The following is a 142,140-nucleotide window of genomic DNA, read 5'->3' as shown; positions in this document are numbered from 1 at the left end:
ATCCCTGCTCCCAGGCCCTCCCCAGCAGCTGTCACCCTTTCAGAGCCAGAGCGCACAGATGAGTCACTTCCCAGCAGCTGCCTCAGTTTGAGCCTCAGCCCATTCTCTACTCATGTTTGTAACCATTTCATAACCAGAACACATGCATTAATTGTGCCTCCCCTGCAGGTGTGTGTGACCATCTCAGTGCCAGCATCATTCCAGGCTGAATTCCTAGCACAACACCTCCAAGCTCCCCTAACAAGGCATGCACCTGCACCGTGCAGACATCACACCCGCAGGAAGCCATATCCTGTATCCCATCCCCTGAGCTGACGCTGTTCTCTGAGAGCCCTAAGATGTGGCTCAGATTGTTCCTTCCAATGGGCTTTGCTCTGCACCTATCAGCACTGTCATTCACCTCCCACCGTGCTGCTCATTCACCTTGCTTGGGCTGGCCCTCTGAAGTTCCTCAGTCTTCCCCAGTCATGGGCACAGCAGGGCTAGGCAGCACCATCAGGAGCAGGGATGAGGGCTTCTCCACTGCACCTGTCTGAGCACTGCCCTGTGCCCAGGATAAAGGGGTTAGCCTAGGTAGAGCTGTCATTTCCTCCAAACGGATTTGTGCTGGATTTTGGGGTACCAGATCCTCTCTGATACCATTTTAACAATTCGTTTGGGGCACTAGGACTAGCATTGGCTTCCCAGTAATTGGTGACATTGGCTAATGACCTGTGATTTCAAAGGTGCCGCTGCCCAGTGTCAAACTCACTGCCGGGATTTACCACAATAGTCATCTCAGCAAGCAGAAGCTCCGACCTCAAGGGCACTGAATATGTTGGCAGCAGCTTAGCCAATGGAAACTGGAAGCCAGGGCAGAGGGGGTGGGCCAGCTGGTTAATGGGAGATCCAGCCTGCTGCTTCCCCAGGCCTGGCAATAGCCGAACTGTGTAGGGGACGGGACCAGTATCCCAGCGTTGCCATGACAGTGGAAGCCAGCATGTGACACCAGGAGGCACTGGCCATACCTGCGGGGTATGACCAATGGCTGCAGACACTCTCTTTGCCTGCTGGGCTGCTCCATGTCTGTGTCATTTCCCTGATTCCATCTGTCCATCATACCCCAGGGCAGGAGGCCTAGCAGAGTGATAACAGATGGCCAGTGGATGCCTATCAGATACCCTGTGGCCTGGGGGAGCTGGGAGCTCCTGGGGCTGGGTATTGAGCAAACTGATCCTGAGCCTGTTTGCTGTTGAGTGTGTTCACAGCCAGGCTCCCGCTCCCTTGGCAGCAGGCAGGGGCTCCCATGGGGATGCTCTCTGCACCCACTGCACCCTGATCTGCCAGCTGTGCTGAGGAACCACCTTGCTGCCCTATTTCCTGCGGCAGCTGAGACTGGAACCACCTCCTGTGCTATATGCCGGTCCTTATCTCCAGGGGCCAAGTGTTTCCCCACCCCTGACCAGCACATGGGGGTGTTCCTCCGCATGCAGATCTCCCCCTGTGCAAAGTGGGGCTTGGCTGTCTCATAGCACTGACCCACAACACACATGCAGGAGAGGAGCAGACTGGCTTGTGACATTACTGACATGAACTGGGACCGTATAGATCATTGTTGCAACCAAGGTCCTGTAGTGGCATCAAATCTTGTATAAAGGGGGTCAAATAAGGTGTCTAAGACAAGCTTATGGTTTGCTGATTATGATTATGCTAGCTGTATGTATGTATCATTTTTATATTTAAAGTTGTAAGTATTGGCTCTATACTGTTTGTATTTCAAACTTGTGCTGTGCTTCTGAATGACATCCCAGACAAGTTGGTGTCAGCTCTGCCTAGCCTGCTTGATGGCTCATTAAGGACCATCAGCTATACAATGGACCCATTGAGAGAAGGCAGACACACCTTGTGACTCAGCAAGGTATGCAAGGACCTGCCTGTGGACAGAATTCAGGGCTTGTCTACATCAGAAAGTTGCAGCGCTGGTGAGGGAGTTACAGCGCTGCAACTTTGAAGGTGTACACATCTGCAGGGCATCACCAGCGCTGCAACTCCCTGTTTGCAGCGCTGGCCGTACTCCCGTTTTGTCTCGGGTGTAGAGGATCCAGCGCTGGTGATCCAGCGCTGGTAATCCAATGTAGACACTTACCAGCGCTTTTCTTGACCTCCGTGGAAGGAGGAAGCCTCTGGTAATCAAGCTGGTCTCCTTCCCCGGCTTGCTCTTGCGTTCCCGGAACCCCGAGCAAGCAGGTCTCCTTCCCTGCGGTTTGCAGGGTGGTTCGGGGAACGCGAGAGCAAACCGCGGTGAAGCTGGTCTCCTTTCCCGGTTTGCTCTCTCGTTCCCGGAACCCCGAGCAAGCAGGTCTCCTTCCCTGCGGTTTGCAGGGTGGTTCGGGGAACGCGAGAGCAAACCGCGGCGAAGCTGGTCTCCTTTCCCGGTTTGCTCTCTCGTTCCCGGAACCCCGAGCAAGCAGGTCTCCTTCCCTGCGGTTTGCAGGGTGGTTCGGGGAACGTGAGAGCAAACCGCGGCGAAGCTGGTCTCCTTTCCCGGTTTGCTCTCGCGTTCCCGGAACCCCCCTTGAAGCCGCCCAACAGCGCTGCAGTATGGCCACATCTAACACCACTTGCAGCGCTGGTTGCTGTAAGTGTGGCCACTCTGCAGCGCTGGCCCTATACAGCTGTACTAATACAGCTGTAACAACCAGCGCTGCAAAATTTTAGATGTAGACATGGCCTCAGGTTTTTCTATGCCGTGTGTTGGATAGCAGTCCTTGGGACAAAGAAAGCAAAGACCACATGGCAAGAGACTATAAAAGGCTGATGCCTCATCTCCATCTGGTATTCAATCCTGCTTCTTACTGTTGGGACTTTGCTACAAATGGAAGCTCTACACAAAGGACTGATGGCCCATAAGTTGGGGGAGGGATAGCTTAGTGGTTTGAGCATTGGCTTACTAAACCCAGGGCTGTGAGTTCAATCCTTGAAGGGGCCATTTAGGGATCTGGGGCAAAAATCTGTCTGGGGATTGGTCCTGCTTTGAGCAGGGGGTTAGACTAGATGACCTCCTGAGGTCCCTTCCAGCCCTGACATTCTGTGATCCCAGCTGTGCATGTACTCTATCGCTGCTACAAGCCTGAACCAAGAACATTGCCATTATTGTATGTAATTGATTCCATTTAACCAATTCTAGCTCTCATCTAAACCTTTGTTCCTTTTATGAATAACTCTTTAGATTTTAGATTCTAAAGGATTGGTAACAGCATGATTTGTGGGTAAGATCTGATCTGTATATTGACCTGGGTTTGGGGCTTGGCCCTTTGGGATTGAGAGAAACTTTTTTCTTTTACTGGGGCATTGGTTTTCATAATCATTTGTCTCCCTAACGAGTGACACTGGTGGTGATACTGGAAAACTGGAGTGTCTAAGGGAATTGCTTGTGACGTTTGATTAGCCAGGGGGTAAAACCAAAGTTCTCTCTGTCTGGCTGGTTTGGTTTGCTTAGGCCATGGATACACTCACACTTTACAGCGCTGCAACTTTCGCGCTCAGGGGTGTGAAAAAACACACCCCTGAGCACTGCAAGATACAGCGCTGTAAAGCATCAGTGTAATCAGGGCCCAGCGCTGCACTCTACACCCGTAAGGGATGTGGTTTACATGCAGCGCTGGGAGAGCTCTCTCCCAGCGCTGCCGCTCCGACTACACTCACACTTCAAAGCGCTGCCGCGGCAGCGCTCCCGCAGCGCTGCCGGGGCAGCGCTCCCGCAGCGCTGCCGGGGCAGCGCTTTGAAATTCCAAATGTAGCCATACCCTTAGAGGTGGAAAAACCCCAGCCTTGGGCTGTAACTGCCCTGCTTTAAGCAATTTATCCTGAATTGGCACTCTCAGTTGAGTCCCGCCAGAACCAGCATCGTTACATGTAGATCTCCCCCTGTGCAAAGTGGGGCTTGGCTGCCCCCATAGCACTGACCTGCAACACACATGCAGGAGAGGAGCAGACTGGCTGGCCTGGGGACACAGCTCAGTCCCCTCTGGCCCCATGGGGAGGACCCACACCCAAGCTGTTAGATCTCTTGTGCAGCCCATTGAACTTTAAAGGCTGCTGTAGCTAGATGCGTGCCCATTAGATCACAGGGCCCTGGTGGCCCAGGTTGCCCATGGTGAACAGAGCACATCTGCCTACACGATACTGTTAGGTGGAGGCTCTCAGGGCTGGGAAAGGGTCCTGGGTCCCAGCTCCTGCACAAACACCAGCCCTCCAATGGAAATCGGGCCTTCCATGGCCAATTGCTTGCAGCTCTCTGGTCCCCATAATAGAATGAATGTTCTGGCAGGAATGCCAGGGTGTTATGCAGATAAAATTGCACAGGATCGGGGCAATTCAAAGACACCACATTTATTATGATAACAGTTTGATTTATGACCAATAACTATATCTTAATCCTTATACACACACATATCTAATACCTATACACACACACACACCCATCAGATGTTCTGCAGCTGCTTGATAGTTACCAGTCCTGAATGTAGCTTGAGTTTGTGGCTTGGGTTTGTAGCTTGTGGCAGCTAACTGGCTAGGAAAGCCAGGCACAAGGACTAGCTGGGTCTCTGTTGGGCATGCACCAATGCCCTTCCATGTTGGCAGCAGAATGTTACCCTCCAAAGTCTTCCATCTCACCCATCCTCTTTGTAGGCTTTAGTTTGAATCCAGAGTCTATAGGTCTTGCTGTGTTTTGCAGACATGACTTTTAGCCTAGGACCTGGCTTTGATCTTCCTTCTATTGTACCTTTTCTTTTTAGGGTGGACTCTTCTTACTTTGTTAGGGCTCTTGTCTGCATCTTCAGCTGGTGGGGTTTGAACTTCATTTCATCAGGACAGGCTGGCGCTGGAGGCTGATTCCATCATCCATACATACCTCAGTCACACATCTAAACTTAACTAATGAGATTACAGTAGGGTTTGCAAAAATGAAAGTTGGAGCCAGCTTTTACAAAATGGAGTAAGTGTTTTAAAATGGGTGGGTATTCACCCACGAAAGCTCATGCTCCAAAATGTCTGTTAGTCAATAAGGTTCCACAGGATTCTTTGCTTTTTTAAAATGGGGTTTGAATTACAGTATGGCAAACAGTGAACAGAAGTTACAATGTAGGCAAGTGTAATGAAAGGTGAACAGAAGTTACAATCCTGAAACAGTGCAAGTCTCAGTGATTTAAGCAGGAATTGGATTGATAGTGAAACTTACAAGAGCAACTGGCTAAACAGCTATGGCTCTTAACAAGCATCTTAATTGTCAATTAGCCAGTTATTGGGGTAACTGGTTTTATGAATGAATGTTATTTCATTCATAAAACTTTACTTATATAGCTACATTAATAAAGTGAACAATTAAAAACAATTTAATTCAGCAGTTCTACAAGGGGCTGGAGCCTTCCCCTTCCCCTGGCTAATCAGAGAGTACATGGAGTGGGGGAGAGCTCTGTACCACTCATTACAATGCCCTGCAGCTGGGCTGGCTCATGGGTGCCCCGTGGCAGGGGCAGGCTCAGGGGAGGTTCTGTGGAGGCAGCAGGCTCATTGTGGGGGAGCCTGCAGCAGGCTCAGGGTGTATGTGTGTCCTGCAACAGGCTGTAATGGGTATACAAACCTCACACTGCACCCAGAATGGTTAAAAGGCATTACTGGGCCCTGGTTGCTCTGTCCCTGGAACATCTTCTGGAAGCTGAAGAAAGATCTTAGTTACTGGAACAGGGGCCAGAGAGATACACACTGCAGCGATAAGGAGAAATTAGGCAAACAGTGGAAGTGAAAGAGCAGGTGGAAGGCAGACTTGGAGATAAGTGCTGGCCATGCTGCTGACAGAGATGTGCTGCTACTTGGACATGAGACCCGGGCAGCTGGAGAAATCACACGGCCACAGCAGTGCTGTCACGTTATAAGAGCTCTGGGGCTGGGATACAGCCAGGCTTAGTAACAGATGGGCTGAGATGTGTCAGGAGCAGAGCCAGGTGGTAGGGAAATTAATTGCGAAGGCTCCTATTGAATCTCATGGCAAGGAGCTACGGAGTGGCAGGACAAGCTCTCTCTGGATCTGTATACATCAAGGAGTTAACCTGCATTGAGCTCTTGGAACGGCAGTAACAGCCAATAGCTTGCATGGCCCAGAGGCCATGGTGCATTCCCACCCTTCCTGGGCTCCAGCTGCCCGTCCAACCTCCCTCCTCCCCCCCTTCGCTCTCTCTCATAGCGTCTCACCCAGCCGCATGCTGCCCTTAGCACACACCCATGTTACACTGGCTCTGCAGTGGGAGTGCAGGAAACTTGGCTGGGGAGGTTTCTGCCCCCTGGAGAAGTGCTAGAGGATTTGGGGGTGCATGTGCTTTGGGGGTACAGCCAAGGGAAGGATGGCCCTAAGAAGGCATTTTCATGCTTTGCAGGGTTTGTGCTCACTGAACCAGAACGGTTGGGGCGATTGTGATCATTGGGCCTGCCCGGTTAGCTGCATTGTGAGCTGAACTGTGAAAAGTGAGTGTGAGTTCATACACTGTGTAGCATGGCAGAGTGCTCACCGGCACGGCACCTCCTGTGGGTTGGTCTAGGAATTAGCTCTTCCAGCATTGGAGTGCCTCCTGCGGGCCAGTGTCTCCCTTGCTGCTGCCTGCTTCTCCCTTTTCTAGTACCACCCTTTAGTTCAGGTCCCACATCCCTCCTGGCCCATGGTACCCCTTATCAGAGGTACTGCCCTGCAGCTGTTCCCCCACACTAAGGGATCCTCCCTGGGGAACCCCAATTCCCCAAAGCCCATCTTTCCTCAGTGACAGACTGCCAGTCTTCATCTAGCCCTTTTTCTCAAGGGCAAACTGTAGTCTGAAATGGCCGCTCATCATTGGCAAGGGGGTTTGAACCTCCTGTCTTTTCCTGGCCTGGCTGCACCGCTGCAGCCTTCGTACCACCACAGGCCCTTTTAGCACAGCCTCAGCCTGGGGACTCATCTGGCCAAAGTTCCCCAGCACTGCGCTGTTTGAGGTACCCTTCTCTAACCAGCAGCCAGGTCCTTCCCACTCCACCACTGGAGTGAGACGCCCCTTGCCTAGCTCCCAGGCCTTTTATCAGAACCAGCTGGACCCTAATTGGGTGTGGCTGCACCTGCGGCTGCCTACCCAGTCAGCCTCCTTCGGCTGCTTTCAACCCCAGCCCTCTCCAAGGGCCGACTTTTACCCCTTTATGAGTCGGAGTTCGGTGACCGCCCTGCTACACACTGTCACAGTGACCTAAAACAGCAAAGGCTGATGGGAAAGGTCTGATAGGCCGACAGTCCAAAAAGGCCACCTGCTTTAACTCAAGAACTGTATTAAGATCACACCTGATAAACAAGAGATGGATGGGTCTGAAATCAATGAACAAGAATTGGTGTGTTGGAAACTAGGCCTAACTGGTAGACAAAATAATGAGGGGATGGACTGGTCCAACCATCACACCCTTTGGACATCTTTTTATTTTTTAAAGAGAGATTTTTGGGGGAAATATGGATGGAAGTGACAAGTGAATTCTGGCTAGTTAAAAGATGAAAGGAGAGGAATGAGCTTCACCTTCATGGGTGCCACCCCCACCATCTTCTGAAGCCACAGGATCCACAGTAACACAATTGGGCCTTCATCATCCAGATCCTGGGAGATGTCCAGTCCCCATCAGACTGGGCCAAAGAGCAGGACCCAGATGATGTCACCACCTGCTCTGTCTCTGGCTAAATCCCAAACATCATTTGGGATGTGAGACTGTCACCCCCACCCACACTCGATGTGTCCTTTTCCTTCCCCGCCTTATTTTCTTTCCTATCCTTCTCCATTTGCCTTGTGTCGAATAAGGGCCTGGCCTAGCAGGCCAACATTTGCAACTGCTTAAGCCTGGGGCTAGAAAGAGGCAATGCCGTAAACAGCCCGATGCTGGTACAAGTGTGGCAGGTCTCAGAGCGGCCGATCAGACCCTGTGTTGGGCTTGTGTTTCTCCAGCAACTGAGGTTGCGAGTAAAAGTCAACACCAGAGCCAGAAGCTGCATTTTCTATCTTTGCTGTTCTCTTCTTTCCCCTTTTGCGTGCATTTGTCTTTGTCTTTCTTTAAGGAGGCAGGAGCAGATTTTAACAGCAGCAGCAACAATGAAAGCCCTACCCCATCTCAACTAATTTCTTTTTCCCCAAATGGGACAGTTATTTCCATCTGTTAGGCCATCAAAAAGACTTTCAGATGAGGGCTTCTTTAAAATCCCTCCCCAGTGATGTTTTGCAGTGTGCTTGCCATTGGACTAAGCGGGCTGGGGTCTCTGTATAAGCTCCGAACCGTGTGTAATACTCTTTAATGCTAGACAGTCACAGGCTTGTGTAACATCTTTGCCTCTTTGGGTCCATATATTCCATCTAAATTAATACAACACAGGATGACAGTGAAAAGAAACTGAAGCAGTGTCTGACCCCAGGCAGTTCTGAGACAGCTAGCAAATCCCTCTCTCAGCCTGGGGAATCCCCAAGAGCTATAGCCGGCACTGAGCTCCATGCCCACAGGCAAGGCACACTGCAGGCAAATGCAACAATTCCTGCACTCCCTGTCTAGCCAGCTGGGCCCCTGGCACCTGAGCCTGGCTGCAAAGTCAGGCACCAACTTTGCTCTCTCGAGCCCAACATCCACCCCCTTGATTGCTTCCCCTGCCCCTGGGCAGGGGGCTTGTACATTGACAGCTAAGGCAGGTGGGATGCAATGTTCAAACCTCTCCAAGGTGCCGCTGAAGCTAATGAATGTACCTAGCTCTGCCTCACTCGCTGTCTCTAACACACAGCCCTGTGCAGAGCAGCTTGCAGCCATCCAGCAATGGGGAGCCCCCTGCTCTTTTCCCCTTGCTTGTCACTTTACTCCAAGACCTGGAAGTTTTGTAGTTTGCATGTGGCAAGATTTAAAAGGCATCCTAGTGAGGGAACAACAGCAGAGCGTGTGGCGTCCCTGAAATGCAGCCACTCTGCTGCGGGAACATCAGTCTTTGGGCTGGCGTGGCGACAAGCCCCATTAACCACAGCACAACTCCCACTGCTGCTCTCCTGCACCTGCCCCTGATCTCGCAGCTTGGGCAGCCATTCATTTCTCTCCCCTGAGGGAAGCAGACAGAGCCCAGAGGTCTCTATTAGAGTGACAGCCATGACTGATGCTTCTGCTAGGTCTGGAGAGAACATATCGGGCACATATGCCTGCACAGCCCGTTCCATCAGCCTAGAGGGGGAGAGCAGCAGGGATGGCCACTGCTCAGGCCTGTTCACCCCGGAACATGGCTCCTCCACTCACACCTGAGGGGTCGTCTCCCGCTCCTCCATGTCTTAAAGGTCCTAGAAATCCACCGCTGACTTGGACAGCAGCTCCATGGGCCCTCCACCTCTGTGGCCTCCTCCTTCTGCCTCAGAGCTGAGAGCCAGAGGGTACATCTATCCTGGGAGCTGGGGGGGGGTCATTCCCAGCTGAAGAAGACATACTCATTGCAGCTCTCATGGAGCTAGTGCACAAAAAATAGCATGTAGCTGTGGCAGCACAGGCGGTGGGAAGGGCTAGCGGCCAAGGTGCTACCGACCGTCTCAGACAGGTACAGACTCACTGCTCGCACCATTATGGGCACACTCTGTTTTTAACCTTCTAGCTCAATAAGAGCTAGCACGGATATGTCTGTTTGGGAGCTGGAAATTATACCTCCAGCTCGAAGAGTAAATGTTCCTGACAGACTGTGCTAGGACCTCCAGGGAAGCCAGCAATTGGAACTCAAGTTGGTTTCAAGTGAGACACTAAAGAAACAGAGAGTCTGGAACTCGGCACTGTTCTAAAAACCAATGTGAGTTGGAGCAGCCTGGCACCCTGCTAACAATTCCCTTTCCACTTGGACAGGGGCTGTTTGGTTCCCTTTTGGTGTCTCTTGTGGTTTGTACAGAAAGGGAGACTTAGGTCAATGCCCAACAATCATTCATTGTTTCAGAGAGTTTAAGGCCAGAAGGGACCATTAGATTTTCTAGTTTCACCTCCTGTACGTCACAGGCCAGAGAACCTCTCCTGGTCACCATTTACTGAGCCCAGTCACTTGGGTTTGACTAAAGCATCTCTGAGAAAGGCATCCAGGCTGGATCTGGAGACCTCAAAAGATGGAGAATCCATCATCGCCCTTGGGAGTTTGTTCCAACCCCATCCTCACTGGTATAAATCTGTGCCTTATCTCCAATTGGAATTTGTCTGGCCCCAGTTTCCAGTCACTGGTCTTTGTTTCTGCCTTTCTCCACTAAGTGAAATAGCCCTTTAGAACCCATTATTTTCTCCCTGTAATGGTACACTGTAATCAAGTCACCTCTCAGTCTCTTTGATAAGCTGAACAGATTGGGGGCTTTAAGTCTCTCACTGTATGACATTTTATCCAGCCCTTGAATAACTTTTGTGGCTCTTTTCTGCACCTTCTCCACTATTGTGTGTCATGCCTCAGTGTAGACCATGCCCTTGGGCGAGCAACCAGCCTGCCAGTACCTTCTCGGCAAGGTCCCTCTCACAGCCTTTGTTTAGCTACCCTGCCGGCTCCTTGCTCTGATGCCCATCAGAGTCAGCACTAATGAGATCGGACATCCCTTTACAGCTGCAACCAGCCGTCCCAGGAGAGAAGGTAGATGCCCCAGGCCTCAGATAGCAACAGCCAGGAGACATGGCCAGCAGGGGTGCTATGAGCCAAGGGACAGCCAGGGGCCTGTGTGCTCACGCTCATCAGAGGAGTGAGATAGTGGCAGGGCTCCGTGCCCTCTGCACCTGGTTTCACTGTTTGTGCAATTTATGTGTCTCCCTGGCCTAAGCTGGGGCCAGGCCCTATCCCCACACTTGCCCCTGTGCCAGTGCAGTGCTGGTGGCTCTGTGTGCTGGGCCCGTCTCATTTCTGGCACTGCTGGGCTGAGCTGAAAGGCAGTTTCCAGCACTCGTAGAAAGTAGCATGCTGCCTGCTTGTCAGCTTTGTGTTCTTGTACCCATGTAATTACCAGAAAGACATTCCCTGGCCCAAGGGAAGGGAGGAACTTGATGCTGATGCATCTACTTATTAAAGGCCTAACCTCCATTGCAGCAATGCTGAGGCTGCATAGTTCCAGCACAACAGTAGCTATCCAAAACCTGATCAGAATGGCCTTCAGCACGGGAACAGGGCTGTGAAACGCGACTCCAAATCAGGCTGCAAAGCGTGGTAGATTGTCAGCAGGGCAACAAGTTGGCTACCTTGAACCACAGTCTGTCCCTGGGCTCTTCTGCACAGGCATGCAATCCCAGGAGGCACAGTGGAGAAATGTGGAGCTCGGATTAGGATATCTCTGCTTCATACCTGTTTGGGCACTGAATACAGATTACGTTCCTGCAAACCTTCCCCTTCCAACAGTGCAGACTCAAATCCTCCTGAAATTCTTCCAGGGCTCATAAGCTAAATGTCCCTCTGGCAAAACTGACATTGCTGGTGTGATGGAGAAACAGGCCTTTCCCTGTTATTTGTGTCAGCCCTGCACAGATTCCTAGTCATATCAGGAGGCCTGAAAGGATTCAGTTTTTATCGGGCAATGCCAGTAAACACCGATTTCACCAAACACAGCCATCGATAATCATTGAAATTCACCAAACACATTTCTATCAATAATCATTGAAATTCATAGCTAGGCAAAGGAAGAATGCTGCTTGAGAACCTTTTGGAGTTTGATTTAAGAATATTTACAGTGTCTATTTGGACATGTGATGTCGGCAATTTGTGTTTTAAAGGTTAGAAAGCTTGGACTTTTCTAATTGTAACATCTACTGTCTTTACATAAATATTGTTTAACTCCCCATAATTCCCAATAACTATGAAAATGTAAATAGATAAAAACAGAAAACATGCTTAAAAATAACCATCGATATTACACATCACATTTATAAAAACATAAACATCATATTCAGTCACACCTACATAGCTGTCATCCCTGCTTTGCGGGCATGCAGACCAGCCATTTTCCAGCACAGCATCACTAGGCAGGGGGAAATGAAGTTCTCTACAATTCTACACACCTCATCAAGTGCTAATGAAATGATGGATCAGACCCTGCAGTCGCTCTGAAGCTCAGGGTCATGGCCACAGCAGCTGATTCTGTAGTGCTGAGAGGAGAATGTGGTGGAAAGTGTTGTTCCAAGGGGATGGGATGAGGAGCTGTGTATCTGGCTCAGAACAGGCCAATGTCTTTGGTGATTTGTCATGTCTACAGTCCAGCGATTAGCATCGTTTTGCTTAAACGGGTGATGAGTTCTGTTGACAGGAAGGGAGGAAAACCGTAAAAAATGTCCACAAGAATTTGCCTGAATTTTTAAATAAATGTGCTTCAAGTATGACTGCCTCTTATTTGGGTTCCCTTTCCTGAGAACAGTGGAATCGGCCTGGCCCAAACACCTGTGGAAAGCACATTTCCAAGCTGCGGAATGCAAGTATTCTTGGAATGGGTGGTGAAACACTTGCTTATATTCATGTGGAAGTGCTTGCTTGCTTGCTCACCCAGGCCATGTCTACGTGATAGCCACGGCACTGCAGCTGTGCCATGTCTACACCAGGGGTTAGTTCGACAAAACTACAGTGCTCACAGCCCTGAGCGATGTAACTAGGTCAATCTAAATTTTACACATAGATCTGGCCCAAGTCAAGGGAGAAGGACACACTGTATAGCATATCACAGAGAATCAATTACCAGTAATCTATATAGCTCAAAAAGTTTGAATTTAGAACTCACCACAATTATCCGACAGTTAAAAGAATGAGGGCTTGTCTACATCACAAAGTTGCAGCGCTGGTGAGGAGGTTACAGCGCTGCAACTTAGGAGGTGTACACATCTGCAGGGCATCACCAGCGCTGCAACTCTCTGTTTGCAGCGCTGGCCGTACTCCCGTTTTGTCTCGGGTGTAGAGGATCCAGCACTGGTGATCCAGCGCTGGTAATCAAGTGTAGACACTTACCAGCGCTTTTCTTGACCTCCGTGGAATAAGCAGGTATCCCAGCATACCTGAGGAAGCGTCTGGTAATCAAGCAGGTCTCCTTCCCTGGTTTGCAGGAGGGTTCGGGGAACGCGAGAGCAAACCGCGGCGAAGCTGGTCTACTTCCCCGGTTTGCTCTCGCGTTCCCCGAACCTCCGTGCAAGCAGGTCTCCTTCCCTGCGGTTTGCAGGGGGGTTCGGGGAACGCGAGAGCAAACCGCGGCGAAGCTGGTCTACTTCCCCGGTTTGCTCTCGCGTTCCCCGAACCTCCGTGCAAGCAGGTCTCCTTCCCTGTGGTTTGCAGGGAGGTTCAGGGAACGCGAGAGCAAACCGCGGCGAAGCTGGTCTACTTCCCCGGTTTGCTCTCGCGTTCCCCGAACCTCCGTGCAAGCAGGTCTCCTTCCCTGCGGTTTGCAGGGGGGTTCGGGGAACGCGAGAGCAAACCGCGGCGAAGCTGATCTCCTTCCCCGGTTTGCTCTCACGTTCCCCGAACCCCTCTTGAAGCCGCCCAACAGTGCTGCAGTGTGGCCACATCTAACACCACTTGCAGCGCTGGTTGCTGTAAGTGTGGCCACTCTGCAGCGCTGGCCCTATACAGCTGTACTAATACAGCTGTAACAACCAGCGCTGCAAAATTGTAGATGTAGACATACCCTCAGTAACTAACTAACCAGTAGAGTGTTGTGATCAGTTTGTGGAGATTGTGTGTGCAGAGAAACAGACCAAATTCAAGCAATAATAAGTCGCTGACTGTGCACCATTCCCCTAGCTCTCATCAACACTGAATTTAAGGGGGCTGTTGTCGTGAGTTGGGCTAGCCAGGATCTGGCAATTGGATTGTGATGAAACACTTTGCTTTTATATAGCTTCCTTCAGACAAAGGGTCACCAACTGTTTGTCAAGCAGAGTCAAATTCCAAGGCCAGAAGGGACCATGATGGTCATCCAGCCTTACCTTCTGCATCACATGGGCCTGAGAATCTCACCCAGTAAGTCCTGCACGGAACCCATAACTCCTGATTGAATGAGAGCATGCTCTTTTCTCCTCCAACATTTAGCCAAAGACAGAGACTCCCCCACACTCCTAGGTAAATCATTCCAGTGGTTAATTACTCTCATTGTTAAACATGTGCACCTAATTTCCAAGCTCCATTTGTCTCACTTTAGCTTCCGGCCTTTGGATCTTGTTATGCCTTAATCTGTTAAGTTAAAAGAGCCGACTACTGTCAGGATTCCTATCCTTGTGTAGTTACTTACAGAGGGAGATCAAGTCACCTCCTAACCCTCTCTTAGGTAAGTGAAATAGATTGCGCTTCTTTGGTCTTTCCCTGGCAGGCTGTTTTTCCAGCCCACCACTCAGTCTTGTGGCTGTTTGCTGCAGTCTTTCCAATTTTCCCAGCCTCCTTTTTGTGGCGTGGGCACACCAGAACGGGATACAGTATTGCAGCAATGGTCTCCCCAGTGCTGCATATGAAGGTAACATCACCTCCCCTGCTCACACAGCCAGGTTGGGCTGGACCTGTCTAGGTCCTGCTGATGGATTTCACCTCTTTCTGCTCAGGAATTATCCAGGACACCTTAGGACTTTCTCAGCTTGACTCATTATTCAAAGTTATTTTACCCATAAGTTTGTGGAGAATTCTTGCTTTGCTGATTTCATCTGACCCATGCCTGTTCCATGAGCAGCAGACTCCTCCCAGACCAGAGAAGTGGGGGCTTCATAGGGGATTAGATCGTATTGGAGAAGCAATGCTGTATGTCACAATCTCAAGAGAGGGCTGTGGGTCAGGGCTGAGCAGTTAGATCAAGAGGTCATGGCTGAGCTGCAGCCCTGGGGAAGGGGCTAAGGGCTCTCCAATTCTCACTCCACATGCTCCATGCAGCTTTCCATTACCACAGCTTTCTAGGTGCTCACCATCCTGCACCTCACACACACACCTGACACTGCTGTCCCAGTGCTCTTCATCCGCTGCTCCCCATGCTCCTAACCCTGCCCCACACTCCCCTAGACACCTCACCCCACAGATATCCTCTGCTGCTCCCAAGAGCACTCCCTGTTCTGACCAGCTCTGCTCCCCCAAAACCCTCTCAGCACCATAGCCCAACAGTGCAGCCTCACCCGTTCCTCACACCTCGTACCCACCCGACCTGCTACTTACGTGCTCAGGATAAACCACTGCCTGTACACATTCTGAGCTGGCCCACTGCATGCCATAATATACCCCCAACCCCATCCCACATGCTCACCCATGGACCTTCCCCACGCTCCCTGAAACCACTCCTCACAGCACTGGCCCCCATGTGACACTGGGCTCACCCTAATCCTTGCCCTACATGAGTGACTTTAGGGCTCTGTCTAGTGCTCACTATAAAAGCTCCCCTGTGGCAGAGGAACCCGCACTCTGCTCACCACAGCTCCAGTGAGTGCCTGGGAGCAGGGGTGCTGGAATAGGAAAGGCCATGGCCCTCCCACTTTTTACCAGCCATAAGAGTAAGCAACGGGGGAAGGGAGCAGAGAGGAGAGAGCAGGGGCAAGGTTTTGGGGGAAGAGGTGGAGCAAAGGTGGGGCCTTGGGGCAAGGGGCGGCATGGGGGGCAGAGCCTTAGTTCAGGTGCCAGTGGCCCCCCACACACACACTTTTAGGAAGCTTCTGCCACCCCTGCCTGGGAGTAAATCTGAGGGTGACAGTTGTGCTTAATTGACCGGGCAGGGCTGGGCTGGAGAGAGCTGCGAGGCTCAGTAAGCCACTTGGCCAGAAAGTAGAAAAAGTGCAGTGGGGGAGAGGCAGAATCTCAGAGCTAGTCCCAGGAGACTGCTCCTCCCCCCTCTCCGTGGTCTAAGGGGACAGGAGTTACGTGCTATCATAGAAAAAGTGCTGCACACCACTGCAAAGGCAGCAGGGAACGGTAAGTAAACCACAGTGAGAGTCTCTGGGTGGTCTGTGCGTGCACAGAAGATGAAGGAGTGGAGGCAGGATGGGACTGCCTCCAATGGCATGTGGCCCATCTGCAACTGATGGTAGCAAATATCCCCATGGCCAGTGATGGGACACTCAATGGGGAAGGCTCAGAGTTATTACACAGAATTCTTTCCTAGGTGTCTGGCTGCTGGGTCTTGCCCACATGCTCAGGGTCTAACTGATCGGCATATCTGGAGTCGGGAAGGAATTTCCCCCTTGGTCAGACTGGTAGGGACTGTTGGGTTTTTTGCCTTTCTCTGCAGTGTGGGACACGGGTCACTTGCGGGTTTTCACTAGTGTAAATGGTGGAGTCTCTGTGACTTGAAGTCTTTAAACCATGATGTCACCAGGCCGACTAGGTCCAGAGACTCCTGCTGGAGGCCTCACGGCCCTGCCACACTCCGCCTCAGCAGGGAGCAGCCAACAGGGGCCCACCTGGCTAGTATGAGAAGACTGCAGAGCCGGTGAGGTCAGTTCCTTGCTGGACCTGGAGGAGAGTGGCTAGTGTGCTTGGCTGGCTGAGGGAGCTACAGGACCTTGGACAGAGCAGTGCTGGTAGAGGCCCAGGGGAATGGGAAGGAGTTCCGGGCTGGCTGTTGGGATTGCACCCTAAGGCAGCAGTCAGCAGCCTTTCAAAGAAGAAGATCCATGTTTTTATTTTTGTCTTTGATCAAAATATTTTGAGAGCCGCATCACATGCAAGGCTACTTGTACACTTACACAAAGATAGCAAGTATACAGCAAGTGACAAACAAATTCTGATTTAAATAAAATAGATGATGGAATAAACTGGCCTCTGGGAGGGAGTTCGGAACAGGAGGGGGCTCTGGGCTGGTGCAGAGGATAGCAGTGCAGGAGAGGATAAGGGGCGTGGGCTCTGGGAGGGAGATTGGTGCAGAAGGGGGCTCTGAGCTTGGGCAGGGAATTGGGGTGCAGGAGAGGGTGGGGGTCTGGGAGGGAGTTTTGGTGCAGGAAGGGGTTCTGACCTGGGGCAAGGGATTGGGGTGCAGGATGGGATGCAGGGTTTAGGCTCTGGGTGGGAGGTGCTTACCATAGCTGGCTCCTGGCCGGCAGTCCAGCAGGGCTCAGGCAGGCTTCCTGCCTGCTGTGGCCCTATGCTGCTCCCAGAAGTGGCTGGCTGCTAGCATGTCTCAGCCTGCCTCTTGGGGAGAAGGGGGGCAGTGGGTCTCCATACACTGCCTGTGCCCACAAGCACTGCCCCCGCAGCTCCCATTGGCCAGGAACCAGCCAATGAGAACTGTGAGGATGGTGCTGGAGGCAGCGGTGATGTGCAGAGCTTCCTCCCTGCTGCCAGGGGTGCACAGAGACATGCCAGCAGCCGGCCACTTCTGGGAGCAGTGTGGGCCACGGCGTGCAGGCAAAGCCTGCAAAGAGCCACAAGGGGGCAGCCAATGAGCCACATGCAGCTCCGGAGCTGCACGTTGCTGACCCCTGCCCTAAGGGAAGGGTGAAGAATGGGCTAAAGCCATGGGGAAGTGGCCCAGGGAATCAGAGCAGCAGTGCGGCTTAGATAAAGGGACATGGCATGGCTGCTATCTACAGAGCCCTAATGTACCCCCTGCTCCCCCTGCCATGCTCAGTTTAGCACCATAGCTCAACAGCTCACCCTAATCTGCTGTCCAGGAGCTCGCTGTGAATGGCCTCCATGTTGCTCATCCTAGACCAGGGGTCTAGCAGCCAACCTATGGCACGTGTGCTGAAGGCAGCATGCGAGCTGATTTTCAGTGGTACTCACAGTGCCCGGGTCCTGGCCACTGGTCCGGGGGGCTCTGCATTTTAATTTAATTTTAATTGAAGCTTCTTAAAACATTTTTAAAACCTTATTTACTTTACATACAACAATAGTTTAGTTATATATTATAGACTTATAGAAAGAGACCTTCTAAAAACATTAAAATATATCACTGGCACGTGAAACCTTAAATTAGAGTGAATAAATGAAGATTCGGCAAACCACTGCTGAAAGATTGCCAACCCCTGTCCTAGAGTATTCCCCACATTTTCAACCCACACCAGCAAGGACAGCAGTGAAAGGAAATGCAGCTCCAGGTTTCTGCCTTTGTCAGAGCTTTTATCCTGGATCCCCAGAGCACTCCATAGCAATTAGCTGGGAAGTCTCGGCACATTACATCAATGCCTGGATAAGCTCTGATTCCTTCCAGCCTGACGCGAGCCAGTGAATTTTGGTGGCAATGATTATGGAGCTCAAAATACTGTAAAGCTCACAATGTCCTAACTGCTCTGCTGTACGGAACAGAGTGAGGGCTTTGTAACTGTCAGAACACAGGAGTAACCTTCAGAACACAGGAGTGAAGAGACCCTTCCAAATCCCACAGTTCTCTTCAGAAGAGAGAGATTAGTTGCAGGCATATTTGTTTGCAGGTGCCTTGGGAGAGAAATTAATGGGAAGCAGAGAGCTGAACATCTCCAATCAATGCCCGCAGTTTAGGGGATCAATGTGTCACCTCTCCATGGATCTAGTGTGATTAATGAAACTCTCTGTTTATTACCAATTAATCCAAATTATAACCATCATCTTGAACCTCAAGTAATGGCATTAAGTTTCCTTCATTGGTTTGCAAAGAGCAGTTATCCCTGCATGCATGAGCCAGGTTTAGCAACAATTATAGCAAATCCTGCAGGCTTTGTTCTCAGAGGAAATCTGGCTAATGGGACTCTGTCAGCCACATTCCCACCATGTGGTTGTCCTCCTGCCTGGCCACAGGTGTACACAGCTCAAACTCCTTCCCCTGCTTCCACCATTGCTGGGCTAGGTTTGTGTCTGCAAAATCCAGGGCTCTGGCCAACAGGGCTTTTACACTGAGTTCCCTGGTTCATGTCTGCTGTCGCACTGCTGAGAACTCACGGCTGAGACGCTGCCACCATATTTCGTTAACAAAGAGTGAAGCCGAATGCAAGTTGTCATGTGGGCTGGTAACAGAGCTTCCATCCCAGAGAAAGATTCACGAAGGTGTGTTCTCGGCCTGGTCTACACTGGAAAGGAGGGGGTGTCAATCTAAGATATGCAACATCAGCTACGGGAATAGCGTAGCTGAAGTCGACGTATCTTATTTCGACTTACCTCCTATCCTCACGGCGCGGGATCAACGGCCACTACTCCCCCATCGACTCTGCTACTGCCGCTTGCCCTGGTGGAGTTCTGGAGTCGACGGGAGCACGTTTGGGGATCGATATATCGCGTCTAGATGAGACGCGATATATCGATCCCCGATAGATTGATCACTATGTGGACGTACCCTTTAAGATTTCTTTAACACGCTGCCGGCTCTAGCTATGAGCAGCTCAGATAAGGAATGCTACACAGGGATCCACCTAGTGGCGAATGGCATTATACAGTTTAGTGTTCCATTACATCTTCCCCTTTAAGTTTTACATTCCTACCATAGGCGGCGGGTATAATAGGCCAGGGGAGGCTAAGCCTCCCTTGCCTGGGACATGGTGGCTCTGCTTGCACTCCACCTCTTTGTGTCTCTGCTCCGCCCCTTCCCCAAGGAGCCGCCGCTGCCTGGCTGCGTCCCTCCTCTCCTCCACTTCACCTTACCCCCTGCCTTTGGAGGTCCCCGCTGCTCACTGCATCCCTCCTCTCCTCCATTCCGCCCTCCCCCACAAGGCCCTGCTGCTCACTGCATCTCTACTCTCCTCCATGAGGCCCTGCTGCTTGCCGCATCCCACCTGCTGCCCATGATTCCTACAATTTACAAAATTTTTCAAAATGTACACTTATGCTATCTTTGAAGTTCAGTATGTATCAGTCTATCAAGTGTCTCTGAATCATACTGGTTTTCTAATTACACAACCAGACCATGTAACAACTTTGTCATCTGGCCGACCATTAGGTGCAATGACGGGCTGTGGTCATTTTGGAATCTTTGAGTCTTCTTCTGCATCCGTCATCTGTAGAGTTTGCTCTGATGGTTCTTTCTGAGGAATAAACTGTAGATGTGGACAGTTTCTGTTGAATTCTCCACTCTTGGTCTGAATCACATACGATCTGGGTGATGAATTATTTTTCTTTGTGACAACAGCTGGTGTTCTCCCTCCTTTTCTCAGCCCAATTTGACACAAACACAGTCACCAGTTTCTAGACCCGGCAGCTCTCTAACTGAGTGATGTCTGTTGTAAAAGTGTTCATAAGTTCTTTTTGTTTATTTGGCTACACTCTTCATGTCTGGCCATTTTGGAGAAAGGTTCTTGTCCCAAATCAGAACAGTAGTTCTAAATTGTCTTCCCATCAGGAATTGTGCTGGACTATACTCAGTAGCTGTTATCAGTGCTGCTCTGTAGCTCAGAAGAGCAAGGAATGGATCTTCCTGTCGTAGGATTTTCTTGGTTGTCTGTACACCTCTCTCAGCCTCTCCATTTGCTTGTGGGTAATGTGGGCTGCTAGTAATATGATCAAAATCATATTTCATTTGGAATGACTTAAATTCTACTGCAGGGAATTGTGGTCCATTGTCTTTCACTGGTGGTTCAGGAATACTGAAGTGAGCAGAAGTGCATTTCAGTTTCTCTATAACACTGTGGTGTGATGTGATTTTTATACACCTGGAAAAATAGACTAATATGTTCAGGTAATGATGTCCTCTGAATTCACTTACTTCTGCAGCTGGTCTCTTCCAACATCTGTCTGGTAAAGGTGTTATTGTTAAAGGTTCTTTGTATTATGATGATTTGTTACATCTGCAATGTTCACCTGCAGATTCTTTATATGCTTGCTGATGCCCGACCACCACACTGACAGCTTGGCCTGTTTACAGCAGTCAGTTAGTCCTTGATGTCCGTCATGGATAAAGTGTAGGATTTCTCATTTCTTTTGAAATTTATGAGGCACGTACCTTTAATCATGAGTCTATTTGACTTGCTTAATTGTCCATGTACTGCAATTGTCACTTCCTTAGTGCCCTTTAGATACTTGGGCCAGATGGCTCTAATGTAACTTAGAACTTCTTGAAGTTGTGTGTCAAGGTTGTTTGTTGTAGCTGGTATAGTGTCTTGTGACACTGGTCTGGATGCATCTACAGCATCCGTATGTCTTCACGCCATCTTCGAGCTTATGAGTAGTTGAGTACAATGCTGGGCTCTGTCACAATGTCTGCTATTGCCATAGTTTCCCCAGGAACATCATTAGCAATTGGGTTAAATCACATTAACCTCTTGATAGACACGAGCGTCTTAGGACTTGAATCAAGCAGTGCTTTCCATTGATGAAGATAATAAGCAGTTTATGGCCTGTTGTCAGTGTAAAGGAATCCAATTCACACAGATATCTGTAAAATGGAATGTATGCCCATCCGCTTGCTAGGCGCGCCTTTTCAATCTGTGCATGTTGTGTTTCTGTTTCTGAGAGTGTGCGGGAGCAAAATGCAACTAACTTCCACTCAGATCCATGTTGTTGCAACAATACACCACCTAGGCCATAGCTGCTTGCGTCCGCACCAACAATTGTGGGTTAGTTCACATCATTGTACTTGAGAACTGGAGCTGTTGAAATCATTTCTTTTACCTTTATTGTCTGTCCTAAAAGCTCCATTTGGTATAGGTGGAAAACATACTTTTCCTTGTTTAGCTTCAGTACAAACTGACTGATTAAGCTTAGAACTTTGAGGGGTTTGTTCTGTCCCCTGGAACAGCCTAGATATAAGAACGGTCACACTGGGTCAGACCAGTGATCCATCTAGCCCAGAATCCTGTCTTCTGACAGCGGCCAGTGCCTGACGCTTCAGAGGGAATTAACAAAACAGGGCCATTTTGAGAAATCCATCTATGTTGTCCAGCCCCAACTTCTGGTAGTGAGAAGTTTTAGGGGCACCTGGAGCAGGGTTGTAGCCCTGATCACCTTGCCTATTAGCCATTGCTGGACCTATCTTCCATGAACTGCTCTAATTCTTTGTTGAACCCAATGTCAGGGATCCACAGGATCTGTGCTATGCCCCAGTTTTTAAATAGTCTCTGAGAGGAACCCCTTTAGTGTGCCAAGGAGTATTACACTTCCTTCAGGGTAGGCCACACCACTTGCTGCCTCCTAGACTTTGCTATAGGGCTCCAGCATCCCTGCTTCATGCCATGAGCTCTGTTTAGCAAGTCCAGCTGAGACAGACTCCTGGTAGAGTCTTGTACACTCTTCAGGGACTAATCAGGGCACAGGCACCAACTTTTTCAGCACTGGTGGGTGCTCACCTTCCCCCTCCCCTGGCCCCGCCCCGACTCCACCACTGTCCCAAAGTCCCCGCCCCAACTCCACCCCTCCATGCTCCTATTGGATCCCTCCCCAAATTTCTGCCCCGGCCCCGCCTTCTCCCCCAAGCATGCCACGTTTCCCCTCCTCCCCACTCCCTCCCAGGCTTGCTGTGCAAATCAGCTGATTCGTGGCATCAAGTGCTGGGGGGGGAAGGGGAAGAAGCAGAACGCAGCAGCGCACTCAGGGGAAGAGGTGGAGGTGGAGCGGAGGCGGAGGTGAGGCGAGGAGCTGCGCCCACCAATTTTTCCCCAGAGGTCATGCACCTTTCCAGACCGTCCCGTGTTGATGTCTATGAAACGCTCACAGTGATCCACAAGCACCTGCAACACCACGGAGAAGTACCCAGTGACGAGCTTCCAAAATCCTAATAACTGGTTCCCTACTGGGTCCTTGGCAACACTTCGGTGGTGGGGAGATCTTCACTCGCTCCGTGTTTTCGGCAGGGATGAATGGGGTGTTCCTGAAGGCCACATCCTGTGAAGCACAGGGGACAATACACAGAAGCAGGATTATTAAATTCAAGCACAACACTGAAACATTTCACTTATATGCACCTTTTGCAACATACCAATCACGTTCTCACTGACCCTTGCCAGGTACACATCTCTGCAAGCAGCCAAAACATGGTGAGTGTTGGCCAGGGAGTGGGGGAAAGGGGGCTGCACCTGGACAGAAGAACATACAGTCTTTGCAGGAGCTGCGGTGCAGCTTTACAAGGAAATAATTCTAAAATTATCCCACACTTTTCCACAGGCAGGGATCATTCTAGCAGACAACTCACCACTAAGGGTAAACAGGGAAACCAGGGTACATCTACTGCATGTTTGCAGCTTTCATCTTGCTCTATATGCAGCTCACCTATATGCCGCTTTGGTTCCAGCACAAGTGATTGCTGAATGACACAGGACAGTGTCCTACAATGGGAGAAAGAACAAAGCTGCATTGCCACGCAACCTGCGGCAGAGGATTACCGAGTACCTCAGGAAACGTTCCTGGAGAGCTCTCTGGAGGATTTCCATGAGATCTCGGTGTGCATCAACACCTCTTCTGCCGCACTGCTTAGCTACACAGGGAAATGTCCAGTTCACACAAACACAGCTAGCATCTCACATTTCTATGCCCTGAACCCACCTCCGCACTGCACAAGCCACAGCCACTTACCAGGCGTCTCATCTCCTGCTTTTTGCTTGCCGGAGAGCAACTACTGAGACTAGCAAGGCACCTGTGGAGTGGAGAACAGTTCGTGGCTGCCTGCCCCACCAGGTGACCCTGCTGGAAGTTCCACATCCTCATCTAGCTCCACCTCTTCATCAATAACTTTGTCCTCCAGGTTAGGTCCTCTTTCCGATGCCTCCGTTCCCTCCGAAGTATCCACAGGGCTCTTGGCGGTGGAGGTGGGGTCACCAACAAGGATACCATCCAGCTCCTTATAGAAATGGCAGATCTTAGGTGCAGCACCGGAGCGACGGTTTGCTTCCCTCAACTCTGCTCCTTTATCTTCACTCTGCACTGCAGCATGTCCCGATCATAGCTCTTTTCGCACAAGCCTCGAAAAATGTGTCCATGGATATCCTAATTCCTATGGGTCAAACGCAGCTGGGACTGTTATACCAATTATATTAGACCAGTAAAAACCAGCAGGATCTTATTAAAGGGGACAAGGCAAAGATGCCACATTTATTATGATAACAATTTATGACTAATAACTAATATCTTAATTCTTATACACACACATTATACCTAATACCTATACACACACACACACACACACACACACACACACACACACATTCACCTTATACCTAATAACTATACACACACACATACACACATTCACACACACACACCCACATTCATCAGGTGTTCTGCAGCTGCTGCATAGTTACCAGTCCTGAAGATAGCTTAAGTTCATGGCTTGATTTTGCAGCTTGGTTCGTAGCTTGTGGCAGCTAACTGGCCAGGAAAGCTGGGCACAAGGCTGAGCTGGATCTCTGTTGGGCAGGCACCGATGTTCTTCCATGTTGGCAGCAGAATGTTACCCAGAGTCTCTCATCTCACCCTTCTTTTTTATAGGCTTTTAGTTTGGATTCAAAGTCTATAGGTCTTGCTGTGTCACGCTGCCTCTGGGTTTAGATTGATCACCCATCAATTGCAGGCGTGACTTTCAGCCTTGGACCTGGCTTTGATCTTCCTTCTGTTGTTCTGTTGTCCTTTTCTTTTTAGGGTGGATGTGTTGGGTCTAAACTTTTGGTGAACTTTGGGAAGCCAAAACACACCCAGACTGGCCGTCTCTGCATAATCCTTTCTGAACACTTTATCGAACAAAGCACTGACCTGCAAACTACTCATGACACCCCCTTTCTCAAGTAGCCATTAGCCTTTATCTCTATGCATTTACTTGTTAAACTTGCTTTTCCTGTAAAATCTTGATTGATTATGCATGACCATTATCTTTTGTTAATCACTTTGTTTACTTCTGTGTATAAATATTGATGCTCACCCCTAATAAAGGCGCCACACTTATTCTAAAGCTTTTGGGATAGTGTGAGCCCGTTGATCAACGCATTGGTGTCTGGTCTCTGACAGAATTGTGTGCCCATACCAACTCCGCACGAATTCGGGTGCTGGAGAGGTGAGTGAGGACTTGCTTTATTACCTAACAGATGCTTCTTACTTTGTTTAGGGCTGTTGTCTAGGTCTTCAGCCATTGGTATTTGAACTTTATCTCATCAGGACAGGCTGGGGCTGGAGGTTGATTCCGTCATTCATACATACCTCATTCACACATCTAAACTAAACTAATAAGATTACAGCAGGGTTTGCAAAAATGAAGGTTGGAGGAAGCTTTTACAAAATGGAGTGAGTGTTTTAAAATGGGGTTTGAATTACAATATGGAACAGAAGTTACAGTATAGGCAAGTGTAGTGAATGGTGAACTGAAGTTACATTAATAAAGTGAACAATTGAAAACAATTTCATTTATCAGTTCTACAGGACTGCACAGACTCCTCTCCCCAATCACTGACCAGATCCAAGAGCTCCAGAGTGGTCCAGGCAGGAGAGCATTTGGTGCCATGATCACCTGGGAAGATGCAATGAGACCTCCCCATGCCGAGCCAGCAAGCAGGAAATGGAATTTAAAATTCCCGGGGCTTGCCAGAGGGAGGGCAGATGTTGTTTACCTGGCTGCAGGGCAGCGGAGTTCAAACTGCTGACCAGAGCAGTCAGGATGAATATTGTGGGACACTTTCTGGAGGCCAAATAAAGCGATTGAAGCAGACATGGTGACTACATTGGCTCTTTGTCAATAATAAAGGAAAAGAAAAAGAAAAAAGTCTCTCAAAGGGGTGGAAGTATTTTGTCACCGAAATGGCGTTTCCTGACAAAAGTTGCATCGCAGTGTGTATGCACTCACTGTTTTGTTACTAAAAGGCAGTTTTTGGCAAAAAAAACTTGGTAATATGGACAAAACCTTAGTCTTCCCTGAGAGAAAATGTAATCCTTTTTCCCACACTGGGTAGCAATGCAAAGTAATGGGGAGAAACTGAGGCACACATAGGATTCATAAAAATATTACAAAAAATTCCCACGTTGTCACGCCCAGTTATACTTTTGGCCTTGGCTACAAAGCCAGAATATCAGGTGTATTTAGGATATAGAGGTGAACTAGCATATTAACTAATGTCTTAACACAGGCCTACATGGCCAAACAATAAAGCTAATTTAGCTCCCAGAAATTGATGTAGGAGGTGAGACGTAAACAGGCTCTCACGTTTGTGAGCCAGCCTATCACTCCCATTTCAAAGTCTTTGATTAAGGGAAGTCAAAAGGACTCGTCCCTGATTTGAAAGCCCTGCAAAAGGAAAACAAAAATATTGTAAAACCAGTTTGGTGGTTAAAACTCTTGGTGTAGATGTTCCTTTTGAAAAAACCAGGGAACCGATTAAACTCTCCAGATTGATTTTGTAGGACTGCTGTCTCTTACACAAAAGGTACGTGAGACTGGATCTCTTTTTCAAAGTGGGTAAAAGCTTTTCTCTTAAAGGTTAACCCAGCTTCTGCCACTGCTAAGGCTCTGATGTTTTCTCTCTGAGGTTTCTCATCAAAAATGACATCAAAGAAAAAAAAACCACCCCACTTTATTGGTTAGAATATCATTTAACAAAAGTTCCACTTCCCTTATCACCAACAGTTTTCAGAGACTTGAAAGAACAAATCCAATTATCAAATTGAAAGCTGATAAATGTCCATGGCAATTTGGGGTGTTGGCATTCCTGTCATTTTAATGGCTTTTAGAGTAGCTCCTGCTGCTTCACTTGGCCAATCACCTTTTTGAGGTGACAACCAAAAGAAAAATGGAATTATGGCAAACCAGTTACTTCCAAATTAGGAAAATGGATACATACTTGCATCCTCGCACAAGCAGGCGTACAAAGTGCATTGGTAGATAGCTGTTTAAAATTGTGAAAATCTGAGCGAGGTGAACTCCTACTTTGATAAAAACCAGTGAGGAGTTGGAGATCTGGTCATGCTTTTATCACATTAGTGCCAAAGCATGGCTATAGATTCATAGACTCTAGGACTGGGAGGGACCTCGAGAGGTCATCGAGTCCAGTCCCCTGCCCTCATGGCAGGACCAAATACTGTCTAGACCATCCCTGATAGACATTTATCTAACCTACTCTTAAATATCTCCAGAGATGGAGATTCCACAACCTCCCTAGACAATTTATTCCAGTGTTTAACTACCCTGACAGTTAGGATCTTTTTCCTAATGTCCAACCTAAATCTCCCTTGTTGCAGTTTAAGCCCATTGCTTCTTGTTCTATCATTAGAGGTTAAGGCGAACAAGTTTTCTCCCTCCTCCTGATGACACCCTTTTAGATACCAAAAAACTGCTATCATGTCCCCTCTCAATCTTCTCTTTTCCAAACTAAATAAACCCAGTTCTTTCAGCCTTCCTTCATAGGTCATGTTCTCAAGACCTTTAATCATTCTTGTTGCTCTTCTCTGGACCCTCTCCAATTTCTCCACCTCTTTCTTGAAATGCGGTGCCCAGAACTGGACACAATACTCCAGTTGAGGCCTAACCAGCGCAGAGTAGAGCGGAAGAATGACTTCTCATGTCTTGTTTACAACACACCTGTTAATGCATCCCAGAATCACGTTTGCTTTTTTTGCAACAGTATCACACTGTTGACTCATATTTAGCTTGTGGTCCACTATGACCCCTAGATCTCTTTCTGCCATACTCCTTCCTAGACAGTCTCTTCCCATTCTGTGTGTGTGAAACTGATTGTTCCTTCCTAAGTGGAGCACTTTGCATTTGTCTTTATTGAACTTCATCCGGTTTACCTCAGACCATTTCTCCAATCTGTCCAGATCATTTTGAATTTTGACCCTGTCCTCCAAAGCAGTTGCAATCCCTCCCAGTTTGGTATCATCTGAAAACTTAATAAGCGTACTTTCTATGCCAACATCTTGTATTTGTACTTGTATGAGGTGAATTGAAAAAATACTATTTATTTTGTTTATCATTTTTACAGTGCAAATATTTGTAATAAAAATAATATAAAGTGTGCACTATACACTTTGTATTCTGTGTTGTAATTGAAATCAATATGTTTGAAAATGTAGAAAAACATCCAAAATATTTAATAAATTTCAATTGGTATTCATTCTATTGTTTAACAGTGCAATTAATTGCGATTAATTTTTTAATCATCATTAATTTTTTGAGTTAATATCATGAGTTAACTATGATTAATCAACAGCACTAAAACCAACCCAAAGTAATTTTTACACACACACATGCACACACGCACACGCACACACACACATCAGTTATATCCCTATGCGTCTATTTTTCCATCACAAAACAACCAGCCCTTAATATAGTCATGTGTGATAGGTTTTTTTATAGCTAATCAGCCCATCAAGGATAACTTATAGCCAAGGATAAAAGAGATCAGGTATATTTAGGAGATAGAGGTGAAATATAAGTATTAATTCGTGTTGTAACACAGGGCCTAGAGGTCTTAGTCCTGTAAGATATTTAGTTTAGCCAAATTAGGCTATAGGATTTAGGCTAAATTAGCTATATTATAGATATAAATTAAGTTAATATCTGCTAAGCATGTCTGTTTGTGACAGGTTGATAGTCTGAAAACAGCTGCTGAGTTTTCAAATGCCTACTAGAGATCAGTAGATACCAGAAGATGACCTTTGCAGATGGGGTGAAAAGTTGGAGACTTCCTTAAGGTAACTGCCTATTACTATGATGATTAGGGGAGGTAAATGTTACTGAGTATAAGGGGAATTAATGAGTTAGCCTATGAAAAACAGAGAACCCCAAAAGCAGTGGGGTGTGGAAATTCAAATAAGGAAAAGGCATAGCATAACACATTATCAAATCTGTATCCCAGCCTGCCTGCCTTGGGATGATGCCAGGATGACAACCAGTGATGGTGAGAATGATGACTAAGACTTCCAGTTTTTCTGCAAGGCGCGGTGTGAGCAATGCAAATACTGTGCATTCTGTATTAGTCTCACTCTCCTTTGCCAGCTTGCAGTGTGTAGTTGACTAATGAAAGTAATGATTATAGAAAGAGCACTGTGTAGTCTCTGTCGCGCATCCTGGTGTCCCCCTTCTATTGACTGTCTTCCCTGAGTGCTCCTTGATCACCTTCATTGTCCAAGAGCCCCACTGGCTCTTTGGCAGGCTTCCTGCTTCTGATGTACTTCATTTTTTTTTATTTTTTATTTTATATTATTATCATTTATTTTTTGCTGTTAGTTTGTGCCTGATAGAGTCTAATAGCTCTTCACATTCTTTCTTGGCCAGCTTTATTATACCTTGACACTTGACTCGCCAGAGTTTATGCTCCTTTCTATTTTCCTCAGTAGGATTGCACTTTCAATTTTTAAAGGATGCCTTTTTGCCTCTAGTCTCCTCTTTTACTCTGCTCTTTGGCCATGGTGGCATTTTTTTGGTCCTCTTACTGATTTTTTTTCTTCCCCATTTGGGTTATACATTTAGTTTGAGCCTCTATTATGGTGTTTTTACATAGTCTCCAGGCCACCTGCTGGCATTCCACCTTTGTGAGTGTTCCTTTAAATTTCCATTTAACTAAACTTCCTCATTTTTGTTTCAGAGTAGTAGCCATGTTAGTCTGTATCCGCAAAAAGAACAGGAGTACTTGTGGCACCTTAGAGACTAACACATTTATTTCAGCATGAGCTTTTGTGAGCTATGACTCACTTCTTCGGATGCATAGAATGGAACACACAGACAGGAGATATTTATACATACAGAGAACATGAAAAGGTGGAAGTATGCATTCCAACAGGAAGAGTCTAATCAACTGAGATGAGCTATCGTCAGCAGGAGAAAAAAAACTTTTGAAGTGATAATTGAGATGACCCATAGAAGGTGTGAGGAGAACTTAACATAGGGAAATAGATTCAATTAGTGTAATGACCCAACCATTCACATTCTCTGTTTAAACCTAAGTTAATTGTATCTAATTTGCATATTAATTCGAGTTCAGCAGTCTCTCTTTGGAGTCTGTTTTTGAAGATTTTTTGCTGCAAAATTGCTACCTTCAAGTCTGTCACTGAGTGGTTAGAGAGGCTGAAGTGTTCTCCCACTGGTTTTTGAATGTTATGATTCCTGATGTCAGATTTGTGTCCATTTGTTCTTTTGCGAAGAGACTGTCTGGTTTGGCCAATGCACATGGCAGAGGGGCATTGCTGGCACATGATGGCATATATCACGTTAGTAGATGTGCAGGTGAACGAGCCCCTGATGGCGTGGCTGATGTGATTAGGTCCTATGATGGTGTCACTTGAATAGATATGTGGACAGAGCTGGCATCGGGCTTTGTTGCAAGGATAGGTTCCTGGGTTAGTGTTTATGTTGTATGGTGTGCAGCTGCTGGTGAGTATTTGCTTCAGGTTGGGAGGCTGTCTATAAGCGAGGACTGGCCTGTCTCCCAAGATCTGTGAGAGTGAGGGATCATCTTTAAGGATAGGTTGTAGATCTTTGATGATGCGCTGGAGAGGTTTTAGTTGGGGGCTGTAGGTGATGGCTAGTGGCGTTCTGTTTTGTAGTTTTAAGAATGCTTGATAGAGATCTCGTAGGTGTTTATCACTGTCTGAGGGATTGGAGCAAATGCGGTTGTATCTTAGAGCTTGGCTGTAGACAATGGATCGTGTAGTGTGTCCTGGATGGAAGCTGGAGGCTTGTAGGTAAGTATAGCGGTCAGTGGGTTTCCGGTATAGGGTGGTGTTTATGTGACCATCGCTTATTAGCACAGCAGTGTCTACGAAATGGATCTCTTGTGTGGATTGGTCTAGGCTGAGGTTGATGGTGGGATGGAAATTGTTAAAATCACTGTGGAATTCCTCGAGGGCTTCCTTTCCATGAGTCCAGATGATGTGATGTCATCAATGTAGCACAAGTAGAGTAGGGGCATTAGGGACCAAGAGCTAAGGAAGCGTTGTTCTAAGTCAGCCATAAAGATGTTGGCATACTGTAGGGCCATGCGGGTACCCATGGGAGTGCATTTTTGTGCAGCTCCCCTTTTTGAAGTGAAATGCTACTGTGATGGGCTTCTTTGGCCTTTTCCATCTATAAGGATATTACATTTAATTACATTATGGTTGAAATTACTGAGTGGTTCAGCTATATGCAGCTCTTGGACCAGAACCCATCCCCCACTTAGGAATATATCTGTCCTGTACACAGGCCTCATGCTGCCCTCTGCCCCAGGGATGTCATGCTTGCAGAACTGCAGATAGAACACACATAACACAGGCATAAATTGCAAATACCAATAACTTGTGTTCAAAGTCTGCAGGGCTGGGGATGGCACGTGGCTGGGGATGGCACAGAGCCAGTCCTTCCCCATCTTTTAGATAACAGGGGCCTAGGGATGCCAAGTTTCTACTCACACAAAACTTAACACCCTTGCCTTGCCCCTGCCCCACCCCATGTCTGAGGCCCTGCCCCCCATTGACTCCATTCCTCCTCCCTCTGTTGCTTGTTTTCCCCACCCTCACTCACTTACTCATTTTCACTGGGCTGGCTCAGGGTTTGGGGTGTGGGAAGGGTGAGGGCTCTTGCTGGGGATGCAGGCTCTAGGATGGGGCAGGGGGGTTGGGTGCAGGGGGGGTGTGAGGGCTCCGGCTGGGGGTGCAGACTTTGGGGTGTTAGAGGGTGCTCTGGGCTGGGACTGAGGGGTTCGTAGGGCGGGAGGGGGATCAGGGCTGGGGCAAGTGGTTGGGGCATGGAAGTGAGTGCAGGGTCCGGGCGGCGCTTACCTCAAGTGGGTCCTGGAAGCAGCAGCATGTCCCTCCTCCAGCTCCTAAGTGGAAGTGTGGCCAGGCAGCTCTGTGCACTGCTCCATCCGCAGGTGCTGCCCCAGCAGCTCCCACTGGCTGTGGTTCCCGGCCAAAGGGATCTGCAGAGGTGGCGCTTGGGGATGAGGCAGCGTGGAAAGCTCCTTGGCTTCCCCTACATGTAGGAGCCAGAGGGGGGACATACTGCTGCTTCTGGAAGCTGCGAGGAGCCACAGCAGGCAGAGAGCCTGCCTTAGCCCTGCTTCACTGCCGACTCGACTTTTAATGGCCCTGTCAGCACTGCTGACCGGAGCCACCAGGGTCCCTTTTCGACCAGATGATTCGATTGAAAACCAGACACCTGGCAACCCTACAGGTGCCTGAGACTGGGCCTGAAGCCCCAGAATTGGGCAGCCTGTGACAGAGAAAGGCCAGGCCTGGAGCTCTCAGGATGGGGCAGTCAGTGACCAAAAAGCTGGGGCTGGAGATTCAAAAGCTGGGATGGGGCAGTCATTGAATGGGAAAGGCCAGGCCTAGAGATCCAGGATGGGGCAGTCAGTGACAGGGAAAGGCTGGGCCTAGAGATCCAGGATGGGGCAGTCAGTGACAGGGAAAGGCTGGGCCTAGAGATCCAGGATGGGGCAGTCAGTGACAGGGAAAGGCCGGGCCTAGAGATCCAGGATGGGGCAGTCAGTGACAGGGAAAGGCTGCGCCTAGAGATCCAGGATGGGGCAGTCAGTGACAGGGAAAGGCCGGGCCTAGAGATCCAGGATGGGGCAGTCAGTGACAGGGAAAGGCTGGGCCTAGAGATCCAGGATGGGGCAGTCAGTGACAGGGAAAGGCTGGGCCTAGAGATCCAGGATGGGGCAGTCAGTGACAGGGAAAGGCCGGGCCTAGAGATCCAGGATGGGGCAGTCAGTGACAGGGAAAGGCTGGGCCTAGAGATCCAGGATGGGGCAGTCAGTGACAGGGAAAGGCTGCGCCTAGAGATCCAGGATGGGGCAGTCAGTGACAGGGAAAGGCTGGGCCTAGAGATCCAGGATGGGGCAGTCAGTGACAGGGAAAGGCTGGGCCTAGAGATCCAGGATGGGGCAGTCAGTGACAGGGAAAGGCTGCGCCTAGAGATCCAGGATGGGGCAGTCAGTGACAGGGAAAGGCTGGGCCTAGAGATCCAGGATGGGGCAGTCAGCTGTAGCAACCCTGACCCTGGCACTAGCACCTGCTGCAGCTGTGATGCAGCAGCACAGAATTCTCTGCTGGGGAGAGAGACGGCCAAGGAGAAAGCAGCTTGAGCTGGGGACATTTGGAATCCACTTGAAGGGGCATCTGGAAAAAGCTGTTTGAGAAGGAGAAGAATCGAGATGCTGAGCTAGCAGGGGAACGGGAGCCTGGGTAGGAGGTGAGGTGGTAAAATAAAAGAAGAGGAAAATAAAAGTAGGGAACTGGGAAGTGAGAAGGAGGAAAGAAGGAAAATAGGAAAAATTTCAGGTCTGAGCAAGCAGGTCACTGCACCCCTCAGGGAGCTCACGGCCAGAGCAACCACAGAAGCCTTCTGGCGTTAAGTTGTCCAGTCCTATGGCTGCCCCTTCAAGTCACAGATGTTCAAAGAACTGTGCTGTTTGCACAGCAGGCCCAAGCTATGCACAACAACGTACCACCCACACGGCAATGAACAAGCCAACCAGACACTGTTAGTGGGGTCGACAACCCTGTCCGAGAGTTACAGGCCTTCCTACCTGCTGGAGCTGACCTACATGTATGGTGCACACCACCACTAAATACAGCTGCTACTTCCTGAGATTCAGCAAGCAAGGCTGGCTGCTGATAGACATCAGCTTGGGCATCTAACTGGGGACTGCAGGGAACCAGAGGCCAGGGGCGCCAAAATGGGTCCATGAGCACCACCAATGCCTTTGTGAGCCAGACCAGATCTTAGCCACTAATGTGGGCCAAGCCCAAGACAGACGGAAACAGAGCTATGACAGATGTTCTGGAGTCAGGCCATAGACACTGGGGGATCGGGCCCTATTCAAACAGCAGAGGTGCTCCAGACTGGGTGCAGCCTGGGGCCCCAAACCATACATAGTCTGTGGGATCTCCTACCCCTAATGGCTGGTATGCAGGATCCAAGCAGAAGCTGCAGCTAAGCCAGAGATGGATAGGGGAAGGAGATCATAGTCACAGTCACCAGGAGGCAGGGCCAGGAGTCGCTGGGCTCCCACTAATGGGGTGGATTACCCTGAAGGCATCCCACCAGAAGCACCCTACCCTGATTCTGGCCCTGGGGTGGGGGAAGAGCAGAATAGGCAGGAGGCAGCCAAGCCTGACCATGGGGCAGAAGTAGAAGAGAGTAATGAGGCAAGAGCACCCCAATGTTCTCAAAGGCCAAATGGGGGGATCCCCCCACCACACCTGACAACAGTGCTGAGGGTGGCCAAGCCATGGGGCGTGCCCAGTCCCTGAAGACAGTGGTGGCAGCTGTGCGCTGGTGAGAGTACTCCTTCTCCTTCCCCCTTTTCTGTCCCCACAGCAGGTTATGTCACATTTGGCCCTATTGGGGGTGCTGAGTCAGGAGGTTGGTCTGGCACCCTTGGCTTGGCCCACTGTGCCAGTTTGGTCCAACACTCTCATGTCCCTTCTGTCCCTCTGCAGCCAGAGGGAATCCATCCCCTTCCAAAGGAGATGGCTAGATCGCACCTGCTCAAGCTGCCACCTGGGGTGCACCACTGTGGTTTGGTCACTGTGGAGAATGGGGACATGTGCATTTTCCTCCAGCAAGACTGAGGCCTTCCCTGCCCCTTCCAACTCCCACATGTCCAGAGCCATGGCAGGCTAGTCACTTCAGTACAGCATCGAGGCCCCCTGGTGCCATCTACATGTTCTTGTATGTCCTTATTTAAAACCCTCATTTATCAGGCCCACGTCAGGGCACCTATTAGCTCTTAGAAAGATACAGAGGAAGGGTGTGTATGTGTGTGTGTGAGAGAGAGAGAGAGAGAGAGAGAGAGAGAGAGAGAGAGAGAGGGATTGGATGGATGGCTCCTATTGGCATCCAGCGGGGGTGGGCGGGCAAAGCCCGCCCACTTCTAAAGGGCCTCCCCCCAGCCTAAGGGGAGGACCCACAGGTCTGGGACACCAAATAATTACGGGGGACAACTAATGAAAAAAAACAGGATCGAGAGTGAGGTCATAGGGCTAAACGAAGGGAACCCGATGGGGACACCGAGCAGAGAACCCCGGACAACGCCCACTGCTCCTCGAAGACGTCAAGGGAGCCAGTGGACGCCGCCCAGAGGAACTCTGCCCGGATGCGTGAGCAGACGGAGGAACGGAAATAGGCCCTACAGTCGCAGGAAATCCCGTCGGCCAACCTCCTCTCCCTGGTGTTGTAGATGGCCAGTTTGGCCAGGGCCAAGAGGAGGTTGAGAAGGAGATCCCGCGACTTCGTGGGGCCACGGATGGGGAGCATGTAGATAAAAAGGTGAGGGGAAAAGTGCAACCAAAAACGCAGGAAAATATTCAGGAGGAGCCGGAACAGGGGCTGCAACCTGGCACACTCCAAATAAACGTGCGCCAAGGTCTCCTTCTCACCACAGAAAGGGCAGGTGCTAGGGACAGATGTGAACCGCGCCAAGTACACGCCCGTGCTCACGGCTCCGTGAAGGAGCCTCCAACTGATATCCCCGGCGGGCCTCGGGACCAGGGCAGAGTACAAGCTGGCCCACCGGGGTTGGATGGATGGCTGGTGAAGCAGGCAGTAGCCTAGTGGTTCTGTGGGTGGGTGTGATGGGGTGGACTAGATCCAGAGAGCCCCTGCTGGAGGCTGGGGCCTACATTACCCTGCCCCAGAATAGAGCAAAGGGGAGGTCCTCCAGGCAGCCTAGAGTGGCTGCAGGGGAAGCAGTTAATCAGAAAGGCTGCAGGGAGCAGCCAATCAGGGCCCAGGAGAGCCCTATAAAAAGGAACTGCAGGGCCAACATAAGCTCAGTTCCTTGTGGGAGCTAGAGTAGTGCAGAGGGAACTGCAGTGCAACGGACAGCTCAGTGTTCGTAGGGACTAGGGGAGTGAAGAGGGAGTGCCCGGCTGACTGCTGGGCCTGAGCTTAGAAGAGCCCAGAGTTAAGGGTAAGGTGTCAGTGAAGGCTGGGCCTATGAGGAAGGTACCCAGGGAACTGAAGGCAGTTTTGCTAAGGGGACATGGTGGTGCACAGCTGCTATTATTAGGGTCCCTGGGCTGGGACCTAGAGGAGTGGGCAGGCCTAGATTTCTTCCCCCCCCTCCCCCCGGCCATTGAGGAAGTGCCTACAACTGGACAACGGTAACACCACCCCCAGGAACTGAACTGTCCGGAGGCTGAGCTGGGGCCAGAACTGACTAAGAGGATGAAACCATTGCCTCCTGGGATGAAGCCCTGGGGATATGGCCTGAAACCAGGGCCAGGACTGGTTTAAAGACTGCAGATACATGTGATGAGACTGGATGCTCGTGGGAGGTGTGTGCCATGCTGTTAGACGGACAGTGTGTGTGCAGTGGGTCTGTCTCAGTGGGTGGGAGGGGAAGCAAGCAGCAGAATTCTGAATGAGAGAAGAAGTGGCAGAGCCCAAAGAAAGCCAATATGGCCCTGGTGGACAATGCCCATGCAGAATTCCTCAGCCATGGGCATAGAGTCACAGATTCTAAGGCCAGGAGGAACTATTGTGATCATCTAGTTTAACCTCCTGTGTAACACAGACCAGAGACCTGCCCCCAAATAATTCCTAGAACAGATCTCTGACAAAAACATTCAGTCTTGATTGAAAAATTGCCAGTGATAAAGACACGACCACTACTCTCAGTAAGTTGCTCCAATCCTTAATGACTCTCACTGTTAAAAAATGTACACCTTAGTTCTAGTCTGAATTTGTCTACCTTCAACTTCCACCCATTGGATGGAGTTAGACCTTTATCTGCTAGATTGAAAAACCCATTATTAAATATTTGTTCCCTGTTTGGGTACTTAGACTGTAATAAAGACACCCCTTAACCTTCTCTGTGTTAAGCAAAACAGACTGAGCTCCTTGAATTTACCACTACAAGGCAAGTTTTCAAATCCTTTAATCATTCCCATGGCTCTTCTCTGAACCCCCTCCATTTTCTTAACATACTTCTTGAATTGTGGGCACTAGACCTGGACACACTATTCTAACAGCTGTTGGACCGGAATAAATATGGAAGTAAAATAACATCTTTACTCCTACTCAAGATTCCCCTGTTTATGCATCCCAGATCACATTAGCTCTTCTGACAACAGCATCACGGTGGAAGCTCATGTTCAGCTGATTATCCACCACACCCCCTTAATCTTTTTTCAGAGTCACTGCTTCCCAGAATAGAGTCCCCATCCTGTAAGTATGGCCTACATTGTTCCCATATGTATACATTTACATTTGGCTGTGTTAAAATGCATATTTGCTTGTGTCCAATCTACCAAGTGATTCAGATCCTGTCCTCTTCTCTAGTTACCACTGCCCCAATTTTTGTGTCATCTACGAACTTTATCAGTGATGATTTTATGTTTTCTTCCAAGTCATTGATAAAGATGTTAAGTTGTATAGGGCCACTGGAAACAGACCCATTAGATGACAATTCCCCATTACATGTTGAGAGCTATCAGTTAGCCAGTTTTTAACCCATTCAACGTGTGCTGTTAATTTTATATTCTAGTTTTTTAAAACAAAATATCAAGTGTGCCCTACCTTTTGCTGTGATTGCTCTGAGGAGGTCCAGCTAGTGCACACTGCAGCGGGTTTGCCCCATGTGAGCCGGACTGTGTCCTTGGCGATTTGCTGACCAATGCCCGTCTCTCAAGGGATGGGGATGGTATGAGCATGGGAAGATGAGGGGGAGGTGCAGTAACAGGAAGGTAGGTGTGCTCCCTCACCCACATACATGCCTCCTGGGGCCCTGCAAAACCTTGCTCCCACCTTCCTCCCTCCCACCCAAGCTCCAGAGACCTTTGTAGTCTTACCTCTGCTGAGCCCGGGGGGACAGAGCTCCCCAGCTGCCTGTAGCATGGTTTTCTCTCTGTTTGCACTCCCGCTGCTGGCGTTGGAACGAGTGTGTTCTCTCAGCATCTAGAATCATAGATTCACAGAAATGGAGGGCTGGAACGGACCTTGAGAGGTCATCAAGTCTGCCCCCACTACCTTCTCCTGGCTCATAGCCACACATCAGGTCCCATGCTGGAGCAGGCTGTGCCCACGTGGAGCCGGCACAGCCAGTGATCCAGGGCCTCTCTCTGCTCGGGGTAGAGGTGCTAGCTTTGTCAATGCATAAGCACAGTCCCTGACCATAACCATGCAGGGCTGGGTGGTGAGTGGCAGTTCCCAGGGGAAAGTCTCTGCACTTAGCTGCCCTCTGCCTGGGCTAGGGCTGGTGCAGATAAGGATGCCTGGACCTGGCAGAGGATAGAAGTAGGTTCTGCAGTCAGTGCAGCCTGGCCCCTCCCTCTTGACTGGGGCATTAGTGCTCCTTAGTCGGGCAGAGAGCACAGGCAGCCTCCTTCTAGCCCTTGATTACCCGGCCCATGCCCCTCCACCTCGCCACACAGGCCCTGCCTGACTCCCTTTTGCTCCGAGCCTGGTGTGGAGACTCTCTCTCCAGCCAAGTCTGTTAGTGGGAGCTACTACAGTGTAACCCAGATGCCTGAGAGCTGAGCCCCCTTCAGGGGAATGAACCATTGCCTGCAGCACCTCCCCCTTCTGGTGAAATTGTACTGCCCTGGCATTGGGAATTGTGTCCCTGAGTATCCTAGCCAGGTGGGGAGGGCTTCGGAATCCAGGCTATCCTGTTATCAACCCCACACTGACCCCAGCTCCCCTAGTCTCACTGAGCAGTGATGCCTACTGCTTGGTGCCAGCAGTCACCCTCCCCAGCAAAAGGTGACCACTGTGGGGCTCCTTGGACTCCTCACAGGGGCTCAGATACCCAGTCACCCCACCCTATAGGTTCAGATACCTGGCTGCCCCCACCCCTCCTGTGGGTTCAGATACATAGCTGGGAAAGAGGGAGGAAAGAGCAAAGCAGAGAGGGAATTTGGGAGTAGGGTGATTGAGGTGGGGTGGGTTGTGCCTTATCAATTCCCCTGGCTCCTGGGACCATCTCAGCCAGAGCTGCACGCATCCCCTGCACCGCTAAATTCCCCCCAGGGGATCAGAAACTGAGTCTAGCTAGAAACGTGACCCATCCCTGTATCAGCGCTGATCGCTCCCTGGGGCCCATAGCCCCCAACCAGGATGCAAGCAAGCAACACCGAATGGTGCTTGCCAGGCCAGGCTGGCGCCTCAGCCATCCACGCAGGAGTCAATTGAGACAAATCCAAAGCAGTGACCGGCACCAGGTCACTACCCAGAGCTGTTATGCAGAGACCTTGTTCCAGTGATGGGTGGAACTGAGGCTGGCACTCACCAGATACAGACTCAGTGGCCATCACCCAGAAGTGGGAGCAGGAGACACAAAGTGCAGTGTGGGCCCAGGGGAGCCATTGTGCAGGCAGGGCCACTGAGACAGAGTCAGCATCCCAACACAAGGCACTGCAAGATGTCTCAGTAAAGAGTGAGCAGGAAAAGCTACACCCAGCCTTGGTATGTGGCATTGCACTAAGGGGTCACCTGCTGCCAGGTGCAGGACAGGGGCCAGTGACACCTGGACAGCGGATCAGCCTCTAAGGGCAGCAAATGACCAAATGGGGGTAGCGAGCTGATGGAGGGTCTCTTGCTTTGGCAGCACTTATCTAGCTTGCTTTGCAGCCAATAAAGTCTCTCTGAACTGAGTGAAATTGGCCACAAGGTGGCAGTGTGACAGTGCCACCTGCACATGGGGTTTCCTTGCACCTCTCAGGTCTGTCTCAGGGTGGGCTGGATACTCTTGAAATGCTGCAGTGCTTCAGTGTAGACAGAATCTAGGCTGATAGGAGGGGTTCTCCCATTGGCATAGTTAAGGCACTTCACTGAGATGCTGTAGCTAGGTGAATGGAAGAACACTTCTGTTGACTGGTGCTGTCTATAAAAGGGTTTAGGTCAGTTTAATTAACTCAGGGCTGTGAATTTATCACACTCGGAGTGACATAGTTAAGCCGATTTAATTTTCTAGTGCAGACCAGGCCAGTATGGTTACACTTCGAGGTGGAGGTGTCATTTCCACCTCAAGTAGATATACCCACTAGCTTTATTGAGCTGACATGCTAAAAATAGAAATGTAGCTGCTGTGTCACAGCTGGTGGGAGGGGCTAGCCCCCCAGTATGATCCCAGCTCGAGCTGGGAGTCCCTCTCCTGAGAATCAGGGGGCTCTGGCTGTGCAAACTATCCAGGAGTAGCTTTACTGAATCCAGCTCCCGCACTGGGACAGTGACCAGGGAAGGGGACTTATTAAACTCAAAGGATGAGTTCCAGTTTCCCTGGTGGGTCTGTAATAGCATCTCCTCACTCCTGAGCCAATTGTCTTAATCTCTGCACTGTATGTATTGCCTGCCCTGCTACTCCAGCCCTGGGGTCCCATCCATCCCGCTCTGCCAGTGCTCCTCAATCCAGACCCACATCCCTTCTGCTATTCCAGCCTGGGCTCCCCCTCAGCTGTGCCAATGCCCCTCAAACCTCCCCCCCAACCCCCTGCAACTCTAAAATTCTGCTGATGCCCCATATTTCTACTCCTAAATTCTGCAACATCTGCTGTTTCAGGTCTGGGTCTCCCTTGTGGGAAGACGCCATGTGCCACTGGTGGCAAACAATGGTATTCTTGTGCTGTGCACAGACACCAGAAGGATGCCATCAAACTGATCTTCAATTGCCTCCTGAGAAGCACTTTATGGCAGCTCTCTGGAGAGGCACACCCAAGGGAGTTCTGCTGCAAGCCAGTGCCTCTGCAGAGCCCCACCGCAAGACTGTGTGCCTTGGCATGTAGCCACAGAACCCATTTCAAAGCAGTTAGCTATTGTGTGTGTGCGTGTGTTTGCATGCTCCAGGATTCCTGCATTCTAGAACTGAAGAGGAGACAGGGCCCCTGTACTCTGTGGCCAATGTGACTTCTGCGGTGGGACCCCTGGATTCTATATTCTGTGGTTCCCCTCGTGCAGCAAACGGCATGCAGATTTGGGCAAGTCCACAGCTGCAAGTTATGGTCGAACTAAATATGCAGGTGACTGATGCAGTCAGTGAGACCTCCCTGTGTAATCTGATATTCAGGCCAATTATTTTGATGCTGCTCCCACATTTTCGATGTTGCAGATTTGTGCACTGAGGTGCAGCGTGGTACAAGGGGCAGCCCTGGGGAGGCTGTTTGGGGTTGTGGGAGAAGTGTGTTCTGCTTTAGTGTTCTGCAGGGAACTGCTAGTTAACTGTGCTGACGTCTCCATCATTAGGTTTCAGAATGAACGCCCATCAAGGTGACTAGAGCAGTGCTTGCTAGGCCATTGGCAGACTCAGGCAGGCATCACTGGAGCAGTTACAGAAGCCCTTCCAAGTGTAAACTGAGCATGTGATTCAGAGACCTGCATTCTTGGTCCCTCACTCACCAGCATGTTGGGTGAATCAGGTGTTTTCCCAAGGATTAGGGAACAGCGTCATGTCTTGTCTGAGTCACCAGCCCTGCCAGCTCCCCAAGGCAAAAGCACGTGGAGTAACAGTGTCCACCTCGAGGGCAGGGGACAGAAGAGTGGCCCAGCCAGAACCAGGACCCTTAGATGGCAGCTCCGGTGCCAGCTGCCCTGCATGGGGAACACAGTGGGAGGGGTGCTGCGGCAGAGGGAGCATTGCACCCCACCCCCTAGGAGTGTCCTTGGTCTGTGTAGGCCTGGGTAGCTGGTGGCCCTTGTGCTGGGGCTGGATCAATCATTGTTTAGATGGGCGTGCTTTGGGTTGAGGGGAGATGTGGAGGGGGCACCAGAGTGCCCAGTGTATATGGATTCAGGCGGGGGCAAGCAGAGCAGTATTTGGGTTCAGAGCATGTAGGGGGGCACAAGGAGCCAGGTGTTGGAGGTTGCAGGATGGGGCACAGTAGGGTACACGGGGACGGGAAGGTTATAGGTCAGAGGCAGTAGTGTGAGAGATGAGAGTTGTATAGATAGGTTGTGATGTGGGGAGGGGGCAGGAGAGTGCATTGGGGTGTATGGTATGCAGGGAGCAGTGGCACACAGGTGAACCTGGGGGTACAGTATGGCATGCAGGGAAGTACCGGGGGGTGTTAAGGGTGCAGCACAGAAGCGTGCAGGAGGCACTGGGGGGCGCAGGAGCCGGGGGCGCCCGGGGACGCAGGAAGGACTGTGCGGGATACTGGGGCGCAGCGCAGGTCGGTGCAGCAGGCGCCACGGCTCCGGCAGGTGGCACTGGCCGCCTCCCCTTGGCCGCCTCCCCCGCTCTTCCCCCCTCCCCGGTCGGCGCCGGGCTCCGGGCTCCGCCGCCGCCTCGGCGCTCTCAGTCCGCCCGTCCCGATGCTGCTGAGCGGAGCCGCTGCCGGCTCGGAGCGCGCCGGGCCCGGGCCCGGGGGGGCCCCGCAGTGCGTGGGCAGCATGGCCCGCTGGCTCCGGGAGCACCTGGGCTTCCGCAGCGCCAAGCCCGCGCCGCCCGCGCCGCCCAAGCCCGACTACCGGGCGGGCCTGCCCCAGCCGCCCCCGCCGCCGGGGGGCGCCCCCGCCGCTCCGCTCTGCCCGGCCGCGGCCCAGCCCGACATCCTGGCCGCCTACAAGCTGCAGCGGGACCGGGACTTCGAGGACCCCTACACGGGGGCTGGCCCGGGGGGCCTCGCGCCCGACGCCCGCTACGGCTCGCCCAAGCACCGGCTCATCAAGGTGGACGCGGCGGAGAAGGCGCCCGAGGAGCCCGCCCCGGAGCAGGTGAGAGCCCCGCGTCCTGCCCGGGATCGCCCCGTCCCCGCTTGGCTCGCGGCTGAGTGCGGGAGCGCGGTGCCCGGGGAGCGAGCCCCTCGCGGCGCCCTGCAGCCGGGACCCGGGCCGAGCGAGCGAGCAAGCGCACGCCCCTGGGTGACCCCGCTGCAGTGCGCGGCCGGGGGGAGCTGCGGGAAGGAGGCCGAGCTGGGGGCGCGGGCTAGGCCACATGTTGCTCTGCGCGTTTGTTTACTGCGCTCCTGCTCCGCCACGGCCGGGCGGCGGGGACCCTCCACTAACTTGGGCGCCTCCCGTCAGAGACCGCAGTAGCGGCAGGATTGCTTAACCCTTTGCTCGCCAGGCAGAGCAGCTCTGAAGCAAAGACCTAGGAGCTCCACCGACCTGCCAGGGGCGCTGGAGCAGTTTGTCTAGTGGGGGTGCTGAGAGCCATTGAACCAAACTGTAAACACTGTATATGCTGGAAACCACTTCAAGCCAGGGGGTGCGGCTGCACCCCCAGTTCCAGCACCTATGTACCCGTGCTGGAGCCACGCTCCACCAGGGACACAGGTCTATTCTGGCAGGGGCAGAGTGCGATATGGGTAAGCCATTAATGGCTACTCGATACCGCAGCCTGGAGGTTATCTTGCACAGAGGGGTTTTGCCAGATAGGGGCTCGGAGTGAATCATTGCTTGATGACATGTGGGCTTGGCGGTTGGAAGTGATGCATGGGTCTGCCTGGGAAGGTGGGTCTGAGATGGGATTGCAGCAGCCCGTCCTTATCGGCTTAACTCCAGAGTCACTGACCAGTCACTCCTCTTCATTTTCTTTGGGGCCAGGCATGTTTTTGCCTGGGCCCGCTGCAAGAGGGACTTAGAACTGCCGGAGCCCCCTGTGCCTGCTGTATGCTGCTGAGCGCAGCCTGAAGTACAGGAAGGTGGTGGAGGAGGTATGGCTTTGTCTCTTTCAGCTGCTGAGCTGAGGGCTGTTGCCCTGGCAGAGAGGCTTCTCCTGGCCAAGTGGGGTTCCTTTTGGCAATCTGAGAGCTGCCTTTCCACAGAGGGACGCTGCCTCCCATTGTTTGAGATCTCATTAAGAGCTGTACTTGTGCCGAAATAGCTCAGAGCATTATGTGTGAGCTAGTGCTGTAAGTGTCACGCCTTCCATCCATTGTCCTGACAGCAAGAACATGCCACTCAAATGTCAACAGCAGCTCCCTGTGTGAGGCAGAGGCAGCTCTGGCAGGCTCCACCACCTCCTCACCTTAAACAGGTAGATTCCCCAGAAGGGCAAGTTTGTTGGATGAAATACGAGTGCCATGGCCCCCGGGCTTAGCGCAGTGGCAGATGAAGCCCTGATTTTGCATGTGCTGGTCCCCTTTTCCATCCCCAATGTATTCTTGTTTGTTCCCAGCAGTGTGCTCAGTGCAAAGACGGGCACTGTCCCTACCCGAGTGCTGGTGTACACCCTACAGCAGGCTCAGCGCTGCACAGTTAGCTCTGTCAGCATTATCCCTCGCAGCGAGCCAAGCAGCTTGTCACACTTTGGTTTTCCTTTAATTTATGCTCAGTAGCATAAGAGCTCCCCCATTTCGTCTGTGTCGTGCCCCATCTGCTGGTGCAGTGGGGCTGTGTTTGATCCTGACCAGGCGGGTGCGTTAGTGCTCTGTCCAGGCAGGGTGTCGGATGCGAAGCAATGGACAGCTTCATTTTCCAGATTGTTGGGGAGTTTGTCCTGTGTTGAACTTCATGGCATTTGTGCCAGCTCCTCAGGGACTGGAATTAGGCAGGACATCGCCACTATCCTGCCCTCTTCACTCTGCCTCCTTCTACATATGCTCCCCAGCAGTGTGTTGCTACTGCCCAGAGGGCAGCCTCATCTATCTCTGATCTTGCAGGGACTGCCTGGGCACAGGGAGGTGAGGCTTCCATCATTTTGTTCCTGCACTGCACCATGGGCCTCAGCAGGAGCAACGGAATAACTCCTGGGGTAATGTGGGAGGGAGAAGAGAGGCTGAGTCGGGGAGAAATAATCCCAGGCTGGGGAAGAGAGAAGCTCAAACCCCTGAGAGGGGGCAGGAGGAGACTTGCTGAGACCGGCCACAGTCATGCCAGTATTTAAGAAGGGTAAATGGGACAGGAAGCTGGGACAGCCTACCACCAGTCTTGGGCTACACCGTGGAACCACTGACACGGGATCTCCGCCAGTAAACGGAACTAAAGCCAATCAGCACAGCTTCATGGGAGACAGCTTTTGTCAAATGAACTTGATTTCTCCCTTTGACAGGATGACAAGTATGGTTGATAGAGGTAACTGTGTTGATGTAATAACATGCTTGGGTTTAGCACCGCATGCCATTTGGATTAAACAAGCACTCTACAAAATCCAGAGGGTGTATTTTAAATGGACTAAAACTGGCTAATTGATAGAGCTCACTAATTGGTTATTAATGAACAATCAGCAATGAGTGGAATGTTTCTTGTAGGGCACTGCAAGGGTCTGTTCTTGGCCCAGGACTGTTCAATTTCTTTATCAATTATCATTGCTGGGGAAGTTTGCAAAGACAATGATTGGTTGGGTGGTAAATGACAAAGGGGACCAGTCCCTATGACAGAGCCCTCTGGATCGCTTAGTAAAGCAGGGTGCAGTCAAACAGCATGCATTATAATGCAGCCAAATGCAAGATCGTGCTTCTAGGACGAAGGTGTGCAGGCCATACCAACAGGATAGGGAACTGTATCCTGGAAAGCAGAGACTCTGGAAAGGACTTAGGGGTCATTGTAGATAATCAACTGAACATGAGCTCCCCATCTGAATCTGTGAGGAGAGGGGTGGATTTTTTAACAGAATACTGAGAAGAGATTGCCTCTGTATATTGCACTAGGGAGACCATTACTGGATCCTGGTTCTGGGGGCTACACTTCACAAAGAAAGTTGAAAAATTGGAGAGCGTTCAGCAAAGGATATCCGCTTTATAATGCGAGACTAAAGCACAGTCTGTCTTTTCAAAGAGAAGGATGAGAGACGATTAACTCATGGTCTATAAGCACCTGTGCAGGGAGGAGACTTTTGCTAGCAGAGGGCTCTTTAATCTAGCAGCCAGAGGCAGAGAGAGGCTGGGAGATGAAGCTAGACCAGGGGTAGGCAACCTATGAGGCAGCACGTGAGCTGATTTTTCAGTGACACTCTCACTTCCCGGGTCCTGGCCACAGGTCCAGAGGGCTCTGCATTTTAATATAATTTTAAATGAAGCTTCTTAAACATTTTTAAAACCTTATTTACTTTACATACACCAATAGTTTAATTATATATTATAGACTTCTAGAAAGAGACCTTCTAAAAACGTTAAAATGTGTTACTGGCACGCAAAACCTTAAATTAGAGTGAATAAATGAAAACTCGGCACACCACTTCTGAAAGGCTGCTGACCCCTGAGCTGGACAATGTCAGACTGAAAATACAGTGCATATTTTTAGTGGTGAGTGTAATTAACCATGGGAACAGGATTGTGGTGGATTCTTGATTGCTTGGAGTCTTCACAGCAGGTTTGGGTGTCTCTCACTAAAAGATCCACTGTTGCTCACCTTCCAGCTGTTGAGCTTGATACAGGGTTCACTGGGTGAGGTTGTCTGGCCTCTCGATGCAGGAAGTCAGAATGAATGATCAGAGATGTTTCAGGCTGCTGCTGTGCATGGCTGCAATGTTGCTTGGACTGCAGGTGTCACAGGTTGTGCTCCCGAATCTGAGCTTTCTTTTTAATAGACTAACCCTTTTTAGTCCTGGTTGTGAAGATAATGTTGACAAGGTGCCCTGAGTACTACGTGTTCAGTAACATCAGCCTGACTTTGCAGAGAGCCTGACACAATCTCTCTGAGACGGGGGAGCCGCCTCATACCTCTTGATAGTTTGTCTCTAACCTAAAGATGACAAATTAATTGTCAGCATTGTTAACTATATCAGTGCTGGTCATTGTAGCAGAAACATTCAGCTAAACTTCCTCTCTGGTTACCCCATAACAATTGCTGCAGTGTAGTTAGGCTGTGCAGTGTGTGTGTGTGTGTGTTTGGAGGGTGGGGAGCCGCAGGGTAAGAAGCATTCAATTTAATATCCACATAACATGAGGGGGTACTCTGCTGATTGCATTAGTCACCTTCCTATTTAATTAAAACCTGACATTTTGATTTAAATGAACCTGCCACAGTCTCCCTGGGCTGGTTCTCCAGAATGCTGTGGAGTCTTACTGCAGAATGTAGGATTCCCCTGCTTGTGGGGGTGAGAGGGGAGTCCCTGGCGATATTCTAGGACGAGGTCCATTTGTCTGCGTTTCCTGGGTAGATAAACCCAGAAACCAGCTGGAAGATTGGAGTGGAAAAGTCTCCTGCATGTATGAATGAAAATGAAGTCCCGTCCTTCCCAGGCTGGTTCGTTTATTAAGCAGAAGCAGTGACGGCACCACAGGAAAGGAGGCAGCAGTGTTTCTGCTGGAAGCCCAATTCTCTCCCCACTCCAATCCGACGTTGCATGTTAGCTTCAGTTAGCAAGTTGGTGTGGCAGCCTAAGGGCTGGGACAGAGAGCTGTGTGAATTGGGATTGTTTGGTCAAGGGGGTCCTGAAATGCAGCATAGCCCCCTTCCATCCCCCCAGATCTGTTTTCTAAGTTACAGCTGCCTGCACTGTTTTCTTGGAGGCCATGTAGGGCGGCAGAAGGCAGTGCCCATGGAAGGTGCTGCCTTTGCTGAAATCCAGTGCCAGACACCAAGAACCAGCTCCAAGACCTAAACAGTGAAAAGCTGTTGACTGTGCAGGGCCAGCTGGGGTTTGTAGCCACAAAGTGCTCTGTGAGTGCCAGCAAGACCAGTCTTCCTCTACCAAACACCCGGGAAGGTGCTCCAGCCTGGAACCCCGGAGAACATCAGGTCATGTCTCCAACCTCTTTCCCCTCTTCTGTATAATCACAAGCTCTTATTAACCAGATTCTCCCATTGCTCTCGTGTGCGACTCCTAGCATTGAAATGCAAGGCTAGTGCTGGCACTGCGGGACTCTCATGGGTCATGGCATATCGTGTCAGAAGCCCCAGATGAACATTTCTAAATAGAAGTCCTGTTTGAGATGTGTTCTCGGTGTGACTCCTGGGCCAGAGTCGGTCACGGGAGCCAGAAGGGGTTAGGAATGCAGGAAAACAGTATCCGGATTTCAGAGACTGAAAAGCTGTAGAGTTAAGGTGATGCACCCCCACAGCATCAGTGCTGCCCCATCCATTCTGATGGATCGCAGCACCCCCACCGGCTCTTTCATTGCTGTACCTTGTCTGCAGATGAGGGCTGGGAGTTAGGACCTGTACTTAGGGCTGAGAAGAAATGGGAGATTCCTTCATGTCTTTGGGAGGAGGGGTCCTGCCAGAATCCTACTCTCTGGAGCACAGTGTTACCAGTCACAGGAATCCCCCATAGGGTCACTCCAGACCTTCTCACTGGGTTTGGTCACTTGGGTACTTGTCCAGCATGGCAGCTTCTCACCAAGGCAAGAGCACGGAACATGCTTTGGTGTGGGTCGATCCCTGGCACAGCTGAGCCCACTGCCCAGGTCTCTGACCTCAACTCTCTCCTCTGCAGAGAGAGGCTGTAAAGCTGGATGAGACACCAGGCAGATCAGCAGGAGTAAGGGAAATGGGAAACCAGCAGGGAATGGGGCCTTGGCATGGAGCCTGTGGCCACATGCCTCATCTCGGCTTCTACCCAGACTGATAGGTCTTTGCCCTCTGTTCAGCAGGCAGGCTCAGATCAGTGTGACTGTAATCCTGGGTGAGGGCGGGGTCTGTCTTGGAATTGATGCAGTGAAGACTCTGGGCTTTCTGTTTCTGGAAGGTATTTATCTGTCCCACGTTCTCAAAGTGTCTGAACTGCTCACCGTCTTTATGAATTCTCCCTTGCATAGCCCCACTCTGCCTCCCAAGGCTGGAGTCCCAGTTTCAGAGATGGGAACTGAGTCCCAGAGAGACTAAGAGACTTGCTCAAGATCATACAGGATATGTGTGGCAGAGCTGTGAACTGAACTCAAGGCTCCTGTGTCCCAGGGCAGCGCATTAATCACTAGGCCATCCTCCTTGTCTGCCGATGGAAGTGTTTCTTGGTGCCCTGGACAGTCTGTGCTATGTCCTGCTCCAGGACTTGAGCTCGGAGGTGAGGGAGCAGGAGCAGGCTGAGAAGAGCTGCTCTGGCAGATGGAGTCTGATCAGCTGGCCTGCGAGTGCAGATGAGGGCTCAGCAGAGGTGAGGTGAAGCCAGCACAATGCTAATGGCAATGCATGGCATTCGCTTGGTGAGCTGCTGCAGGGGTTGCTTGGAGCTCACCCGGGGCTTGTTTAACATCTTCGTTAAGGATCCGACAGAGTGAGCTGCTTGCTAATGAAATTCACAGGCCTGCTGAGCAGGGAGGACGGGAAAGGACCTTTGGAAGCTGGGCTGCATGTGGGAAGCGATAATCACAAGCAGCAGGTGAGAGTGGGGCTGCGAGGCCTGGCTGAACATGGCCAATGCAGCTGCTTGCAGTGCTGGGGCTGCAGGAAGAGGCTCAAGTGGTCTGGGAGCTGTGTCTCAGGCAGGCTGGTGAGTGCACTTTGGCAGCACTGGCTCTGCTGTGACTGCATAGGGTGCACTGTGCCACCCCAGGGGCCGTGAGCAGGAGTGCTGGGCGGGGAGGGACAGAACATCTCAAGAGTGCAATGTGTCACTAGCGATGGCATGCGTGTGCATCAGCAACAGCTATGCCCATCAGCCCTTGGGGTTAGGCAGTGCTTAATTTGTAATGAAAGAGGTGCCGGGGCTCAAGCAGTTTTTTACATTGATAACTGATGCAGCAAGTCCAGAGGTGCCGGGGCTCCGAACTGTCAAGCCCAGAGGTGCCGGGGCTCAGCCCTTGCACAAATTAAGCACTGGAAAAGTTACTGCTTGGGATGTGCGTGGGGCTGGGGGGTTATTTCTGCAGGGCAGGGCTGGCACCCCCAGTGCTGGAGGTGGCAGACATTCGGCTGGAAGGTGTGTAATTGGCAGCGATTATGGAGAGGCTACTTGGGCCTTCAGGAGGTCTAGGGGTAGAGGGCACCAGCCTGGCAGCGTCTCTGTGCCCAGCATGTGCTTTTCTGGGGAATGCAATAGCTCGCCCACTCTGCCTGGTAAGCTGGGTGCAGTTTCCTGTCCCCAGGCGAGCCGCCTCGCCTCCCTGCATAATGCAGAATTACCGGTAGGACTCTGTGCTTGTGTGGGACGCAGCCTGTCCTCCAAGTGTAGGGCGGGCTTTGCAGGCTGCTTCCTGCTCTGCAGCTCGAAGCAGGACCTCACCCTCCCTCAGCTCTGCATGGCCTGCCAGAGACACCTTCCCATGCGGTGGGGAGGGGGAGCACGGGGCCTGGCTCGGCCCTGTTCCAGTAACAGAGGTGGAGGTTTCTCTTAGAAACACCCTCGCTCACGGCCTTTGGGATGTTGGCTTCACGCGGCCTTTGGGATGCTGGCTTCCTTGGGTGCTTGCTGGGTTGCTGACAGCAGCTGCCCTGGTAGGCTGTGAATAGCAGCTTGGCTCCGTGGTGCTGACCACAGGGAGTGACTCTGCCTGGTTCTAGGGGAGGGCACTTTTCGCAAAGAGAGGTCTGTGGTGGTGCTGGGCATGTCAGGAGGATCCTGGGTGTCCTCTGGCTCCATTGTGTGATGCTGCCAGTGGGGGGCACACAAGAGAAAGGTTCTGGGAGTGGTGCGGCAGGTTGCTGTCTGCAGGGGCAGGTTTTTCCTGCTTGTCTCTAGCCCTGCTCCTCTGAGGATCTCAAAGTGCATTGCGAGCGTTCCTGCGTTCTCTTCGTGCTGTGGAGCCAGTGTCATGGACCCCTGTGTACAGATGAGGAAACTGAGGCACAAAGGAGTGAAGTGCTGCACCCAGGGTCATATGGTGAGTCACTGGCACAAGTGGGGATAGCACCAGGAGTCCTGACTCCTTCTCCCAGCATTGGGCTATTCTGTTTCCCTTGATGGCTTGTGGCCTGCTAGCTCTGTGGGAGAAGCTATGTCTCAGAACCACTCCCCCACCACCCCGAGCATTGGGGATGACTGCCCTAGGGGAGTGGGGCCCTCCCGGTCTTGTTTCCACTAGACCTATCTCTGAGGGGTCTCCCCTGGGGGCAGCTCCCTGGAGGTGGCGAAGGTGGGAACATTCTTGTAGACAAGGGGCTGACGTCTCTCACACTGCGTAGGACCTGCCCAGGGAAGACCCAGACCTAGTCATAGGGACTGCCAGGCTGTTACTCCCATTCCACCCTTACCTGCTTCTGTGGGCAGCTTCATTTAAACCAATAGGCTCATGTGACTTTATCGGCCAATAGCTGAGCCTCACCCATGACCCAAGCTCTGTTGGCTGGCGGTGATGGTACTGGGGCAATGCTCTCCTGCACCCTTCTGCTCTAGAAGTCGCGTTGCGTGGAAAAGCCGGCCTCCGGCCTCCTTCACAGCTGAGCTTTACCTGCCCCCAAAGTGAAAAGCTGCAGTTCCTACGGCTCCCCTGCCCTGAGCATGTGTTCATTACGTGATCGTACAGCACACGCAGGAACACTGGCTGCTCGAGGGGAACCGCTGCTAGAGACATGGCCTTCAGAGAAGACAGCAGCTTGGGCTTGCATTTTCCCAGCTCTGAAAAGCTCAGCGGCTTCTCTTCTGACTTGCCCCTGCGGTTCCCCTTTAGGCTGAGGCTAACAGTAATAAATATCAGCCCCAAAAGGGAAGTGTCGGAGACGGTTCTGAAGAGCCAAGGGCACTCTTGCCTGTTCCCCAGGGATCTAAAGCTCTGGGAGTTGTTCAGTGGTTAGTGCTGTGTGCTAATCCTCTGACATTACAAGTCTAACTGCCCACTTTCCTGGCCAGCATCCTTAAAACAAAATCCTGCTTTCCATGCGAAGGGTGGCTGTATCCAGGGCTACCTGGACTGGGCACCAAGTGGGTGACTATCAGGGAACTTGCATGGACCTTTGGAAGTAGCAGTAGTTCCGCAGAGAGCCAGAAGTTAGGACATTTATAGTTCAGATTCTACAGGCACCCTTACCTCTGACCTCTGCTGCTAGGACACAAAGCTCCCTACTCAAGACAGCTGCGGCCCCATGCGCTCCTGCATGCTGTGCAGCCACTGCACACTGCCGCTCTTCCAGCCCACCCCTCCGTATCCCCTCTGCAGGCCAGACTTTCACACAGGCCACTTGTTCATAATTAATAAGATTCTTTTATTTGAGTGTTTGCATAAGTTTGTATGTTGGGGTGTGTGCACAACCTTGGTGTGTTTGTGTTGGGGTAAGTGCACTGTGGTGTGTGTACAGGTATGGTGTGTGTTGAATGTGGTGTGTGTGTGTATATATGTGTGTGCACGTTAGGGTGCTACACAATATATGCACCTGTGTGTTTGGGTTGGATTGTGCCTGTAACCCCCTGTGAACGGATGGTCCATGTCCATGTCTTGCTTAGTGCAGATGCACAGGATGTGAGTTATTAAAGCCCCAGCTAAGGAGACCGGTTCTCCACCTCAAGCTGTAGCAGTGCTGGAGGTTCCTAGTTCAATTCCCAGGAACTGATGAAAATAGTGCACAAACCAGCCTGTTTGTGTTCATTGGGGTGATGGGATGTGTGTGTTGTCACGTGCACAGGCCTGGTGTGTGTGTGGTAGTGTGAGCCTGTGCATTTGTGTGTGTGTGTGTGTGAGAGAGAGAGAGAGAGAAATACACATTTAATGTTCAGTCTTGTCTTTCTGTCTGGTTTGGTTTGTTCTTGTACAAAGTGAACATAAGTACCCAAGCAAGATGAGGCTGCCCATTGTGCTAACAGAGCTGAGCGCGCACACGTTTATACACCATAACACAGACTGTGTTGTTTCGAAAGCGCCCGAATGACATAAGAGCCCAGCTACAGATCCTGTGAGAACTGCGGGCTTGTCTGAATGTGGGGCTGTCCTGGAAGAGCCAGTGTGCTTTAAGTGCACCCCCAGCCTTAATCCCAATGAACGTTTCAATGTCGACAAGCCTGAGACCCAAGGGAGCTCTGTGGAGAGCAGGCATCACCTTCTTGGTCCTGTCTACATCAGGGAGGGGCAAATCCTGTGCGCCGCCCAGAGTCTGGTGCTCTCCTAGCTTGGCGTGAGGGAATCACGTCACCTTTGTGCGGTTTTGAGCAGCTCCCACATCACCACTGCTAGATGACTGTCCTGGCATGGCTGCAGACAGAGCTGTCCCAGAGCCAGCCCTGTCTCTTAGTCCAAGAGCGCCATGGCCGGGCCAGTTCTGAGCATGCTCCCCAAATAGTGGCAGGGCTGGGATCAAAGAGGAACATGGGACTGTTCTAACTATGTGTTGTTTTGGGGAAGGGCTGGGTTTTTGTAAGCTCTTGCAGAGCCTCCGTAGCATGCTCCGAATTATGGGAGCTTCTCGGCCCGAGACAGCGTCCCAGCACCAACAGGAGCTGAGCAATGTGCCACCACGTACTAGTAACAGGAGGCAGTTGAGCGTGGCTGCCACGAGGGAGCTGAGCTATCTGGACCTCTGCCCTCCTGTGCAGCTGGTCAGTGGAGTGACAGCCCCACTCCGATTCTTCATGTCTGCATGATGTCTGACATGCCAGCAGTGCTGCATGCGGGAAAGAACACCTTGCAGGGCACGAAGCCCTAGGGAAAATGCCAGTTTTGTAGTTGTCCAGGTAACCTTCCTTTGACCCTCTTGTGTGTTAGAGTTGTGATATGGTCTGTAACTGGCGGGACCCTTGCCTCATTCAGCACACAGGATGGGTGGGGCTCGGAATGGGGCTGAAGCTCAGGATTTCTTTGGATCCTTGACATGTGACGCGAGGCCCCTGCTTTGTGTACTGCACCCCCCTGTGAACCCTGCATAGAATGGGGGATTGTCATCCATTGTCTCCCAGCCTTCTCTGGGTTGCTGATCATCTGTGAAGGATCATAGCAGCTCAGGTGTTAATGGATGTAACTTCTTTGTGTGTGTGTGTGTGTGTGTGTGTGTGTGTGCGTGCGCACGCGCTCGTGCACTTACGGGGTGGGTTTGGGTTCCTCCAGATGGGACACTTGCAGATGGAGATTCAGGTGCATGTTTTCACTACATTTGGGGCCCTCAGTGACTGAGTATCCAACAGATGGCATTGAGGGCCTGGTGCGTCAGAGCAGTGAGCAGTTCCACACCCTATACAGACAGAGGCTAATTAACCCTCACATCCCCAGAAGCAGGTGAGGAAGGGCCATCTTCATTTAACAGAGGGGGTGCGGACATATAGGCAAAGTCAAGCGCATGAGGCCACAGAATAGGCCAGTGAGAGGCAGAATTCGAACATGGGGCCTCCTGACTCCAAACTCTGGGCTCGTTCCTGCAAACCCTCCAGGTGTCTTGAGCTGGATGCCCATAAATGAGGCACACACAACCAGAGGCACCAGAACAGGGAAACCAGGGGGCCATGCCCCCTCCCTTTTACCGACCATAAGAGCGAGCGATGCAGGGGAGGGGGCAGAGAGGAGTGAGTGAGGGGGGCAAGGTCTGGGGGGAAGAGGTGCATGGGCGCAGGGCCTCTGGGGAAGGGGTGATGCTAGGGTGGGGGCTTAGGGAGAAGGGGCAGCACACAGGCAGGGCCTCGGCAGTGCAAGGGCAGCGCCTCAGGGGAAGGGGTGGTGTGGTGGGCGGGGCCACAGTTCGGGTGCCAGTGGCCCCCTACTTTTAGGGACCTTCTGCCGCTCTTGCACACAACTAGTGATCACCCGTGAAAAGTTTGGTGCAAGTGACTTGCCCAGTGTCACACAGGAGCTCTGTGGCAGTCAGGGATGGGGTCTGTTCTCTTTAGCATTCATCTGCCACAGCCATGAGGCCATCCTTTCTCATCTTCAGTCCTGCACTTTGTTCACTACACGCCTTCCAACTTCTGCAACAGACGTGGCAGGGGTCCTACAGAACACAGCCTCCTTCACGACACAGCCCTGATTCATCCCTACAGCAGTTTCAGCCTGCGCAGTGAATGAGGCAGGGGGCCTCTGCAAAGAATAGTCTGTGATCCTGTAATTACAGGCTGTCATAATGCATGCAAGCAAGGCTTTTAAATTAAAGTTCAATGGCCAACCTAAATTCTGGCATTTCCTAACTGCGAATGCTCAGCTTTGCAATTTAAATAACTTTTTAACATAGATTCTGTGTGTAATTTCCTAGTTTAAAAAAAATCCCCCCAAAACCAAACCACTTTCTGTTGCAGCTGTGATTCCTGCTCCTATCAGTAAGGCTGGTCCTTCTGGACCTTCAGCATAGACTTCTTGCCACTGGAGATACAACACTGACTCCAGTGGCTGGCAGCAGGAGTAGACTGTTATCCTCTGTGGATCAGCCACTCTGAGAAGATGCACAACACATTGACTAGATTACATCTGCACAAGTAGTCCTCTTTTACAGGCAGCATAGCCCCACACTTAGATTTGGCAAATGCTGTCTGAGACACAGGGTGGCTAAGCCGTAGAAAGTGGGGCTGCTGTGTTAGACTCCTGGACTCTGTTCCCAGCTTGGTAACTGCTCAGTGGGGTATGAACTCTTTGCTCAATTATTAGGGTTGTGAAGCGCTCTGGAGGTGCTCTGTGCAGCTCAGTGACAGTGTGTGTGCACAGGTGTGCATATATGTGTGTGCGGGGTTAATAGAGCCCAGGGGTTTTGGCAGCAAGCCAAGTCCAAGCTATAGTGAGCACCGTGCAGATGAGAAATGGTTATTTTCAGCAGCTGGTAACTCAGCCCAAGCTGCTTGGACTTAGGTGGACTCAGCAAATGGCACCTCCCTGACCCCAGGGCTATCCCTCTGCTGAATTTCACAGCCCTGGTGCAAGCCATGGAGGCATCAGAGGTCTTCCAAAATACTGGAGTGTTTACAGTGAAAGTATTAGACAGCCACTCCCCTGGTCACAATTAACCTCCTCAGTGACCTCATGTGCTGTCGTGTCAATGATATCAACCGACTGCCCCACAGTCCGTGCGGTGACGACGTAATTCTTTCTCCTGCTGCTGAGGGCACAGCTACAGCTTTATATTGGAGCAACAGTGTGTAAAAGATGAGATCCAAATCGCCTTTGGGTATCAGTTGGGGATGAAGTGGAAGGGCTGGAGTGTGCCCTTGAAGGGGATGAGGAAGCCACGGTCTTTTCCCTTATATTTGTGTCTCCCTGCTGTTGAGGTTCTGGGGGAATAGGGCATATCATGTCACAGTTACCGTGTCTGAAGATTCTGGAAGTGAATCGCTGGCCAGGTGAGTGGTGCAGGGTGGAGAACTTTGGTTCTATGGGAATTGATCCACCTTCTAGGGGAAGGGGACTGTATAGGCTGGATGGCCTCCACCTCGGTAGAAAGGGGACCAATCTCCTCGGGGACAGGCTGGCTAGAGTAGTCAGGTGTAGGTTAAACTAATAGCAAAAGGGGAGGGTAAAAGAGGGAAGAAATGGGCACTCAACACAAAATCAAGTTGAGAACAAAATTAATTAAGGAACCAAAGGAAACGAAGAGAGGAAATTCTTGAATTGTGTGTACACCAGTGCCAGGAGCCTGGGTAACAAACAGAGCAATTGGAATTGCTCATTTATGAGCATAAATTCAATCAAGCTAGTATTGCTGAAACGTGGCAGAGTGATTCGCACAATTGGAATGGTAAAATCAATGGTTATAACCTATTTATGAAGGGTCAAGCGGGCAAAAGGGGAGGGGGAGTGGCACTCTGTGTCAAAAATGGCATCACCGTTTCCAAGTCAGTGATAACTGGAAAGAAAACTATCTTGAATATGTATGGATCAATGCCCTGACAGATAAATCCCAAGATGGGGTCCTGGAAGAAAGCTGATGTTATGCCAGGGGTTTAAAAGGGTGACCCAGGTAACTGTTGGCCTGTCAACCTGATGCTGATCCTGAGCAAGATAATGATGCGGTAGGGACTCGATTAATGATGAAATCAAGGAGGGTGATGTAATTAATGCAAATCAACATAGGTTTATGGAAAATAAATCCTGTCAAACTAACTCAATATCTTTTTTTTTTTAAATGAAATTTCGTTGATAAAGATAACAGTGTTGACATAATAGATTTAGACTTCTGCGAGGTGTTTGACTTGGTCCCGCATGACAGTCTAATTAAAAAAGCTAGAATGATATAAAATTAACATGGCACACATTAAATGGATTAAAAACTGGCTAACGGATAGGGTTCAAAATGTAACTGAAAATGGGGAATTATCATCAAGTCTGTGTGTTTCTCGTGGAGGTCCCACAGGGATTGGTTCTTGGTCCTGTGCTATTTAACATTTTTATCAGTGACCTGGAAGAAAACACTGGTAAAGTTTGCAGATGACACAAAAACTGGAGGAGTGGTAAATAATGAAGAGGACAGGTCTTTGATTCAGAGCGATCTGGATTGCTTGGTAAACTGGGCACAGGCAACCAATGTGTATGTTAATACAGCTAAATGTAAATGGATACATCTAGCAACAAAGAATGTTGGTCATACTTACAGGATGGAGGCTCCGTCCTGTTTCAGTGACTCTGGAACAGACTTGGGGGCATGGTGGAGAATCAGCTGAACACGAGCTCCCAGTGTGACCCTGCGACCAAAAGAACTAATGCATCCTGAAAATGTATAAACAGAGAATTTTTGAAGTGGAGCAGTGCAGTTATTTTACCTCTGTATTTGGGACTGCTGCTGGAATGCTGAGTCCAGTTTTGGTGCCCACAATTCAAGAATGATGTTGATAAATTGGAGAGGGTTCAGAGAAGAGCCATGACTATGATTAGTGTATTAGAAAATCTGCCTTCTAGTGATAGACTCTAGGAGCTCAATCCATTTAGTTTAACAAAGATAAGGTTAAGAGGTGACTTGATCACAGTCTGTACGTACCTCCACCAGGAACAAATATTTACAAGTGGGCCCTTCAGTCTAGTAGGGGAAGGTCTAATACCATCCAATGGCTGGAAGTTAAAACTAGACTAATTTGGACTGGAAATTCAGTGTAAATTTTTAACAGAGAGAGTAATTCTGGCCTTTGAATCTCTGTACCTCAGAGTCTGTGCTGTGGTTTGCATTTGCCAGTGACACTCGATGCTCATGATGGGTTTGAGGCTGGCGGGCCTGTTCAGAGCAGCTGTCCAGGACATCCCTGAGGAGATGGGGGTTCAGAACCTTGCTGCTTTTAGGTGGGCCTGGAGCCTGCCTGCCTAGACACTGCATCCCCTCCCCCATCCTGCTCACAACTAAGCCCCTGACCTGCCTTTCTGGCTTTCACGCAGCCCAGCTCATCGTGACAATTTATTGCTAACATGAAAGGAAAGGCTTTGAACTTTCAAGAAAACAGATGTGGCTCTTCTCCCTGCTAGGAAGCTGCCTTATTGGCTGTAACTTTACTGCCGCCATAAAGGGCTCTGAGATGCCGCTGTGGCCTGGATGAGCCAGACAGCCTGAACATGTCCCACAAAGTAAATGCAAGGTCTCTGCTCTCAGAGCCCCAAGGGCGCTGGGAAACCCCAGCCCTCTGCTTCCTCCCGAAGGCTGGTCAAGGAAGATTCACTCTCTAGAAGCACAGGCAGAGTGGAGGTTGTGTGTAAACGCTTGCTTCTGGGCGTGTCTGGGTTTGTCCATGCCCACCTGTGTGGCGTGCGCATGTCTGTCTGTTCATGTCCATGCGAGTACCTGCCTCTGAGAGCGTGTGCGTGTGCACATTGCAGTCGGGGTGTGTGATTACAGCACAGTTAGACATCTCGTGTGTGTGTGTAACAGGGAGGGGGATTGTGTCTGGGTCTCTGTGTATTTGCACATCTGATATGAATGGGATGCATGTTTATAAGATATAACTCCCCACCCCTGTTACTCAGCGCCATTTCTAGGGCTACAGGAATTGCCAGACTGGATCTGACCTGAGGTCCATCTAGCTCAGTGGCCTGCGCCAGCAGCTGCAGACGGAGTGCACCAGATGTGGGGTAAGCTGCCCCCATGCTTGTCTCACTGACCCCTAATGGTGAGAGGGTGGATCAGCCCCTGCGTGTTCTTTAAGGATCCATGTTCACACATCCTGTGTGGCTAGCGCATCTCCCCACCTCATTGTGCTAGTGACTTGGGCTTTGGCCTCCAGGAATCAAGGTCTGACCAGCACCGGGCTTTGTCCTGCTGGCTGCGAAAGGACCAGCACCATCTCAAGCCACCCCTTGTCTGTGGAGCAGATGCAGCAGGGACACACAGGCTCCTCTGTCTGGGCACAGTTCCCACAGCCCTGGGTTCTAGGCACTGCTGGAAACCCAGGGTGCTTCCTGTGCAGCGGCTGGAAGCTGCTTGACTCTAGCAATTTCTAGCTTGGCTGGGGAATGCGCCCTATAGCCCATTCCTGCTCTGCCCCCATAAGCTGGCTGTGGGCCTTACTCCAGCTCTGATCGTGGTGAGTCTGTGGCTATGGTCCCAGGGCCCAGCAGCTGTGGTAAACCCGGTCTCTTCTTAGTGGCAAGCTGAGCCATGGGTTTCCTCCCCATCTTGCTTTGAGCTGCGTGCTGCTCAGCTCTGTGGGCTGTGCTCAGCTCTGTGCTGGTTAGCCAGCTGGGAGCCCTGCGTTTAGGAAATGGCTGTAAATAGAGCGTGGCTGGGCAGGCGCTGTGCTAGGAAGTGCTGTACACTGCTTGTTCCTAGGATGACTTTGAGCTGCCAGAGAACAATGATAGCAAATTTCCTGCCTCCTGATGCAAGCCAGAGGCTGGCTGTTCTTGGAGAGCTAGCTCAGCTTGCTGGGAGAGGGCCAGACTGGATTGATTTAAATCATCACTTCCATTTGTGCGTCAGTTACTTGTATAAAGTTATTTTCTAAAGAACAGTGAATGCTCATTGGTTGCTTTAACTATCAAAACGTGTTGACTTACAGCAAAATAGAGCCTTTACACTAGATTTGGTACAGCTTTTTACTCCCTAGGAGAGTACACTATAAGTATATACATTTATTTAAACAATTATATAGCTTCATATTTTCATTCTCATTAACTTTTTTAGTTAATTTTTAGTATGTTGGGAAATGGTATATTGCTTATTTAATAGATAATGAACTTTTTGCTCATGTTATCACATCTAGCTGCATTAGCGTGGTAACTGGAATTTAATTAAACACACAGCACAGCATATAAAATATATTTTTAAGTAAAACAACCTTCAGAGTTTTGGATACATCGACTTCTCTTATCAAAACACGTTTCGCATTTACAACTAAATGGTTTATGAAACAGAAGGGTTAACTGTAGTCAGTGAATTAAACTGATTAATTGAGGTCAGCCTGGGAAAATGTTCAAATAGCCCAGAGTGAAAGTGACTGGAGCTCAAATTTCCTAGTCTCACCAAAATCTCTTGAAAATGAGACAGGCTGCAAAGTTGTGCAGGCTGATCTGTGCGCCCTGTTTATGAAGCTTGACCTCAAAAGTGAGGTGTTTCCCCTGATTCTTTCTTTTATATAGAAAAGCAGCTCAGTGTTTTCATAGAGGCTCAGTATTTTTTTTTGTAATTACACGTTTTAAAAGGTTATAAGAAGCTCAGGCCGAATCATATTTTGTATTAAATTCTGATTTCATTTTAAACAGGTTTATTTATAAAAAGAAAAAATTATTAGCATTTAAATGCGAAAACAAAAAAATCTGATTTACATTTTTTTTTCTTTTTTAAAATCACTGATTTTTATTCCCCCTGCAGAGGGCCCTGTGTGCCCAGGGCCAGGAGGTGCAGGCTGCTGGAGATTTACCCTTCCCCTCTCCTGCCAGCAAAGTTGCTGTTGGCCCCAGAACTGACTGACTGGCCTTGGTAGCTATGTCTGCTTGTCTCTGTCACTGGGGGAGTGGATGATGGGCCAGGCCCAAAGGAGGCTGAGAAGTGCTAGTGTCTGAGCATGGGGTGTCTCCCAAGACAGCTGCCCCCTGTCAGGTGGAGCCCCTTCCACTCGGGCTTGTGGCAGGTTTGCTCTGAGGACTGCTGGGTGGCTCCACCAGGTCAATCCAGCTCCCTCCGTGGGGGAGAGGCTGTGTTAGGCTCCGTGGTAAATTCCACGTCTACTGCTTTGTTTCCAGTCAGGCTCTTGGAATGCTGCAGTGCTTGAGGGTCAGTCACTTCCACCTCCTGGCACCCGGGTGGCCTGTGCCAGGCAGGGTTTTTGCCTTAAGGCAGGGGGGCAGCTTTGAGATCAGCCTCAGCTCCTTGGGCACTCAGCCTGCCTCCTCCCTGCTGGCTGGGCCCTGCCTGCTCGGCCTTGCTTCAGGCTTCCCGGTGGAGCAGCTGCTGTGGTGTCTCCACCCCAGGGACCCTTGCTGCATCTGGGGTTCACAGCCTGGCTTGTGCAGGCACTGCCCAGGGCAAATGAAGCCGCGTGGGCTTAGGCAGGCACCCTGCGGTGGCGAGTGTGAGGATTGCTCTGCCTTTGGCTTGCCTCTCCATTAGCACTGAAGGCTGCAGGCACCTGCCCTGCTGGGTGCCTGTAACCCCCTTTACTCTCATGCTGTCTCTGCTGTTGCTCCCGAATGCTGTGGCCCTGATGCTGACATGAAGCATCTCTCCACTGGATGCTTGCTCATGCCCCACTCGCTGGCTTTGCTCGTGTAAAGGACTGGGGCGTAGGCAGTCTTGCCTAGTAGGCACAGCTGGGCTGGTGTCCGCAAGGCGAAGGCGGTCCTGAGGTGACAGTCAGCAAGCAGGTAATTGTTAGAGCCGGGATCAATAGGCAAGAGTCAGGGTCACAGTCAGGCCAGGGCTGGAGCTGGAAATCTGAAAGCAAGGTGAGGTCTGGCATTGCTGCAGACTAGAAGTCTGCATGGATGCCCAGATAACTTCCTGCCCCAGCAGTGTTAAATAGTGAGCACAGGCCAATCAGAACACCACTGGGTGCTGCTTTCCCTCTGGATTCTTTGAGCAGTACTTTCTTCAGCACCTAATATCACAGCACTCCTTGGATGTGGCTCTTCATTGCTTCCTAGTGGTGATGTGGGAACATCAGCTATGCCAGGTTCCGGATTCCCAGTTCTAGTCCCACGGATCCTTGCTTAACTCATCCCTTTCAGGGGTGCCTTTCCTCTGGGTTGGCCCCAGGCCTGGTTCCTTTTACTGGTTCCAGGGCATGAACATGGGCAGCAGGTTCCCAGGAACACTCTTCACTTTTCATCCCTCCCAAGGGATGAGGTAATAGTCTCCTTCTCTGCAGTTTAAAGTCTAGCATAGCATGGACTATATTCCTCATGCCCTTGGACATAGTATGTGGGGGGGGGGGGGGGATGTTCTCTGTTGGAACCAGCTGGGAAAGGAATCCTCTGTGTAAGGCTTCAGAAGGGATACATGGAAAGTAGGATGTATCTTAAGGAACTGAAGGAGCTGCAGTTTGAAGGTGTCAGTGTTGATTTGATAACAGATCCAGAATGGTGTGAGGAACAGGTGGTCTGTTTTGCATGATGGCCTGTTTGTAGGCTAGTGTTTGGCTGCAAACAGCCCACTGTCAGAGCCTTCCCGGTGTTGGCAGTTCACCTACTGCTTGTAGTCCTTTTTCACATCTTCAGGGTGGTCCCTAAGTGCCTGAATATGATGAGTGCATTGGATCCAGTTGGTGGCTGCTAGGCTGGGGGAGGCTTCTGGCAAAGCTGGGGGGAAGCCACTGTGGAATCCATAATTTGCAAAATAAAATAAAAAGAAGATGACAACTATTTTGCCCCTTGGAGGCCTTGTCGGCGTTGTTGTATGAGAACTCAGCGCAAAACAGGAGAGAGAACCAGTTATCTTGATGGCAGTTGATAAAGCGCCTTAGGTATTGCTCTAGTGCGGGTTTCTCCCTCTCTGTCCGTCCATCTATTTGAGGTGTATGCAGAGGATTTTCATGCCCAAAAGCTTGAGACAAACTATGGATCTCAGTCCTCGTTGTCATGGCAGAGAAGTGAATATAGCCAAATCACTAGGCAGTAGTGACCATAATGTAATTAAATTTAACATCTTTGGGTTGGGGGGAGATACCAAAGAACCCCACCACAGTAGCGTTTAAATGGCTAGTTAAATGGAAATTAAAAGGAACAGTCACAAGAGTGAAATGCCTGCAAGCTGCATGGAAACATTTTTAAAACACCATAATAGAGGCTCAAATTAAATGTTTACCTCAAATAAAAGAAAAAACAGTAAGAGGACCCAAAAAATGCCACCATGGCTAAATAACAGAGTTGTTCCACTCCATGCTTTACAAATTGGAATGTGACATTTCTTATGAAAATATGCTTATGATATGAATGGCATAAGTGAGATATACTTTATGCAAGATGGCTCATGTAAGATATCATTGGAAAGGTTATGATTTACTGAATGTGATTATCTAATTTGTATGCCTGTATCATTTCTGTATCTGAAGTTAGGAATATTAACTATGTATCTGCAAAAACAATGAGGAGTCCTTGTGGCACCTTAGAGACTAACAAATTTATTTGGGCATAAACTTTCATGGGCTAGAACCCACTTCATCAGATGCATGGAGTGGAAAATACAGGAGCAGGTATAAATACATGAACGGATGGGAGTTGCCTTATCAGGTGTGAGGTCAGTCTAACGAGACAATTCAATTAACAGCAGGATACCAAGGGAAGAAAAATAACTTTTGTAGTGTTCGTGAGAGTGGCCCATTTCAAACAGTTGACAAGAAGGTGTGAGTAACAGTAGGGGGAAATTAGAATGGGGGAAATTAGGTTTCGGTTTTGTAATGACCCAACCGCTCCCAGTCTTTATTCAGGCCTAATCTCATGGTATCTAGTTTGCAAATTAATTCGAGTTCTGCAGTTTCACATTGGAGTCTGTTTTTGAAGTTTTTTTGTTGAAGATTTGCCATTTTTAGATCTGTTATTGAGCGCCCAGGGATATTGAAGTGTTCTCCTACTGTTTTTTTAATAATTCCATTTGTCAGATTTGTGTCCATTTATTCTTTTGCATAGAGACTGTCCAGTTTGGCCAATATACATGGCAGAGAGGCATTGCTGGCACATGATGGCATATGTCACATTGGTAGATGTGCAGGTGAATGAGCCCCTGATGGTGTGGCTGATGTGGTTAGGTCCTATGATGGTGTCTCTTGAATAGATATGTGGACAGAGTTGGCATCCGGGTTTGTTGCAGGGTTTGGTTCCTGTGTTGATGTTTTTGTTGTGTGGTGTCAGAGTTCCCTCCTCACTCTGAACTCTGGGGTACAGAGGTAGGGACCCACATGAAAGACCCCCTAAGCTTATAAGTACCAGCTTAGGTTAAAAACTTCCCCGAGGCACAAATCCTTTTCTTGTCCTTGGACAGTATTGCTACCACCACCAAGTGATTTAGACAGAGATTCAGGAAAAGGAACACTTGGAGTCCCTATTTCCCCAAAATATCCCCCCAAGCCCATTCACCCTTTTTCCTGGGGAGGCTTGAGACTAATATACCAGTTGCCTTTAATATAAGTACAGACCGGACCCCCTTTATCTTTAGGACACTAAAATCAATCAGGTTATTAAAAGAAGAACTTTATTATAAAAAAAAAAAGTAAAAGATTCACACCTGCAAAATCAGGATAGAAGGTAACTTTATAGGGTAATAAAAGATTTAAAACACAGAGGACTCCCCTCTGGACTCAACTTTACAGTTACAAAAAACAAGAATAAAACTACCTCTTAGCATAGGGAAAATTCACAAGCTAAAACAAAAGATAATCTAACGCATTTCCTTGCTATTACTTACAGTTTCTGTAATTTTAGATGTATCATTTCAGGATCTTTTTAGGAGCTGGTTTACCTGCTTGGTCTCTCTCTTTGTCCCGAGAGGGAACAAAGAAAGAGAGCACAAACAAAACCTCCCCCCACCCGCTCCCCCCCCCCCAGATTTGAAAGTATCTTATTTCCCCATTGGTCCTTCTGGTCAGGTGCCAACTAGGTTAATTGAACTGATTAACCCCTTACAGGTAAGGTGATTCTGTATCTCTGGCCAGGAGGGATTTTATGTTACTGCATATATAAAGGTTGTTACCTTTCCCTTTATATTTATGATATGTGATGTGTAGTTGCTGGTGAGTATTTGCTTTAGGTTGAGGGGCTGTCTGTAGGCGAGGACTGGCCTGTCTCCCAAGGTCTGCGAGAATGAGGGATCGTCCTTTAGGATAGGTTGTAGATCCTTGATGATGTGCTGGAGAGGTTTTAGTTGGGGGCTGTAGGTGATGGCTAGTGGCGTTCTGTTATTTTCTTCGTTAGGCCTGTCCTATAGTAGGTGGCTTCTGGGTACCCTTCTGGCTCTGTCAATCTGTTTCTTCACTTCACCAGGTGGGTACTGTAGTTTTAAGAACTCTTGATAGAGATTCTGTAGGTGTTTGTCTCTTTCTGAGGGATTGGAGCAAATGTGGTTGTATCTTATATCTTGGCTGTAGACAATGGTTCAGGTAATGTGGTCTAGATGAAAGCTGGAGGCATGTAGGTAAGTATAATGATCAGTGGGTTTCCAGTATAGGGGGTGTTTTGCCCCTACTCTACTTGTGCTACACTGATGACATCTTCATTATCTGGACCCATGGGAAGGAGTTCCCTTGAGGAATTCCACCAGAATTTCAAGAATTTCCACCCCATCATCAACCTCAGCTTGGACCAGTCCACACAAGAAGTCCACTTCCTAGGCGCTACAGAGATCATAAGCAATGGTCACATAAACACCACCCTGTACCGGAAACCTACTGACCACTATACTTACCTACATGCCTCCAGCTTTCGTCCAGACCGCATCACACGATCCATTGTCTACAGCAGTGGTCCCCAATGCGGTGCCTGCAGGCGCCACGGTGTCTGCCGGGGCATTTATGTGCGCCCGCCTAGTGCCCAGCAGGGGAGAGAAGCCATGGCCCGGCGCCTGCCAGGGACAGAGAACTCCGGGGCTGCAGGCTGTGGGCGCCAGTGTTCTCTGTCCCCGGCAGGCACGGGGCTGCGGCTTCTCTCCGACTTCTCCAGAGCTGCAGGCTGTGGGTGCAGTTTTCTGTCCCTGGCAGGGGCAGGGCCGCAGCTTCTCTCCGGCTTCGAAGCCGGAGAGAAACCATGGCCCCATGCCTCCTGGGGACAGAGAACTCCGGGGCTGCAAGCTGCGGATGCCGGTGTTCTCTGGCCCCAGCAGGCGCAGTGCCCACCTAGTGCCCAGCAGGGGAGAGAAGCCGGGGCCCCGCGCCTGCCAGGGACAGAGAACACCGGCACCTGCAGTCCCGGAGAAGCCAAAGAAAAGCTGCGGCCCCGCGCCTGCCAGGGACAGAGAACACTGGCGCCCGCAGCCTACAGCCCCGGAGTTCTCTGTCCCCAGCAGGCAGGGGGCTGCGGCTTATCTCCGGCTTCTCCGGGACTGCAGGCTGTGGGCGCCCGTGTTCTCTGTCCCCGGCAGGTGCCGGCCTGCGGCTTCTCTCCAGCTTCGAAGCCAGAGAGAAGCCGCCCCCACCCCCCTTGCCGGGAACAGAGAACTCTGGGGCTGCAGGCTTAATTCTATGTTAAAGTAAGAATAATAAATATATTTGGACCAGCAGTTCAACAATCCCCCAATCAGGGACCAGCTGGCCCTTATAAGAGGGCAGTGGGCCAGGAGCACAGACACTCTCTAGATGTGGAAGGGAACGTGCCTAGTTGCTAGGAGCTAAGCAGGGTACCGAGGCTGGGGGAACGCCAGAGGGGTTGGGATGCTCTGGCCTAGAAATCCCCCAGACTGCATATCTTGTTAAAGGCCAAGGAAAGGGTACTGGGGTTGCAGAGGGCAGCAGGTCCAAACCCCCCTTGCCAGTGATGAGTGGCATTTACACTGCAGTCTGCCCCAGGGAACGGGGGCTAGGTGATAACTGGCAGTGCCCATAGACTGAGGTGAGGTGGGGATAGCGGGTGAGGGTTCCCCAGGTAGGAGAGACTCAGATCTGTGAGGGTACTGTCAGGGAGCAGCACCCCAGCCTGAAAGGGACACTGGGGTCCAGGAGGGACACTAGCCTGCAGAGGGTGCTCCAGAGGCTGGAAACACTAATTCCCCGGACGACCAGCAGGAGGCGCCACAGGGGTGAGTCCTGCTCCGTGACACAGCCCCAGACAGGTGTCATTAGAGAAGGTTTTGGAACAAACTGATAAATTAAACAGTGATAAGTCACCAGGACCAGATGGTATTCACCCAAGAGTTCTAAAGTGAAATCGCCGCCTCAGTCCACCACCGAACAATGGGGGCTGTTCCTGCCAATCTTTGCTTCTCTGGATAGAGACAGAGCGAGTCACAGATGCTCTAGATCCAGAGCCTGTCGCTGCTGCAGCTCCATCCGACCACTTGTGGCCATGCAGCCTAGCCGCAAGCTTCCATTTTGATGTACATGTGGCCGATTATTCGGAAGGGGGGTGTGCTGCTGAAGAGCGGCTGTGCTCCTCCCCAGGCATGGCTACATTGCAGCAGTGATGGCTGTGAGTAGAATGATTCCTGGCTGTTCTCCGTAAAGGACTTTATGATCGTCTGGCAGGGAAAACACTAGAGAAATGTAAGATATTGTTTATAATAATAATAATAAATTGTCAGTCTCCTTTTTGTTGTGTTTTGCCATATCACTGACAGAACATGTGTGCATGTACACATTCCTGCACTGCCAGAAAATGCATTTCCTGCACTAATGCGAATGTCCTGTGCGCTCTGGGACCGGTGAATCCCATGGTGAGCTGGGGGCCCTTCGTGGGTAAGGTAGGAGCTCCAGGGCTTAGAATGGACAGCATGGGAGGTATTCCCATCTGCGGGGCCCTGGTCACTTTCCTGCTATGTTCCTAGGCTCTGGCTATTGTTACTCGGTTCGCAGGACAGGAAAGAGGAAAAGGGTTTATTTTAAACAGATTATAATGAATGCACGTGACTCTGTGACTAGCCCAGGCCTGTGTCACACAGCAAGTGACCATGGGATGGCGCTGCGGCACCCAGGGGCCTCATCCACATGCATCCTCTGAATGCAGCATTGGTCCCTAGGGAGGGAACTATCTGAAGTGGAAATGCTTGAACAAATATGACACTGTGCACAGGGGGCAGGGATGACCGCTTAGTGCTGATGCAGCAGGAGATCCAGTGAGCACTGCAGGTCTGGGATGACAGCGCAGAGCCGATACCACAGGAGATCCAGTGAGTGCTGCGGGGCTGGGGTGACTGTGCAGTGGTGATACCGTAGGAGATCCAGTGAGTGTTGCAGGTCTGGCGTGACTGTGCAGTTGTGACACCGCAGGAGATCCAGTGAGTGCTGTGGGGCTGGGATGACAGCATAGAGCCGATACCACAAGAGATCCAGTGAATGCTCCGGGGCTAGGGTGACTGTGCAGTGGTGATACCGTAGGAGATCCAGTGAGTGCTGCGGGGCGGGGGTGACTGTGCAGTGATGATACCGTAGGAGATCCAGTGAGTTCTGTGGGGTTGAGGTGACTGTGCAGTGGTGATACTGTGGGAGGCCAGTGCATGCTGCACCTGGAGCTGAAGATGAGAAGTGGAAATGAAGCGCATCATGTTCGGAGGGCCAGTGGAGGTGGCAAGGCAGGTCAGATACTACCCTGCACTCTGCACAGCTCTCAGGGGACAATGGAGGAGTCTGGGAAGATGGCGGCACAGTCCCTGAGGTGGGAGACAATGGGGTTCGATCTTCCTAAGAGGGAGGACGAGTCATATTCATGGTGTGGGAAGATGAGGCAGATTTGGGACGGAGCGGGGTTTCAGACTGATGTTGGGGCCATCTGGGCTCAGGAGTGTGTGGCCTTTTGGCCCTGGGGCTGGTCACTTTTTGTTGAGCTCTTCAGAGGCATCTGGTCATGGGACAAAAGGGAGGGGGCAGGGTTCTGACAGTACTGAGCGTGGGCTTCTGACTGAAGGAAGGCTCTGCAGGAAACTGGACTTCATGCACAGAGCCCTGGCCTGTGCTCAGCCCACATCTGAGGATCCCATGTTAGACCTCCCCTGGAGGGGCATGGCCTTGCCTGAGCCATCGTGAATCCTGGTCCAAAGGGCAGATCCAGGGTGTCTCCCAAAGCAGCCATATGCCTCCTGGAGCAGGCCAGTGCAGCATCGTGCGTGGACTGGTGTGACCCCTGTAGCCAGCCTCTGCCTGGGACGATAGGAGATCCCAGTGTCAGGTGTCTGAGGAGGGGAGATTGCATGCCATGTCTGGGGGCACTGGCTGGCTCCCAGGGCGGATGCGGTCTGAAGAACCAGAGTTGGAATAGACCCATCAGCTGCCACCTCACGCATCTTCCCTGGGTCCTGGGCAGGCCCTGGGCCTTACAGTGTGTCCCTGCATGTCTCCTGTGCTGGGGACATGGGTGGGGGCTTCCACCCTTTCCTGGGTGGTGGTGACGGTTCCACAGCCCAGCCCAGTTCATTGTCAGGGCTTGGCGTCAGTCTGGCTAGCTAGAGTTTGGTGGAGGGGTGCAGCTGAGTTGCTTAACACCATTATCAGTGCCAGTCTGGAAGTGCCGCAGATATCGGATTCTGCTCAAGACTCAGCTGTACCCACTGAGGCTATAGCCCAAGGGGGTCTGGCTGCTGCTCAGGCCCCATATGCTGAGCCTGGTGCAGTGGCTAAGGGGATGAATGCGCCTTTCCATCTAGGGCTGCTCCAACTGCTCTTGACTGTGCCTGCCCCTGTGGTCTTTGGACACAGGGCCTGGGCCCTGCCCTCCACCCCATAGGCCCCCCAGTTCTGTCTCGTGGCACAGGCCTCTGTGGCAGGGGAGTTCCCAGTGGGCCTGTTGCTCCATGCAGCAGTTTGCAGACAGACCTTAGCAGGTGGGGATCCTGTCTTGTGTGCGCTGGGTTCTGCCAGCCTGTGAGGAGAAGGAGATGGGGGCCTGCAGTGTCTGGAGCAGAATGGCATGTCTGCAGCCCCTCGTTCAGCCTGGGATTCCCCTGCCCCAATCCAGGCTTCATGTGCCGAGGCAGAGATTCCTCTGTCTGTGCTGTGCAGCAGCCCTCCCTTCAGGTGTAGTGTTCAGTGGAGCTCTGCAAGAGCCTCACCCTTAGGAGAGCGGAGGGAACAGCCAGGGCTTTCAGCCCCTGCCAGGAATAATGTGGGGCTCAGGCTCCTGTCCCCTCCCTCACACTAAGATAGCGTCTCCCCCGCCTCTGTGTCTAGGAGCGAGGCTTGTGGCCCCCACATGCTGAGCTCTGCCTGGGCTTAGCAGCTGTTGGTTTTGTTGTGCAGGCAACAAGTGGCAGCTGCCTGAGGGGCTAGTGCGGTGGGGCCTGCTCCAAGTAGCAGGCGATGCCTGAGCTGGCCAGAGCCCAGGGCAGAATCTGGCCCCACAGCACACTGGCTTGTCTGAGTTTAAGGATCCCAAGCCATGTGGCTTCCATTACTTGCCTAGTGCAGTTTTCTGCAGCCTCCTGGCACAGAGCGCCCCTTCCTAATTAGCCTACAGGTTCCCAGCTTCAAATCCATCCTAGTTAACCCCCTTGTAATTCCCCTATCTCTTACCTGTTCTTGCCCTTCAGGTGCTGCTAGGAGTGCCCTTTGGCAAGGCTCTGGCTGGCTGGTTCTTTGGCTCTGTCCCTGTAATTTGGTTCCTGGGTGTCCCGCCATCTCTTCTGTTGCAGATAAAACTCTTGGACTGTCTTTCCGAATACCCTCCCCTTGTGGGCTCTCTGGTCTGTGTTATCCAGAACTCCGGGGCTGGGAGCTCCCACATCTCCCACCTTCTTGCTGCCCAGGGATGCAAATAAAAACACATTCACGGGCTGTGCTGCCTTTGTCATGAGGCCAATTCATACCTACTTGTCCCGAAGTGGTGCAAATGCTGGGATATTCTGAGCTGGTCTGGAGGGAGCCCTGGAAAATATCCAGCGAGAGCATTGTTGACCTGCCACCTCTCCTAACTGGTGTTTGCAGTACTCTTGATGTGGGGCTGCCTGCCCCCCAGTGTGTGCAGGACGACTGTGCATTGTGTCTGTTGTGGGGCAGTGGCAAGGTGTGCATGCACATGTGTCTTTCCAGACTTGCACAAGATAACTTGCCCAGCTCCTGGTGCTGCAGCCCCCCATGGTAGGTCGGTCAGTAACCCAGCCTTGCACACCCCCAGGCAGGTAAGCGCTGTAGTGAGTGTGCTCGGGAAAGCCCAGTGCTGGTACTGTGTGATTGACAGTTGTGTTATCAGTGAGCATCTGATTAATAAAAGTGTCTTCATCTGTTTGGTCTCCAAGCCCGATTTGCTGGGGGACAAAGGCTGGGTGGTTCTCACGGCTGGGGCCCCTGGCTGGCATCTGGAAATGCAGGCTGGCTGCAAAGTGTCCTGATCTGCCCTGCCACTTGGTTCATGGAGCCAGCCTGGCTCCTGGCCAGATCAATGGGTGATAGGTGTATTCTGCCCACGATTGTGCCTGTGCGCTTGGCGGTTCCTGATCCATTACCTGTTAGATCCCTGGTGCGCTGAGCACTTTGCTGGTTGTTCTCCAGGCCATGCAGACCTGCCCAGGCCCCCTACCCCCTGTCATTCACCAGCTCACTCCATGCTGGACAGAGGTTTAGTCTGCTCCAAGCGGGGCTTAGGGACATCTTGGGCATTTGGCCAGTGACTTCCCCGGGCCAGGATCGTGGCTAGTGGTGTGAGCCAGAGCCTGTCTCCAGCAGAGCTCCCCACATCACTAGCACTGGGGTGGCAGAGCCAGTGGAAGTGAGCCAAGCCTTTGAGTAGAAGTACCTTTTATTTGCAGGGATGGAGAGAGACAAACATATTAATGTGCAGGGGACAGGATGTTCCAAGGCTTCTCCGCTGCCCCCATCCCCCCGTGGGCACTGAGATACTGTAGGGATTGGGGAGCTCTGCTGGACACTGATCATTTAGAGGCTAGACCCTGTCCCTCTCCCTCCCCAGGGACTCTCCCCGGCGGCTAGCTTCCTGATCCCGTGTACCGTCAGCAGGGCTGGTATGAACACTGCTGGTGGCGTCTCTCATTCTATACTGCACTCACTGCCCCACCCTGCTTGGTTCCCATAGTGGGTGGGAGACCCTGTGGCCCTGAGAGGCAGGGGCAGGTTGCGACCTTCAATAGAGAAATGCTGGGCAGCTGGAATGGAGCAGGAGAGGGCAGCTGCCCAGCTGCCAGGAACTGACTTGGACATTTCAGCAGCCCGCTGGCCAATGGCCCATGAGCATATTTATTGGGGCCCGCTGCTCTCTTTGTGACCTGTGCGGGCATAGAGAGTTTACCCAGCCTGAGGAGTTTACTCACTCCTTGGGGAGTGTCCATGCTAGGCAGAGTGGGGCAGGCTGTTGCGGGGTCCAGGTCTCTAACCCTTCTCGTCTCCTCCCTGCTGGCAGGTGATTGTCCTCGAGGACTATGCAGATCCCTTTGATGCCAAGCAAGCAGCCAGTGGCCAGCTGGGGCAGGAGAAGGTGGCAGAAAATGATGGGTACATGGAGCCCTACGAAGCCCAGAAGATGATGGCTGGTAAGGGCAGTGTTTTGTACCGTGGGAGCAGTGCTGTTGAACTTCACCGTCTCCAGGCTGTCCCTGCTGACCTCTCTTCACGCAGCCTGGGACAAGGGCCTGTGCTGGGCTGCAGGGGAGAAGGGACCTTGGCATTGCATCGACTTTGGCTCTCGCTGCAGGTGAAGCTGCCCTGGTCTGGTGTACGGCTTTCCTACCACAGCTATAGCTAGCCCGATGGGCAGAGCCTGTGCTGCCAGGCATGCCCTGTTTAGCCACTCTGCACGGGGACTGCTGTGTCCATGCAGTGCAGTGCTAGTTTGGTTCGGGCGCAGGGCACTCGGGTGGGGGGGCGCAAAGTGCTGCTTCCAGGCTCTGTGTGTTTTGGCTGGTTTTCACACATTGCGGGGTGCCTGCCAGCGCTGTGTGAGACTCTGAAACAAGCTCCCATTGTTCCTCCTGTTGCATCCTATCATTCATCTGGTTCCCAGGAGCTCAGGCCATGTTCAAACAGCTGAAAGCAGCACACAGGAGTCTCTGCTGGGCGCTGGGATACTGACCCCTGCCAATCCTGCAGCTGGGTGCCGTTGGGTGGGATTGCTGATCACCGTGATGGTGCCACCCTAGACAGCCACCCCCAGGGGAGACACATGCACCTAGGCAGATGCTCCTTGATGTATTCCTAGACCAGCTGCAGTTGGTGGAGCAATGTTTCTTGGCCTGGGCGACAAGCAAGTATGGGCTTGGCAGGCTCATGGGGCAGAGCTGGGATGAGCAGCAGGGGCGGGTTGGGGGGGCTCTTGGGGCAGAGCCGGGATGAGCAGCAGGGGCAGGTTGAGGGGGCTCATGGGGCAGAGCTGGGATGAGCAGCAGGGGCAGATTGAGGGGGCTCTTGGGGGCAGAGCCAGGATGAGCAGCAGGGGCGGATTGGGGGGGCTCTTGGGGCAGAGCCGGGATGAGCAGCAGGGGCAGGTTGAGGGGGCTCATGGGGCAGAGCTGGGATGAGCAGCAGGGGCTGCAGAAGGCCACTGCCCTTCACAGCTGTGCTGTGCCCCCCAGCCCCACCCCAGAGCTGCAGCTCCAAGTATCAACACAAGGGTCCTCCTCTGAGGGGATGTGCATGGCTGTTACCATGGCGAAGCCCCAGCTCCCAGTTGTTCCCGGTCAGTAGCCAACTGCTTTGATGTTGGTAAAACAGATATCGGGGCTGCTGGCAGGGAGAGTGGGCTGCTGCCCAAGCAGTGCACAGGAGGGTGGCAGCTGCGAGCTCTTGGGGTTCCCAACATGTGTAGGGGAGTGACACAGACCTGCCCAGGTGGGTATATTACCTCTGGATCTCACCGTGTTTTCAGTGTTACTGAAAGGTCTGGGTGTGGTCTCTGCTGAAAGCTGCAACAATTTTAGAGCTACATAACATAGAATATCTTCCCCGTCGACCTCGGGTCGAAGGACAACAGTTTGTCACTGTGTAAGAGGAGACAAAGAGCACAAGGCGTTATCCACTGAGGTGACTCTGCTAGCGAGAGCCATCTCAGGCGCGCTGGCTCCCAGCCTCGCAGACAAGAGCTGTTCAGAATCGGTTGTGGTGAGAAATTCCAGAGCAGACAGGAAAGGAACTTGTTAATAAGAGGAGGTGCTAGTTTGCATCATATGTTTTTCTTTTACTTGGAACCTGATTTGTCCAGATTTTTTCCTCACCTTTATTTTGAATCTGCACTTCGAGCTCTCTTAAACTATCGTCACCAGAGAGATGTCTGAGTGCCTCGTGCTGAGGAGATGTTGAACTGAGCTGAAGCTGGTGAAGTGGGGAGTGCCGCTTCCGCAAAGGCAGCGGGTCGGTGTACCTTGCGGGCGCCCAGAAGAAGGGGGACTGGCCATGCGAGTGTAACAGAGCGGGGTATACATTGCAGAGAGAAAGAGGGGCCTGGAGTGAAGTGCCTGTGTGGCCTGCAGCCAATGGCTGGGAAGAGTTTCCTTGGAGGCGAGAGGGCACAGACAGTTCCCTCCTGCTGTGAAGAGGTGGTAGCAGTTCACCTCCGATCTGTGGTAACCCTGACAAGTGTCACACGGGGCCATTGCTGGGACCCAGATGCCTGTTATTTGCTCCCCCTCCAAGCTTTGGAGTTCATCTGCAGAAAGGGGCGTTGGTCCATGTCCTACCAGGCAAGGCTGGTTGCCTGCGCAGGGTCATTAACATGCATTTGGCCCCTGATACCAGGATCTCAGAAACTCACCCTCTTCATGCCATGTAAAAGGGCAATGGACATTCCCATGGCCGCTAATGATGTTGTGGTTCCAGCTGTGGTCGTTTCCCCAGGTTAGGGCCTCTCATGTGGCCAGGAGAAGGTGCCATGAAGGGACCTGTACAGCTGCAGAATTGCTAGTGAGGGAGAGGTGTTGGGAAGCCTAAAAGGAAGGTGGAGGTGTTTTGTAACAGCTGGAGACCTCTGAGAGCTCTGCCTTGTGTGACTGGCGCTGGGTGTGTCCCACCCAATGCTGCCCCACTGGCAGTGGCAGCATTCCCTTCGGACTGGCGAGGGACGGATGCTCAGTAGAGACTGAAGGATGAGATGCAACAGGAGGAATGATGGTAGTTTGACCCTGAGTTCCACAGGCACAGGTGACTGCTGGCTGGGGTTGGAGGTGGATGGACCCTCCTGCTCCTTCTGAACAACCAGAAGACAGGCCGCCAGACCCCCAGGAACTAGGGTCAGGGAAGCTTATAGTTTGAAAGCAGGGTTCAGGAGAGGCCAGTGAGTGTGTGACCCCTTATGGACGTTAGCATGCTGGACCTGCATGCCAGAGTGTATTCCAGCCCTGCTCGCTGCACTGCTGTCAGGTGGCTTCCTAGCCCCACACAGCTTGGGAACATTTGAACTGCTCCTGGGAGGGGAAATTGTTTTGTGCTAGCACCGGCGAGATGCAGCGGGGGTGCAAGGATGGGACCTGAAGGGGGAATTCTCTTCTTGGCAAGCTCTCCAGCATATGTTCCTCCAGGGAAGCACCATCTGTTCACGTTCTCTGTTTCCAAAGCATTGGCCCTAGTTTTTCAGTAAATGGGACTGCGTGCCAATGCAGGCAGCAACTAGGGTTTCTCGAGTGGTCCTGTTTGTGCAGATTGCCCTTGAGGTTCAAGCGGAGCAAGCACCTCTCGAGTGGGATCCATGTGGCTGCAGGCTGGAAGAGCAGCGTAGTCAACGATTTCACTGGGTCAGATCCAAACAAGGCCCGATGCTGTGCAGAGAACCAGTGCTCTCCTGGGGCTCTCATGACGCCTCCTGCGCCGTTGGCATGACTGATCCTCTGGCAAAAAGGAGGAGGAGAATTTGCTCTCTCCTACTGTCATAACTTTCCTACTCAGATCTGAACCTTAGAGTTCAGAACATGAGAAGCTAGCATGAAACCTCCAACCTTAATTACCAGCTTGGATCTGATATCGCTGCCACCAGCCACTCTGGTCTCCCCAAAACCTTCCCTGGGGGACCCCAAGACTCAGATGTCCTGAGCCTCACCACAAAGGGAAATAACCCACTTCCCTTCCCCCTCTTTACCTCCTCCCAGATTTCCCCGCCCTGAGTACTCTAGGATTTTCCCTGCTTCAAGTCCTTGAAACACAAGTACCGAGAGATCAAATCTCTCTCTCCCCTCACCCAGAGAGTATGCAAAGTCAGGCTTAGTAAATTTAACACAAAGAGATTTTCCCCCTTCTTTCGTTCCTTAGCCTTAACCGGTGAAAAAACTCAAACAGGTCTTAAAAAGAAAGCTTTATATAAAAAGAAAGAAAAAGACATAAAAATGGTCTCTGTATCAAGGTGACAATATACAGGGTCAATTGCTTAAAAGAAAAAATGAATAAACAGCCTTATCCAAAAAGAATACAATTTAAAACATTCCAGCAACTACACACATGTAAATACAAAAAAAAACAATATAAACCTATTGTCTTACTATCCTTGTACTTACAACTGGGAAACAGAAGATCAGAAAGCCTGGAGATAGAGAGATCACTCTCAGAGCCGAGAGGGCCACTGAACCAAGACAAAGAACACCCACCCAAAAACTTCCCTCTCTTGACATTTGAAAAATCTTGTTTTCTGATTGGTCCTCTGGTCAGGTGTTTGGTTCCCTTTGTTAACCCTTTACAGGTAAAAGAACATTAACCCTTAGCTATCTGTTTATGACACCTACCTTCCCAGCCAGCTCTGTTCAGCCAATGGCTGGGAGCGTGCAGCCTTCAGAACAGCAACATGCCACAACATGGGGATGTTTGGGTTGTAATTGTCCTTGCGGCGTTGGATGGGGGACACTGTCTGCCCCGTGTGGTTGTGGGAGTGACTGGTATCCGCTGTGCTTTGTAGCACCTGGCTTGTTTTGGGGGCTGGGGCCAGATCAGAGAGCCCCGTGTCCTCCAGCAAACGGGTTTGTCTGGGTCACGTCCAGTGTCCTTTCTGGCACATCTCTGTTCGCCTCTGCCTGGCCCTCCGCCTTGGTCACCCGTCCATCTGTCGCTCGTGCCTGTCTGGCCCCATGATCCCTTTCCTCTGGTCTTCTGCCCTCTTTGCCATTTGCTGGGATTGTTCACTTCTTCTCTGTCTTCCCTGCTCCGGGAACTTGCCAGTGGGAGTGCAGAGCCAGTTCTCAGGGCGGGGACAGCCTTGTGGCTCCCCCACCTATGAGCCAGACCTGCTGGTCGCTTCCGGGTTGCAGCACAGAGACAAAGCTGGAGGTAGGGACTAGCCTGCTTTAGCACCACAGCACCGCCAACTGGACACTTAACAGCCCAGGTGGAGGTGCTGGCCAGCGCTGCCAGGGTCCCTTTTCAACCGGGTGTTCCAGTCAAAATCCAGACACCAGGTCACCCTACCTGCACCCCAATGTCACAGTCAGCAGTGACTGTCAGCCAGTGTTGTAAAACAGAAGGTTTATTAGTCAACGGGACACAGCGTAGAACAGATCTTGTTAGCACAAAAATCAGAAACATTCAGTAAAGTCTGTCTTGAGGGAGCGGGGCAGCAGGGGCAACTCTAGACATTTCGCCGCCCCAAGCACGGCGGCATGCCGCGGGGGGCGCCCTGTCGGTCGCCGGGAGGGCGGCAGGCGGCTCCGGTGGACCTCCCGCAGGCATGCCTGCGGATGGTCCACTGGTTCTGCGGTCCACTAGTCCCGCGGCTTTGGTGGACCTCCCGCAGGCACGCGTGCGGCAAGTCCAACGGAGCCACGGGACCAGCGGACCGTCCACAGGCATGCCTGCAGCAGGTCCTCCGGAGCTTCCTGCCACCCTCCCAGCGACCGGCAGAGTGCCCCCCACAGCATGCCACCCCAACCATGCTCTTGGTGTGCTGGGGCCTGGAGTCGTCCCTGGGGGGCAGAGCCCTGGGCTCCCCTCCCCCTAAAGTCTCAAACCAGGAAACCGATCAGTTTCCACCAGTCCAGCCTCAGTCATGCCCAGCTGCCCTGCCCCCATCCTTTGTCTCTTTCCAGGGCAACCCGGTCACCTGGTCTTTTTGTTCTCCAACCTTTGGCTGGTTCCTTGCAGAGGAGGGGACCCAACCATCAGTTGCCAGGATACAGAGTGTTGGCCACTCTCTGTGCCCAGGCAGCCAGTTAGCAATCACACCTGCCCTCTTGGGGTCTCTGCAACGATCACACACCCTTATCCCACAACAGATACTTGAGTAATACATAGGGGAAACTGAAGCACACATAGTATTCAGAGAAAACATTAAGAACATTCCCGCTTCGTCACAGGGCCCCATGGACTGATATGCTGCACTGCAATGTACCAGGATTGTGCTGCAATGAGGGAGACCCCCATTCCATGGGCAGCCCTGGTTGTTATGCTTATAAGAAGCACACGAATCTTTTTAAAAAGGGGATAAGGCAATATGCTGTGACTGGCATCTTATTTTCTCACTCCCTTCTTCTTGCAATTAGGCTCATCAGCTCAGCTGGCCTCTCTTATTTACTCACATCCTTGCATACCTCACTCGTACAAAGAACAGCTGTACATCCGTCCACTAAGCAATTAGAGGGAACAGCACAGAGACCGTTGAATAATTTGCTAGCAAGCAGCCCTGTAATAGAGCATCATGATTTTGAAACATATCCATCTCATTTACTACTTTAATTCATCAGACAAATTACTACTAACTTAATAAATCAGGGCAACTTTGTCAGCGATTTTTATTGGGGATGCTTTGGCTAACATGGTCAGTCAGTGCTGCCTGGTGACATGGGTCAAACATGACTATTGCCTTTGCCTGCAGTGCTCGGGTGACAAACCAGGGGAGGGATCTGCATTCAGGGCACTGGCTGGCTGGAGATTGAGACAGCTGCTCTATGTTCATTTGGTCCCTCTTACCTGTATGCACAGGCCTTTTCTCGCCTGCTGCCCCTACCCAGCCTGTCTCCTACAGCCCAGACACACTGCTGGTCCCCTGGAGTGAACTCACTCTGGCAACTGCAAGTGCACTAGGGACGTAGGCCCCTCTCCTCCTCCCTGGCAGAGCTCTGCCTCTTGGCGCTGTGCTGAGCAGCCTGGGCTTGGGGCCCAATTGGCACTATTTGCCCCGGGTCACTGTGCCCCAGATGCCCTGGGGCATCTACACGGAGACCTTTGCTCTGGAATCTGGGACCTTGCAGCATTGATGACAGGTCTAGAATTGCCTCCCTGTTTGAACCTGCAGACGCTCCTGGGCCTGGCACAGGACAGGGGAAAGCAGAGGTGCACTTTGCTTGCCATGGCTATGCCTGCCTGCACTGTGGCTGCCCATGCTCCATAGTGGGTGAACATGCCACCTCTGACCTCAGAGAGCACGCTAGAGCCAAGGGACGGGGCCACAAGTGTATTTCAGACCCCTGGTAGCCAGCATTTTGCCCTGCACCATGGAGAGATGCTGAAGCTTGAGTTGTGCCCCTGGCTCTGTTCGCAGCACCACGGACGGGCAGCACGGTCTGACACAAATGTGTCGTTCTGCACAGAGTGACACCAGGGTTGTCCCATGCTTCCACCTGCAGAGCCAGGTGTCAATTCACTGACACTGGTGTGGGCTGGGCATCCCCAGGGGACTGCTCGCTGGGTAATATAACATGGGTTTATGGGAAATTGATCCCTGTCACACTAACTTGATATCTTCTTTTGATAAGATCATTGGTTTGGTTGATGAAGGTGCCGGTGTTGACGTGAATGTGCTTAGACTGCTGTAAGGCATTTGACTTGACACCACATGACCTTTGGATTAGAAAGCTATAAAATAACATGGCACACATTGAATTAATTAAAAGCTGGCCAACTGATCGGTCTGAAAATGTAACTGTAAACTAGTAATTGTCATCAGTTGGGTGTGTTTCTAGTAGGGGATTGGTCCTTGGCCCTACACTATTTATCGTCGTTATCAATAACTTGGAAGAAAACATAAAATCATCATGGGTCGAGTTTGCAGATGACACACACATTAGGGGAGTGGTAAATAACAGAGGACCAGGTAACTGATACAGAGCAATCTGGGTTGCTTGGTAAATTGGGCGCTAGCAAACAATATGCATTTAATATGGCTAAATGTAAATGGATATATCCGGGAGCAAAGCATATGGGTTGTATTTGTGTGATGGGGGCTGTATATTGAGAAGCAGTGACTGAGAAAGATCTGGAGGGTGTGGTGGATAATCAGCTGAACATGAGCTCCCAGTGTGATGTTGTGGCCAAAAGGACTAATGTTATCCTTGGATGCAGAAATGGAAATCTCAGGTAGGAGCAGAGAGGTTATTTTGCCTCTGTGTTTGGTACTGGTGTGTCCACTTCTGAGATCCTGTGTCCAGTTCTTGTGCCCATAATTCAAGGAGGATGTTGATAGGTTGTAGAGGGGTTAGAGAAGAGCCAGGAGAATGATTACAGGATTAGAAACCTGCCTTGTAAGGATAGATGGAAGGAGCTCCATCTGATTAGTTTAGCCAAGAGATGGTTAAGAGGTGACTCGATCACAGTCTATAAGTGCCTACATGGGGAACAAATATTTAATAATGGGATCTTCAATCTAGCAGAGAAAGGTCTAACACCATCCAATGGCTGGAAGTTGAAGCTAGACAAATTCAGATTGAAAATAAGGTGTAAATTTTTATCAGTGAGAGTCATTAACCATTGGAACAACTTACCGAGGACCGTGATAGATTCTCCATCATTGTCAATTTTTCAATCAAGATTGGATGTTCTTCTAGGAGATCTGCCCTAGGAACTATGATGGGGCAGATCTCTGGCCTGTGCTATACAGGAGGTCAGACTGGATGATCACAATAGTCCCTGCTGGCCTTAGAATCTATGAGGAAAAAACCCTGAATCTTCTTCCAGGGCCAGTCGTTCCTCTCTACAGTTCCTGGTTTCTCTGGAAGGTGTGTGCAGGGTTCTTTGCCTTGCAGGCTGAGGATTATGGGAAGCAGGGTTGGAGCATGGGAACCTTGGGATCAGGGGCTGGGATGTGGGTCACAGGGACTTTCAGGGCACCCATGCAGGTCACAGATAACTCCCTTATGTGCTGGCAGGTTCTGAGACTCAGTCTTGTTTAGCGAAATGTCTCCAATGCCCCAGAGTACCTCTCATGTTGTCTGGGTCTCTGTCTCCAGCCCCAGCCCTGGCAGTGCAGGTGTCAGCCCTGGCCCAGCGTGGAGGGGGCTTGGCAAGCTGTGACTTCAGCCAATGGTGGAGCCCTATGCCATGCGGGGTGGGGCGCTCAGCCCGTCAGTGACATGGTCAGGTCTTGGAAAGGAGCTCATGGTGTTCTCCCTTCTCCCTCCTGCCAGAGATCCGCCTGAAGGGCTCCCTCGAGGCCCCTGGCCAGCCGCTGCCCCTGTACGACACACCCTATGAGCCGGTGCCCAATGGGCTACCCCCAGACAGCGAGCGCTCATCCTGTGCCCGGCCCCGGGAGTCGCGGCTGCCCCAGGATGATGAGCGCCCACCCGAGGAGTACGACCAGCCCTGGGAGTGGAAGAAGGAGCGCATCTCCAAGGCGTTTGCAGGTGAGGGGGGCAGGGCCAGGGTATGCGATTTAGCTGCCCTGGGTGGGAGAGGGGCATCCTTGCTGGGTCAGGGGGAAAGGCCTCACCCTGCCAGAACCCCACTGGGTCTTGTGCTCCAGGAACCCCATCCCTAGGGGCTCCCCGTGCCCCCCCTCATCTGTGTGGCATGGGGCAGTTCCAGCCTGCCCTGCCCTGCCCCTGGGCTCACGTGCACACTCATTGCCTTCTGCTGCTTGACTCAGTGTTCAGGGTTCCTAGTGAGGCTCTGAGGCCTCCAGCGGCGGGGCATGGGCACCCATGCCACTCGCATGGGAATCCTGCACTTGGGACCTGGCAAGGAAACTTTTTGGCAGTCTCCGCGGTGAAGCTGCCGGTCTGCTCTGGGCCTCCCTGGGAACCAATTCCTGCATGTTCCACCTGGCTGATCGTGGCCCCCCGTGGTGCTGGGGGCAGGTGGCAGATCCCTAGGGCCCTGCTGGCTGCCATGTTATTGTTCCCTTCTTCCCTGCATAGTGCTTGCTACTGCCCCAAGGGCAGGACATCCGCAGCTCCCCATCCTGGGCTTCCCTGCCCTGGGCTGTCTCTGGGCCTTCGGTTTGGGAGTCCCAGCCCTGCCGCCCTCAGTTATCTCCCTGCTGGGGATTGATTGCATTTGGGCTGGCTAATGGGGAAATCCATGCAGCGCATTAGCGCCCGGCTCCCCCAGCAGTGCTCGCTAATTGCCCGGCTCTTATCTTAGCTGCAGTTTAATTGCAATAGCTCAGCTGTGCCAGGGCATGTGAGTGAGTGATGGGGACCAAGGCTGCCTGGGCCTGGGCACCCCTCTCTGGCGCGGGGTGCCAGTGGCATCGGGCATGAGCCAGAGTTGGAGCTCAGGACCAGCCACACTGATTCCTGCACTCAGCTTCACTGGAAACGCCCCAGCTTCCCTGGGTTTGCTTGAGAACCCCATCCCCTTCTCTCTCTGGGTCCCCACAGCCCATCTCCCTGGTGGACATCCACTCTTTGTCCAGGCCTTGGTGAGGAAGTGGGGCGACGCCCTCCCCTTGGCACTGGGCCTGCACCCATCCCACTCCCCACAGCGTGGGCAGAACAGGTGCTTCACTGCATGCCCTACTGAGGATATAACCTAGTGCCTGTACTGCCCAATCAAACACCCCAAATCAGGCACTTTCTGTCTGGCTTTGCAAGCACCTCTCCCTGTGCACTGCGTTGGGGTGGGGGACATGGCGCCTCTCCCTCCTGACCAGCTGGCCATAGCAGTGGACCTGGGTGGGGCCTCCATGTCCCTTGCACCTCATGCTACTGGCAGCCAAGGAGCTGGGCGAGTGCCCTCCTCCTGCCCTGGGCCGACAGGACAGTGGGGAGCAGTGGGAGCTGTGCCCCACTTGCCTGTACATCCCTGCCCCAGGGTCCTGGAGCAGTGCCCCCCAAGGAAAGTCCCCTGCAGAGATGTCAGTAAAAGGGTTGGGGCGGTTTCCCCTGTGCCCAGGCTGTGCAAGGGCTGGCATCCTGGGCATGAGCTGGCTTGCTGCTGTCCCTGATTATCTGGAGGAGCGATGTGGGGCTGGCATGGCACATTGTAACAGCAGCCTGGGGTGGCAGGAGAGGATTGGTCCCGTGCTGTGCAGGAGCTGCTGTGGCACATCCCCTGGGGCTCTGCTCGTTCAGCTGAGCTCGATGTGTGTGATAGTGCTTGCTCTGTGCTCACTCCCTTAGCACCAGGCTCTGCACCCACAAGGAGCTGAGGGCTCGGCACTAACCCTGAGCCATCCCATGGGCATGGCCATGTTTCCTGGGCCACTGCACTTTCCCTGGAGAGAGGGCATCATTCGGGGCTAGGGTGCAGCCCAATCCTGCTGCCCACTCTGCTGACCCACAGCAGCCATGCACCAGCCATGAGCACTACAGCACAATCCTCCTTGGCTATCTGGGAAAACTGGGGTAGGAAGAACCTGGGAAGAGGGGAAGCCAGCCGGGAGATTGAGAGATGGGCATGGCATGCTCTGAGATAGGATTCAAGAGGTGCTGAGATGGAATTGGGTGGGACAGGTCAAGGGGAGGGAGTCCAGGGAGTCAGGTGCACCCCCCCACCTGCCCAGGGAGCTACGGGCCAGTGGCCAGCCTGGGCTGCAGGCGGGAGGGGCAGACAGGAGTGCTCCAGGGGCTGGCTGCATTGGGAGCTGCTGAGCTGTGGAGAGGGCAGGGCCCCAGCAGGGGGAGCATGGTAGGAATGTGGATGGGCGCCAGCCAGGTGGGAGGAGGGGTGGGCTTGTCTGTGCTGAGCTCCAGGAGAGGCCACAAGGCTGCCATGGAGGATGAGGTGATTGGGAAGGGTGGGTGCAATGCAGGGGGTGCTGGGTCTGTCCAGAATGGGATTTAGGGGCTGGGTGTCCCCTGCTCTCTGGCAAGAGCCTGGGTGGATGCAGGGGCTCAGCTGGGGACACTGAGTGTGGGTGGCCAGACGCTCCCGCCCAGGGACCACAGTGCTGCAAGAGCCAGACGTGTGGTGTGCTGGGACACCGACGATCTGTCCCTGGCTCTGCCCCCCTGCCCTGGTCTGTAATGGCGCAGCTGCTGCCAGGCTGTGGGTGCTGCAGGGCAGTTTGCTGAGGACTCTCAGGTATGTGTAGCGCTGCCCTAGCAACTGCACAGGCCCCAGCCCCTCGGCGCAGCAGGAAGATCCAGGAATCTCCCGTGACTCCCCTTGTGCCTCCACCCTCCCCCTCTGGGCACTGCCCTGCACACTGGCATCTAGGACAGGCCCTGGTTTGCAGCCTTGACCAGCCTGGGAGTGCCAGCCTGCAGAGAGGAGCTGGAAGCCAAGTGTGGGGCAGGGCACATGGGGACTCAGAATGGCCATGTGGCTGTGTCCCCCAACCCTCCGCTCTCCTCACACCACTTCCTGCCCACCTCCTCCAGACCCTGGATGCCAGGACAGCTCCAGCCAGCTCATGCTCTCTCTCTCTCTCTCTGCTGCCTCTGTCCAGTTGAGATCAAAGTGATCAAAGACTTGCCGTGGCCTCCCCCCGTGGGACAGCTCGACAGCGGTGCAAGCTCCCCCGACAGTGAGGCCCACGCCCCTGCACACCCCCGCCAGACCCAGCACAGCCATGAAGACACCAACGGTGGGTCACCCTCAACTGTGCCTAAAGCCACGTGCTCCCACAGCCGGGAGTGGGGGGGCACAGGGGATGGCTGGGAAGCTCCAGCCAGTGCAGCGCATGGGCCCTGCCCCAGATGGACAGGTGCGTGGGTTCCCCCCCCCACCACACACACACCCATTCACAGGACGTCTTTAATGGTGCCAGCAAGAGACGGATATGGAGGCTGAGTTACTGCTTGGCAGTGACCACATGCTGCAGGGGGGAGGGGGGCAGTGCCTGACAGGGGCACACACTGCAGCACAGAGAGTGGCCCCTTGCTGCCTGGCACAGACCACAACCCCCAGGAAGCCAGATGCACAGTGCCCATAATGCTGGGAGCACAGTGCAGTCCCAGACCCCGAAACAGACCTGAGTGACATCGAGGTGAACATGAGACCCAGAAAGGAGATGGTATGTTTGGGGGAGACACAGTGCCCGGGGGAGGGGCAGGGTCTTTGTGACAGCTGGGTGTGTACATGCTGGGGAGGGCCCCTGGTGCTGGGGCCCATGTTCGGGGCGCACAGGCCTGACTAGGTTATTCTGATGCCCCCAGACAATGAGGGGCAACCCTGTTGTGCCTAGCACTGCTGAGCCTGTGCCAGGAAGGAGGGAGAGACCAAAGGAAGGCCTGGTACAGAAAGGTGCCAGAGCTGTCCTCCCCAAGTGGGCCGCCCTGCTGCAATGGAAGGATCAGGGCTGGGGCTGAGCCTCGCAGTCCCACTACCTGGGACTCTGCAAGCCGGGCAGCACCCAACACTGGCTGTAGTGCTCATAACCCAGCATGCTGGGAGCACCTGCTGCCGCAGCAAGACTTGCCCCAAGCGCCCCCAGATGTGCCCAGTGCCCTGGGCCCCGGCCTGTTCTCAGCAGGGCCCCAGTGCTCTGATCTGAGACAGGCAGCCCGCATTGACACTGATCAAACCAAGCTGTTTCCTTGGCCTGCTGAGGCCCTGTCCGAATCCCCCAGAATGCACTGTTCTGGTAGCTGTGCTGGGAATTATGGGGTAGGTACCTAGAGAGCATGGCAGTGGAGATGGATTAGGGCAGCTTAAGCGTGACTGCAGGGCCCTGCCATGAATTAGTCGGGCAGGTGCAAAGTGAACCCTGGTCATGCTGGGCAGTGTGCACGGGGCAGTGTTTGTCCAATGCCCGAGCAGAAAGACAAGAAGTGGGGGTTAGTTCCTGCAGGGGGGTGTGGGACATCTGCCATGCTGTGCTGGAGGACGGCACTGATGGAGCAGGCTTCCCAAACCCCTCTCCGAGTGGTGGTGGAGGATGCTGATCCCGTGAGCAGTCTCACTCGCTGTGGCTCTGCACCACTGGTGGGGCTGCTCACGGGACCAGGGTTTACTTTGCACCAGCCCGACTAATTCATGGCAGGGCCCTGCAGTCACGCTCAGGCTGCCACTGTTTCACCTCAGGACTCCTGTTCTCTGCCTGTGGCTCACAACCATTTAATCTCCTGAGAACTGAAATGTTTTGATCTAACTATAGTTCTTGGGCTCAGTGTAGGGGTAACTTGCTGTGTGTTATACAGCAGGTGAGACTCGATGATCTAATGGTCCCCACTAGCCTGAGAAGCTGTGAAAATAGGAAAAAATGGTCCCTGCCCCGCACAGTTACAGACTGGCAGGAGAAGACAGATTACTGGATTCACAGCATTTAAGGCCAGAAGGGACCATTCGATAGCTAGACTGACCTGCTATGTAACACCAGCCATTACATTTCCCCCTGTATTGAACCCCATAACTTGTGCTGGGCTAAACCATCTCCCAGAGGCCCCAGACCAGATCTGGAGACCTCAGGAGGCAGATGCCAACATTCCTGTACTAGTTTGTTCCAGTGGCTAGTCACCCTCCCTGTTAGCACCCTGTGCCTGATTTCTGATTTGAATTGGTATGGTAGCTTCCAGCCATTGGTTCTCGTCCTGCCTTTGTCTGCTAGATTCTAAAGCCCTTTAGTATCCAGTCTTTTCTCCCCAGGAAGGTACTTAGACACTGTAATCAAGTCACCTCTCAATCTTCTTTTTGATAAGAAGATTAGGATCTTTCAGTCTCTCCTTGAACAGCATTTTCTCCATCCTTCATTACGTTTGTGGCTCTTTTCTGTTCTCTCTCCAGTTTTTCAAAATCCTTTTTCAAATGTGGGCACCAGAACTGGATGCTGTATTCCAGTGTCTGTCTCACTAATGCTGCATACAGAGGTAAAAATCACATCTGTACTCCTGCCCAGTGCTCCCCTGTTTATACATCCCAGGATCTCATTAGCGCTTTTTGCCACAGCATCACACTTGGAGCTCACGTTCTGGATCCTTTCCAGAATCACTGCTTTCTAGGATATCGTCCCCCATGCTGTAGGCACGGCCTGCACTCATTGTTCCTTGATATATAACTTTCATTTGGCAGTATTAACCATTCCATAGTAACCTGGCTCATCCTGCTTGCCACTTTTGAATACTGGCACAACATTAGCACTCTTCTAGTTTTCTGGAATTTCCCCAGTGTTCCAAAATGTATTAAAAATGAACATCAGCTGTCCAGAGATCCCCTCAGTCAGCTCTTTTGGAACGCTGGAGTTCAAGTGATCCAGACGTGCTAATGTAATAATGTTTATCCCTAGTAGAATCGTAGAACTGGAAGGGACCTCAAGGTCTTCTAATCCAATCCCCTGCATTCAAGGCAGGACTACGTAGATATTATATAGCATCCTCCTTGGTTACTAATGGACTAAAAAGTATTTGATCATTCTGCTTCTTTCCAAGTAGAGAGAGCAGCAATATTTCTTGAACGCTTCTGTCTCTTCTGTCTCATTATAAAGAATGTTCCCATATCCAGCTAACAATGGGCCTGTACCAGTGCTAGGATTTCATTGTTGCTAGTATAGTTTAAAAACTTATTGTCCTTACCCCTGTCAGCCATGGATTTTTCCCTAATGCCCTTAGCTTCAGTTATTAATTTTCTGCTGTTGCTGAATTCTAATTGATATGGGTTTCATTTCCCCCTTTTTCCCACTTATATCTTACTTTGTATACCAACAGATCAATGAGGGAACACAAGGAAACAGTGTATTAGTCAGCATGATGGGTATTGAACTTTGCACACCACGGCCTGACTTTGTCTAGTTTTTGTAGGCATTGTGACAAAGGAGAGTTTTCAGGAGGAGGTGTTTATGGGGAGCTACTCTGTGACAGCCAGACTAGTGGGAGGTTGTGTCACTCTTGCCCTGCACCCTGGGGTGCCTTGAAATGCCTTGCTGAAGTGGCTTCCACCTGGGCCACTCACAAACAGCTTTCCAGCTTGCAAGTCACGCCTTGACTTTTAAACACAGTGGATTAGATAAAACAGTAAAACAAGTTTGTTAACTACAAAGAGAGAGATTTTAAGTGAGGACAAGTCAGAAATAGTTACAAGAAAAATAAAGATAAAATGCTTCCTAGGCCCTAACTTAACAAACTATATTAAATTCAAGCAAAATTTCTCACCACATGCTTCCATCAAGGTTACTGACCAAACTCTTTAGGTCAGGAACCACCTCCCTCCAAATCCAATGGCTATTTCCTTTTGTCTTCTCAGGTGCAGAGAATGCAATGGGCAAGGAGCAGGAGGGTCTCTTGGGGTGCTTGCCCCCATCTTTTTATAGATTCAGTCCCTCTTTTGAAAACATTTCCAGCGGGGCACTAGGAGACAGAATCGGTGTGGAAGGATGTTCCCTGCTGTTTCTTTTTCACCTGTTTTGAGCTTCCTTTGTTTTCCCTTCCTGCTTGGTGAGACTGTTTAAATGCAAATTAAGGCAAACACACACTCCTTGGGCCAAGACAGGCCTAGTGCAGCATGAGTTTTGAACATCACACATGGGAATCATAGAACGTCACATACAATGTTGCCACACACATTTTACTGAGGTGACGCTGACCAGGAAATGCTGAATTTTCAAATGCTACCGTGTGCAAAGATCATTTTATTGGTGTGAACACATGGGTGTAATTCCATCACAAACTCCAAAGAAAGAGGGGCACCAAGCAGCTTGTGTGAAAAGCTAACAAGTGGTGCGATGGAGCCTGGCATCACCTTGCTAGAGAGTGAGAGCTACAGGTGGGTGGGTAAGGTCGTACAGGGTCTTGAAAGTGAAGACCAGTACCTTATTTTTCATGCAGTAGAGACGGTGCAGCCCGTGGAGGGATGTAAAGACGGGGATGACATGGTCAAAGTGACGGGCTGGGAAATGATCGGGGGGGGGGCATTGGGAAACACTATAGGAGGGGCAAAGTTGCATGTGGCAAGGCTAGAGGAAAAAATGATCTTGCTGGGAGCAGGTCATGGGACAGGTTCTCCCTCCTCCCAAGCATATCATAACCCAAGGCCCATAAGCTCCTGGGACACTCCCAGCAGCTCCGGCTGCCAATGAGGAACAGGCAGCAGGGGCTCCTGGGAGTGCCTGGAGCTGAGATCCTAGCTCCAGGCACCCAGCTGGCATGTCAGGGATAACCCTAATGCACCCCTCACCCCCCCCCAGCACAGCAGCACCTCCACCCCTCACTGCCATTGCAGTGCAGAGGGGGACTCAGAGCATGTCCCACCCACTTGGACGTACCCACCCCACCGCACAGGACTCTGCCCTGCCCTCCCCTCTCTCCTACTCATCCTCTGGCTTGCATGGGAGGGAGCAATGGGCACTCCCCAGAGAGTTGTGGGGCACAGACTTCCAGATAGGCATAGGACATAAACCCCATGAGTTTTGGTAGGGTCTCCAGGGGGGCCTGTTGTATTGATTTAAATCAGTATTTACCATTGTGGGCCGCGTACGCAGCTCTCTGTGTGTTATGTGGGCCGCAGCCACACACTATATATATATAGCCACACTACCTGTATGGCCCCGAGGATGTCTCATAGGCCCCAGCTGTGCGCTGATTGGGTCGCAAGCAGCTCGTGGGTTGGGAACCACTGATTTAGCTGGAATATATGGGGCAAAGGTATTAACCCAGCCACTGCCCAGCATTAAACAGCATCAAAGGAGGTTCAGGGTGTGGGGATAGAGACCTCAGCCTACTTCGTACCACAGCAAAAGCACCATTAAAAATCCTTTTTATCCTTTTATTAAAGAGACAAAACAAGGAAAAACAGTTAAAGCCTTTGAAATGTAAAGATATTATCTTTGATTGGACCAACTTCTGAAGACGAGCTCTGTGTGCCTCGGAAGCTTGTCTCTTCCACCAGCAGAAGTTGATCCAGTAAAAGGTATTACCTCCCCCGCCTTGTCTCTCTCAGTATTAAATCAGGCTTTCATTTTAGCATCCCTTGTTCCCTTTCACTGGAGAGAGTTTTTAGCAAGAAACCCCCGTGTCTAGCAGTCTCTTAGATGGTATCAAAGCTGGTAATAACTGTCCTGTTGGGGATGGAGAAGAAGTTAGTTGAGCTGGGCTGGAGCTGTCATTGCTGCTGTGGTTAAAGTCTGATCCCGCTTCCTAGAAGACAGAACAAGAGAAACATACACAATGGGGGAGAGAAAAGAACAGCAAAGAGAGAAAATGCAGCTTCAGTCTGTGGTTGTGATTTTCACTTGCAGCTTCACTGCTGCAAAAACACAGGCCCAGTGAGCGCTGCTGGAGGTGGCTGTGGGGGGCATGAGCTGTGAGGGGAGGTGTAAGTGGCTGGAAGGGGCTGTGGGGGGTGAGTGTGGCTGGAGGGGGCTGTGAGGGAGTGAGCGAGGCCAGAGGGGGTTGTGTACCGGGCCGCCCAGGGTGGGGGCAAGTGGGGCAATTTGTTCTGGGCCCCACAGGGGCCCCCATGAGATTTTCTGGGGCCTTGGAGCGGGGTCCTTCACTCACTCCAGGGGCCCCAGAAAACTCTCGCTGGGCCCAGGCCCCTGGAGCTTCTTCTGCTCCCAGTCTTCGCCGGCAGGGGGGTCCTTCCGCTCCAGGGCGGAAGGACCTCCCGCCACTGAATTACCGCCGAAGTGGGACCCACGCCGAAGTGCAGCCGGGTCTTAGGCGGTAATTCGGCAGCGGGTTCCAGAGCTAAAGGACCCCCCGCCGCCGAATTACCGCCAAAGACCCGGCTGCACTTCGGCGGCGGGTCCCGCTTCGGCGGTAATTCGGAGGCGGGTGTCCCCCACCGTGGGTCTTCTGGGCACTTCAGTGGCGGGTACCGGAGCGGAAGGACCTCCCACCGCCGAATTAGCACCGAAGCGAGGGCCTCCCGCCGCCAAAGACCCCAGGCCCCCAGAATCCTCTGGGCGGCACTGGCTGTGGAGGGGGAGGCATGGGCTGAGTTGTGACGTTGAGCGCGACTCGAGGGGGCTGTGTGGGGTGAGTGTGGCCAGAGGGGGCTGTGAAATTGAACTGTGTTGGGAGAGCTGTCAAGGCTGATTCCCCACTCTGGCCCTTTGAGTGCAGAAGATGGGGCCTTGCAAGGATTCTAAAAATTAATACTGGCCACTCCAGGCTTGTATTAAACTCCCAAGGTCACAGCTTCTCTCTGACCTTGGATGGGTAGATGCTGCCACCACCCAAGTGCAGAACCCCTTTGAGAGCCCCGGAAGGCACACTTGGGAATTCCTTCCTGTGAGTACCCTCAAGCCCTTTCACCCCTCTTCCGGGGAAGAGCTGAGGAAGAAAACAAAGGAAATCAGCTGTTGCCACCGGCTAATTAAACAACATATGCACAAACCTCTTAAGTACATTTTGTTAAAAACAAAAAAGAAAGAAAATACATTTGGAACATAGGCTTTTTGCTAGATTTAAAAAAAACAATTACAAGGATTAAGCATCAAGATAGCTCTCTTGAGGTCCATCTTAAAGGTTACAAGCAAAACAAAAGCACCAACCCATAAAGAAATAAGAGAGAAACCTAATTGCATCTTCCTAGACATTTTCTGATCTACTTACATAGCTGGGGTTTCAAATGAGTCGTTTCTAGTTATGATTTGATTTTCATACCTGGCCCACAGCTTTTTACAGCATAGCTCTAGCCCTGTCTCTGCTCTGTCCCCTCTCTCCGGAGGACAGTGACAGACAGGCAAAGGGAATTTTTTTCCTCAATTTTAAAAAGTTCTTGCCTTTCCATTGGCTCTTTTGGTCAGATGCCCACTCCCTTCCTTTTACCTATGGACTTTTTAAACCTTTTACAGGTAAAGCGAGTAAAGAACAGTTACTAACAGGGATTTTATAACTCACTGGCTGGCTGGGTGTCCATAAATGGAAGCTCCCTCCCCCCTCAGGGTGCGGATCTCTGCAGTGTTATGCCAGTGCCACGGCCTGCTCTGTGCTGTGTGGGCTGTGCCAGCCCTGGCCACAGGTCTGTTCTGCACACTAGCTCCATCAGAGCCCGGCAGGAGATGCTCAGAAGTGTGAGGGCGAATTAGCTTCTGGCGCAGTGGCCGCGCATTAACCCTCTGTGGATGGTGCAGCAAACTATGGCTGCCGACTGCTGACAGAAAGCGCCTCCCCACTCTTCCCCTGGGGTTACTGTGCCCTGACTGCATATCACCAGGCAATGTCCCTCAACTTGCCTGAGTGTCCCATATAGACAAGCCCCATAGCTGGGGTGACCAGACGTCCTGATAAAATTGTGGCTGTCCCAATATGTAGGTGTTTGTCCCGTGTTCTGACTGCTCTTTGGTCGGGACACAGTTTGTCCCGATATTTCGTTCCGCTGGCAGCACTTGCTTTATTTATTTATTTATTTATTTATTTATATTTGCTGCTCCAATGGCAGCACTCGGCTTTTTTTTTTCTCTCGCTGCTCTACCGGCAGCACTCGCCTTCCCCTCCCCCCGCCCCCCCCCCGCCGGCGGACCCCTATGTGTCCCGATATTTCCTCTCTCTCATCTGGTCACTCTACCCATAGCTGGCCTCCCTGTGGGGCTGGGCAGGTGTCACCGGGGGGCTGTGTGGAGCTGAGCTGGGCAGGTGTCACCAGGGGGCTGTGTGGAGCTGAGCTGGCCATGGGGTAGGGTGACCAGATGTCCCAATTTTATAGGGACTGCTCCATTTTGGGGGACTTTTTCTTATATAGGTGCCAATTACGCCCCGCCCCTTGTCCAGTTTTTTCACAGTCGCTATCTGGTAACCCTACTGTGGGGCTGTGTAGAGATCAGCCAGGATGCACTGTTCTGGGTGTGGCTGTGTTGAGGGGCTGGGAGGGCAGGGGGCTGCTCGTGCATAGCTTGGGGCTGTGGGCAGCACTGAGAAGACGCTGGCCCAGATCCCAGGTCCTGCTGTCTGTGCCCAGGGCCATGGAGCCTGCGCTCTGAGGAGAACTGAGCTGGGTGAGTTACACATTGCCCGGGTTGCCCTGTTGCCACTTAGGTGGGCCTTGCAGTGGGTAGGAAACATCCCTGAAGAGAGCACTGGAGAGTTTTAATGATTATATTGGATCTATTTCCTGTGTCCTTCCGCCAGGCACCTCAGTGAGGCCTTGTGGGACCTTGGGAAATATGTCCTCTGTGCCTCGGTCCACCTGCCACACTCCCTCCCATGCTCCCTCTCCTCAGCCAGCCACACTCTTTCCTGCTTCGGAGCCCTGGTCTGAGCTCACCACCCAGCCCAGGCAGTGCCAGCGCTGATCTCCCTGCCCAATAGCCTGCGTTTCCCTGCATCCCAAGCCGCGCCAGGCCTCTCCCCGCTGAAGCCAGGCTGCATGGAGTCAATGCCCCTCAGACAGGAGCCTCTCAGCAGCGATATTCCTTGGCGCACCACACTGTGCCATGCTGACCACATGCTGACATGGTGCTACTCAGGCTGCAGGCGCTCACTCCCTGGTTCTAGTACAAACTGCAATGTGGGTGCAGGTGCTGCTGCAGACAGCATTGTGAAACTAGACCAAGGGCATGCCTGGCACGGGGGACAGCTGCACTGCACCCTCTCGGTGGTGCATTGTGCAGGGCCTGCATCTCCCCTGTGCCTGCAAGGAGGCTGATAATGGCAGCATGTGCCTCCTCCCCAAACAGAACCCTCTGCAGCACATCTCCATGGGAACTGGCATACATGCGCCCCAGGGCCTGCTTGGGGGTACATGCCCCCAGGCCCAGTGCAGCACTTGGTGTGCAAGGGATGCCCAGCAGCGCTGTCCCCACTGGGGCCTGTGAGCCAGGACTGGCAGGCTGGCTCAGTGCCCCAGAATGACCCTGTGGGGAAGCTGGGCAGGGCAGCAGGACGTGGGAGGGGAGCAGCACCTAGGGCGTGCCAGCTGCCCCTTGACACTGCGTCTGTCTCTCCCAGGCCATTGTGAGGGGCCAGGGCATGGCCACTCGTCACCCAGCAGGGAGGAGAAGGCCCGAACTGCAAACAGACACGTGAGTGGGAACCCCAAGACAGAGCCCAGCCTGGCCCTCGGGGAGAGGATCAACCCCACCCTGCCTCTGGAGAGCCAGTGGTGAGTCCTGTACTGGGCAGGGATGCCACCAGCACCCCAACCGGCCTGCTGCTCCTGTGGGCCTGGCCTCTGGGCACTGGCCTAGCTGTTAATCCGTCATGCTGGCCCCTAACTCCCCAGGCCAAGGGACCATGACTGAGCACAAGGGAACCCTAACAGCGGCCTTTCTGCCATGCTCCCTAACCTTCCCTGCCCCCCGTGTCCCGTCACCCTGCCCTATTTCTCCCTGCCGCCCTACCATGCTTCCTCCCTGCCTCCCGCCATCCTGCCCTCCTTCCTTCCTGCTCCGTGTCCCGCCACCCTACCCTGCTTCCCCCTGCGTCCCACCGCCCTACCCTGGTTTTCCCTTGCCCTGCTTCCCCCGTGTCCTGCCACCCTGACCTGCCTCCCGCAAGCCTGCGCTACTCCCGCATCTCACCGCCTGCCCTGCCTTCACCCTCACGTCCTGCTGCTCTGTTCTGCTTTCCCTCCTGCTGCCCTGCCCTGCTCCCCCTGCCTCCTACTGCCCTGCCTTGCTCCACCCTGCCTCCCGCTGCCCTGCCCTGCTCCCCTCCGCCGCCCTGCCATGCTTTTTCCCTGCATCCTGCTGCCCTACCCTGCTCTTCCCTGCGTCCCGTCGCCCTGCCCCGCTTCCCCTCCTCCCATCCCTGCCTTTTTTCCCTTCCCCTGCAGCCCTGCTCTGCTCCCCTTGTGTCCCGCCACCCCGACCTGCTTTCCGCCCTGCATCCCACCACCCTACCCAGCTCACGCCCTCATCCCATCACCCTGACCTGCTTCCCCCCTGCCTCCCACAAGCCTGCTCTGCTCCCGCATCCCACCACCTGCCCTGCCTTCCCCCTGGTGTCCTGCCGCTCTGCCCTGCTTTCCCTCCCGCCGTCCTACCATGCCCCCCTGCCTCCCACTGCCCTGCCCCATTCCCCTTCACCCTGCCATGCTCCCCCCCTGCCATCCTGCCCTGCTTCCTTCCTGCCCTGCTCCCCTGCTGCCTCCTGCCGCCCTGCCCTGCTTTTCCCGCTGTCCTGCCCTGCTCCCCCTGCCTTCCACCTCCCTGTCCTGCTCCTCCGCCCACATCCCTCCGCCCTGTTTCCTCCCATGTCCAGCTGCCCTGCCATGCTTCCACTCCTGCCACCCTGCCCTGTTCCCCCCGCCTCCCACCACCCTGCCCTGCTTCCCCGCCCCCATGTCCTGCTGCCCTGCCCCGCTTTTCCCCCCACATCTTTCCATAGCCCCTTCACTTCCTTTCATGCCCAGCCACACTCCATGTTCTTCTCTATTCCCGGGAACCTCAGCACTCCCCTTTGCCCCTCTTCACAGCCTGTCCCCTTCCATGCATCCTTCCCTCAGCCTGTTGTGAGACTAAAGAGTCGCGCTGCCAGCTACCCATCCATCCTTCCTGGAGCTTGGCTACACTCCCCAGCCTTTCCCAGTCCGCTGCCCCTCAGCTCTCCTCCCCCTTGCGCAGCTCACTACACAGGGTCTGGGCATCAGCATGCTTAAGAACCCACCAGGACAGTCACTGATCTTGCTGCTGCAAGATCCATGCAGAGAATCCCAGTGTTCTTCAGCAGATTGCTCCTGCTACTTGCTGTGGCTTTGGCTTGCCTGTCATCACCGCATCACTCCGTGCCTGGGCAGTGCCCCTGAGCCAGCCTCTCTCTCCCCTGACAGCTGGTACCATGGGGCGATCAGCCGGACGGATGCTGAGACCCTGCTGAGGCTGTGCAAGGAGGCCAGTTATCTGGTGCGCAACAGCGAGACCAGCAAGAACGACTTCTCTCTCTCCCTCAAGTGAGTGTGCTTGGCCAGGCCATCGGGCAGGCCCTTCCCCCACTGGAAGTGCTGGGGCAGGGCACAGGGCGGGAGAGGGGGCTGCAGGATCAGTGGCTAACCAGGCTGCTGCTGTGTGTACCAGGCTGCGTCCGTCCCCTGTGTGGGGAGGCAGCAGGCACAGGGCTGCGGGAGGGGAGGGGAAGCCAGGCTGTTGTTTCCCTTTCCTGTGATGTTGTTCTTGCCCTTTGCTGGCAGCTGTCCCCAGGGTGGCGCTGTCTCAGAGTGGCTGGGTGCGTGGAGGCACATGAGAGCAGTGCTATCTGCACATAGCTCAGTGAGCTCCCGGGAGAGTTGCTGCTTCATGCCTGCAGGATGGGCCTTTCTGCACGGATACCACCAGCGGCACCTAGTCACACCTGCCCTCTAGGGGTGGCTGCAGTGATCACACACTCATCCCACCACCTAAACCCCTGAGTAACACGTAGGGGAAACTGAGGCACGCACACAGTATTCAGAGAAGACATTAAGAACATTCCTACTTCGTTACACGCATGCACACACCCCAGGACACTGCATCCTAGGTTAGGAGCGCTGCTGTTCTGGGGAGTGAAGGAAGCCCCAGAACAGATGGTGCTATGGGTGTAAAGAGTAGGGAGGGAGCAGAGAACAACACGCTTAGTAAAGCAGGAGGTGCGAAGGAGTGAACGTGTATTGACATGTACTTGCACATGGACACACATGCATAGACACATGGATGTGCGCACACAGACAGCTTTTTTTATCATCGCTGGCATCCCTCCCCTGCCTTCCTCAGGCCTTTCTGTTATAACACCCCACCCCTGTAGCCATCCTCTGGGGCAGTGAGCTCAGCCCTCTGCTGGGTGGAGAGGGAGCCATGCCAGGTGGCTTTTGGAAAAACATCCAGACGTGACTGAAAAGTTGTCAGTGATGGAGACTCCACCACACCCCTTGGTAAGTTGTTCCGATGGTTAATTATTCTCACTATTAAAAATTTACCCCTTATTTCCACGCTAACAGGGGTCTGGTCAGTGCCTCCTACAAGATAGCCCAGGCCCAAAACAGCTCCCTGGATCTGCCCGCACAGCCACTGTCTTAGAGGGCTGATTTCCCTTGTGGCTGGGCCTGTCACTTGCAGCACGCACGCCGTGAATGGGGTGGAAAAAGTGCATGAGGAAGTGTTATTTACCCCTTCACATAACACACAAACCAGCGGTCACCCAATGAAATTAGTAGGCAGTAGAGTTAAAACACAAAAAGGAAGTACTACTACACACAATGCACAGTTACTCTGTGGACCTCATTACTAGGGGATGTTGTGAAAGCCAAAACTGTTACTGGATTCAAAGAACTCAGTAAGTTCATGGAGGCTAGGTCCATCAATGGCTATTAGCCTAGATTGTCAGGGATACAAAACCATGCGCTGGGTGACTGCTGGATGCTGGGAATGGGCGATGGGATGGGTCACTTGATGGTTACCTGTTCTATTCATTCCCTCAGGGGCACCTAGCATTGGCCACTATCAGAAGACAGGGCACTGAGCTGGATGGACCATTGGTCTGATCCAGTATGGCCGCTCTTATGACAGGTGGCTGTGGTATTTTAACAACACGTCTCAAAAGTGCTCAGTTCCATCCCTTGCATGCAGCTCAGGGCAGAGTGGCCAGCACATGGTCTGTTGCACTCCTTGGCCTCACAGGAGACTGCGGGAGGTGCTTCCAGAAGTGACTCACTGCCGTCGGTGTTTGGGCTCCCTGTTTCCACCCCAGCATCCCTGCCTGTGGGCTGGCTTTGCTGCTTGGATTGGAGTCTCTGGTGCCACCAGCCATGATGGTGTCAGGGCAGAGTGATCTGAAGCACCCAGTGCTGGCTCCATTGGGGAGGGCTCTTTGCCCAGCCTCGCTCCCCATCTCTACAGCAGGTGCTTTCGCAACCCCATGGCACCATGCAAAGTAACTCTGGCTCCACAACCTGCCTCCCCTCACCCTTGGCTGCTGTGCCTTTTGGCAGGAAAAGCAGCGGGACTGAGAATGTTGCTGGGTGGATGGCAGAGAGAGCAGAGCGACGCTGAACCAAAGAGCAAACAAACAAGAGACATTGGAATTGCTCATTTGTGAGCATGACTTTGATTTTAGTTGGTATTACTGAGACCTGGGGGGATGAGTCACGCAATTGGAATGTTAAAAATCAACAGTTATAACCTATACAGGATGGCTCAAGTGGGCAAAAGGGGAGGGAGGAGCACTCTGTCAAAAATGGCATTATCTGTTTCCGAGTCATTGATATCTTGGGGAAAAAATGATCTTAAATGCTTATGAATCAGTGTCCTAATAGATAAAGCACAAGATGCAATACTAGTTGGTGCCTGCTACAGACCACCAAATCACGCTAGAGAACAGGAGCACCGGCTCCTTATGCACCTATCTACAATGTGTAGGAATAACGCTTGGTGGTCATGGGGGACTTCAATTTGAATGATGAATACTGGAGGTTTCATGGTCCCAGTACTGAAATATCCTTGGAATTTCGAAACATAGATGATAATTTCTTAACTCAGAAAGTGTTATAGCCAACATGAGGGGATTCTGTATTAAACCTCATCTTGACAGTTCAAGAGAAATTGATCACAGAACTAAGACTTAATGGTAGCTTAGGTGTAAATGGTCGTGACCTGATCATATTTATAATGTGCAAGCAAAATAAAGTTCAGACTAGTGAGATAGATATAATATTTGGTGCTTTAATAGGGTCAGTTTCACAGAGCTGAAAACAATTATGAGCCAAATCAGCTGGGAGGAAGAATTTAATCAGAAAAATATGACTGAAAATTGAGAATCATTTAAAAAACCTGACTAGATGCTCCAAAAGCCACAATCTCACAACTGAAGAAAGAACACTGAACTGGTTATAAAAACAACCTTGTTTAGAGGGAAAGTGAAAGCAGCTGTAAAAACTAAAAATATTTTCACAGCTGCTTATATTAAAAAAATAGAAGAAAGATAGTAATGAATATAAATCAGAAGTTAGGAATTATAGAAAATTGATAAGGGAAGCCAAGAGACACAAGGCAAAATCTATTGCCAGAAGAGTTAAGGACAATAAGAAAGAGGTTGTTTTGAAACAATATTCGGGACAAAAAGAATCCTGACAATGGTCCATTACTAAATGGAAATAGTAGAATTATCAATAATAATGCAGGAAAGGCTGAGGTGTTCAGTAAATATTTCTGTTCTGTATCTGGGGAAAAAACATGATATAGTCTCATCATGTGGTGGTGAGAACACCCTTTCCATTCCACTAGTATCTCTGGAGGATGTTAGCAGCTACTAAAGTAAGACATTTTTAAATCAGCAGGTCCAGATACCCTGTATCCAAGAGTTGAAAAGATTTGATTTGGGAGGTTTCAGGACCTTTAATGTTGATTTGCAATAAGTCTTGGAGCATAGGGCAGTAAGCTCATGCTGTGTCAATTACTAAAAAGGGTAAACAGGATGACCCAGGTAATTACAGGTCTGTGAGTCTGAATTGATCCTGGACAAGATAATGATGCAACTGATATGGGACTCGATTAATAGTGAACTAAAGAAGGGTAATGTAATTAATGCAAATCATTATGGGTTTATGGGAAATAGACCCTGTCAAATTAATGATGTCTTTTTTTGATGAGATTACAAGTTTGGTTGATAAAGATATTAATGTTGACATAATATATTTAGAGTTCTGTGTGACATATTACTTGTTGCCACATAACATTTTGATTTAAAAACTAGAACGATATAAAATGAACATCGCACATATTCAATGGATTAAAAACTGGCTAACTGATAGGTCTCAAAATGTAACTGTAAATGGGGAATTATCGAGCAGATGTGTTTCCAGTGGAGTCTCACAGGGATCTGTTCTTGGCCCTATGCTGTTTAACATCATTACTAAAATGACCTGGAAGAGCACACACAATTCTCACTGATAAAGTTTGCAGATGGGACAAAAATTGGGGAGTGGTAAATAATGAAGAGGACAGGTCACTGATACAGGGTGATCTACATTGCTTGTTAAACTGGGCATCGGCAAATGATGTATTTTAATACAGCTAAATGTAAATGGATACATCTAGGAACAAAGAATTCAGGCCATACTTGCCGGGTGGAGGAATCTATTCTCAGAAGCAGTGACTCTGAAAAGGATCTGGGGGGTGTGATGGATAATCAGCAGGACATGAGTTCCCGGTACAGCGTTGTGGCCAAAAGATCCGATGCGATCCTGGGATGTGCAAACCTAGGAATCTTGAGTAAGACTTGAGAAGCTATTTTACCTGTGTATTTGGCACTGGTGTGACCACTGCTGGCATCCTGCGTGCATTCTGATGCCCACAATTCAAGAAGGATGTTGATATATTGGAGAGGGGTTCAGAGAAGAAACATGAGAATAATTAAAAGATTAGAAAACCTGCCTTCTAGTGATAGATGCAAGGATCTCAATCTGTTTAGTTTAACAAAGAGAAGGTTATGGGGTGTCTAACACCATCCAATGGCTGGAAGTTGGTTAGACAAATTCAGACTGGAAATAAGGTGTAAATTTTTAACAGGAAGAGTCATTAACCACTGGAACAACTTACTGAGGGTTGTGGATTCTCCATCACTGGCAATTTTTCAGTCGAGACTGGCTGTTCTCAAAGCTCTGCTCTAGGAATTGTTTTGGGGCTGGTCTCTGGCCTGTGTTGTACAGGAGGTCAGACTAGATGATCACAGTGGTTCCTTTTGGCCTTAAAATCTATGACTGCATGAGCCCTGCAGGGCAGGTGGGGCCAGTGTGGTGATTGGAGTATGACAGAGCTAGGGGGCCTCGTGTGTGAGGCGAGGAGCTTGACATGCAATGTCCATCTCCCTGCATTGGGCCCCATGCTCTGTGCCATTGCAGTACGCTGCAGGGCTAGTGCTGCCAGCTCCTGCGAGATTGCCTGCTTCTGATACAGCCTTGTTGCCCTGAGTCAGGGGAAACTCCCAGCTCCTGTTGAATGAAGGGACACGGGGCCCGAGTGTGAGCAAATGGCACCGAGCACAGGCAGCCACAAAAGACCTGCCAGTGGTGGCCTCCTGAGCCTGAAGCCAATCAAATGGTGCAGGGGGTACCTCTGGTCTTTGCATGGGGCAGCGCAGCTCCCGTGAGGGGGGGTGAAGCTAGTTAGCGTGAAGAAGGCTGCAGCCCTGCCCAGCCCCATCCAGTGCTGTGGGATGGTGCCATCATGCAGGCCGGGATGCAGAATATAGCCACTCTGCCAAGCTGCATTCTGTTCTGGTTGTTGTGGAGCCGCCCCCCAGGGGGGTTGAACTCCAGCTCACTCCCTCCCTGCTCAGCTGCTTGGAGCATCAGAGCTGGCCACAGTGTGCCCACAGGACTCTGGTGTCTTTCTGATCTGCTTGCATTAGTGAGTCAGTGTGACTGGCAGCAGCAGGGCCATGGCGTGCCAGGGAGCAGCTCTGTGTTGCTAACACTTGTCCCAGAGCTATTCTTTGGAGGGGGAGTAGGGCTCCAGCTATCTCACTGCCCTGTGCGTGCTGCCAGTGGCTCCTGTCGTGAACCCAGCAGGGCTGAGGCCAGGGTTTTTAATCATAGAATATCAGGGTTGGAAGGGACCTCAGGAGGTCATCCAGTCCCTCCCCCCTGCTCAAAGCAGGACAAATCCCTAGACAGTTTGGGGTTTTTTTTTACCCCAGTTCCCCAAATGGCCCCCTCAAGGACTGAACTCACAACTCTGGGTTTAGCAGGCCAATGCTCAAACCACTGAGCTATCCCTCCCACATCACTGGTGGGGTGGGAAGGGAAAACGGCCTGGTAATGTGCCACCAATCCCTTGGGTTTCCCTGGAGCATTGCTGCTACTTCAGCTCCTCCTTGCACTGGGCCTGTCTGGACAGCTTGGGGCTGGGTGCTGTGGGGTCTGGACAGTGACCAAGCATGGGACATTACCCTAGAGAGGGACCCAGATCTGCTCCAAGAATGGATTTGGGGTAGGCCCTGTGGCCTGTACTGGGCAGGACTTGGATAAGATGGTCACAGTGGAGCTTGCTGGCCTTGAAATTGCTGAATCTATCACTGGGCAGGGCCTATCTAGCCCCTCCCAGCAGGTCTCCTTTGGGATCTCTGCCTGAACACTCATGTGGTCCGGTCAACACAGGCACATCATTGTGTGGCTGGGTGCCTCCTCCTCTAGCTCAGTGCCCTGAGCATCAGAAGCGGTCCCCAGCGTGTGCCCTGGATGTGTTACCCTTCAACGTCTGGCTGTGGCTCTCTACCTGGCCAGTGAAATCCCTTTCCTCTTGCCTGGAGTGTCTACGGCTGTATAGAGACCCCAGTGCTCAACCCTCGGCAGGATCAAGGTCATGGACTCTGGCCGCCTGCTTTCCAGGCACCACCACTCCTCTCCTCTGGAGTCCTGGGGCATTCAGTACTTGGATTTCCTTCTCCCCTCTGGCTCGGGTCAGTGGCAGGTGGGCTGAGTGGGCCCCTACCTGAGCAGTGAGTTTCTGCAGAGCCTGGTGAGAGGCAGTGGGAGAGACGGGAAGTTGCTCTTGTGACCAATTGAGTGCCATGGACTCTAGCCCTGACCCCTGGGGTGTTCCTCCATGTGCCCCCACACAGGGGCTCATCAGGATTGCTCCCCCTGCTCAGCAGCTAGGGCCATAGCCCTGGTCTTTGCTCCCCTTGTCAGTTCCCACGGAGGTATCAGGTATCCGGCAGTCATTGTGTGGGATGGCTGCCTGCAGGGCTAATCTGCCTTCTGTTCCCCAGTCTCCTTCATCAGGAATTAAGCAGGCAGTTTGTATGAGCCATTTGGAATAACCCGTGTGGTTAGCAGGAGTCCATGTTCACACACACACACAGGTACCCCGTGCCAGAGGTAGGCATTAGTGTCGCTGCCTGCCCATGTCCTGGGGACCCTCTGCTCCACGTTTGCCAGCAGGGATCCAGGCGTGGGCAGAGGGTGGCTGGGGATATGTCTTTGCTGAGCCAGGCATTCTGGGCTGGATGCAGGGCTCGCTGGGGACAGTCTCTGGTTGGTCACAATGGTCACTTCTGGCCTTAACATCTAGGAATCGGCAAATCAGCTCCTGTCGTAGGTGTTAGTAGGAGTGTCTCCCTTACACCCAGGCTGGAGCTGAGCTCCTTAGATGGGAGTCATTTCACCCCTACAAGTGGGTTTTGTTGTCTGCCTCTGAGGGAAGAGGCAGGTCAGCTCTGGAGCGAGGGTGGGCGGCTGAGAACCTGGCCTTTGGCACCATGTGACCTGGCACAAGTCACTCTGCTGCTCCAGGGTCAGTTTCCTGGTACTGGGGGGTGGGGGGGTGGGAGTCCTGGCTCTGAGGAGTTGTTAGGGCAGGGGTTGCTGCTGCCAGCTCCTATAGGGAGCACCAGCGATTCTGCAGTTACGGCTGTGCTTTGGGCTCCATCGTGGGTAAAGCTCCCGTACTCGCCTTTCAGGCTGACATTGTCCAGGCTTGGCTCCGAGCAGCATTGGTTGGAAGCTGCAGCTCTTCTGAGTTGCAGGAGAGCGGCACAATACCCCTTTGCAAACGGAGCATCCCCTGCACAGTCCTCGAGCGGAGCTGGCGGTTGGGGGCTGGGACTTAGCACCTTCTACCACACTGCTGGGCTGCTGCTGGGTATGCTTGGTGTCTTCACATGGGGCTCCTGCTGCACTCCTGCTGCCCCGCTGCAGCTCCAACGATTGGAGGAGCTCTGCTCTGCCCCGCAGCGTGGGTGAGCCCCAGCTGGCACGCTCTGCTTCCCCACCTCCCTTCTCACAACCCCTGCACACAAAGGACTGCAGCAGTCCCCAGCTGGCATACAGTCCCGAGGGGCCATGCCTAGTTGGCACAGCTCAGAGCAGCCCCCAGGCTGACGAGCTGGGCAGAGAGCAGCCAGCATCAGCTGGAGGCACAGCGAATGTGGACAGGCAATCAGTGCCCGGAGTGCTGTAATGATCCACAAGTGGGCAGAGGAGGGGCTGGGCATTAGTGCTTCCTGCAGGACTGGCGTAGCCCCAGCTGGTGCAGTGCATGGAACGGAGCTGGGTTTCACCTCAGGCCTCTCCTGCCTCCCCTCCTTGGGAGTCGCCCGCCTCAGCTCAGTCACTGCAGCAGCACAGCCCCCACCCCAGAATGGCTCAGCTCCTGAGCTCGCAAATGGATTTGAAACCCATTCCACTAATGCAGCCATCAATCCATCGCGGGCACGGCCTCCGGTTGAGTCGCAGCTGCTGCGTGCTGGCGGCATGGGGGAGGGGACTGGCCTCAGCTCAGAGCTGGAGATGGCTCAGCCTAGCTGCTGAGGCTGCTCGTAAGCTATCAATATTTTGCGGTAATGTGCATTCCAGACGCTGCAGACAGGCTGTGGTGCTCCTCGGAGACACAAATTAATAGCAACAGGGCCATTAGCCCGTCACTTGGAATCAGCGGCTGTGGCATTATCTTCCCACGTGGCTCAGCTAACGCTGGGCCCTCACTGCTCCTGAGGGAGGCTAATGGGATTTTGCACAGGCCTAGGCAAGAAGCAGAGACGTGACGGGACCTGCTTTCTGGGTCAGGCAGAGGCCCAAAGAGAAGAAGCCCCTGCCCAGGAATGGACAAGATGTTCCTGGCATGCGGGTCTCAGGCTGGCAGTGACAGATTGTGCACTCCCCACTTCTACCAGAGGGGTCGTGGGCAGCAGGTGGTGGAGCTCGCAGAGAGTTCCCTGAATGCTAAGAGAGCGTGTGCCCGTCAGTGTGCTGTCCCGCAGCAATTCATCACTGGGCCATACCACTGCCTGTGGGCCTGCAGAGCCCTTCTCACAGCAGGGAGTGGTGTCTGGCCAGTGCCCAGGGCCTGGCCTCAGTGGGGCCTCTGGGAGCTACTGTAATCCAATCACCAAAAGGGGGAAGGAGCAGAGGATTGTGGGAAGGTGCCAGGAGGGCTTAGATTCCGCTCCCCGGGGGATCCAGACAAGGGAATTGGCTGCTTTCCAAAGTGCTGCTAGCCCTGTGTTCCTGGCAAAGCCCTGCTCCCCAGCACCTACTGAGGCTGCCTGACTGCCAGGCTGTGCAAATTCTGCCTGAACCCGAAAATCCCGTTTGGTGTCACTGGCGTACTAAGGCACCCTCTGCTCAGATGGCTGCTCAGCAGGCCTGGCACGAATGAGGAGCGACCCTTACTTGGACTTAGGACCCTGCTGCAGGGGGCCAGCAGGCAGAAGCTCCCGCTAACTGGGATGTTTGTTTTCTGCGTTAATTTAGTGCTGCGTGGGGGCTGCAGGTGTAGCAGCCAGCCAGGGCTGATGCAGCCTGGTGGGTGGAGCTCGGCAGCCCCCTGATGCTGAGTGCCTCAGCACCCCCTTGCACTGCAGTCCCATGCTGGAGGGCGGGACCAGCTGGCGGGTGGCACTGGTGAGCTGTGCGGAGGGCATGCTGTGCTGGTGCTGGGCAGAGCAGGGGGATGGCACTTCACTGCTCTAATCCTGGCTTTGTCTCTCCCCACAGGAGCAGCCAGGGTTTCATGCACATGAAACTCTCCCGCACCCAGGAGAAGAAATACGTGCTGGGCCAGAACAGCCCCCTGTTTGACAGTGTGCCCAAGATCATCCACCACTACAGCAGCCACAAGTTGCCCATCAAGGGGGCTGAGCACATGTCCCTGCTCTACCCAGTGGCTATCCGAACCCTATAGCCTGCTGTGCAGCAAGGAGGTGCCACAGGGAGCACCCAGCTTGGGCCTGGCATGCGCGCAGCTCCCCCAGGCAGAGCCAAGGAAGGGCTCCGGACAGCTGGCCAAAGTACAGACTCACTGGTACAGCTGGCTCTGGGCCCGGCGCTGGGAGTGGCTGGACCAAAAGCTGCATTCTGGCTTCTTGCCAACACAGTAGGGCGCTTCCCAAACCCTAGGGGATGCGCCCCTTCTCTGGGACCAGCTTGTGTACATACCCCATGGAAAGGGCCAGGTATGACTACCACTGTGTCCACTGCCTGCTCGCCAGTCTCCTGCCTGCAGGCCTGGCCCAGGTGGCTCTCACGGTTCCCGTTGCCAAGGCTGAGAAAAAAACAGGGGCGTGGGCTTTGGTGGAGTCCCAGAGACCAAGGGGGGAATTGGGAGATAATTTATTGCTAAGGCAGGTAAGTGGCCCCTTTCTGGAGGTGCTGAGGCCCCTGGCAGCACTGGCCTGCCTACGGGGAGTGTGAAAGAGCTGATGCGCCCGTTGTGTATCCCTTGATCTCCCTCAGATATCACAGAGATTTCCTAACACTTTTTTTCCACAGCAGGAATAAGAGCAGGGGTGGGGGGTGTTGGGCCTGCTCCTGACCCCTCCCCACCCCCATTGCATTCGAGGGGGCAGTGAGAGCTGGATCAAGCCCACTGGGCTGCCACTGTGAGACTTTCACCATGGAAGAGGTTGTTGGAGGAGGATCGCTCCGTGGGACAGGACAGGGCGGCCAGCTGGTGCAGCTCACTGCAGACCTGGGTCCATGGGCCCGGGACAATCCGCCACCCTCCTTGGCCAAATGTACACACTGAGTGTGCCATACCAGCACCCAATAAAGTCATGCAAAGCTACCAGCCACTCTCCTTGTGAGATGCAGTGCTCGTGTCCACCTGTGCAGCTACAGCTCATGGGGTCTCCAAAGATGGGGCTCTCCCGAGGAGCTGGGCTGGGAGGGGACACCTGTGAGAAGGTTACTGCCCCGCTCTTGAGGGACACCTCCTGCCCCTCCCCCTGACATTGCGTGGCAGTCTGTTCCCCCAGTTTGGGGCTGGGGGGGATTTATTTCTGTAGCGTCACCTGCCCAAGTGGGAGGCTTCTGGTCCTTCCCTTTGGAGGGTCGCAAGGCCTGGATCACAGGGCCAGTGCTCAGGCCTGTCTCACCATCAGTGCACACTTGGCCCCATAGCGTCGAGGGTCCTTCCCCCCAGGACCAAGGGCCATGCTCCTCCAGCTGTTCCAGCTGTGGGGATGGAGAGAAACCAAAGGGCTGCTGGCCAAGAGACCCAACTCTGGACAGGAGATGGCCTGGACACCTTGCAGCCTGTCCTCAGTGGGGCTTGAGCAGGAGCAAACTCCAAGCTTGGGATGAGCCAGGCTCCAGCCAGGTCCATGCTGAGGAGCAGCCCCCAAGCATGGGGCAGACCAAAAGGTATGTGCATCTGGTGTAGGATTTGCCCTGATGTGTGCCCAGCCTGGCCTGGGGAGACAGCTGCTATGGAAGCACCTGACTGCATCAGCCTGACCTCTGCAGTTGCAGTCCCTGGCGGGTTCTTGGGGCTGGAGGTTGGGGGGCTGAGCCCATCTTTTGCAGTGATTGACACCTCCTTGCATCTGCTGGCCCAAGGGTCCCACTTCCCATCCCTTGCAGCACTGTGCCCCCCAGATCCTCCTCAGGATGGGCCTCCCACTCCACAGCCAGTCAGGGTCAAGATAGCATAGATGGGGGTGCACTGGGAGGCTAGAGACAGACGGGGGTGAACTCCACTGCAGTCTCTGGGTCTGGGAGATGCAAAGGGGTTTCTGGTCTGTCTAATGGGCAGGGTAGTCCTGGGCTGGCAGCTCCCAGTGCTGGGCACATCAGCGGTCTCCTGGCTGTTGCACTGATTGATGCCAGTCTTCTCACCACTGCAAGCTCGACGCTGCATGCAAAGTCACGGACAGTGCAGGGATCTGGGGGGGCTGTCTAGTACTGACCCTTCCCCTGCCGGAGCCCTGTGCTGGGGCAGGGGGTTCTCTGCCCACCCCCATCCTGCAGCCATCCCCCACAGGGTTCTTCAGGCTCTTCCTCCCCACCCTCAGCCAGTGGCTCCCTGCATAGGAAGCTGGTGAATGGCAATGAAGCTGTCTGGCTGATGGGCCATGCTCCGATAGATACACAGTCAAGATGGGCAGCTTGCTCATCATGGGTACGGCAAGCAGCAAAGCCCATGATTGTTTCTGAACACAAGCATTCATCTAGCTGCTGTGCAAGGACCAGGCAGAGGACCAAGGGCACACCCACCTCCATTACCATGAGCCCTCAGGGACAGCTGGTCCCTCGTCACCTGGCCTCCTCCAGGGCCTGTGTCCTGCACTTACTGTCCAGGAGCAATTAAAGTTTGTGGGACTGAGCATGCACGACTGCCTGTGGAAGCAGCTGGCTCCAAACATTGCAGCCCATGTTACCTGGAATAAAAGCCAGCTGAGAGATCCCCAAACATGGTCAGTGGGGAATCGTTAACTGGGGTGTTTCTGATGAGGCCCCCTTGGGATGTGTTCTCAGTCCAGTGCTATTTAATAACTTCATCGATGATCTGGAAGGAGATACCAACTCATTGCTGGCAAGGGGTGCAGCTGACGCCGAGGTTAGTTAGGTGGTAAATAAAAGCAAGAACTGGCCAGCCCAGCAAGGTGGACACAGATGTGTCTCAAGAGAGCCAAATGCAAGGTCATCCAACTAGGAACGCCCATCATCCCTGCAGAATGGGGGCCTGTAGCCCAGTCACCAGGGACAATGGAAAAGAGCCATTGCTGCAAACAGCTGAACATGAACTCTTGCCACTCGTGAGAGCTGGCTGCACTAACATGGGAATGCTGAATAAGAGCAGGGAGCTGGTGTGGCCTCCAACCAAGAGGTCAGGGAGACCCGTACTGGGGAGGATATTAGCAAATAAGACTGCTGCTTCACAGAAAACACTGAGGTTTTGGTCTGCATCAGAATTTGTCACAGCAAACTACCCCAGCATGGCCAATAGCCCCGTGAACTCCCCTGAATCAGGCAGAGTAGGGATTTAAACCGCATCTTCCAGACCCCATGCACCAGCAGGCTATAGAGCCAAATCTTTCTTGTTGAAGCTGTTCCCTATGTAAATCACTCTATAGTCATTGGCCGCAAGCAAAGGCAGCAAATGATTCTGCAGCCCAGTACTTGCCTGAGACATGGGAACCCCAGGTTGAAGGCCTTACTCCAAACCAAGCAGAGCTGTTGGCTCGTCTGGGGTGCATCTCTACGCTTTTGCCCACAGATTCCATCCTGGCCCTGAGAAAGTTTGGTTGAAACAGAAAGTTGGCTTTGACGAATCACCATTTCCCAACAAGAGAATGTTTTGATGCCCACCTCCATGCAGCACTTCAAAGAGCACAGGGACAAATTGCTGAAGAAGCCATGGGACTGAGAGGTGGTGGGAGACCAGACTGGACAGTGAGGGACTAATGGAGCACCAGCTGGTTAGCTCAGCAGAGAGTAGGGGGAAGTTTTCTAGCAGCTGAGGTCAGGGCTCTTTAATCTCGCAGCCAGAGGCAGACTGAGGGCCAGCGGCTGGGTGGTGAAGCTGAATGGACTTGAATGGGAAACAAGGCCCAAATGTTGAACAGGAAGGAGAATTTAGCACTGGAGCAGCTCCCCTTAGGGACACTGGGAGTCTTCATCATCTGGGGTCGCTCAGTGAAGACTGGATCTCTTTTTAGCACTTGAGGGGGATGTAGGAATCCCTGGGGAGAGTCTCTGGCTTGTGCTGGCCACAGCCTAGTTGGTCACCCTGGGCTTTCTGGCCTTGGTATCAAGGAAAGAAAATGGCAGAGAATCCCAGGCAATGTTTGCAAGCCCCCACCTGCTACCATGCATTGTGGGGCTGCGCGGGCATTAGAGAATACAGGCAGCATACAAAAGCCATGTGAGGAAGCAGCCAACCTCATCCGGGCTCAGAAATCTGGTAGGGACACAAGGCGGGGCAGCTGCAGGAGTTCTGCTCCATGACCCATGCGCAGAGTCCTGCTCCGGTGACGGGTGCCATGTGGGAAGACAATCAGAAATACAAGTGGCAGTCGCAGCCCCCACTGACCCTTGCATAGCCCCAGTCTGGGTGCCCAGCACATGGGGCAGGAGGCAGGACACTGGGACAGAAATGCAAACTCCTAAGCCAGTCAGTACCTGACCCCCAACCTGGGCCAGTTAGTCCCTGATTCCCCCCCCGACACCCACCAACATGGGCCAGTTAGTCCCTGATTTCCCCCCTCCCCCTGCCAACATAGGCTAGTCAGTTCCTGATTCTTCCCCTAGTCAGGGTCAGTCAGTTACTGACACTCCCTCCACCATCTGGGCAAGTCAGTCACTGACTTGCTGACCCCCCCACCCCACTCCTTCCACACATGCTCACAGCTGGGCCAGGCAGCTGCAGGACCCGCCCCCCCAGCAAATTTTGCTGAGCTGCCAGGCTAAGAAGCTGTTTAATTGCCATGTAGCTGTGCCCACTTGGGCTGCAGGCCGAGGTCTGGGACCTTCCCACCTCGCAGGATCCTAGAGCCTGGGCCTGAACATCTACACTGGAATGAACCAGACCCTTGGCCTGAGCCCAAGTCAGCTGGCAGGGGCCAGCCATGAGTTTTGAACTGCAGTGCAGACATGCCTGGGTGTGCAGGGCCATGGGCCAGGCCACAGAACACCTCCAGCTGTGAAGACTGGTGGTTCCCTTTGTTCTCTGCTGGGAGTCTGGCAAAGTAGGTGCAGGGGACCCCAACAGATGGCGCTGTTGGGACCAATATTGCTCCTGACACCAGCACCTGGATTTACCAGCTGATACTGGGTGAGCTATGTTACTGCCTGGCCTTCCTTGGGGGCTGGCAGGTGCCAGGTGTCCCAGCAGCAGAAAGATCACCAGCCAGGCCATTCAAGAGAGGCTGAGCCATCAGAGCCAGCCCCAGAGCGCAGAGTTTTGGCCAAACCAGTCCCTGGAGCTGCGTGGCAGGTGGTAGTCTCAGGTGCTATCTGGAGGCTGGACACTGTGCTCACAAAACGCCCAGCTGGAGACACTGCCAGCTCAAAGGGCAGCCTGCTCATTCTCCCACATTGTCCTTTGTTAACATAGCATTTGCCCTCAGCACACGCTTCTAGTCTTCTTGTAAAATGAAATAGGCAAAACCTCAGCGCGCCTCAGCAACCCTACCATAACAAACCAGCGTGCATAGCCCAGGGCGCCTCAGCAAGCCTACAATAACAAACCTGTATGTGCAGCTTAGAGAGCATCAATAACCTTGCAATAACAAATCATGTGTGGGATAAAGAGTGAAAAATCAGATGGCTCTTAAAGGGCAGCGGATTCCAGCTGGCAGGGTGCACTGTCCCTGCCATGGCTGTGGCCTTGGCTGGGCATGGGTTGGTGAATGCACCCAAACTGCAGGGAGAGGCTCAGGGTGTGCGCCAGCAGGGGCCATGCTACAGCTGGGCAACACTGTTTCAAAAAAAATAATTAGTCACTGAAAAATGCAGCTGTGGCTGACCTCAAACTGTTGTCAAATTTGCTGCATAGTTTGGGCCTCAAAGACATGGTCTGCCAGGTAATGGCCTCCTTGGGAGCCGTTAGCCCCATGGTTAGAGCACTTACCTCACGTGTGGAGCCAGAGGTATAATCTCCCCCAGTGTAGACTAGCAGATTTGAACCTGGGTCTCCTACCGCCCACCTCCTAACTGAACATGCTGACCTCTGAGCATGAGAATGACTTGGTGGTTTGTGGACAGAGCTCGCGCTGCTGATCCAGAGGGCAGGATCTTGGATTTGGGTGGGCCGGGAAGCACAAGGAGGAGTGGGCCATGAGCCATCATGAATCTCTGGGTGTCCCCTGTGGCTTCAGCCCTGAGTATTGCATTGGATACTGGTGCATGCATGGGATGGGATCTGGCTTTGTGAGTGACATAAGGGGGCCACTCCATGATCTCCACAATCAAGGCAGCAGCTAGTGGGTGGGTTTACTGTGATTGCAGGGAAGAGACTGACCCCACTGCCTCTGGGATGATTCAACCTCCCCGCCCCAGGCCCCACACCCTTCCAGGGACAGAAGCTGCTCTGATGGCAGCGAGCCAAGGAGCCCAGCACAAAACCAGCATGTGGATGAATCACTCTGCGCAGTCCAGCTGCCGTGCATGGACATGAAGGGGGCCATGGACTTGGTGTGGTGTGTGTGTGTGTGTGTGTGTGTGTGTGTGTGAGGACTCTGGGTGATGGGTAGAAATCTGGGGGGACACTAAACTGGCCAGAGCTGCAGACACTGAGCAAGGGGCAGGGAAGAAGGAATCCCAGGGGAGTTCTGTGGGGAACTGTAAACTCATTCATCAGGTGGTGATGGGTCTTTGCAGTGCAAGGTGGTCAGCCTAGGGCTCCACCCTGGGTGCCTGCAGGCTGATGTAACAGCCCCCCTCTTCCTTGAGGGAGCAGGACAGAGAGACGCTTTGGGGCAAAAAATACCTTGGGGTTCCAGGGAAATGGCTTCTGCCCATCCAGCCAGGCGCAGTCTGAGCCACAGGAGCTGCCATAGCATTTTGGAGGCTGCACAGAGGTCAGGTGCAGCAGGGTTTGTGCTAGGGCCTGCCATGGGGTCAGGGGACCAGCAGGCACCCAGTGTGTAACAACTCTCAGAGCAGCCCTCAGGTGGCACCAGGGCCTTTCTGCCCCCCCGGGGCAGCTCCCAGCCTCAGCTACGTGCAGAGGAGGATTACCATTTCCTGTGGCCCTGGCCCAAAGCAAGTGGGGGCCCCTCTCTACCCCTTCTACCTATGGTCCGCCCCTTTCCCATTCTGCCTCATCCACAGCACCACCCCTTTCTGCCCCGTTCCACCCAGTTCCCGCCCCCCTGCCCCCCCCCACTGTGGGCCCAAGACTGTAGAAGCTTTTTCTCCCCCTCCCCCCGCCCCAGCCCGAGGCTGCAGCACGTCATGAGTGCACCCCTGGCCCTAAGTCCACAGCAGGTAGTGAAAGATCCCCCAGCTCTGAGGCCACAGTGGAGGTCTGGGTACTGGGGCTTCCCCCACCAACCCCAGCACTTCTGCTGGAGAGCAGGGTCGGGCACAGGGGCTTCCCCTGTAGCTTCTTCCAGGGATGGAGTCAGGGGTGCTGAGGCTCCCTCTCACTCCCCAGCTTCTGCTGGGGACAGGGTCGGGGGGGCCTTGGGCTCCACACTGGTTAGTGCATCAGTCTGAAAAGAAAGGCCTTGCATCTGCCATGGCCCTTCAGATGAGTAGCAAACCCTCCCTGACAGCTGACGAGCCCCAGCCTGCCTGCTTCTTCCCTGCGGCTACCAATGGGACGTGCTTCATCATGGGGATTCTTCTAACAAGTGGGGAACCCTGAGTCAAGGTTCTCTGAGCTCCTCGATGGCCGGCCCTGCCGAGAACACTCTTGGCCTTTCTTCATGTGCCCCAGAATCACACTGCAGCTGCTCATGGTCACTAGTATGAGGCGAGCTGCTTTCATCCAGCCCTAAGGGTCTAACAGGACCTTATGGCTCTGAGGTCAAAGGAAGCTGAGCTGGAGCCCAGCCAAACTCCCACAGGCTGGGCGCTCCCATCAACTTCACTACAAAGTTTCACAGAGAGGTGGCACTTGGCCATGAAGACCCCCCAGCCTGGGGCGCAGCATGTGGGCACACAGGGATGCGCTGCTTGGACTGGGCAGCTCTTACTCCCCAACAGCTGGGGTTGACATAGGGCTTTTTCACACTCCCAGTGCTGAGTTTGGGCCCCAGGGCCTTTTCAAAGCATTCTTTGTCCTCTGGTGAAGTGCAGTGAATTGAGGGGCTGCATTTGGCCTGGCCTGTTTCTCCCCTGCAGTCCAAAGAAGTCCCTGGATTATTCCTGGGGGAGTGGCGGGGGTGTGTGAAAGATGTTCCGGCCGATCCTGCTGAGGAAGGGTGTTGGCTGCTTTTGTGACTAAGTGACACATACACCCAGCATTCTCCCTCTTTGCACTGAGTGCCGACTGAGCCTTCCCACACTCCCTGGACAGCTGCTGCCAGGGCTCTGCAGGCTGGAGAGTTAACTCCCCTTTAGCAAACAGAGTCGTCACCTAGGAGTAGGTGACGGAGCCCAGGGTTGGGTAAGGAGCCCCCGTTGGAGCAGAGCCATGCACAGGATGCAGTTCACATTGCTATGGCAACCTAGCAGGTATAATAGGCCAGGAGAGGCTAAGCCTCCCCTCCGGCACAGCTGCGGCCCTGCTGCTTTTGAGAGCACGGACGCCTGGGCTGTGGTGGCCCCACCTGCGCTCCACCCCCAGGCCCACTCAGGCTTTCCCCCGTGGCCCCCCCAAGCGCCACCTATTTCCATCCCTGCTCTGCACCTCTGCTCAGGCCCCTGCCACTTGCTGAGTCCCTCCTCTCCTCCACTCCTGGGCTTAGGGGAGTGTGTGGGAGAGGGGCTGTGGTTAGCAGCAGGTTGGCGGGTTTCGGGAGCGGGAAGTGGAGCAACTCAGCGAGCTGCAGGCAGGGGGTGGTCTTGGGGGAGAGGTTGGAGGAGAGGAGGGATGTGGCGAGAGGGTGAGGGGACCAAGTGTGAGTGTGGCTGGTGGCCAAATGGGGATGGACTCTGGGCAGGGCCTCGGGCGGGAGGGAGAGGCTGACCGGGAGTGGGGCCACAGTGTGGGCACTGAGGGAGCTTCCAGCACTCGGCCCAGCCTCCCCAAATGCCAGAGCCAGGCGCCGTCCATGCATGGCAATCTGAACTTTGAACTTCCTGTACTTTGGCAATTAAATTCTTCTCTCGTACATAACGGCTCTGGCTCCCTGGAGAGGGATGGGGAAGTGAAGAGGAAGGAACTCAGTGGTCCTTCTCTTGGCAGGTGATCGGGGGAGTGGCCTGTGGGGCTGCTGTGGGAACAAGGGAATTGCCCCTGAGTATCTTTAAACTCCTCGGTGCTCATCAGTACCAGCTCCTGCTCGCATGACCGACTCATTCACTATGTATCTAGCCTGCCACGCTTTGGCCCAGCTTCCCAGCCCCACCCGTGCCTGCGTGTCTGAGCATGCAGAGTTTTGTGTGTGCACAATCCTTGCATGTTCACATGCAAAGAACACTGCAGACTGGAAGCCAGCCAGCCAGCACCCTGGGTCCACCAAGCTCCTACCTCTGCAAGCAAGGCCAGGACAGGGTGTGCAGGGTCGCAAAGTGCTGTGCATGCAAAACTGGGCCAATCAGCTGTGGGCGCTCATCCAAAAAGTGGGTCTCTTTGTGTTCTTCCTCCCACTTATACTTTCCCCATATTACAGACAGGGTGTCAGAGGGAAGGGTATGGGGAGATTTCTGCGGTGCAGCGGGCTGGGCTCAGCAGGAATGACAAATAGGCTGGAAATTGCTTCTCCATCTCCTTGAATTCCTTAGCCACTGCATTGCTGTGGCTAGAGTTTTATGGCAGTGGAGAGTGGGCCGTACACCCTCCTTGGACACAGCATGTCTGCCTCATGCCAGCTCAGGGCCATGATGGAACCGCTGAGGTTTCTTGTCTGTTCCTGTTCCAGATGTGCGTGTTCTGAACAGGACGGGGTGCCTGGCCTGGCTCTTCATGCACTAGGGTGACATTTCCCATCAGTTAAATATCCCAGGGTGGCAGGGAGCAGTGCTCAGCGGGGCTTGCACAGCCATACCCCAGGGATTTCAGCCCCCAAGAAACGTGTCCAGGAGTTGGCAGACAAAGGGGGAACAGCGAGAGCGAGTCAGACCTGGAGTCCATCGTAGTTTGGATGGTTCATCATGGCACTGGTTTGACCAGCCTGGACTGTGGCTTAACTTGTGCCTCTCTGTGCTGATCCAAAGCCCATTAGATTCTGTAGCCAGGTGATTGATAAATGGTTCTCATGTTTTGCAAAATCTCCCCGTGTTGCTGTAAACACTGAGAGTATATCACCCCCTGAAGGAGGGCAGTACACGCCTCCCGCAGCGGTCTGGCTTGGCTGGATTCGCTGCAGGGAGCCATGGAGAGCAGGGGCTGCTCCAGGCACCAGCAAGTCAAGCGTGTGCTTGGGGCAGCAAGTCACTGGGGGCACTCTGCCGGAACACGGTCCCGGTCAGAACACGGTCACCACAAGGGCGGCACATAGGTTGCCTTCGGCGGCTTGCCTGTGGAGGGTCCGCTGGTTTCTGGAGGGGTAACTGATCGGTAGGTAATAGGGTTGGAGCAGTCATCAATCCCATAGAAATCTAATTGCCAATGCACTCTCTTTTCAGACTCTTCTACTTGCACTGCCCGGAGAGCCTGCAGTGCAGCAGGCCCGAAATAAATCCTGTCCCTGCGTCAGGATCTCTGGTGCCAGGGTCCTTCTGACACAGCTTCCTGCACTTCACGTGATTTGGAAGAAGTTTTATTGACCAGGCACTAGGGAAGCATCTTGAGCTGCATCATCAGCCCCAGGCTCCAGGCAGCAGGGTCCGAGCCCTCCACATCAGAACAGATTTCGGCTAATGATTATTAATGCACATGTGTCATTAGAACCGATTAGTTATTTGCTCTGTGCTCGTCCCTTAAACCTTGGCCAAAGGGCGCCCTCTAGTGTCGTGTCTATGCAAAGGACTGGCACTGTGATAGCTGTTCACATTCTTTGTACTTGTGGCTTTTCATTGGCCTCGGGTCAGGTTGGCAGCATGCCTGGAGGGACGGTTGCCCGCTGCATCCCATATAAGACCCTGATTTCAGTTACTTGTAATGTTGCCAAACTTTTAATGGTTGAGCTGACGTTTTCCATGCCTGGCATCTGTCAGGCTGAGTGTGTATTTGGGGAAAGAGAAGGACAGCGGAGATGGGTGAGTGTGTTGTGATCTCTTCTGCTCATTGTTCCCGGGGGGAATTATGCACCAAAAAGTTAAAAATTCTATGCTCAATATTTTAAAATTCTGCATATTTTATTTTTCAAAATAACACAGTATAATCATGCCAGTTTCAATTATTTTGGTAATTTGATTCGAAATACCTGTCAGCAAGTATGTCTGTAACAATACAGATGACAACACAGAGTCAGGAAATGTTTTTTGACAAACGGATTCTGTACTAGGCCTATTAATACAGAGCTTTGAGTAATAATTCATTTAACCTACAATACAGAACAGGATTTTCCACACCCCTCAAAAGCAGAGCAAAGGCGTAGGGGAGTCAGGGGTAATAGAGGAGCTGAGGGAGAGGGAAGTATTTTCTGGGAAGGAGCTTGGGCATGAACCTGGAGGGTTGCTGAGTGTGGGTGGGAGAAGTATGGGACAGAGTTTTTTGGAGGGGGGAATTGTTAGGGAGTTGGGGCGCTGCCCCTGTGCAGACCCTGGCTTCCCCTACTGTCTCCCATTCAGTCAGGCACATCTGCCCCTGTCCCCATGTGTCCCTGCACCCCTCAAGTGTCCCTGCACCCCACTCAGCCACTCCTCCTCCCCCATCCCCATGTGTCCCAGCACCCCTCCCTCCCCCCATCCCCATGGGCCCTGCACCCTCACTCCCATTTTGCCCCAGCTCAATGCTGTCACCCCACTAGCTCCTGTGACCCCCTGCCCCAGTCTGTCTTCTCGCACTCACCCTTCTGAACCCCGTCTATGTGATCCCCCAGCAGCGCCATGTGCCCTGCTCTGTCCATCTGCCCCATACCCCATTCCTCCTCACCTGGCCCCGGGGCAGGGCGCTATGAGGAACGCAGCCTCTCCACTTCCCACCCCTCTCTGTGACTAGCTGCTCTGGCCCCGGCTGCCCTCTGTTCGGGTGCCACAGCAGCCCCTGGTGGGTGAAAGGGGTAACTGCAGCACCTCTCTGTCAATGCAGTTTCTACTGAGAAAAAAAAAAATCTGCAGGGAGGCATGAATTCTGCATATGCACAGTGAAGTAGCTCTTGCAGGGAAGAAGCCAGTCAAAGACATTCTGTTGGCTCGGTGCTTTTAGCTAACAAGTGCATTGGTTCAGTGTGGGACAGAGTGTGGTCAGAAGCTGGACTGGCCAGTCACTCATTGGCAGGGTGATCGGCCTCAGAAACCCAGGAGCCTCAGCCTTCCCCGTCGACCCCCAAAGATGTCGTTCTTGACCTTTAGCTTTAGTTTTTCTAGGGCATGGCTCTTCCCCTTTGAAGCACGTCCTGGCCAAGTCCTCTGGCAGAGCCAGTGCAGGGCCCTGGTGAGTCACTCAGCCCATCCAGCCTGAATTAAACCCTCTCTATGGAAAGCCTAACATAGCGGTCGTTGGCTTAGCCCTCGCTCAGCAGTTCTTGAGACACCGCAGCTCTGTGGCCCAGAAGTGTGGACTGGGTCACACTCTCCAGGCTGCATGTCCAGTAGCCCCATACAACGGTCAGCCCAGGAAAACATTCTCTGAGCAGTTGACACAAGCTTCTCTGGGGTCTAAATACAAAGGAGGCATTTTGAACTAGATCCAGATCAGAACCAGAAGCCCAATTTCCCGATTCCTCCCTGGGCCTGAACTGGGAGAGCGTGTGTCCACTCTGCGTCACAAGATGTGCTGTGCTGCCAGTCATGGTGGCATAGCACTTTGTGCTGCCAGCTCACTCACCAGCCTGGCTTGGCCTTTGCACCACTCCTGCCTAGCAGCTCATGTCCAAGCTGGGCAGGAGGCCGCAGCTGGCACACGAGAGCTGGTGAATGGCGCATCAGCATTTAAGAAAGTCCAGCTCAGTTTTCAGTGGCAAATGTATGGTCCCAGTCCTAGAACGGAGAGGGGGCAGTAGCGGGTGTACCATGGCCCCAGGCCCAGAGTCAGAAGGGGCCCCGGCCAGCCTGATCCCCCAGCTGGCTGAGCTGGCCAGGAAAGCTGCCTGCTTCGCTGCCGCCCCACCTCTTCCCACCCAAGCCCCATCCCCTGAGCTACCCTCCTGGGGGACTCCAGCAGGGGTCAGGCCCGCCCTGCACTCACCGGGCAGCGGGAAGTGAAGAGACCTGGCCCCAGCCTCCTCCACCAGCTCCCAGCTGTGTTGCCGGTGACTGCTGGGGAGTGGTTCCCCCCTGTCCCCCAGTCCCATGGCTGGGAGCTGGGGGAGCAGAGTGAAGCAGGTTGGGGCCGGGTCACTCCACTGTCCACTGCCCCATGTGTGCAGGGTTGGACCAGCCCTGCAATCACCATGCAGCAGGAAGAGGAGCGATCCAGCCCCAACCCGCTCCGCCGGCTCATGCTGGGGCGCGGTTTCTCCCCAGATAAATACTGGCCAAAGGACCATGGTGGGGGCAGGCTTTGTATAACAGCTATGAGTGTAAAAAAGAACCCCCCCCCCCGTTCTCCCAAAAAAATGAAGCTTCCATCCCTGTCCCATGTAACATGGCAAAAGACACATGGGCTGGTTATTGTTCTAACAGGAAGCAGATCAATTACCTGCAATTGCTGGAGCCATGTGAATGACTGCTGTCGGGATAGGCAGTGCCATGGCAAGATGTTACCCAGAGCTGCTGCCTTTTGTTATCAGACAGGACCTGCACTCTGGAGGAGCACTGCATGCAGGGAACTCAGTACAAGCCTGGGGAGGAGATGGAGCAGTAGGGAAGGGCCATGGGATGGGGAAGAGAAGGGAATAGGGGAAGTGGGGGCCCAGCATGCAGATCCCCTTGGCAGCAGCTGGAGCTGCCCTGTTAAGCAGGCCCAGGGGCAGCTCTAGGCATTTTGCCGCCCCAAGCATGGCAGGCAGGCTGCCTCTGGCAGGTTGCCTGTGGAGCGTCCGCTGGTCCCGTGGCTCCGCAGGCCCTCGCGGCGCTGGCAGACTGCCCCCAGTGGCTTGCTGCCCCAAGCACACGCTTGGCGTGCTGATGCCTGGAACCATCCCTGAGCAGGCCCATCAAACTCTAACCCTGACAAACCCCACCTCCCCTGCATCTGTACCACCCTGATGAGCCCCCCAGACACCCTCCCCACTGAGTCCTAACCACCTACACCTGGACCCCCACGCAAATGAACCCCATTTCCCCTACACCTAGACCCCCCTGCCCCCCCACTGAGCTCCAACCACTTTCACTTGGTTCCCCCTGCAGACTCCCATTACCTCTGCACCTGGAACCTCCCTGCGCATCCAGATCCCCCACTGAGCTGCCTGCACCCAGACTGCCCCACACAGTACCCTCTTATCCCCATCTGGATCCCCCCACACTAAGTCCTTCTGCACTTGGATCCTGCTGCCAGGCTGAGCCTCGCTTTCCACATCTGGTGTGCTGTTGTACAGACAAAACTACACAGGATCTTTTCAGGGGGCAAGACAAAGATGCCACATTTATTATGATAACAATTTGATTTATGACCAATAACTAATATCTTAATCCTTATACACACACATTATACCTAATACCTATACACATTCACATACACACACACACACACATCCATCAGGTATTCTGCAACTGCTGCATAGTTATCAGTCCTGGCCATAGCTTCAGTTCATGGCTTGATTTTGCAGCTTGGGTTCGTAGCTTGTGGCAGCTAAGGGGCCAGGAAAGCCGGGCACAAGGTAGGGCTGGGTCTCTGCTGGGCATGCACCGGTGCCCTTCCATGTTGGCAGCAGAATATTACTCTCCAAAGTCTTCCATCTCACCCACCCTTTTTGTAGGCTTTAGTTTGAATCCAGAGTCTATAGGTCTTGCTGTGTCACGCTGCCTCTGGGTTTGGTGACTGATCACCCATCAATTGCAGACGTGACTTTCAGCCTCGGACCTGGCTTTGATCTTTCTTTTATTGTACCTTTTCTTTTTAGGGTGGAGTCTTCTTACTCTGTTAGGGCTCTTGTCTGCATCTTCAGCTGGTGGGGTTTGAACTCTATTTCATTAGGATAGGCAGGGGCTGGAGATTGATTCTATCATCCATACATACCTCAGTCACACATCTAAACTAAACTAATAAGATCACAGCAGGGTTTGCAAAAATGAAGGTTGGAGGAAGCTTTCACAAAATGGAGTGAGTGTTTTAAAATGGGGTTTGAATTACAATATGGCAAACATTGAACAGAAGTTATAATGTAGGCAAGTGTAGTGAATGGTGAACAGAAGTTACAATCCTGAAACAGTGCAGGTCTCAGTAATTTAAGCAGGAATTGGATTGATAGTGAAACTTACAAAGGCAGCACACCGAACAGCTAAGGCTTTTAAGCATTTTTATTGTCAATTAGCCAGTTATTGGGGTAACCAGTTTTATGAATGAATAGTGTTTCATTCATAAAACTTTACTTATGAAGTTACATTAATAAGGTGAACAATTAAAAAACAATTTCATTCATCAGTTCTACAGTGCCTGGAGCAAAAGGGGCAGGGCCCTAGGGTGTTTCCGTGGCAGGCCTGGCCCTTGTGCTGTGTCAGGGTCAGGTTCAGCCTTCCTGCCAAGTCCCTGCCCCAGAAAGCCGGGGAGGCTGCAGGGTATTCTCCCACCTCCATGCAGCCAGTGGCCTATGCTCCTCACTGCCATGGTGGAGCTTCCACATTTATTTATTGTAAAAAAAAAAGTCAGAATTTTAAAATATTATGCACAGAATTTGATGCAGAACTCCCTCAGGAATATGGGCACTGTACAGCTGTGATGGTGGGACAGTGAAGGGGGTGCTGGACAGTACGGGATCGGTGGGTGGGGGAGCTGGGCAGGAGGTATGATGTGCAGGGTGCTGTGCAGTTGTGGTGGGAGGTCAGCGAGAGGGGTCTCTGGGCAGGGGGTGCTGGGCATAGCGGGTCCAGGGGCACTGGGCGTAGGGATCTGTGGAGAAGGTCTCTGGGTGGGGCGGGGGCGCTGGACGTAGGGATCTGTGGGGGAAGTCTCTGGGCGAGGGAGTGCTGGGCATAAGGGCAGGGCACTGGGCAGTGTGGAAGGGGCAAGCTAGCAGTGCAGGGCAGTGTGCATCGAGCCATTGTGGGTTTGTAAACAGTGCCCTTGTGCTGGGCTGAGTGGGGCCACTCCCGCTGCGCTGCACAGCATTGCCCCCAACCAGCCCCTCACTCTGCGGACCACCTCCCATCACATGTCCTATTTCCCCAGTGGGGGCCCACAAATATGTTTGGCACTGGGCTCACAAAAAGTTAAACTGGCCCCAGGAGGGGGGAGTTAAACAGGGCACGGTGTCACCTTCAGTGCAATCTCTCCAGGAGATTTGAGTTTACTCCTGAGTTAATGGCAGCTGAGCAAAGTGGTGGCCCTGAGTCACTCTCCTCAAATTAGCTGAAGTGGCAAATATCTTTGCATCTTATCAACACAGCACAGAACAATGAAGCCATGATTGCAAATAACCATCATGGTGTTAGACCCGCAGCAGGAGTCTCCCTCTGAGCTAGGGGAGATACTGGGCACTGTGTTGGTATATAATCCACAAATACTCTTTATTCCTTACAGAATAAACCACTCACACCACATTCATAACCCAAGCGTACTACACCAGAGGCTGAAGATCAGAATTGAAGTCCTGATGGCCAGTTGACGTTCAGTCTGATCACAAGATGAGGGGAACCAGCATTACTACATCTTAATCCAAACAGGGCTCTGGATTCACAAAGAACTCCAGATTGCAAGTGTACCGGATTTCTTTCATAATCCACTTCCTCACCCGTCAGTTGTCTGGGCAAGTTCAAAGAGACAGTTCTGGGCAAACTGCCGAAACCCAAGATGTTTAGAAACAATCTCAGGCCCAAGATGTTCCTCTTTCCCAAGTTCTTGTTTATAACTGCAGGAAATGTATTGCAACAGGTACATTGTCATGGCAAAGCGCCCAATGTTATTTCCTTATCTGGTATTTCTCCATCTTTCTCATAACAAAGTTATTTTTTACAAACAGCTCTCGACCGCTTAAAACCTCAAATTCTTGCTTCAGTTGTCAACACGCAACTCACATCAAGCACATTTGAGCCACACCAGGCCTATGACATATTACATGGATGTATGGATTATGTCTGCATCTATAGATGTGTATCCCAACAGTGAGTAACATAGAAATGCAAATAACAGCTGGCCTGAAATAAATCATGTGGACGAGGCCAGTTAAAGAAAAGGTGCAGAGCGGAGCGGAAGCTGTCACAGAGAACAAAATTCCTTACAAGACCTGTTGGCTCTAGCAGCAGGAGTGCAGATGGATAAGGGCCAACTCTGTGGGTGCTTCGTGGCTCAAGTACCCATGGGAAAAAAAATAGGAAGTGCTCAGCACTCACCGGACACAGCTGTATGGCAGGGCTGCCGATCAGCTGTTCAGCAGGCCTGATCAGCTGTTCAGCGGCTAGTGGGAGGCACTGGAGGGAAGGCAGAGAGCAGCAAGTATGGGTGGGCAGGGGGCCTCAGGGGAGGGGGCTGAGCAGGGGCGGGAAGAGGTGGAGTGAAGGTGGGCCTCGGGAGGGGGCGGAGTGGAGAGCGGGGTTACGGGGGAGCAGGGATGGAGCACCCACCAGGAAAAATAAAAGTCAGTGTCTGTGCTGTACCGGCAGCTTAGTGGCATTCAGATGGGGAGTACGGCAGGATACTGATGAGGCTGAGTGCTGCGCACTTCACTCCTGTTTTGCCCATCGCAGTGATGGGGCAGCATTAAGGCTCTGATTCAGCAAAGCACTTCTGCATGCACTGAGCATAAGCCATGTGCTTACAGCTGGCCCTGCTCAGCAAAGTGTAAGTATGTACTTAAAGGAAGCACCTGCTCCAGTCCGTTGCTGAGTTGGGGCCTGCAAGTACTGAGATCCTGGCATGCAGTGCTCCTCCAGAGTACAGGTCCTGTCTGATAACAAAAGGCAGCAGCTCTGGGTAACATCTTGCCATAGCACTGCCTATCCCGACAGCAGTCATTCACATGGCTCCAGCAATTGCAGGTAATTGGTCTGCTTCCTGTTAGAACAATAACCAGCCCATGTGTCTTTTGCCATGTTACATGGGACAGGGATGGAAGCTTCATTTTTTGGGAGAACGGGGGGAGGGGGGGTTTGGTTCTTTTTTACACTCATAGCTGTTATACAAAGCCTGCCCCCACCATGGTCCATTGGCCAGTATTTATTCTGAGAGCAAGTGCATGCAGCCAGAGGGCTGTAATGACATAGACGGGACAGTCCTATGCATACTTTTTGGTTACAGGAAGTTGATACGGTTATGGTTGACGTAACTGCCTAGTCCTACTAGAACTTGCCTTGCACACCCCAAGCTCTCATTCATCTGAATACAAAAAGCCAAAGTTTTCCCAGCTCTGCTTGGTTTATTCTTTCTGGGGTTTTTCTAGCTGTTTCACCTACTACATGCCATGTATAATGCGGGGCTGAGGCTACAGAATTAAGCGGCGTCTCAAGCCAAATGGAAAGTAGGAATTAATTTGCATCTCCCTCTGGTGCGCGCGTCATTTCCTCTCAGCGCTCCTCCGAGTTGTCTCAGAACGTTTAAGGACTATTTTAGGCAACAGCTTCTGAGTTAGAATAGTTCAGTATTTGTGGCAGGGGGGAGGGTTTACGTTTGCCATTGTGTGTTCGCTGCTTTAGAATTAGGTGCCAATCAAACTGCGCTGATTTATGCCGTTGAGAATCTGACCTATAGATTAAGGAAAACTAAACGATGCTATTTTACACAAAGCCCTTTGTGACACATGGCTAGAAAGGGTTAAACATCCTGTAGAATAAATAACCCTCAAAAAACATGTAGGGAGATAATGTTTGTGTTTGTGTGTATTTACATATGTATGAGTAGGGTCCACAGTGTAATCAACAGTCCCTGTCTATGCTGTATTCTGACAGCATTTAAATGAATTGTAAACACAGGATATCTCAGTATTCATCTCTCTTTGAAATGTACTGTGACTGGCAGAGGAAAAAGCAAATGGCCTTATGTTAATTCGTATAGCTAAGTACCAATGGTGGACCTCCTTCAAAGTCATCCTAATTACCTTTTGTTCCCCGAGGAAATCCCAACTTGTCAAAGAGGACATGAAATTGTATAAAAGATCCTTGGGTCCTGATTCTATCATCTCAGATCTGTTTAGCTTTCAGGGGAAGTTTGAGGCCTGGTCTACACTACGAGTTTATACCGAATTCAGCAGCATTAAACCAAATTAACCCTGCACCCGTCCACACAACGAAACCCTTTATATCAATATAAAGGGCTCTTAATACTAGTATCTGTAATCCTCCCCGACGAGGGGAGTAGCGCTGAAATGGGTATTGCCATGTCGGATTAGGGTTAGTGTGGCCGCAATTTGACGGTATTGGCCTCTGGGCGCTATCCCACAGTGCACCATTGTGACCGCTCTGGACAGCAATGGGAACTCGGATGCACTGGCCAGGTAGACAGGAAAAGCCCCGCAAACTTTTGAATTTCATTTCCTGTTTGCCCAGCGTGGAGAGCTGATCAGCACAGGTGACCTCGCAGAGCTCATCAGCACAGGTAAGCATGCAGTCTGAGAATTGAAAAAGAGCTCCGGCATGGACCATACGGGAGGTACTGGATCTGATCGCTACATGGGGAGAGGATTCCGTGCTATCAGAACTCCGTTCCAAAAGACGAAATGAAAAAACATTTGAAAAAATCTCCAAGGCCATGATGGAGAGAGGCCACACCAGGGACTCAGTGCAGTGCTGTGTGAAAGTTAAGGAGCTCAGACAAGCCTACCAGAAAACCAAAGAAGCAAACGGAAGGTCCAGGGCAGGGCTGCAAACATGCCGCTTCTACGCTGAGCTGCATGCAATTCTGGGGGGAGGGAGGGGGCACCACCACTACCCCACCCTGACCGTGGATTCCGAGGTGGGGGTAATCTCAGCCATGCCTGAGGATTCTGCGGACGGGGAAGATGAGGAGGAGGAAGAGGAGGACGAGCTTGCAGAGAGCACACAGCACTCCATTCTCCCAACAGCCAGGATCTTTTCCTCAGCTTGACGGAATTACTCTCCCAGCCCTCCCAAGGCAGTATCCCAGTCAATGAAGCCATGGAAGGGACCTCTGGTGAGTGTACCTTTGTAAATATAAAACATGATTTAAAAGCCGGTGTTTTTAAATGATTAATATGCCCCGAGGAATAGGGATGCATTCACGGCCAGTACAGTTACTGGAAAAGTCTGTTAACATGTCTGGGGATGGAGCGGAAATCCTCCAGGGACATCTCCATGAAGCTCTCCTGGAGGTACTCCTGGGGGAGTTTGGTTTCTGCACGTTAACAGGAAAGATACAGCACTCAATGGGCTTTGCTTGGTATTTGGGAAAGGAGGGCACTAGATATATGAAGGCTGCAGAAGCCAAAAGACAATGGGGATTACCATGGCCGCATGCAAGCTGAATTCTGTTGCCCAGACCTGCGTCTGTGATCTCTAACACCAAAAAGGCAGGCACTCAATATTAAGATGCAAAATGCGACCTTGTACTGAAATCATATGTGCTATGTAATGTGAATAGTGTTGTTCACCGTGAAAGAGTATAACCATTGTTCTGTAAAATGGATCTTCTTAAATACTTCTCTCCCTTTTTTCCCTCCCTCCTGCCGCTGAAAATTTTTCAAGCCTCCCTCCTCCATCCCGAAGGCTATCTCAGATAAGGCAGCGAAAAAAAAAGGACACGAGACTAAATGTTCTCGGAAATCATGGAAGTGACCCGCAATGAAAGAGCTCATCTGAATGAGTGGAAGGACGTGGTATCAAAGTACAAGAAAGATGCCAGTGACTGTGAGGACAGGAGGGACAACCGTGAGGATAGGAGGGATGAACATGAGGATAGGAGAGACGCTCGAGATGAGAGTTGGTGGCAGGAAGATCAGAGGAGGCATGATGCAACACTGGGGCTACTGTGTGATCAAACTGATATGCTCTGGCATCTGGTGGAGCTTCAGAAATGGCAGCAGGATCATAGAGTGCCACTGCGGCCCCTGTATAACTGCCCTCCCCCCTCCCCAAGTTCCATAGCCTCCTCACCCAGATGTGTAAGAACACGTGGGGGGAGGCTCCGTGCACCTAGACACTCCACCCCACCCCAGTGGACAGCCCAACCAAAAGGCTGTCATTATTTTCAGATTATTTAGTGGCCTTTTCCTTCCCTTCTATCCTCCTCTCAAACCCCACTTGGGCTACCTTGTCAGTTCTCTCCCTCTTTTTATAATTAATTAATAAAGAATACATGATTTTTAAACGGTAGTGACTTTATTTCCTTAGAAAGCAAGCTGTAATTGAAGGGGAAGAATGGGTTGCTTAGTCAATCAAGGGGGTGGGTTTTCATCAAGGAGAAACAAACACAACAGTCACACCGTATCCTGTGATGAAACTGGTTTTCAAAGCTTCTCTGATGTGCACCGCTTTCTGGTGTGCTCTTCTAATTGCCTTGGTGTCTGGCTGCGCGTAATCAGCAGCCAGGTGATTTGCCTCAGCCCCACCCTGCCATAAAGGTCTCCCCCTTACTCTCACAGAGATTGTGGAGCACACAGCAAGCAGCAATAACAATGGGGACATTGGTTTGGCTGAGGTCTGAGCGAGTCAGTAACATGCGCCAGCATCCCTTTAAACATCCAAATGCACATTCTACCACCATTCTGCACTTGCTCAGCCTGTAGCTGAACAGCTCCTGACTACTGTCCAGGCTGCCTGTGTATGACTTCATGAGCCAGGGTATCAAGGGGTAGGCTGGGTCCCTCAGGATAACTACAGGCATTTCAACATCCCCAACTGTTATTTTCTGGTCTGGGAAGTAATTCCCTTGCTGCAGCCATTTAAACAGAGTAGTGTTCCTGAAGACGCGAGCGTCATGAACCTTTCCTGGTCATCCCACGTTGATGTTGGTGAAACGTTCCTTGTGATCCACCAGTGCTTGCAGCACCATTTAAAAGTACCCCTTGCAGTTTATATACTGGGTGCCCTGGTGCTCTGGTACCAAGCTAGGGATATGGGTTCCATCTATCGCCCCACCACAGTTAAGGAATCCCATTGCAGCAAAGCCATCCACTAAGACCTGCACATTTCCCAGAGTCACTACCTTTCATAGCAGCAGCTTAGTGATTGCTTCAGCTACTTGCATCACAGCAGCCCCCACAGTAGATTTGCCCACTCCAAATTGATTCCCGACTGACCGGTAGCTGTCTGGCGTTGCAAGCTTCCAGAGGGCTATTGCCACTCACTTCTCATCTGTGAGGGCTGCTCTCATCTTGGTATTCTGGCGTTTCAGGGCAGGGGAAAGCAAGTCACAAAGTTCCATGAAAGTGCCCTTATGCATGTGAAAGTTTCACAGCCACTGGGAATCGTCCCACACCTGCAACACTATGCAGTCCCACCAGTCTGTGCTTGTTTCCCGGGCCTAAAATCGGCGTTCAATGGCTAGAACCTGCCCCATTACCAGCATGCTCTCCAACGAGCCGGGGTCCGTGGTTTGAGAGGATTCTGTGTCCATGTCCTCATCACTCTCGTCACCGCTCTGCCGTAGCCACCTCCTCCTCACCTGGTTTTGCAGTTTCTGGTTCAGCATAGACTCCACGAGAATGTGCGAGGTATTTACAATGTCTATGATTGCTGTCTTGAGCTGAGCAGGGTCCATGCTTGCTGTGGTATGGTGTCTGCACAGTTCACCCAGGAAAAAAGGCGCGAAACGGTTGTCTGCCACTGCTTTCACGGAAGGAGGGGTGAGGCTGTACCCAGAACCACCAGTGACAATGTTTTTTGCCCCATCAGGCACTGGGATCTCAACCCAGAATTCCAATGGGCAGAGGAGACTGCGGGAATTATGAGATAGCTATGGGATAGCTACCCACAGTGCAACGCTCCGGAAATCGACACTAGCCTCGGCACATGGATGCACACCACTGAATTAATGTGCTTAGTGTGGCCACATGCACTCGACTTCATACAATCTGTTTCAAAAAAACAGTTTCTGTAAAATTAGAATAATCCCGTAGTGTAGACATACCCTGAGTCACAAGTCTGAGGTCCCAGTTATGCTGGTACGCCCTGAATATGAGATTTGGACATTGGACTATGACCTATGAACAGAATTCTAAAGGAATTCTTTGCAACGACAAAGCTCACCATCTCTACTGTGAATCTGAACCTCAATGAACTGAACTCCTGTCTGTCTGTATACTGATCTTTTAACAATACTCTCTCGCTTTTATTTTTTAAGACATTTTAGTTTAGTTAATAGGAATTGGCTGTAGTGTATATTTGGGTAAGATGTGAAACATTAATTAACTTGGGAGATAATGTATCAGACCCTTTGGATTGGTAGAACCTGTTCTTTTGTATGATGAAATAAGATTTACAGAAATTTTTATCATATTTGACATGGATAACTGGATGGAGGCCTGAGGCTGGATCACGTTAAGGGAACTGTGTTGTTTGGACTTCTGAGGAGCCAGTGAGGTAATAAAGAAGCTGTTTTGTGCTGGTTTGGTGAATCTAAGTATTGGAATATTCACCAGCTTTATGGGGATTGTCTGCCCCATTCTTTGCAGTTCACCCTAATTGAGTGACCTCAGCTAGCTCCCTGCTAGGCCCCCGGTCACAGCCCTGAACTCTGAACAGAGCAGAGCAGGGCAGGGCGAGGACACAGCACTTTCCCAAGAGCACTTGGGTGAGTGCTTCACACCTGGGACAACACGCTCAGGCCCAGTCCTACGCTGCTTCTAGCGCTGGGACCCTCCTCGTTTTGATTTTCTGTATTCCCCCTGCCAGGTGAAGGGGTTATTGTCACAGGCTGCTGGCAAACAGCAGGAGACCTCACGTCCTGCAGTCTGCCAGCGTTTTGCCAGGGACTGAACTGTTAGTCCCCTGTCCCCCTCCTCCAGCAGTGTTCCTCCAAATTTGAGAACCAGCCGCCACTTCCCGGGGGACAGGAAATAGGGGATGAGAGCGGGGTTTGCTCTCTGTCGATGGCTCCCCCTGGGGCTCTGACGCTCACTGCCGTGGTGTGGCTTTTTGCACTGCGGATGTCCCATGCGAGGCTAGTTCTTATCTTAGCTCCTGTCTTCTGTTGGGCCATTTCCTGCTGCAGAGCTCGGCTGAGTTCATGCATCCCCATTTCAGGAGCTTCCCCCATTGGCAGTTGTTCAGTCATTGGGCCCCTCCATTGTCTTTTTGTCTTTCCAAATGCTCCATTGATATGGGTTGGTTTTAGCCAGCCCTGAATGCCCCATTCCGATCACCTCAGACAGTCATGTGACACAAACATGTCTCCTGCTCTACTCCAGGAACAGCTTTTGTCACCCTTCTGCACCCCCTGGGTGTGCACCTGGTAAGACCCCCTTTATGCCAAAGTAAATCTCAGCATGGCTGTCAAACTCCTGACGCCCAGCACACTGTCAGACTATTTAGCCAGACTGGGTCTGGTAAGGTAATATGAAAAGTGGTGACACGCTGGCCATGAATATCATTGTGTGCACTGTGTTCGGATGGTGCATAAAGCGGGAGGTACGTTTGCTGGAAATAGGTTCCTAATGTAGCTCCTGGAGGCGGCTGATAAACAAGGCTGCCTTAGCTCAAGGAATGTGGACTTACCAGTCTGCCTGGACCACGCTAACAGAGGGATGCAGTGGTGGATTTAGAGTTAGTGGGGACTTGTGCGCAGCTTCATTTTTGGGGGGGCCCCTCAGGACCCAGCTGAGAAAAAGAACATTCTCCTCTCAAGACATTAGAAAGCAGGTTTTCTTTGTGTTTCACTTGGAACCTATTCTCTCACCTCAGTGTCACTTCAATCTCTGCTCTTGGTTAATAACACTTCATTGTAGTCTTACCCAAAAGTCAGCACAGTGCTGTGATATTAAAGTGAGACAGGAGCCCTGTGTGACCCCACTAGCAACCCCCCACTAATGGATGATCCCATGTTAACAGCTGCGCATAGAGATCTAGTAGTTAGCCAGAGTCAGTTCATTGCTATGGGCCATACTGCTGCTAGAGTGATGCTGGCAAGGATCAGTGGCAAAGACCTCGTCTCAGGGACAAGGTCTCCGCCTCCTGGGCACAGGCCTGTGGAACAGACTTCAGGGGTGCATTGTGCATTAGCAGGAAGGAATGATTCCACTGGGTGATGTGTGCACTAAGGCCCAGTTGCAGGCATCTGTGGCATGATGCAGCTGCCGCCATGCACATGTGGAGTCACACATAGAAAGGAAGGTAGAAAAAAAAATCAGGCCCTCTTTCTATTTCCTCTCCCCCTGCACACTGCTCTGCAGACTCCAGCCATCACATGAGCACACGGGAAGTTCCCTATGACCCTTTCAAGGACTGCGACCCTAATTCACTGCAGCCTGCACAAGGTGCTGAGCCTTGCTCAGCTCCATTTCTTTTCTGTTCCTGAAACATACGGTTCTCCTGACTGAAGACAGAGGGACTGGGGCATTAATCAGAGACAGATGCTTCATGGATGTCTGCGCAGTGGGGCTTGCTGGAAACAAGCACAGAGAATGGGGGTTTTCTTAGGGTGGGTTTTTTTGTCTGTTTTTTTTTGCTTCAGTGGTTTAGTCTTTAATGAGCTGGGCCAGCCCTCCTCCCTGCTGCAACGCTCCACTTGTGATCCAGACAGCAGCTGTCTCTTTTAACAAACCCCACTGCACTCAGTAACTGTTTGGAGGCCCGGCGTGGCTTGGCTACACCGTACACTTCATATTCTTTTCCTAGGCTTGAGGTCTCATCTCGACATCTCCCTCCTTTGTTCCCAAGCCAACCAGACACAGCTTGTCCCTTCGAGCCTCAGCTCCCGTTCTTCAAATTAGCTTCTTTGATGGACGCTAACTGGGACGGGGTGCCCAGAGCTGGCCCTCTCTCCTGGGGACTGCCTGGCTGCTCTATTCAGATTTCACAGGCACAAACTTGACCGGAATGCATCACCCCTCATCTGCCCTGGTTAGCTCTGAAACTGACAACAATCACCTGAGGGATTAGGTGAGTGAAGTAAAAATCTTTTGTTTCAAGCTCACCCGGAGCTCTTCATCAGCTCAGGTCTTCTTCAGGTCTGATCAATCAGCCCAGCCGAGACCACCACAACTGATACATTTCTGTAAAGGAAGGAATGAACGAGGGGTGGGGGAGAGTAATCAGAACTCATCAACATTGGTTCTAAAGGGTTCAACATCTGGGTTGGAGTTTGTGCAGTGGTGGATTTAGAGTTAGTGAGGCCGTGTGCACAGCTTCATTTTCAGGGTGCCCCCTCGGGACCCAGCCAAGAACCTTCTCTCATATCCTCCCCGTTTTTCATTCTTTTTTTCTTCATCCTCCTCCTATATTATAAGTAATAAGAAGTAAATGAAAATAAAGTGAGGTACCTTGAGTGGGGCAGAGGGTTGGGGTCTGGAAGGAAGTTTGGGTGTGGGTTGCAGGCTCTGGGCTGAGGGGTGAGAGGGGGTGAGAGATGCGGATGCTGGGCTAGGGCAGGGGGTTGGGGTGTAGGAGAGGTCAGAGGCGCTTACCTTGGGCAGCATGGCTCCCAAAGCAACTGGCACACCGCTCTGGTGGTGGTTCCTAGGCGGGGGCGGGCCAGGGGGTCTCTGCATGCTGCTGCGTGCAGGTGCCACCCCTGCAGCTTGCATTGGCCGCAGTTCCTGGCCAATGGGAGCTGCGGAGTCAGCACTCAGCAGGGGGGCAACACATGGAGACACCCCCATCCCCCCCAGGGGCCACAGGGACATGCCGGCCGCTTCTGGGAGTGGGGCAGCACGGAGGGAGGCAGGCAGCACAGGTAGGGAGCAGCCTTAGCCCTTGGGGAGAAGGGGGCAGCAGGACTCCATGCGCTGCCTGGGGTGGGAGCAGTGTGCGGAGCCACCTCCCCCCTGCCAAGGGCACGCAGAGATGTGCCAGCAGCCGACCGCTACTGGGAGCGGTGTGGGGCCACAGGACATAGATTGCAGGCAGTCTGCCTGCCTGAGGCCTGCTAGCCGCCGCCCAGGACTCAGGGGCAGGTTGTCAGATTAGATTTGTCCTGCATTTTGGGGGCCTCCCCATCATTGGGGGCCCTGTGCCACTGCCCTGTTTGTTTCATGGTAAACCTGCCTCTGGGTTTGTGTGTCTTCCTTTAACATGATTCTCTGTGTTCTTATTTGGCCCTCCTCAATGTAGTTGTAGGAGCACCTACAGAGAGTGGAACGTAGCTCAGTCATTACATACTTTCTATTCCCCGGTTAAGTGCCTCATAATGAATGAGCGGTGTCAGGGAAAGAAGCATGTTGCAAGCCTGAATAATGAAGGCAGGAAGTTTGTTCCGTAATTGGATTAGTTCAGCTGGGAACGTACTTCATCCTGTATCTCTGTCAATCCTGGGCTGGCAGCTGGCCCCAGAGCCATGTGCAGCATTATCTGGAAGCCACCCAAACAGCGGGAGTAAGAGCACGGGCCAGACACGAATACTTGGTGGAATTCACTAACTGAGGAATAACTAGCCTTCTAAAAACAAAATAGTCGTACATTAGCCAGCCTTATCAGGGTGATGCAGGTAAGACTTGTATCCTTCCCTCCCCGCATCAGGCCATGTTTGCTCAAAACTCTCAGACAGTTCACTTATATATGTTAATAACTTTGTTCTGCACCCACCCTCATGCCTCAGCCTGCTCCCCTGAATCTCCCACTGCCTCTTGTCCTGCCCTCTGTTTCAAGAGAGAACAAACTTTTCTTTGTCTTTTTTATGGCAGCCTTTCAAGTATTTGAAGACCACTATTATGTCCTCCTTGTAACAGGGTATACCTGCATGAGTACCCCGTTGGCCAAGTGCATGTGCCTGCACACTCTCTCTCACATTGTCTCTGCTCTGGGATAGAGCAGTGCCCCAGAGCTACCTCCCTAGAGACAATGTCTTCACCCTCTTGGGCTTTCTGGCTACAGCCCTCCACCTGGGCCACTATAGTTCAGTTCCCTCTCTGGGGTGCCTCAGTGTCCAGGCCACTTCCCCCCAGTGGCTAATAGGGGTTGAGGGGACCTGGGCTCACCCACTACTCCGGGTCCCAGCCCAGGGACCTTGTAGGTAGCAGCTATCTGCTGTGTCCCTTTAACTATGTCGCAGGGCTTCTTTAATTCCCTGGGGCACTTCCCTGCACCCTCTTCACCCTTACCGCAGGGCCGTGTCCTAATACGGTCCCAGCAACCAGCTCAAGGCTCCTTGTTCTCCCCAGCTTTTGGCAGCACTGCATTGTCCAGGGCGCTGTAGCTCCATCAGCCAGCCACACCTCATCCACACTCCTACAGCTCCAGCAAGGAACTGAACTCCCTCTGATCCTGCAGCTCTTCTTATACTGGGATTCTGGGCCTTGATTGGCTGTGTTCCACACAGCCACTCTAGGCAGCTTGGAGGACCCTCCCCACTGCCATTTTTTGGGGCGGGATGTGGCAGGGCCACAAGGCCTCCAGCAGGGGGCCTCAGAGGGTCTGGTACACCCTGTCACATACCTCCCCCCACAGAAAGGATTGGGGTCGGGGCATTGCCCCGAAAACAGTGTTGACCCCTGTTAGGGAGAAGAAATCTGCATTCCCATGTTGGGACCCTGGACCATGTCCTGTTGTGAAGGCGTAAGGTTGAAACACCAGATATCATCGTGTAATCCAGGGGTGGGTGGGTGTCTTTCATGGCTTGCATCCACTTCAAAGGAGTGTGGTCTGTGAAGAGTTTGAATGAGGTTCCCAGTGGTAGTAATGCAGCGCCACCACTGCCCAGCGGATAGCCAAACACGCTCGTTCTATGGCGGAGTACCTAGTCTCCCGTGGCTGAAGGTTTTTGCTCAGATAGAGGATTGGGTGTTCTGTCCCTTGGAAGTTCTGGGACAGTACAGCTCCCAAGCCTACAGTGGACAGGCCTGTGTGCAGGATAAATAGTAAGGCAAAGTCAGGGCATCAGAGCACTGGCTGCTGCCCCAAAATGTCTTTTATGCTTTGAAATGCCACCCGGCTTTGCTGTGTTCATAGTACCATATTTGATGCCGACGTCTTGGTCAAGTCTGTCAGTGGTGCCACTAGTGTTGCAAAATGGGGGACAAACCGATGGTAATAACTGGCCAGACCTAAAAAGGCTCAAACCTGTTTTTGGTTTTAGAACTGGAGATTTTTTCTAGAGCTTCAGTTTGATCTTGTACGGGCTGTATCTTCCCGTTCCCTACCAGATACTGAAAGTATTTGGTCTCTTGCATACCAAACTTACATTTCTTTGGGTTCGCTGTGAGCCCAGCCTCTCTCAGTGACTGCAGAATGGATGCTACATGTGCTAAGTGTGAACGCCAATCTTCACTGAAGATCACTACTTCGTCTAAATAGGCAGCTGCAAATTGACCATGGTGACAGAGTACCAGATCCATTAGGTGTTGGAAGGTGGCTGGCGCTCCATGTAATCCAAAGGGCATAGTTATAAAATGGAACAGCCCTAGGTATGTGGCAAATGAAGCTTTCTCCTGGGAGTCTTTTGTAAGGGGTATTTGCTAATACCCCTGGTTAAGTCCAATGTTGTTATGTATCTTGCCTTTCCAAGCCAATCTAAGAATTCGTCAACTCGGGGCATGGGATGAGCATCAAACTGTGAGGCAGTGTTTAGGGCCCTGAAATCCACACAGGACCAGGTGATGCCATCTGGTTTGGGCACCAGGCCTACTGGGCTGCACCAAGGGCTTTGGGATTCCTCAATAATCCCCAGTTCCAGCATTGCCCGAACCTCTTGTTCTAGAGCCTCATGGAGCTTTTCGGGAACTTGACAGGTCTTGTGTTCGGGCTTGGCAGTCAGATTCAGCTGGATTTGATGGGCCACTAGATGAGTCCAACTCGTCTGAGAGGAGAAGAGATCACTAAAGTATCCCAGAAGGTTCCTGGCCTGCCATTGCAGGCATGGAGGGAGACATTCTGCTATGGGTACATCCGCAGTGCCTGCTGTGGATTGCACCTCTGGTCCCAAGTCATCCAGCAGGTCTCAGGGGTCTATAAATAGGCGCTCTTCTGCCTTCTATGCTTCGAGCAAATTTACATGGAAAATTTGTTTTTCACTCCTCTTAAATTGGCAATGGATCTCATAGTTCATGTCCCTTATTAGTCTTATGAACTCGTAAGGCCCTTGCTATTTGGCCAAGAGCTTACTTTCAGAGCTGGGTAACAATAGCAAGAGCCGCTCACTGGATTGATAGACTTTCTCCCGGGCTCCTTTGTTATAGTGGCAGGTCTGTGTTTGTTGGGCCTGCTTCAGATTCTCTCAGGCAAACCTGGCCACCAGATCTAGTAATTCACACATTTGTAACACATATTGAGTTACATTTTGGGCTCGGGAAGGTTACTCTTCCCACATATCCTTGAGGAGGTTGAGTATCCCTCGGGGTCACCGTCCATAAAGTGGTGCAAACGGGGAGAATCCCACTGAGACCTGTGGCACCTCTCCTACTGCAAACATAAGGTAGGGCAGGACTTGGTCCCAATTGTGAGGGTCAGTGTTTTTTCAACATGTTTTTCAAGGTTTGATTGAACCTCTTCACCAGGCCATCCATTTGGGGGTGGTACATGGAGGTCCTGAGAGGCTTAACCTTGAGAAGTGTCCACATTAACTTTAACAACTGGGACATGAAATTTGTCCCTTGCTTGGTCAGGATTTCAGTAGGTAAGCCGACCCAAGAAAAAAGTTGAACTAGCTTTGCTGCTACAGTTCATGCCGTTATTGAGAGCATGGGGACCACTTCTGGATATCATGTGGAGTAGTCCACCACGAGCAGTAGGTTTTGATGGCCCCAAGAACTTTCCTCTAGGGGACACACAATATCTATCCCTATCCTCTCAAAGGGCATACCTACTAGAGGTAGGGATATTAGAGGACCCCACCCTGAAGCCTTTGGTGCAACCTCCTGATAGTCTGGACAGGACATGCAGAAATTAGCAGCCTCCTTATAGATTTTTGGCTAGAAGAACCGAGCCAATCATTAGGTTAATGTTTTTTCCCAGCCAAGATGGCTGGCTGAAGGTATTGAATAAGCCAGCTGCAAGACCTTCCTCCTGGCCTCCTAGGGCACCAGGAGTTGGTAGCAGGCCTCCCTTGTTTTTGGGTCAAGGTCAACTCAATAGAATGTATCATTCTTTAGTTCAAAATGGGGAAATTGGGCAGCTTGGGCTCCTGAGTAACTATCCCATCAATCACAGCTATCAGGGTACACGACTCTCTCAAAGTGTCATTTTCCTGTTACCCACATATGAAGTCATAGGTCTGGGTTAAACGGGCTAAGTCTATCTCTGGAGGAGCCTCCTGGAGACGTTCTCATGGATCAGAAGGCACTTCTCCCCCTTTTGGATTGGGCATCGTCCATCTGCTGAGACAATTCCCCTGGTTCTGTCTCCCCAGCCTAACAGATCTCTCTTCTTCTTGCATTGCCTTCAGGACTTCTTAATAATCTGGGTTTGGGCAAACCCTTCCAAAAGGTCAGATTTCAGAACAGGAAATATCTCATCTAGCTTTTGGGGTACCAATTCAGCCGGAGGAGGAGGTCCTGATTAGGGGAGGAGCAAAGAAGGGAACTGTTGCCAGTCTCTCCCAATTATAACCTTCCAAGGAAGACGTTTTGTTATGCTGACCCAAATTTTTGTTTCTTGATCACCCACCTTCATTTGTACACAAGCCATGGGGTAAGAGTGAACATCCCCATGCACACACATCACCTTCAAGGGGCAGTCATATTGGAGGGTGCTATGGTCAAGCAGGGACTCTCGAACCAGGGTTTAGGAGCACCCTGAGTCCATCAGCCCAGGCATAGTGCACCCTCCCACAGTGACTTGGGCCACGTAAGCCTTATGCCGCTGGTCCAGCCCGGGCTCAGAGCTGCTACACATTTCAGTGACCTCAGAGTCTAAGTAGTTACATTCCATTACAGGACAAGATTGGCTGAAGTGTCCTGGCCTCCCACAGCAAAAGCATATCAACGGGCCTCTAATAGGATCTGGCTGACCCTTTCTCGTCGGGGCTTCTGGGGTGCAGCTCTGGGATGGGAAGGCAGACACGCATCCTGACTGGTGCTCTGGGGCTGGATCCAGAGGGACTTCCCTCCTGTTCAGTTTGGGTCTCTTGGGTGCCCTCTTTGGAAACTGGGCAGAGTTCTCTGGACCCTGGGCCTGCCAAGTGTCAAGCCTTGGCGGGGTATATTTGCCAGGCCAGGCAGCAAGCAAATAGTCCTCTATAATCTGGACCGCAGCAGCAAGCGAGGCAGGGCTATGCCGCCGATCCCATGTTTGAACTGGTATTGGCAATGTGTCTAGGTATCATCCAGCTAATTCCTGAGTTTGTGTTGTAGTGGGAGCACATCTAGATATGGAGGATGTCAGAATTTCACTCGGTGACCTGGAGAAGGGCTTGGAGGACACGGCTTTCGAGTCCATGGTAAATCTTCCCTTCACTTCTGCACTGGACCTGCTCTGAGGACACTGACCAGGGCCGGCGCTTCCATTAGGTGACCCTAGGTGGTTGCCTAGGGTGCCAGGATTCGGGGGGCGGCATTTTGTGCGCTCCCCACGGGGTGCACGAGAGCTTCCGGTTCCACTCCCGTCGCGCCGCCGAAGAAGTACCTTCTGCCGACGTGCCACGGAAAACAGCGGCAGGCAATTGAGCAGCTCAGTGACTGCCGCTGTCGCCTGCGGTATTTCAGTGGAGGGTACTTCTTCGGCGGCACGATGGGAGCGGAACCGGAAGCTCCGGCGCGCCCCCTGGGGAGCGCACAAAATGCTGCCCCCTGAATTCTGCCGAGGGTGCCAGAAACCCTGGCGCCGCTCCTGACATTAACAGGATGTTTTACAGGAAGGAGAGGGACTCCCTGAGGAAGCACAGAATCTGCCTCCTGAGAACAACAGAGAGGAGAGAGCCGAACGCCCCACCTTCTGGAGCTATAGTAACCCCAGGAAGCATCACTGCTCCCCAAACAGCTCCCATTAACCCTTCAGAGCTGAGTGGCCGGAGAGCACTGGCTGCTGGCTGGGCGCTCAGCTCCGAAGGCAGCACCACTGCCAGCAGCTGGGAGAGGTGGCTATGGGGGGGTGCCTAAGGCAAATGTTGGGGTGACTGTAGCCCCCACAAGCCCCCCCCAACAGTGCAGCCCCTGGTCTATTGAGAAAGTTAATGCAATTTAACCCCACTGCTAAATATGTTTCTGGGGGAAAAAACTGGTGGTAGCAGGCACTCTGCCATGAGCCCAATCACACTCAGCTACACATGAGCTCAAAGATGACGTAAAGATGTACATGGATACTGTAGATTAATGGCTCTCAACCTCTCCAGACTACTGTTTCCCTCTCAGGAGTCTGATTTGTCTTGTGTGCCCCCAGGTTTCACCTCACTTAAAAACTACTTGCTTACAAAATCATAGAAATACAAAATACAAAAGTGTCACAGCACACTATTACTGACAAATTGCTTCCTTTCTCATTTTTACTGTATAATTCTAAAATAAATCAATTGGAATATAAATATTGTACTTACATTTCAGTGTATAGTAGATAGAGCAGTATAAACAAGTCATTGTCTGTGTGAATTTTAGTTTGTACTGACTTTGCTGCTGCTTTTTCTGAAGCCTGTTGTAAAACTAGGCAACTATCTAGATAAGTTGATGTATCCCCGGAAGACCCCTGCGTACCCTCAGGGGTTTGTGTACCCCTGGTTGAGAACCACTGATGTCAATGCATACAGACCAGTGTCAGAAAAGAGATAACACCAGCTACAACAGGCAACCCTGACCGACACACAACTACAAGAAGTTCTAAGTTACATGAGCACCAGCTGGCCCAAGTGTCTAAAGAACACTCCAGAAGTGAGAAGAGACTGCTTTGCAGTACATGGACAATTAAGTGAGTCAAATGGACACATGACTCAAAGCGATTGTATTGTAATTCCAAATGAAATGAGAGGAGAAATCCTAAACCTCACCCATGAAGGACATACCATGTTGCAGTGTAATCGAGAAACTGAAATGCACTTTTGCTCACTTCCAAACCTACTGACAGGCAACAGACGACAATTCCCTACAGCAGAATTTAAGTACACCTCTACCCCAATACAATGCGACCCAATATATCACGGGTTCGCATACAACGCGATAAAGCTCTGACACGCTACTCTGAGCAGCATGTTAAGGGGGCTGAGCCGGGGCTGAAGGGTTGGATAAGGGGCAGAGGGTCTTGGGGACGGTCAGGGACTCCCCCACTCCCAGGGTCTAGAAGGCAGGAGCTGTGGGGGGGGGCAATTTTGGGGACCTCGCAGTCCCAGAGTGGCCCGAGGGATTAGCGGGGGGCTGGGAGCAGCCCGCTCCGGTTCCCTCACCCCGGCGCCAGCCGTGTCGCTTGGGGGAGGGGCTTGGGGGAAGGGATCCCCCCAACACTCACAGGCAGTGGAACAGCCCGGCCCCAGCCCGCTCCACTCCACCAGTTCCCAGCTGTGGCGCTCCGCTTCCCGGCACAAGTGAGTACGGGGGGCGTCCTTTCCCCAACCTCCCCGCACTCACCGGCAGTGGGAAGCAGAGCGCCGCGGCTGGGAGGTGGCAGAGAGGAGTGTGCTGGGGCCAAGTTGCTCCACTTCCTGCCACTGCCAATGAGTACCTCTCAGGGGGCGGAGGGTGTGGATAGGGGTCGGAGCAGTCAGGGGACAGGGGATTGGGTAGGGGTGGGGTTCTAGGGGTGATTAGGGACAGGGGTCTCTGGAGGGGGTGTTCAGGGAACAAGGAACGGGGGGTGCAAAGCAAGTTCGATATAACACGGTCTCACTATAACACGGTGAGATTTTTTGTCTCCCGAGGACTGTATTATATCGGGGTAGAGGTGTAATTCCAAATGAAATATAATTTTTACCATATTACTAGCAGCCCACATTACCCATAAGCGAATGGAGAGGCTGAGAGAGCTGTACATACAGCCAAGAAAATCCTACCGCGGAAGATCCATGCCTTGCTCTTCTGAGCTACTGATCAACACCAACAACACCTAACGGGTCTCGTCCAGCACAATTTCTTATGGAAAGACAACTCAGAACTAATGAACTGACTTTGGAGACTGGAAAATAACTTAAGTGGCCAGACATGGAGAAAGTAACCAAATCAGATAAAAAGGCTAAAAACTTGCACTTTTACACAGACATCATCACTTAGAGAACTGCCAGATATAGAACCTCGTGACCGTGTTTGTGCTGGAATAGGATGGACAAATCCAGCTGTTGTAAAGAAAAAGAATTAATCTCCCAGACCATATGTGATCGAGATCGACAATGAAGAGTTCAGCAGAAACTGTTGACATCAATAGTTTGTTCTTTAAAAAGAAAACAATGAACACAGCAAACTCTACCGCTGACAGACGCAGAACCAGAAGACAACCAGTGCTTTCAAACCAACCACAGCCAGTCGTTGCAGCCGGATGACCAAATTTTTACATGTTTGGGTCATGTAATGGGTGTGACAAAGTGTTCTTTTCCCCCCAGAATATTTTGTACGTCTAATGTGCGTCCCTCGGTTTCCCCTATGCACTGCATGATTAACTAAGGGGAAAGGAAAAGGTGTTTTCTTTGCAGAACAATCCGGAGATGCAGGTGGGGTCCCCCATACATCCTAAACAGAAGAGACCTTGCCACACCCACGCCCTCCTCCTTTTACTTGGTGTAAAATAATGCGGATGTTGGACATACAGAAGCTGGGCTGGTTTTAAACTATCGCCCACCACTGAGATAGTTTGACAGGAACTCTTCTCCTTTGCTGAAACAGGGGGTACGTCTACACTACAGGATAAATTTGAATTAGCTTAAATCAATTTTATAAAACAGATATTATAAAGTCGATTGTGCATGTCCACACTAGGCACATTAATTCGGTGGTGTGTGTCTGTGGTCCGAGGCTAGTGTCGATTTCTGGAGCGGTGCACTGTGGGTAGCTACTGTAAAATAATGAGGCCAATAACGTCGATTTGCATCCACACTAACCTTAAATCGATATAGTAATATCGATTTTAGCGTTACTCCTCTCGTTTTGTAGGAGTACAGAAATCGATTTAAATAGCCCTTTAAATCGATATAAAGAGCAGTGTAGTGTGGACGGGTGCAGTGTTAAATCGATTTAACGCTGTTAAAATCGGTTTAACAGCATAGTATGGACCAGGCCCCTAGGGACACAGACTGCTGCGCGACACGTTGGGCTAATCCCACTGAGACGAACAGGGAGGACGAGATGGGTTAGTTTATATTGCATTTCTGTAGCACCTTTCAGCCAAACAATTCAAAGCACTTTCCCAAGGGGAGTAAGCATTAGTCCCTGTAGTGGGGCTGCAGTCATCCCTCCCCTTCTGGGTCAGAGGCAGGCCACCCTGCCTCACTACATCATTGGGATCACTGCCTAGTCACAGGGGAACAGCGCAGGCATAAGTGTCCTGATCACCTTAATGGGCGAGACCACAACCAATCTATAGGCACCAGCCCTCAGGCCAGGGCAGAGCAACAAAGGTTTAGAGGCCCAAGCCCTCAGAGGGCGGAGCACCAAACGGTCTAAGACTCCAGCCCTAAGGCAGGGCAGAGCAGCGAACAGTCTCCTAGCTTTGGCAGATGGTAGGCTAACACTGGCCACCTGGCCTACAGTGGTGAGGCTGCCACCCCAGGGGTGGGGTGGCAGTGGGTGGGGGACCTGGGCCCATCTGACTCCACCAGGTCCCAGCCCAGTGCCCTAACAGTGGCGGAGTGTTCCACCCTAGGGGCAGCAGGGAATCTGCTTCAACACGCTGACTGCATTTCAGGCACCACTACAGCCAGACTGGAGTTGGTTGCCCCGGGCCACTTCCTACCCTTCGTTCTGGATCAGTGGCTGTCCTCCATCTCCCTTGGGGTAGGTGGCCAGCAGCAGTCCCAACAGCTCCCCTGTGGAAACAGGTTCCCTCAGAAGCAGGGCATTTCTTGGCTTTGCAGTGAAGTCAGCAACCTGGAAAGAGCAGTATGCATCTGTCTCCCTCGCTGTCTCAGCCCCAACTGAGCTGGATGCTTCACCTTATATACTTCCTGTCCTGCCTATCTGCTTCCGATGAGAGTGGGGAGATGGGTCTGGCTCCACCCACCTGGACACACAGGATGGTTCCTCCCCTTCTGGGTCAGAGGGAGGCCACATCACCTCACACTCAGTGTTGCCATCTCTCATGATACATTCTTAAAGCCCCAGCTCCTGGAATCATGTCATTCACAGCTTTCATAAAACAAAACAAAAAAAAAACCTGACTAAGTAAATTTCTAACCTTCATGGTTGCTGGGATAATAATCAAAAACAGGAACCCTTAAGGCTCAAAAAACAGAAAAAAAAATAAAACCCCAAGGTTTATTATTTTTGAGCCAATCTC

General features: G+C 52.1%; 1 protein-coding gene and 1 long non-coding RNA gene across 5 annotated transcripts in view; both read left to right on the top strand.

The window, feature by feature from the left end:
* Nucleotides 1-1,640, top strand: part of LOC115659143 — an 8,323-nt gene extending 6,683 nt beyond the window's left edge. For both annotated transcript variants that reach the window (XR_004002454.1, XR_004002453.1), the window contains exon 4: nucleotides 169-1,640. This is a non-coding gene — a long non-coding RNA (uncharacterized LOC115659143). The remainder of the gene's footprint in view (nucleotides 1-168) is intronic.
* Nucleotides 1,641-42,125: 40,485 nt separating this feature from the next.
* On the top strand, nucleotides 42,126-104,846 carry SHF (Src homology 2 domain containing F). Of its 3 annotated transcripts, none has more exons than XR_004002438.1 (6): nucleotides 42,126-42,449; nucleotides 71,786-71,915; nucleotides 80,688-80,906; nucleotides 83,897-84,034; nucleotides 95,092-95,211; nucleotides 104,725-104,799. XR_004002438.1 is itself a non-coding variant. In XM_030578816.1 (6 exons), exons 1-6 carry the CDS (start codon nucleotides 42,126-42,128, stop codon nucleotides 95,213-95,215), a joined length of 1,089 nt encoding a protein of 362 aa, XP_030434676.1. The 3 variants fall into 3 exon arrangements, 2 of the variants coding, with proteins under 2 accessions (XP_030434676.1, XP_030434677.1); XM_030578816.1 differs by lacking the exon at nucleotides 104,725-104,799 and adding an exon at nucleotides 93,270-93,423 and having other exon boundaries at nucleotides 95,092-95,215; XM_030578817.1 differs by lacking the exon at nucleotides 95,092-95,211 and having other exon boundaries at nucleotides 104,725-104,846.
* Nucleotides 104,847-142,140: the final 37,294 nt, after the last annotated feature.

This window comes from Gopherus evgoodei, chromosome 10 (assembly GCF_007399415.2).
Source record: "Gopherus evgoodei ecotype Sinaloan lineage chromosome 10, rGopEvg1_v1.p, whole genome shotgun sequence".
Lineage (NCBI taxonomy): Eukaryota > Metazoa > Chordata > Testudines > Testudinidae > Gopherus > Gopherus evgoodei.
Note: the sequence above shows the minus strand (reverse complement) of the source record. Positions and strands in the feature narration are given on the sequence as shown.

Excerpts from the sequence above, each read along its gene's own strand:
- SHF (XM_030578816.1), top strand. The coding sequence starts at position 42,126 with ATGGCCCGCTGGCTCCGGGAGCACCTGGGCTTCCGCAGCGCCAAGCCC. Across the intron at positions 80,907-83,896 it reads CATCTCCAAGGCGTTTGCAG|TTGAGATCAAAGTGATCAAA; the intron begins GTGAGGGGGGCA and ends GCCTCTGTCCAG. Across the intron at positions 84,035-93,269 it reads CAGCCATGAAGACACCAACG|GCCATTGTGAGGGGCCAGGG; the intron begins GTGGGTCACCCT and ends TGTCTCTCCCAG.